The following is a 144,179-nucleotide window of genomic DNA, read 5'->3' on the forward strand; positions in this document are numbered from 1 at the left end:
TCTTTTTATCTACCTAATAAATACTGATGCTGAATGAGATAGATTCTAAGAATGAACCCCGTGGGACTCTCTTCAGAACATCACAGGTGGACACTGTCCCTATGGACCACTTTTAACTTGTGATTTAAGTCTGGAAGCCATGACTCCAACTCTTACCAAAATAAAATCAAAAGATAATACTTGTTCTTGATTGATAACTTTAAAAAGTCACATATTCTGGGAATTGGTTCGGGGTTGGAGTCATGTATACAGGCTCTGGAGCTGGCCTACTTAGAATCAAAATCTGGCCTTGACACTTCTGATCTGTGTAACTTGGGGGACTTATGTGACCCTGCTGTTCATACATACATAAAATGGGACCACTAAGAATATTTTTTATTAAAAAAAATTTTTAAGTTTATTCATTTATTTTTGAGAGAGAGAGAGAGAGAGCAAGGGAGAGGCAGACAGAGAGGGAAAGAGAGAAAATCCCAAGCAGCCTCTGCACTGTCCAAGCAGAGCCTGACACAGGGCTCGAACCCACGAACCACGAGATCATGACCTAAGCTGAAACCAAGAGTCGATGCTTAATCAACTGAGCCACCCAGGTGCCCCAGAATATATATTTTTTTTAAATAACTTCTTTTTAGGTTTATTTAATTATCTTGAGGAAGAGAGAGAAAGAGAGAGCAGGGAAGGGACAGAGAGAGAGAGAGAGAGAGAATCCCAAGCAGGCTCCATGCTGTCAGGGCAGAGTTCGACTCAGGGCTCGAACTCAGGAACTGTAAGATCATGACCTGAGCCAAAATCAAGAGTCCCACTCTTAACCGACTGAGCCACTCAGGCGCACCCCACCCCCTCCAGAATATTTCTGATACAGGTTCTCGTGAAGATTAAATAAACGAATCAATGTTAAATGTTCGCTGGGAGCTACCTATCACACGGTAAATAAGCCATAATTGTTATTGTTGTGATAAGTAGTGCCACAACTTTTGTTGAATACCGATTGTATAGCTCAAGCTGGTTTGAGGTGGGATTCTGTGATTTTTTAAACCATGGTGGTCTTTTTCAAGAAAATGCGGGTGGGTCTCTTGTCACTTTCTCCCAATCAATGTGGCCATGATTTTACTATAGAAAGACTGGAGACTGGTTTGTTTTGCCAAGCTCCTTACAGAATCACACGGGCAATCTCCTGTCATCTTCATATATATTATTTCATTAGTTTCCTGTTATGAATATTTTCAACTGCCTGGGATCAAATTGAGAGCAGTTGCACAGTTTCTGTTGTTTTCCAGAATATTAGATATTTAATTTCATCTATTCCAATTAAAGCGTCCTTCATTTAATATAAAATATTTTTGCAAAGCTGATTCTTTGAATCTTGTAGTGACATTGTTTTTGTTTTGTTTTCCTCTCTATTTCTTCTGGCTATGGTGATTTGAAGCTGTGAGTATGTCGGTGTGGGAGTCTATAGTAAAACAGACACAAGAGACACTCTTGAATCCAAGTTCACGAAGTGTGAAAAGCCTAATAAAGAAATGTGGTTTTGCTAGTTGTCATCTGAACTAAGCTGCGCAAGTTCTGCTCCAAGGTTCTGTCACACTAAATACACTCATCTTGCTAAGGATACATATCAGGTTCAATGCCTCTAAACAGGCAGCCTCTTCTAACCCAGTGGTAAACATTTTGATTAGTGAGAAGTGTTTCCACATCTGCTTATTTCAAGCTTAAGTGCTTTTCTCCTTCTCACAGAAAAATTGAGATAAGGCAAATAACATCATCTCCATTCACTGCCATTTGCAGTTTCAGCTAGAATGTAAATACAAGGCTCAGAGGACCAGAAAATGCCTTAAATTAACACAGTATTATAACTGCGTTGCCCAATGCTGGGGAGTGATGGGAAATTGGTATTCCTAACGGAGCCGTGGTGAATATTCATTTTTTCCATCTGGAAACTAAACATATGCTATTTAAGAGATTGAAAATTGGTGTGACTTCAGCACTGTAACTATATAAACTTTACAGTCTTGAGGGTGTATTTCACATTAAAAAAAAATGAACGTGTTGCTGTAAAAGTATACAAATGAGAAATCGAACTGAATTAGCTGCCGGAGCTAATTAAGTCTGTTTTTCAGAGGTGATCTGGGGCACAACCATGTTAAGAAAAAATCATGGGTGGGGACTCAGGACCAAACTTTGATCACTGTTATGAGGGGCTATAAGAACTTGGAGACGTTCTCTGCCCATTTCTCCACAGGATCTCAGTTTCAACGAGAATTGCCAGAATCTCCCTAGAAATGCAGAATATTGAGGAAATGGAAAGAAACTGAGTAACTCAAAGACACACCTTATACCTTGAATAAAATCCTGGAGTTAGACCTTGGATTGAAAGCCTCCCGGGGATTGACAGCTCCTTCCTCTGTTACAACTGCTCTCTGGAAATTAATGGGCTTGGCTTTGTATCTCCAACTGTTCTGCACAAATGAACCAAACTGGGAATCAGTTGGAGTCAGTGAGGCTTAACACAACTCCAGCTATTGTTTACACGGCTCCCATGAAACCCCTGCGCCAAACTGATTAGATTTACAGTTCATTCGATAAGCTTGTCTGCTCATGGCACATAAGGCAGTGAACCTTCTCACAAAATGAAACTAGAGCTGGAGAGAGGGGGAGAAAGGCCTTTAATGAAGAGGGAGGCTGACAGACATTGGTGGGGGATCTTTTGAGTTTTAGGCAGCCTCCCTTCGGCTGGGATTCTTCCATTCCGTGTTGGAATGACACTGTGGGATTTGCCTTCCTGCTTACCTGACACTCTGCGGTGCCATTTTCATTTTGTTGTCATAATGGATATATGTAACATTACTGGCCCTAGGCACTAGAAAAGACTCTTAAAGGTAAAATTGGGTCAGGGAGCACCAAGTGGCTCAGCAGAAGCTCTTACGAACCGCACAACACCAGACAGAGCCGCTTTTTGTTCCTCCCCTATCCCCCCATGCTAGAGGCTGGGAGAAACCATACAAAGCCTACCCTATTTGCACATGCTTTGGATCTCTTATTGAGTGATTGAAAATTAGTCATAGAGCCATGAAATCATCACCCTCAAAACTCTGTCTAGTCACCTTTAAGCAAGTATAACTGCCCTCATTTCGCGAAGATCATGACCCCAAAATTTTGCCAACCACGGCCTGGCACTGTGGATTTGCTCCCACTGAGAAAGATGTCAGAGGACGGACCAGCTGAATAGAAGGTGATGCTCACCATCAGAAGGGGCCCACGTGGGAACTTTATACCTCATCTGTTGTGGTTAGCTGTTGCTGCATCACCAACTACCCTAAAACTTAGTGTCTCAAAACGATAACTGCTGTATGAACATTTGTTACAATTCTGTGGGTTTGGGTTCCAGGCAGGGATTGGCTGAACCCTGCTTTTTCTTCACATGGTCTCCGCTGGGATTTCTTGGCGGTATTCGGCTGGTGGCTGGGCAGGTTTGTAGGGCCCAAGATAGCTTCACTCCCATAGCTGGCACTTTGCCATGGACAGCTGAAGGCTGGGCTCTGTTGGACCTCTCCCCCTCCATGTGGTCTCGGGGTCCTTGTGCCGTAGAAGTTGAACTTCTTGCATAGCTTAGGGCCCAAGAATGACCTGTAAGGCTCCTTACGCTTTAGCCCGGGAAGTCTCAGAACATCACATCTGCTCATTTTTATTAGTCAAGAAAATCTCTAAGGCCAGTTCAGATTTAAGGTGAGGCAGTTAGACCCCATCTCTCAATGAAACGAATGTCAAAAAACGTGTGGCCATCTTGAGTCTTCCTCAAACACTTTCTAGTGACCTTAGAACTCTAAGAATGAATTCAGTATTACAAGTCATTTCTCAAATCTCTTGCCCAATGATGGAAAAAAAAAAAATGGAAGAAAACTCTCAAGAAACCTTTATGTATACACTGAGCATGCACTGAGTATTTAATAATATCGAGTAAACCTTGGTATGTGCTGAATTCTTACTATTTGGTAACAATTGAGAGATCTATTAAATGGAATATATGATTGAGAGTAATTGCACAGGCTCTAAACAGATAACTCTTGGCTGACAATTTTACTATCAACCTTGAACAAATCCCAGAGAAAATTGATGTTTATATAGAGCAATTTAGTCTGTAAGTATTAAACCCTGGGACTCACACATTGGATGCCTTTTCCCGCTGTTTACCTCATGGTTTGTCATTTATTGCCGTAACCATATGCCCTCACACACACTAACCGTGTCTCCAGAATTCTATGTAAACTATAGTTGTGGCTCTTAACCATAATATATCATCCCTGTAGTGGCGAACAGAAGCCTATTTTCTCAGGTCTTTTGATTTTTTTGTAATAAAAAGTTACATCTGTAGTATTGCTTCAAGCTTGTGAGCCTCAGCTGGTCTGCCATGTATACTCAATGCATGCTCTCTCCCAGAAATCCTTTCCTGAGAAGGCCTGGCTGGCATTAAGCTTTCTCCCAGTTCGGCAAGGACAGCTGGGATTGGGAGAAGGCCAGGTGCAGAGACTGTCCCAGTCACACACTGTTGGGTGGACTGGGCGGGGGAGACGGGGGAGATTAGGAAGCATGTCACCTGGACCCTTCCTACTTCAGGTCACTACATCTTTTTATTTGGTGACTAAAGGACGAGGCACACTGACGGTGGCAGCATTGTGAGTACGCTGGGACAGCAGACCAAGGAGTGAAACCATGGATTTTCCAATTTAGGGGATCTAGCCCTCCAAGGACACTGCTACTTTCTTTGTTCAAAAGGCTTCTGGATTTTCAGCTTTCACGCCCCCCTCTTCCATCCACCCACCTCTTCACTCTCCCTCTAACCTCCCCCAAATCCTTTGCTAAGAATTTCCGCTCCAGATTATGCAGTCCACTTTCACTTTTTCCTAGCTGTCTTTGAATTGTTGGCGGGATTAGCGCTTTGGAGACCTTGAGTCCAGAATGGTGCCTTGTTAATTGGCTGACTGGAGGAAGGCGTTTTGCATTTCCATGAGAATTCCTGATCTTTAGAGGAATCTGGGGAGGGAGGATGTGCCCTTTGAATAAAGTATACTGTTGGGTATGCTCCATTTGCAGCATATAATACAAGGGTGACACATTTTCTGTAAAAAAAAAAAAAAAAAAGCTTAGGTACCATAGTCAGTCATTTTTTCTAGCTTCCGTGTTCCAGGACAAGTTATTGGTACCAGGGATACAAAGATGAATAAAGCTTGAATAAAGCTGACCTCCACACTGAAGGAATTAAGTTTAGTAGCAGGCAGTTTAAAAAAAAATTCATTTTAGGGGCGCCTGGGTGGCTCAGTCGGTTAAGCGTCCGACTTCGGCTTAGGTCACGATCTCGCGGTCGGTGGGTTCAAGCCCCGCGCTGGGCTCCATAAACGTATTTTTGAGACAGAGAGAGTGTGAACAGGGGAGGGACAGGCTCCAGGCTCGGAGCCGTCAGCATGGAGCCCAGTGCGGGGCTTGAACCCACCGACCGCGAGATCGTGACCTAAGCTGAAGTCAACCAACTGAGCCACCCAGGCACCCCTGTAGCAGACAATTTTGTAAGCAGATGAAACACAGTATCACAAATATAAAGTGGGAGAGAGATGTATGCATACCGTTGATGGAATCTGAACAGATGGACAGGATGTCTACTTAATGCTACTCTCCTTTTTGAGTATTTATTGTAAGTGGCTAATGGCTAGCATATATATATATATATATTATATATATATATATAATATATATATATTCTATATACATCTTTTAATTAACATTTGAAAAGATTTCAACTAAGGAATATATTTTAAAAATACACATAACACTAAAACTATTTTTCCTGAGTTTGAACTATTTACAAAATACAGCTAGAAATTATTTATAACCACTAAAGACATTGCTAGATGACTGTACCTAGCACATAAAGAAAGCTCAGAGAAATAAAATATTTTGGTTATTTACAGAGTGTAAATTAGGATATTCTAATAGCCCTTCAAAATCAAAGAGCTGACTGTCTCCCACACCCTCTTACCTTCCTTTCAACCAGTGTGGCATTTACCCAAACTCTTCTGTAACCAATAGCAACTGGGGGTGGATTGGCTACTCTGGGAAAGCAAACTTCTGGAGCAGTGGCGTGGAGACTCTATTTACTAGTAGGGTCCGAGGCTGAAAAAAAATTCACCCTGGTTCATTGGGCTGGGTAGAGAGTGAATCCCCCTGGTTAGCCTTTCTACACTTTCCACCCTTCTGTAAGCAGGAAGAAAGTGCACATGTGTTTATGTCTGAACACCCCAACCTAACTGATACAATGTTCCTGGTGGTGGTTTCCTGCCGGAGAACACCTTGGACAGAGATTACTCTTTTTTTTTTTTTTTTTAATGTTTATTTATTTTTGACAGAGAGAGAGAGACAGAGTATGAGCGGGGGAAGGGGCAGCGAGAGGGGGAGACACAGAATCAGAAACAGGCTCCGGACTCTGAGCTGTTAGCACAGACCAACGCGGGGTTCAAACTCACAGACCGCGAGATCATGACCTGAGCCGAAGTCAGAGGCTCCACCGACTGAGCCCCCCAGGCGCCCCAGGAGATTACTCTTGGTGACCTGCTACAGTTCCTGGTTTGGGAGGCAGGAAATTTGGTCTTTGTCCGCCAAAGCTGAAGGAGACTATAAAGGTGTGGTGTTGGTTACCAAATCAGATGTCGAGATATCCTGAGTCTTAATTTGTTCTGAGACCCTGGCATTCTCTCTTAGGAAAAGTCCCTGCTTTAATGTCTCCAGATATAAAATTAGGACAGTGGCTTTGCCTTTGGAAATGCACTGACTTTCTAAAGATTTTTGAAAGATGAAATGTGATATAAGTGCCAGTGAGCCCATTTTTCTCCTTTTTCACCAGGACTGCCCAGAAATACCTTGTATAATGCAGAATCATTAGGCCCCTCACTTTGAATCATGTGATCTGGGACAGCAAAGCCATTGTTACAGGCACATTCTCAACTATTAGGTGGTCTAAATTTCTGCATTCTTTTCCTTCTTTGTTATTTGTTCTATACAGTGGTATGTTCACAGGGCAGAATTTATTACCTTGAGTTCAAACATCTTGCTAATGTGCTAACAGAAGCGACTTATTGAATAGTGAGTTCTTAATTATTCATGTGCAAATGGCTTGCTTTCCAGATTCAACTGTGAAGAAATTTTGACGTTCAGGGTCTGATTTCTCTATTAAGCAGCAGGTTCTCTTAACTACCTCGCCAATTGATTTTTCAGTAGTATAAGCTGCTTTAACATTAGCAGCAAGATGTATTCAATAAGCTAAAGTTTCAAACAGAGTAGCAGTGATTTGTTAAGTCGGCCACGGTTTTGAAGGATCTTTATCACTAACGTTTCCCCTGGTTGGACAGACTGTGAAAGGAAGGAGATAAGAATGTGTTTGGAAATGTCCTTCTACTTTTTCTTTTTTAATTTTTTTAACGTTTTATTTTTAAGAGAGAGAGAGAGAGAGACATAGTGTGAGCAGGGGAGGGGCAGAGAGAGAAAGACACAGAATCTGAAGAGGCTCCAGGCTCTGAGCTGTCAGCGCACAGCCCGATGCGGGGCTCCAGCTCAGGAACCACGAGATCATGACCTGAGCGGAAGTCGGATGCTTAACTGACTGAGCCACCCAGGCGCCCCTGACCTTCCACTTTCACCTCATTCTCCCGCCCGGCCTCCTCGCAGGCTGGTCCTCAGAGCTGTTTTTCCCTTTCCAGCTTCTGGTGTGGAGTTTGGGGCCCATCGTTGCTTCCGCAAACACTGCAGGAGGTGCAAGTGGCCCAGAGCTAGTGTGAAGCGTGGACGTGCTTGCGCCCAAACGCCAGGCACTGAGAAAGTGCAATGACAGGGACTATTGGCCAAGCTCAAAGGGAAGGAACGGTTTATCCGGACCATTTACATGAAGTGACTGTGGGGTGCAGGTGACCTCATGTACATAGCCTCTCCCCTGTGTTTAATACCCATTGCCTGAAGCCTGCTCTTGTTTTATTTTCTAGAATATTTTCTCCTTCTTCATTTTCATAGCTACTATTTTACTCTCTATGTATTTAATAGTAGGCATTGTGCTCCATACCTCACGTCCATAATTCATTTAATTCGTGTAACAACCCAGGGAGACAAGAATGCTGGACATTTTGTGGATTAGAAAACCGAGTCCTTGAGAAGCAGAGGAAATCGTTCCAGCCCCTCAGCGGGGAAGTAGGTGAGGCTAAGCTGCCACTCTTGAGTGCTTGCCTTGATCTGAACTGGCACACTCCAGACATCACTGGTTTAAGTCCTGACTCAGAATCAGCTTGTTATTGTTTTTCATTGAAGTTCTTTTTGTAGAAAGCGAAATTTTTTTCTTTACTTTTTTAATGTTTATTATTTATTTTTGAGAGAGGGAGAGAGAGACAGAGCACGAGTGAGGGAGGGGCAGAGAGAGAGGGAGACACCGAATCCCAAGCAGGCTCCAGGCTCCACGCTGACGACAGAGAGCTTGATGAGGGGCTTGAACCCAATAACTGTGAAATCATGACCTGGGCCGAAATCAGACGCTTAACCAACTGAGGCACCCAGGCTCCCCTAGAAAGCAAAACAATTTTTTCTTTAAAGAAATCAATTTTAAAAATGTCTCCTCAGGGTGCCTCGGTGGCTCAGTCGGTTAAGTGTCTGACTTTGGCTCAGGTCATGATCTCCTGGTTCACTAGTTTGAGCCCCATGTCAGGCTCTGTGTTGACAGCTCAGAGCCTGGACCCTGATTCAGATTTTGTGTCTCCCTTTCTCTCTGCCCCTCCCCCACTCATGCTCTGTCTCTCTCTCTCAAAGAATAAACATTAAAAAATTTTTTTTTAAATGTCTCCTCTAAGTTTGGCCTTTCAGTATATAGAAAATCAATATACAGAAACCCATTGCATTTCTATACACTAATTATGAAGTAGCAGAAAGAGAAATTAAGAAGAGTCCCTTTTATTTTTATTAAATTTTTTTGAAACATTTTTTTTTTGTTTATTTTTTGAGAGACAGAGAGAGACAGAGCACAGGGGAGGGACAGAGAGAGAGGGACACACAAAACCCGAAGCAGGCTCCAGGCTCTGAGCTGTCAACACCAGAGCCCCATGCAGGGCTTGAACCCACCAACTGTGAGATCATGACCTGAGCTGAAGTCATATGCTTAACTGACTAAGCCACCCAGGTGCCCCAAAACAGTCCCATTTATAATTGCACCAAAAATAAGAAAATACCTAGGAATAAACTTAACCAAGGAGGTGAAAAACTGGTACTCTGAAAACTATAACACATTGATGAAAGAAATTGAAGATGACACATACACATGGAAAGACATTCCATGCTTATGGATTGGGAGAACAAATATCGCTAAAATGTCCATATACACAAAGCAATCTATAGATGCAATATAATCCCGATCAAAATACCAACAGCATTTTTCACAGAACTAGAACAAACACCCCAAAACTTTGTATGGAACCACAAAAGATCCCAAATAGTCAAAGCAATCTTGAAAAAAGAAGAACAAAACTGGAGACAGCACAATCCCAGATTTCAAGATACACTACAAAGCAGTAGTAATCAAAACGGTATGGACTGGCACAAAAATCGACCCAGAGATCAATGGAACAGAGTACAGAGCCCAGAAATAAGCCCACGATTATATGGTCAATTATCTTCAGTAAAGGAGGCAAGAATATGCAGTGGGAAAAAGACAGTCCCTTCCACAAATGGTGTTGGGAAACCTGGACACCTACATGCAAAAGAATGAAACTGGGCCACTTTCTTACACCACACATAAAAATGAACTCGAATTGGCCTGAAGACCTAAATGTGAGACCTGAGACCATATAATTCCCAGAGGAGAGCATAGGCAGTAATCTCTTTGCCATCAGCTGTAGAAAAATTTTTCTGGATATGTCTCTTCAGGCAAGGGAAAAAAAAGGAAAATTAAATTATTGGGACTAGGGGCGCCTAGGTGGCTCAGTCGGTTGGGCGGCTGACTTCGGCTCAGGTCATGATCTCACGGTCCGTGAGTTCAAGCCCCGCATTGGGCTCTGTGCTGACGGCTCAGAGCCTGGAGCCTGCTTCGGATTCTGTGTCTCCCTCTCTCTCTGACCCTCCCCCCGTTCATGCTCTGTCTCTCTCTGTCTCAAAAATAAATAAACGTTAAAAAAAATTAAAAAAAAAATTATTGGGACTAAATCAAAAGAAAAAGCTTTTACACAGTGAAAGAAACCATCAGCAAAACAAAAAGATAGCTCACCGAATGGAAGAATATATTCGCAAATGATATATCCAATAAGGGGTTAATATCCAAAATAGATAAAGGACTTATACAACTCAACACGAAAAAAATAAATAATCCAGTTAATAGCGGGCAGAAGACATGAACAGACATTTCTCCGAAGAAGACAAACGATGGCCAACACACACATGAAAAGATGTTCAGTGTCACTTACCATTAAGGAAATACAAATCAAAACTACAACGAGATATCACCTCATACCTGTCATAATGGCTAAAATAAAAAACACAAGAAATATTGCCCAAGAGGATGTGGAGAAAAAGGAACCCTCGTGCACTGTGGGTGGGAATGCATATTGGTACAGCCACTGTGGAAAAGAGTATAAATGTTCCTTAAAAAGTTAAAAATAGAAATACCATATGATCCAGTAATTTCACTACTGGGTATTTGCCCAAAGAATATGAAACCGCTAACACTACATTTCCAAAGATATTTGCACCCCTATATTTATTGCAGCATTGTTTACAATAGCCACGTTAAGAGCCAAATGTCCATCAGCAGATGAATGGATAAAGAAGATGTGGTATATTTATACAATGGAATATTACTTAGCCATATAAAAGAATGAAATCTTGCCATTTGCAACAACATAGATAGATCTAGAGGGTATAATCCTAAGTGAAATAAGTCAGAGAAAGACAAATACCATATGATTTCAGTCGTATGTGGAATTTAAGAAAGAAAACAAAAGAACAAAGAAAGGAGACAAACTAAAAACAGACTGTTAAATATAGAGAACAAACCGATGGTTACCAGAGGAGAGATTAGGGGCGAATGGGTGAAATGGGTGAGGGGGGTTACAAGTACACTTATCACGGGGTGCTGGGTGGCTCAGTTTGTTAAGCATCCGACTTCCACTCAGGTCACGATTTTGTAGTTCGTGAGTTCCTGTGCTGACAGCTTAGAACCTGGAGCTTACTTCATATTCTATGTCTTCTCTCTCTTCCCCTCCCCTGCTTGTGTTCTGTTTCTTTCTCTGTCTCTAAAAAAATAAATAAACATTAAGAAAGATTAAAAAAAGAGTGATGTATAGAATTGTTGATTCATTATAGTATACACCTGAAACTAATCTAACACTGTATATTAATTACAACTGAATTAAAAGAAAAAAGACTACATTGCATATGGCATGAGCTACACATGACTTCATGTTTGTTTCTGATGATGGTGGGATGGAAAACCAAATTTTCCAAGTGGTGGTTTCGCCTCAGCCTTGGGAGCTCAGTTTTATATTTCACTTGATTCTTTTAAAATTTAGTTTATTTTTGGCTGTCTAGCAAAATATGGCTTCTTGGCTTTAGAAAAATTCCCTCAAAACAAACAGTAAGAAAAGAATCCCACCTAAAGTGACCATTTTTTTTTTATTTTTTTTCAACGTTTTTTATTTATTTTTGGGACAGAGAGAGACAGAGCATGAACGGGGGAGGGGCAGAGAGAGAGGGAGACACAGAATCGGAAACAGGCTCCAGGCTCCGAGCCATCAGCCCAGAGCCCGATGCGGGGCTCGAACTCACGGACCGCGAGATGGTGACCCGGCTGAGGTCGGACGCTTAACCTACTGCGCCACCCAGGCGCCCCTAAAGTGACCATTTTAACGAGTTCATTGTAAGTGAATTGAAATACTCAAGTGAAATTTATTTTAAAATAGATCTGGGTGAACAACCTTAATGCCCACTGATGGATTAATGGATAAAGAAAACATGGTGTGAGTATGTGTGTGTATATATATATATATATATCATATAATATATGTATGGATAGCAGAATATCATTCAGCCATAAAAAGAAGGAAATCCTGCCATATATGAGAACATGGATGAAACTTGAGGACATTATGCTAAGTGAGATAAATCAGAGAGAGAAAGACAAATACTGTATCATCTCACTTATATGTGAAATCTAAAAAAGAGAAAACAAAAACCCAAACTCATAGAAACAGAACAGATTGGTGGTTAGCACAAGCAGAGGTGGGGGAGTGGTGTTCAAAAGGTACAAATTAACTTCCAGTTAATAATATACATACGTTCTGGGGATTTAATGCACAACATGGTGACTCTAGTTAATAATATTGTATTTTATATTTAAAGGTGACTAAGACAGTAAATCTTAAAAGTTCTCATCACCAGGGGGAAAAAAAATCGAACCGTGAAGTGACAGGTGTTAACTAAACTTATTGTGACTATTTCACTAAAAATGTACGTAATCTCTGGAAAAATAAATAAAATAGATCTGGGTTTTAAACTAAGGTATAGCTGGAAATTTGGTTTCTCCTGATTCCAGCCAGAGGTAGGTTTGCCCCTATAAAATGTGCTGTGACTTAGAGCAAATAAAATGTCAAACAAAAAACATTTTTAGTGTGGAAGGAAAATCTCTGACCGCTTACATAAAGAGACAAAAAAGCAACGTGGAAAACTCTTTTTCATTTTCTGAAACATAAAATCTGCCATTGAATAGTAGAATCCCTATTTGAAAAGTTTACTGTATGTATCTAGCTCACAAAACTGTATGTGTATCATGGGTCAACGCATAACTTGTAAAGGCCAGATTTTGAAAGCTTGTACACACGTGAAAGTTTTTGTTTTAATGTAACATTTTAAGTGCTTCAGATTCCATCAACCTTACTAATCCTTAAGGCAAGGCAACTCTTTGGGAGTAGATGCTATCATTATCTCAGAGCTGGGGAAACTGAGGCATAGAGAGATTAAATGACATGAGGTCATGTGGCCAGTGTGGACACAGAGGCACAATTTGAAGCACGGGGTCCACAGACCCTGTGCTCCAGGAAACATGTAAAACCATTAGTATAATGCAACTACGAAAGGAGAATAAAGAGATGTTTATTAATAGTTAGTTTACATGTTGCCTAAAAGCAGCAAACATGATGTTCTCTGCAGTTGGTGATGATGAAGTCAGTACAACTGTGAACCTGATAGCAAAATGATTACAGTATTACAGTAGGTCCTAGGAAATGGAAAGTATTTCAGGCATGATGGGAGTTTCTCAGAGTTCTTCACAGGTGACCCACAGTTTAAAATTACTTGAAAGCTCCCCTACCAAAGGTAGGATATAGAACAAATAATTTTCTTTTGAAAAGTGTATTGGTAAAACATAATTCAAAAGCTCTCATCTGAGCAAATGTCTGTTCATAGCTTTCATTGCCTTTTTGTTTAAAATTTCCGGTTTGTAGAAGTATCGTCTATGATCTTATAGTCATATTCTTAGGTATTCCTGTTTTCTAATCAGCCTTTTTTGGAACATGACCTGAGTTTGTCATTACTGGATTTGTCGAGCAATTCTTGCAATATGTGTATGCACACACCTCATGCCCTATACGGTCAGCACATCTTTATCATCGAGCTAACTTCCTCCCTTTGCTTCCAGACAAGTGTCTTCTTGTCCCAGATTTATTTTTTCGTTAAAACTATGTACCTCTTTCCCCAGGTCTTTACCTCATAATTTTTAGCTTTCTTGGTTCTTTCATTTCTTTTGGTCCTGAAACTGACAATGTCCTCAGCAGATTGTGAAGGTCGTCTACATCTTCCTTTTGAGACTTCTCTTGCATTAGCCTAATTCTATTTATCACGGAAATGACAACTGATTCACAAAACTTGTTACAGTTAATCAGGAAAAGCTGACAGCCTTCAAAGAGACTATTGTGAAGAGTCTTTGAGTTTGACTCAAATTCAAGTATGTTTGGCATCCTAGGCAGGAGATAGGTGGAAGGTAGGAGTGTGGTTCAAAGTTTTCCATCTGTCACGGGCACTCGGCACACTCCAGAACAAGTCTCTCATCCTTGTTTTTCCTTATCCCTTCCTTTTCCCACAGATCATTCAATTCCATAGCACTCTATAGTTAGTTGCTATTTTAAGTTTAACATTATTTAAAATGTCAATTTGAGCACAATCAATATTTGGGATCAAGTAGATAACTGGCCATTCAAACATCATCTACTAAAACATATCTTGGGATGGAGGCAGCAAACGGTGCACAGAATTACCCTTGGAAGCAAGGAGTGATATTCCAGTATGGTGAACAGCTGCTATGACACAGGCACACCCCACCAGATGCCCTTGCAACACAAGGGCTTAAGGGTTTAAACCTTTAGTTGCTGTATTGTGGGGGTGGGTCCTAGGAAAGTGGCCAGGGTAGGGGCAGTTGAACTTGGGGAGCTCAGGGCAGAGTTTTTATCAACCAGTTCAGAAGTATTTCAGCAGGCAAACCATAAGAGACTCTTAAATACAGAGAACAACCTGAGGGTTGATGGGGGTTGGGGTGGTGGGGAAAATGGGTGATGGGCATTGAGGAGGGCACTTGTCGGGATGAGCACTGGGTGATATATGTAAGAGATGAGTCACTGGAATCTACTCCTGAAGCCAAGACTACATGGTATGTTAGCTAACTTGAGAATAGATAAAATAAAAAAAAATAAAAAACAATTTATCAGGAAAAAAAACTTACTTAAATGCTTTTGAGAATGAGTTAGTACATTAAAGAGAATCAGCATTTATTATGCCTATACTACAAGCCCTGTGTTAGGTAATTTAGAAGATTAAAAAGTATAATGTGTTTGCCCTTTTCAAGTTCTTGACTTTAATCATTACCCAAGATTTAAAAATGAAACCACTAGAGAATAAAATAATACCACATTTAACCGTGTAAATATTAAATTTCTAAAATAGAAGACAAAGAGGATGGAAATTCAGTGGAGTGGGAGGAAGATACACAAGGCAGAAGTGGGGCCTTAACTGGACCTTGAACACGGTAGTGGAATATGCATTACAAGGCGGTGGGGAGGACTGCATGAGCAATGGCTTAGAGAAGGAAGGAAGCGTTGTTACGCTGGACAGTGTCAGGTGTCAAATCGAGTCGCATTTCAAAATTAAAAAAACAAAGTGTTACTTAAAAAAAAAAAAAAAACAAGTGCAACCAGTACAGCTGCATCAGTGGCTCTCCCTGAATACCAGCTTGCAGTGAGGCTCACTCTACTCTCACTGTAATAGCTCGGATCTGTTTCTCTGGAATAGTAGGTGTTCAACATGAAGAAGAAAGGCTATCTTGCATGAAACATCATAATACAGATGTTTTCCTTAGCTTTCTCAATTAGTTTCCAGCAGTTTCTCAATCTTACCACGGTTATTACGCATTTGTTAAAACAGTGTGATCTTCAGCCTTGCCCACTGAATTTGAATTCACTGCACCCCACTTTTTTTTTGAGATGCTCAAATCACATGGTTTATTCACTCAATTCAAAACACCATGAAAAGCAACAAGAATTTGGTGGGGTAATGAATGCACCTGGGATGTGGTACCTGCCAGATGGAAGGACCATACTTCCAGGATTCTAGAATCCTGGGCTATGTGTTGACCCTCCATCTGCGGCATCATCCTTCCTTGCCAATGATGTGGTTACAAGCACTGGAGTTCAAGTTACACAAGGGGCTCAGTAGACGCAAGGTGCTGTAACCAGCACATGCTTGGATATCTATTGGGAAGATATCTGCCCAGTAGCTTGTTGGTCACGGACTAACCAGCTGAGTGGCTATTTTTGGCAGAATACTGGCCCCCAAAGATGCCCTCGTCTTAGTCCATAGAACTGTGACTATGTAATTTCACATGGCGAAGGGAACTTTGTAGATGTCATAAAGAAGCTTGAGATGGGGAGATTATCTTGCATTATCTGGTGGGCCTGGTGTTAATGACAGGAGGCCTTTTGGGAAAGTGGGAGGCAGGGGAGTCAGAGTTAGAGAAGATGTGATAATGGAAGCAGAGTCAGAGAGATAGACTCTGTTTGAAGGTGCTACACTGCTGGCTCTGAAGGTGGAGGAAGGAGCCATAAGCCAAGGAAAAGCAGGTGGCCTCTAGAATTTGGAAAAGCCAAGTGTTAATGGACCGAATTGTGTCCCTCCCCTCTGTGGAATTCCTGTTGAAGTCCTCTGCACCCCACTTTTGACAATACTTGACTGGAGTTATTGATTGGAAGAGAAGTAGGACACGCCCCTCTTACCTGAGGGACACACTCTGGCAGTTGTTACCACCCGTGGACCCTTGATGGTGTTCAGGCAGTTTTGCGCGGTGTGGGCTGCTCCCTTGGTACAAATACTCCTTGAGGTGAAGGGGCATCCCCATCCCCATCCCCACGTGCACACACAGTGCTCCAGCTCTTCCCTGGGGCTGTGCTCTGCTTCCCTTTCCAATGCAGGGACATCAGATTCCAAGGCAGCCTCCCCAAGGCATTCCAAGAGCCTCAGGCTAGCACTTCTGAAACCTTTTCATGCCATGGGACCCCTTTGGCAGGCTGCCAAAGACCACGAATCCCTTTTCAGAACAAGGTTTTTAAATACATAAAATAAAATACATGGGGTTACAAAGGAAACCAATTATATTGAGATACAATTAACAAAATGTTAAGAAACTTACGTTGTAGCAGTACAACGTAAAGCAGTACTTTAACTTTAAAGCAGTACTTAAAAAAATTTTTTTTAATATGAAATTTATTGTCACATTGGTTTCCATACAACACCCAGTGCTCATCCCAACAGGAGCCCTCCTCAATACCCATCACCCACCCTGCCCTCCCTCCCACCCCCCATCAACCCTCAGTTTGTTCTCAGTTTTTTTTTTTTATATAAAAATTTTTTTTCAACGTTTATTTATTTTTTTTTTGGGACAGAGAGAGACAGAGCATGAACGGGGGAGGGGCAGAGAGAGAGGGAGACACAGAATCGGAAACAGGCTCCAGGCTCTGAGCCATCAGCCCAGAGCCCAACGTGGGGCTCGAACTCACGGACTGCGAGATCGTGACCTGGCTGAAGTCGGACGCCCAACCGACTGCGCCACCCAGGCGCCCCTGTTCTCAGTTTTTAAGAGTCTCTTATGTTTTGGCTCCCTCCCTCTCTAACCTCTTTCTTTTTCTCCTTCCCCTCCCCCATGGTCTTCTGTTAAGTTTCTCAGGATCCACATAAGAGTGAAAACATATGGTATCTGTCTTTCTCTGTATGACTTATTTCACTTAGCATCACACTCTCCAGTTCCATCCACGCTGCTACAAAAGGCCAGATTTCGTTCTTTCTCATTGCCACGTAGTATTCCATTGTGTATATAAACTACAATTTCTTTATCCATTCATCAGTTGATGGACATTTAGGCTCTTTCCATAATTTGGCTATTGTTGAAAGTGCTGCTATAAACATCGGGGTACAAGTGCCCCTATGCATCAGCACTCCTGTATCCCTTGGGTAAATTCCTAGCAGTGCTATTGCTGGGTCATAGGGTAGATCTTTTTTAAATTTTTTGAGGAACCTCCACACTGTTTTCCAGAGCGGCTGCACCAGTTTGCATTCCCACCAACAGTGCAAGAGGGTTCCCGTTTCTCCACATCCTCTCCAGCATCTATAGTCTCCTGACGTGTTCATAAAAGATTTTTAATGTTTATTTATTTTTGAGAGAGAGAGAGCAAGACAAGAGTGGGGGAGGGGCAAAGGGAGAGGGAGACATAAAATCTGAAGCCGGCTCCAGGCTCCAGGCTCTAGGCTCTGAGCTGTCAGCACAGAGCCAGGCGGGGCTGGAACTCACAAACCATGTGATCATGACCTGAGAGAAGTCAGAAGCTTAACCGACTGAGCCACCCAGGCGCCCCTATATACTTTTTAATTGACCTATTGCACAAGATCTAGTGGAGGGTCTATCTAATGACTGTAATTGAAGATATTGTAACTATGATGTGATGTAAAAAAATCTACGGGTTCTACTCGAGACTAAAGCATAGGTACTTATCCTACTGCCCCTGTGGTGCGTTGCCTACCTTCATAAAGGAAGGAAATGCTAAATGCCAATTAGAGGTTAGTGAAAATAAAAATGTAAAAATTTTTTTTGTCATCCAAATTTCACAGTAACTCTGAATTCTCTTTTCCCTGGTTAAGAATCCCTGGGGATAAAGTTGCCCCAGAGATCAACACCTCACTGGAGTCCCCACCCACGCTCTGGAGGCAGGAGCCTTTAGGCCACCCACACAGAGCTCAGAGCTGACTCTGGGTGGGGACCTAGTCCCGGCAATTTGGGGGGCAGGAGAGAAGGGCTCCTGAGCCCTTGTCGGTACCACCTTAAACACCCATCCTTTACTGTTGAGGGGCTTCTCAGCTTCAGAGCACCTACAAACCAAGTTTCAAATTGCTGATACCAGTGTGACTTCTCCCAAAAGCTCTCCTTTTCACCTGGTCAGATCCCTCCCTGGGTGCTCTGGGTCCAGGCTGAGCTTGAGTTTTTCTCATCTGCAAAAGAAATACCCATCTCATAGGAGTGTTCGGAGGGTTAAATGAGATAATAGCTGTGAGCTGTAAATTGTATAGCACCATCAAAGTTTGGGCTATGATCATTTTTGACGGTTAGTTCTTTGAGGGCTGAAAACTCCCTTCCCCGAGTATCTGGCACGCGTAAAGCACTCCATAAACACTTGTGAACTGAATGAAGTGCGCATTTGCACGTGGGCTTGGGTCGGCGAGAATCCGCTGCTTAAGGCGATCAGTGCCGGCGCAACACCAGCACGTCTCCTTGCTAACAGATAGTAAACGCCTTTCTGGCTCGGCGCCGAATTGCAACCACAATTCCCAGTGCTTCTTTCCCGAAGGACCCCCCAGACGGGGCTGCTGGGCCGAGAGCTCAAGGCCCACCCCCCAACTCAGTCTCCCACTCCGGCTTCCGGGCCAGGTAGGCGGCTGCCGGAGCGGCCAGGGGCCGGCCGGGGAGGGGCAGCGCGGGGACGCAGCGCAGCCGGGCCGGCCGGGAAGGTGCCGGCTGCGGGCCGGGTGGCGGGCGCGCGAGGAGGGGCCAGAGGGGTGGGGAGGGGCGGGGCCGGCGTCCTCGTCACTTGATAAAACGCCTGCGAGTCTCCAGAGAACAACGGGCTCATTCAGCCACCGGGAGCTGCCCGCGAGGGGGAGCGGCCAGGCGGAGTGCGCAGCTCGTCCCGGGGGTGGGGCCGGGCGCGGTGGCCGGAGGAGACTAAGGTGGCCGCGGCGGCAGCGGCGGCAGCAGCGGCAGCAGCAGCAGCAGCGCGGCAGCCTCGAACCCGGTCCCGAGCGCAGGGCGGCCGCCGCGGCTCCCTCTCCTCTCCACTTGCGCCCGCCCATGGCGGCTGCCGGGCAGCTGTGGCTGCTCTACCTGTCCGCGGGTCTCCTGCCCCTGCTCGGCGCCGCCTTCAACTTGGACACCCGCGAGGACAATGTGATCCGGAAAACTGGGGACCCCGGGAGCCTCTTCGGCTTCTCGCTGGCCATGCACTGGCAGCAGAAGCCCGAGGACAGGCGGCTGTAAGTTCCCCGACTTCCCACCCCCGCCAGGGCGCCGGCCTGCGCGCGAGCAGGGGCGAGGGCGCGCCGCGTTCCCGCCAGCCAGCCCTACCCGTGCGTCTGCCCCGCCCGGGATTCTGCCGGCCCCCGGGGGAGCGCGGCCCGCTGCTCGCCGCCCCGCCCGTCGCGGCGCCTCCCCCCATTTGGCTTTGGAAGCCGGAGGACCCGAGGGCCGAGCCCCGCGGACCCCGGCCCCGGTGCCAGGCGGGGCTGTCCTCGGCCCCGGGAGAGTTTACTTTTTTTTTTTTTTTCTTTTTAAACAAAAGTGCTTTCCGGAGGTCCTTCCCTCCGGGCATGTTTGCTGGGAACCCGGCAGGTGGCACGCTTTGCTGAGCTTCACGTGTATGTTTGGGGCGAGGGTGACCCGGGGTGTAGGGTCGCTGCATCGCTGCTGTGGGCTTGCTGGGAGCGTTGTTCGGAAAGATCCAGGCCTTTCCCAACCGCACACACTACCTGGTTTCCTTGAAGACTCGCGAGCCCGGCAGAAGTTGGAAAGCCACTTTTTATCCTGTCTTGCGTGGCTTTCTCTGAACGGCGGGCGCTTCTCTGGGAGCTACTCTTACACTCCAACTCCCCCCCCCCCCCCAAAAAAGATGAAATTGACCAAGCACCTGTTCTCATGACTAAGATCAGCTGAGAAAACAAGCCCCTATGAGTGGTGTTCCCGGTCCCCCGCCCAGGCCCCAAAGCGCCCGGCGGGGGGTACCTCAAGACACTTTGGGCCCCTGCACTGGGCAGGCCCAAGCTGAAAGGTTAAAGCAAAATGTCCGATCTGGGCTGGGGCTTTGCAAACAAGGTTTGGAAATGACCCCCCTCCCCCACCATAGCATAGCGGTGTTCCTCCCGGGAGAAAGTGGAGACTGGCACTGCTTAGCTTCTCCTTTTCTTTCTTAGCCGGTGTTGGTTCCCTCATGATCAAACTATTTAGGCTGGAGAGGGTTTGGGAGCTTAGTCCGCCCTAATCGCTGTGGGCCTTCATTCTTGATCTGTACTACCGAAAAATAAACTCACAGAAGGTCCCTCCTCCCTCAAGGCTTTTAGTGGAACCGAGGCCCTTCCAGGACCAACAGACCGGAGAAAGCAAAGTGCAGCCCCAGTAAAGAGAAGACTGTGTTTATGAGAGACGAATGGGATTCTAGAGCTGGAGGAAACCTTTTGATTTCTGAGTTAAGAACTTCAGACCTGGTGAATCTTAAAGTCAGGATTTTCTGATAACACCTGCTAGTGAAGCAAAGAAACTAGTAGGGGGTGGGGAGGCCCAGGGCTGGTGGTCTGAGGGCTGGCCAGCTGCTTATACTCTGCCTTCTTTTAGTAGAAATAATTGTCAAGCTGTAAATCTGAAATGAAAGGTGGTTTCTGTTACCTCAGTTAATGGATGACGTTTAGTGTTTCTGAATACTTAGTGTGTAAATGTGCTTCCACCCATATGGAGAGTTTGAACTGGTTAGTGCAGCAATGATTGTGGGCCAGCGGAGGGAATACGTTCTGCTTGGTATTCTCTTGACCTGACGCCTACTGAAGGTGATGGCTTCCTTGGAATACTTGTTCAAGCAAACAATGTGAAGGGGAAGTATTGGGGCAAGGAAATATCTGGGATGGAGACTTGCAAAATGTGACTTTAGCCAGGAATCTCTGTCACTACGCAGCATGCCTGCTAAAACTTGTTACTGCTGTTAGAGTCCCCTCCCCTTCTTTTGGGAACGTATTCCAGCTTCAGGAGCAGCTTTGGTCCTCCTGGGAAAACCACACACACAGGCCATAATCACATCAGTTGTCACCTTTGACTGTAACAGTTGTGGGTGTAAATAACAGCCAGTGAGATTGAGACCCCACAACTTCTGGTCCAGTGTCCTAAACTCTGCACTCTATAGAAAAGCTCAGTAGGAGTATTTCAGGGAACCGGTGAGAGAGGCCTGAGCTCATATTCCTTCTGGGCCATGTAGCAGCTGTTAATTTATTTTGAACCTTAGTTTCTTTATCTGTAAAATGGAGCTATTACTGCTTAATAAGGTTATTGTAAGGATTAAGAGATAGCACGTACAGTGCTCAATTCCTGCCTGGCATGGGTACTTGCTGACTAAGTGGCTGTTAGTGCTGATAAATTTAGAAGCACTAATTCAGTTCCTACTATGTGCCAGCTATTGGACTGGTGTTAACCATTCTGATTGTGACTGCCAAAGAGCAAAGCCAAAGTTTATTGTAGGTGGCGTGATGGATATCGTAAACTCTTAAGTTACATTTATGAAACCTGTGTTCAAAGCAGTTTAACTTTAATTGGTCATAATTAGACTGATAACAAAAAGTGGATTTGCTGACCAAGGGACTTCATTGAGGCAGGAGAAGTAAAGATGTGTGGGAATATCAGATGAATGCACTGTTATCGAAACTGTCATAGATTTTTGTGACTTAAATTTTCTACAGTGTTATTGAAATATTTAACACCAATTTGAACTCAAGTTAAGATTTTATAACAGAATAATGTATCTGAGAGCCTTGGAACACGTTGGGTGTTCCCAGGACTTTGGGGACTATAAAACTGACCTAGAGACTATAAAACTTCAGTCACGGTTTTAGGCTGTGAATTAAGGAAGTTTGAGACTCCAAACGATGATGAGATAGTCATCTGAGTTACCGAGGTCAGGGTCTGCACTCCTTGGGATCTTTCATTTCTCTTAGATATTTAAGGTTGAGTTACCACCCCTGCCAGGTAGATGGTGCAGGATGACACCTGTGGGTATGTCCGTTCTATGAATCATCACCCTTAGCTCTTCTTGGAAGAGACGGATCTATGTTTGACTATAAGGCAGAAACTAGAAGGAAGAAATCTCTAAGTGCAATTCTTGTAGAGCAGTTCTGGGTTTTTCCTCGTCCATTATCTTCTTTTGGGGAACTTTTTGATCCTCGTCATCTTCCAGAGGCTCTCCAGGCCCCTTGTCCCTTCTGACTCTGTGATGTTTGCTTTTGATTTTTCTCAAACTAGTGATGCTCCTGCTTTAAAAATCATTAACTAGAGGTCATCTAGTCCGACTGACTCCCTTTATTTATTTATTTTTTTTTTTTAACGTTTATTTATTTTTGAGACAGAGAGAGAGCATGAACGGGGGAGGGGCAGAGAGAGAGGGAGACACAGAACCGGAAGCAGGCTCCAGGCTCTGGGCTGACGCGGGGCTCGAACTCACGGACCGTGAGATCGTGACCTGAGCTGAAGTCGGACACTTAACCGACTGAGCCACCCAGGCGCCCCGACTGACTCCCTTTATAGATGAAGAAACTGAAGCTGAAAGTTAGGAAATGTCTAAAGTCTCACAACTGGTTCAGAATCTGAATAGAATCTGGATTTGAACTTGGTGTTTCTGACTTGTGCTCATGCCATCTCCTAAAGGAAAAGTCAGAAATGTCCTTCAGACCTGGAGGAATTGGCCGGCATCTGAGTTTTGGAAACGCACTGTGTTATGCTGATTTATTAAACTGCTTTCCATGTGAATCGGGGCTATCTGTTTAAGTATCTGTGCCTGGACTCTCTTCTAATTGACCCTTATCCAGCTGGCCTTGGATCAGCTTCCGGGTTCTTCTTTCTTTGCCTCTTATTCCCTCCCCTTCTGAAAAAAGCCCAGTGAGGGGTGACTGGAGCCAGCCAGGGCTCAGAGTTGCATCCAAGATGTGTGCCTTAGCGCTTGCTTTCTTGAGTGCATTCACAGTGCCATGTGGCCCAGGGCCAGCATCCAGGGACTGTGCTCGGTCACCTTGAGTCCTGAGATTAGAGAAAGCTCCAAAATGGGCAGGGAGACTTAGAGATCTTAGGACTCCGCAAGAAAGAGAAATAGACCAGTTTAATTTTAACACAGGTTGGTGTGAGACCAACCAGGTAATGACTTAGTGTTTGAAAAACAGATCAGAGTACCCATGGTATGAATAATTTGTTAAGAGTCAGGTTAAATGCTCTTGTAAGACTCTCCACATTTGTAAAGAAGCAGTTACTGTGTGTTCTTAGTTGTATTGTACTCTGTTTTAGCATAACAATAACATTAAGATTTAGTTTAAGCTTTAGTAACCAAATGGAACTCGAGCTATGGCACATGGTTACCCCGGGACCTGGGCTCCACATACTACTGTGGACAGAATTGGCCGGTGAATTATTTGGCACTTTCAAGAGGGATAGTGGAGACGTAATAGAAAATACTATTGTATGTTTAGCTGACCAGGTCAGTTTTATGTGGAACACTGATTGGTTCTCAGGCAGCCCATCGTAAGAAAGAACATAATCGTATCTCAGGAGCCAGTTTAAATTTCTCCATGAAAGCCTTTTGAGCCCAACCTACATTATAGCAATTTCTTCTTCCTTTGAATATCTGTAGCACTTAGTATCATGTGTCTGACAGTTCTGAAGGTTTTGTGTTTAACTGTTATCTACCATTTTCAAAGGATGAACCAGTCTCCCCAGCTGGATTATAGGTAATGTGAGGGCAGGGGTTTTATGTTCATTTCTTTGCCTGAGAGCACCTAGCATATGCCTTGAAAATACCATGTAGTCCTATCATACAGTCAGTGTAACTTGTGAAATCCACTCTTTCAGCTCAGAGTAGAGAGAGAGAAAGAAATCCCTTTATTTAACCCCTTGCCATTCCCTGCTCAAAGTAGCCCTTGGACTCTGCTACCCCCAAGGAAAGGGAGGCATAATAGGCATAATAGGCATCCAAGACCTTCATTCTTGGTTTTTGAATTTTCAAGGGTTCCTGTCCCAGCTAAGGGATTTTCAGGAGTGATTTTAAATTACATTTGATTTTTGCCTTAAAGGTGGCTGACCCACACTGCAGTGGCTTCTTAGGATTTGTTGGTTGTTAATAATGAGACTAGATAGAGATGATGGCTGTAGAACAAGATCCTGAAAGCACTTGGCAAGGATGTGCATGGGTCAAATGGGAGTAAGCATGTGAGGGTACTAGTGAATTGATGGCTAAAGCTTTAGTTATTCATGGCTAGTAAGGGAATCTTGGATATGTGTAACTCTAGGGGCCGTGGCGGGGAAGCTGTTAACTTCCTCCAGTGGGAGCTATAGTCTAGATCCCAGTTGTGATTTGGTTGGGACCTTGTGTCAGAAACAGAATTTGGACGGCTTCTCGGGAGGGTGGTCAAGACTCAGCTGCAGTAATGGGCACCAGGGGCAAGGCCAGCCCCCGTTCTTTCTTACCCTTCTGTGTTTGTGTACAACTTGAAAATCAAATAACTTTATATTTGCAAGGAACCTTAGGGATTTTTTTTTTTTAAGTTTATTTGGGAGAAAGAGTGTGCATGTGTGTGTGCACAAGCAGGGGAAGGGCAGAGAGAGAGCGTCCATGCATGCATGCAGGAAAGAGAATCCTAAGCAGGCTCTACGCTCAGCATGGAGCCTGATGAAGGGCTTAATCTCAAGATCATGTGATCATGACCTGAGTCAAAATCAAGAGTTGGTCACTTAACTGACTGAGCTACCCAGGTGCCCCAGAGTATTAGGGATTCTTAAACCTGTTGGCCATCAGGGTAACTTATATAAACATATACTTCTAGGCTCATCCCAGGTCTACTGTATGTGGATGTGATCCAAGAATCTGCTCTTAAAGTTTTCTAGGTTTGAGCCAGATGAGCTTTCCTTTTTTTACACAGAAGATAGCATAATGTAGTGGGTAAGAACAGATCCTAGAGCTATAGTTTAGTTCCCAGCTGGAGCCTAGAGTCAGCTGGGATGAAATTCTGCTCTGCCATTTACTAGCTATGACATTGTGCAGGACAGCTATAATTCTGCACCCGGTTCCAACGTATGGGCTTTTTTCCCACACACCACCAGTTGGGTAATCCTACAGTATCCAGTTGTGACACCATCTACCTGGAGATAGATTAAGGACTACCTATCCCACAGATTAAGGACTCAGTCCTATAAGACTGCCTTCTCCCTCTTCAGATGCCAGTCCCAAGTCCAGGTTGTCACTTGTGCTTGTGATGGATGAGCTGTCGATTGGAGGTTGCTATGACCTCTCTCCTTGGGTTCAATTAATTCGCTGGAATGGCTCACAGAACTCAGAAACATTTTACTTGCTAGATTGCCGGTGTATTATAAAAAAAGTACATCTCAAGAACAGCCAGATGGAAGGGGTGCGTAGGACAGGGATGAGGAAAGGGCGCCGAGCTTCCATGCCCTCTCCAGGTGTGCCACCCTCCCTTAAATTTTTACATGTTCACTAAGCAGAGGTTCTCCAAACTCCATCCTTTTGCGTTTTTAAGGAGGCTTCATCACATAGGCATGAATGATAAGTCATTGGCTATTGGTGATTGACCTCAGCCTCCAGCCCTTTTCCTTACTGGAGGTCAGGAGGGTAGGACTAGGAAGTTCCAACCCTCTAATCAAGCAGTTGGTTCTCATGGCAGTCAGCCCCCATCCTTAAAGTGTGGTCCAAAAGGAACCATGGATAAAGACGAAATATATGTATTTCTTTTTTAAATGTTTATTTTTGAGAGAGAGCCTGAGCGCCCAGGCAGGGGAGGGGCAGAGAGAGGGGGACAAAGGATCTGAAGCCAGCTCCATGCTGACAGCAGCAAGCCCCATGTAGGGCTCGAACTCACGAACTGCAAGATCATGACTTGAGCTGAAGTCAGACGCTCAACCAACTCAGCCACCCAGGCACCCCCAAACATAAGTATTTCTTACTTTAAATCACAATATCTAATCTGTCTATGCTCTCCTTACACAATTGTAAAGGAGGATAATTGTACCTTAGACTAGTCCTGGCCCAGAATAAGGACTTGGTGTTTGTTAAATAAATGTGGAAACCAAGGCTGTAAGGAGGTGAAGTGACCATGGCACGTTGTTGGGCAGGTTGGTTCTCAATCTACATCTTGCATCCTTCTTGGCCTGTGCAGCATGTGGTTTCTCCTTTTGGGTTTGAGTTTGATCATGGTTAAGTGTACATCCTCCCTTTAATTCCATTCTGTAGTTACCATGTTTGGAAAGTACATCTCCGAGGAACTGTGCCTCGTAGTCTTTTGGTAGCTGCCAAGCAGTAGATGAATACCGGTGTGGTTTCACTATGTGGAGGAGATCAGGAGGCAGACTGGTGCAGGGACAGTGAGGTGCTGGGCGGGCAGTGACTTTGTGCACAGGATACCCTTGGAGCGTGGATTGTGACGTTGCAGGATGCAGTTAATAAGGAACACCAACTGTTCGGTTCCAGATCTTCTCAGACCTCTGACTTTGGAAGTACCCCCTCATCCTTATCCTTGGGAGACTGGGTAATTTGCACTTCCCCCAGGGCAGGGTTGATGATGATTTATTTTCCTGGTCCTTTGGCATTAATGTATGGTAGGAAAGCTGGATCTGTTTGTGCAAAGCTGGGTCTGATTGTTCACAGTGAAGCCGCTTAACGTTGAAGAAACTTCCACGGACAAAGTGTGGAAGTAATGTTCTAGCAGATTTCTGTTTCTTTTTTTTAATTTTTTTTCAACATTTTTATTTATTTTTGGGACAGACAGAGACCGAGCATGAACGGGGGAGGGGCAGAGAGAGAGGGAGACACAGAATCGGAAACAGGCTCCAGGCTCCGAGCCATCAGCCCAGAGCTTGACGCGGGGCTTGAACTCACAGACCTCGAGATCGTGACCTGGCTGAAGTCGGACGCTTAACCGACTGCACCACCCAGGTGCCCCACAGATTTCTGTTTCTTAAGCTGGCACTTGGAATTGGAAATGAGTGATCCCTTGGAACTAAATTAAGAGACTAATTGTTAATTAGCCCTGAACTAGGACAGGTAGATTGGCTCTTCACAAGTGTCCGTGCCTATTAGCCTAATAACAGGGGGGAATGATCACCATCTAATCTGCTGCTGTCTGGCTTTTCTGGTTACAGGTAAAGAAGGCAAGACAATCCCAAGTCGGTTTACTCCATAGTTGGTGTGCATGTAGAATGACTTCTTTCACAGGCCACAGGGTAGCCCGGTCAGACCCCAATTTGCTCTCTCGCTGTGTGTCTGTGTCTTTCTCTCTGTCTCTCCCACACACATGCTGGATGCTAGGGTCAGTTACTGTTGTCACTTTGCCTAATCCCAAATTGGGAGAAAGACTTTAGAAAATGTTTAAGACTCTAAAACCAATAAAATTGCACAGAAGGCTGTTCTGAATTAGGGGGGTGGGGCGAGCGTTACTGAAGCAAGCGTGGAAGGCAAAAGCAAATACCATGAAGTCACAGATGTCCGCTCGCATGTTTATTTGCTAACCAGCAACATATATTTTGCGTGTCATACAATCCAAAGATTACTTTTTTTTGAAGAACCACTTCAGATATAGTATAGGAAAACCTTTTAGCAAAATATGCTTTCTAAGCCTGGAAGCATAGAAATAAAAATAAACTTTGGAATAATGTGAAAGGGGCACGCTGGTTAATGATATGAAGAATAAACGGAGCACAGAGTAATGCCTGTTTACCCGAGGTCTCTGTTTGCTTTGTTTGGTGATATCAATGTCACTGTAGTTTCTTCATTTTGTAAAGGACATCGATTTGTACTGAGGTTATTTTAAGCGTGGGTGTGGGGGGAAGTGTACAAATGATGGTAAACATTTCAGGCCCATAAGGGTAGGATGTCACTGAACTAGAAGTCTCTTGAGCCAAATAGCCTCTTGTCTTTGCAGAATTAGAGCCCTTCTCTTTAGGATATACTGCCATTGATAAAGCAGCATGATCTAAAGTTAGCAAGAGGATCCTCATCAAGGTGAGTCACAGCCAGGGGTGTGGGATGGTTATTCCTGGTGTGAATGGACTACTTGCTTGATAGCAGTGGGATTTTGAAGTCCTGTTTTTCTTTCTATTTGCTGAGGAGAGTAAGCAGCCCTTCCTGGGTCCCTTTCCCACTGATCCATCTGTCAGATGATGGTCTGAGCCCCCTCCAACTGGCAGTGTAGGACCCTCTCATGAGAACAAGGATTGTTTTGTTTTTTTTTTTAACTTTTTTTTTCTTTTTAGTGTTTATTTATTTTCGAGAGAGACAGAGACAGAATGCGAGTGGGTTAGGGGCAGAGAGAGAGGGAGACACAGAATCCGAAGCAGGCTCCAGGGTCCGAGCTGTCAGCACAGAGCCCGACGCAGGACTCGAACTCACAAGCTGTGAGATCATGACCTGAGCCGCAGTCGGACGCTTAACCGACTGAGCCACCCAGGCGCCCTGAGAACGAGGGTATTTTGAAGTGAAATGGACATGTTCAGAATTCTGCAAGCCTCTGGTGAGATTGGAGATCAGTAGGAAAAGGTGTTTAAAATATGTGGGGTGAGGGGCGCCTGGGTGGCTCGGTTAAGCGGCCGACTTCGGCTCAGGTCATGGTCTCGCGGTCTGTGAGTACGAGCCCCGCGTCGGGCTCTGTGCTGACAGCTCAGAGCCTGGAGCCTGTTTCAGATTCTGTGTCTCCCTCTCTCTGACCCTCCCCTGTTCACGCTCTGTCTCTCTCTGTCTCAAAAATAAATAAACGTTAAAAAAATTAAAAAAAAAAATATGTGGGGTGAAGAGAAGTGTTGAAAACCAATTGACTGGGGCTTAAGGAATCCAGCTTTGCTGTGACACAAATAAACCTAAGAGTTTTCAAACAAGGAGAAGCTTAAAGAGACTCAGATGTGATCAGGTGGATACGTAAAGACGTAATTCTAGGAAAATGGCACTTGCCCTTGAGGCCTTCTGGCTGCTAGTGGGACCTGGCCTAGGTGCCAACACTTAGGACAATATTCAGAAAAAGTTGAGAGGTGACTTAAAGAGCTGGGTAATGAAGAGGTCTCACATGAAACCACAAATGCAAGAGGTAGGCCTGGACACTGTTGGGCCTTTTAGAGGCTCAAGGATAGAGGACCTGGAGAAGGCGGGTACTGATTTAGATGATCCAGAGCCCAAGGGAGGGCTTTGGGGGCCAGCTGGAAAAGAGTTTTAATGCTTAGGACATGGTAAAGCCAATTCAGATACCATATTCTATCAGCCAGTTCAGAAAGAAATGTATCTTCTAAGCCTTATATTTAGAAAGGGCCCAGGGCTGCTACAGAGATTATTAACTGAGGGTGGAGACGTGGAGACGCCTCCTCACTCAGGATGATCCCAGGAGGTGGGGGCTGCAAGATGAGAATCCCCCAAGTTCCGCAGCACCATGATCCAGAAGCCGTCTGAGAAGGTTTTTCACTGTTGTAGGGTAAGAAATTGATCTTTTGTAAGCTCATTTATTTCTATGTGTGCACATTTATATATAACTGTATAGTTTGTTTCAACTAAAAGGGATTTTTTTTTCTTACTTTACCATGACAAGCAAGTAAAAACTTAGAGGTGAACGTGCTCTGGACGTCTAGGAGAAACCATAATCAACTTTTTTGGGGTTTTGCTATAGAAGTTGTAAGTTCAACAGATACTCAGTGAGCGTTTACTATGTATTAGGCACTGTTCTAGTGCAGGAGCTATGGCAGCAAATTAAATAGATAAAATCCCTGCTTAGTTCTGTTGGGAGAGACAGACAAATAGGGGTATTATGTTAGAAGGTAGTAAGCAGTACAGAGGAAAAGAAAGTGGAGAAAGGAACTGGGGGGTTGTTTGGCAGTAGGTCAGCCGGGGAGGACTTCACTGAGAAGGCAAAACTGCAAGCGTGACAGTATTGGGGGGAAAGAGTGTTTTGGGCAGCAAGAACACCAAGTGCAAAGGCACTGGGGCAGAAGCATGCCTAGCAAGTTAAGAACAGCAAGGAAGCCTGTATTTTCCTTGAAGGCAAATTGTGCAGAACCTCATAGATCATTGAAAGACTTTGGCTTTACTCTTGACTGAGGTGGGAAGCCATTGGAGGGTTCTGAGAAGAATATGACATGTTCTGACTTAGATTTTAAATGGTTTTCTCTAGCTGCTGGATTGAGCATAGGCTCTATGAGGGCAAGGATAGATGTGGTGATACTAATTAAGAGGCTCCTGTAATAATAAGAGATGATGGTAGTTTGGACCAACGTGGTTGCAAATGATTGGATTCTGGATCTGTTTTCAAAATGGAGTCAATAGGATGAAGCAAGAGAGAGAAGAAAACAGTATCTTCAGGGTTTTTGGGCTGAGCACCTGGAAGGATAAAGTTGTCCTATGATGGGTTAGGACAGAGCATAAGAGGAATGGATTTTGGGGGAAGAGCAGGAGTTTGATTTTAGACACGTTAGGTTTGAGAGGTTGAGACACCCCAGTGGAGGTGTTGAGTTGGCTGTTGAAGAAGTGTGAAGTTCAGTTGGGGAGGTTTGGGTGGGAGATACAAACAGTACAGTCCTGGGCCTCCTGGTGGACTGAATGATGAATGAGGTCAAGGGAGTGGGAATAGAGTCTAAGGGCCGAGCTCTAGGGTACTCCTGTGCAGGGGTTAGGGAGAAGGGGGGCATGGCTCGTAAGCAGGAGTAGATGTGCTCTCCTGGAAGTCACGTGATGAAGGCATGTTGGAGAGGAGATGATCCATCAGTTGTGTCAATGACACTGCGAGCTGATTACTGGGATAGCAGTGTGGAGGCCATCCGCAACCTGATCAGAGCACTTGTGGAGGTCTGGGAGCCATGCCTGGCTGGAGTGGGTTAGTGAGAATAGAAGAGGAATTGGAGACAAAAAGTAGGAAGTCAAAATTTTGTTGAAGAGGGGAACAGAGCAAGAACTGGAGGAGAAAATGGGGTCAAGAGGGAATTTTATTATTTTTATGGTGGGAGCAATTGATAGTGAGCTGGGCCATTGATGAGGATGATTGAGTAGAAAAGGCAAAGTGAGTGTAGGAGACGGGAGGGTTGTCAGTGTGCTAGCTGGGACCACAGCACAGGTGGCTCATCACACCACAGAGTAAGGGCGTACAGATGCAGGCAGGTGGGTTCTTGTCCTGGTGGGAGGCTGCGAGAGGTTTTTTTCTGGTTGCTTCTCATTTCTCATCAATAACAGTAGCTTGTTAGCCCAACGTTACTCAATACCTGTGTAGAAGTTTGCCTTGCAGGGCTAAGAACTCCATTCTAGAGATAGAGGAATGTGGGATTGGAATCCCCGCTTCTTCACTTTCTGTGGATTTGACCTTGGGCGGGTTGCTTGTCCTCCTCAGGAAGGTGGAGGTACTAACGGTACCTACCCCATAGGGTTGTGAAGAGGGAATGCAATGAGGATAAAGCTCTTGGCATAGTGCCTGGCACATCCAGTCAACATCATCTTTTACTGTTGTGGGCCCCTTAGCAGTAAAGGCTGCTGTAGCGATCTTGTCTGGACAGTCTGGCAGGCAGCAGATGCTCCTCTGGGGGGTTAGGTCAAAGGTGAAGTTGCCCCACGGGCAGGGCTGTCACCGGAGTTGGGGGCTGTCCGTAGGCAGACAGGAACTATAGTCTCGCCTTGAGGAGAAGAAAGGGAAACATGGGACTTGGAAGAAGGAAGAGAAAATGGCAACACATCAAAATCCTTTAGCCATCTCTAGTTCCTTGTGCTATATTTGAGCTGCAGAAAACTGCAGCTTTTTATTTTGTTCAATTCTTACAAGGCTCGTATTAGGTGTTGAGTGAACATCACCCATATGGGAGTATATGCAGCTCCAGGATCTGGAACGGTCTAGGATGGCGTAGTGCCCATGTGTCCATCATCCTCCCGCCGTAGGCATCAGGGCATCGGCAGGCAGGGATGTGCTGTGCAGGGTGGCAGTGAGCCAGGAACACAGCAGGAGTGCTGTCGCCTTGCTTCCTGCTCCTGGGGGCCTGGTTGATTGTCTTTGTAATCCTGGTTAACGTATCTAGCGTACCACGGTGTGTATCCAGTCAGAGTGACTTAGGGCCTCGTTGAATTGTCAAGAAGGTAGAAAACTAGACTAAATAACCCTTTGGGGTCTAAAATACTGCCAATTTTCAGCCTCTTCTCACAAGACAAGGGGTATAGGCTAACTAGGTAGCTTGAGGTAAATCTGAATCTAAAAGGAAATAGACTGTCTCTGAAATTATGCAAGAGGATGACTCATCAGGACCTTATCCTCTATTGCCCTGGGGTGTGCCACAAATTAATTACAGAACATCTCCCTGAGGCAGCATGGTGGGGAGTTATTAACAAAACAAACAAAAAAAAGGTTATCTCTTTCTAGTGCAGAATGAAATATATGTAAGTTTTTAACCTAAAACATGAGGCTTTAAAGACAGTTTAAGCTTTTAGGCATTTTGGGCTATGCCCCCGTGCATGTTCACCTTCTCCCTGGTCATTCACTGCTTTCGTGGAAATGGTTGAGAAGCACCCACCAGCCTCTTCTCTATAGAGGGACAGCTGAGACCTAGAATAGTGACAGCTAGATAATGGCAGTGAGGGCCTTGGCACACAGCTGCCTGATGCTTAGTCCCTCTAATGCTATGCCCTACACTTCTACCTTTTGGTGAAGCAGGCTGTTCTTGGAATTAATCATGTGCCACATAATCTTGCCCTTAATAGAGCAGTGTCCTATGTTTTTAAGTGTCTCTCTGGAATAAGGATAGCAAGTATATAGCCACTGTTGCCCTTTTACCCTGCTAATTGTGGACACTCCAAGTGAGCATGGCACTTCTTTCAGCCGAGTCTTAGAATTCTCCAGGTCAGCATAAGTTAGCCTCCGCTGGTGAATGGTTGTCTGCACATAAGACAACACCTGTTTGCCTACTTGGTCTGGCCAGATCCCCTGCTATGGAAGGCACTCTATATAAATGTCTGCCTGATGGATATTATCCCTACTGGTTTGAGAGCTTCTTAAGAGCAAGGCTGATAGCTTGTCCTTTTCTAGCTCGGATTTCATGGAAATGGGTACCCAGTGGTACTGGTTGAGCTCTTGGAGTTGATTTAATTTCCCAAATACATTAAAGACTTCTAGAGAACAGGAAGTGGGATGACCATTTTTTTAAGAATGATCCTTTCATCTTGGTACTGTTCTTTTGTTTACCATCTTAACAATTTTTAGGTGTACATTTCGGTAGTGTTAAATACAGTCACGTGGTTGTGAATACTTTGGCACTTCTTTTTAAAAAATTTTTTTCAATGTTTATTTATTTTTGAGAGACAGAGTGCGAGCAGGGGAGGGGCAGAGAAAGAGGAGGAGACACAGAATCCGAAGCAGGCTCCAGGCTCTGAGCTGTCAGCACAGAGCCCGACGCAGGGCTTGAACCCCCAAACCATGAGATCGTGACATGAGCCGAAGTTGGCTGCCCAACTGACTGAGCCACCCAGACGCCCCTGGTACTTCTTAAACTTGTTTTGGAGCCACCAGAAATCAGCTTGTCCATGTTATGAGGCCAGAAAATATTGACCCGCTAAACTTAAAATAACTAAATAGAGACTTGTGCTACATCCTGTCATCTGATAGAATATTCTAATGTAGATTAGTGGCAATGGAATTAAAAGTTTAACAAATTTACGGTAGAAGTTAAAACCCCCCTTGCGTAGCTTAGTGTGTGTTTTCCAGTTTCGGAAGGGCTGCTCCGGTTGGACCCACAGCTGTGCTCCCATCTCCAGGTGTGGAACGCGCAGTCTCCTCAACACCTGCCCTTTGAAAAACTAAAGTAATTGTTTTTCAGTTTCTAACTGAGTGAAAGAGAAAATCGCAGCAAATACCAAGCCTGGCCGTATTCGTTTGTCACTTACGTCTTGCTGCTCTTCCTAACTCAGCAGCTTTAGAATGAAACCTCCTTTTCAGTGGCACCCCGAGGTCAGGTCAGAGTTGAGGTTTGGTCTGACAGTGGCACATTTGCCGGTTGAAGTTTGAAAGGAAGTGTGTGTGTGTGTGTGTGTGTGTGTGTGTGTGTGTGTTCGTTCAGGGAACATCAGATTAGACTAACAGCTGTCCCTAGCAGTATGGTCATCATTAGCTTGTCTTGCACATTCTTTCCTTGTTCCTACCTCCCCACCCCCAGCTTCCTTTAGAGCCATGTTCATCTGTTACCTGGGAGCAGCTTTAGTTTCTTTCTCTGTTCCTCATCTCTTTGATTTTTCTAGTGACTCATTTCTCTATTCTGTTTAGCTTAATAAACTCTTTTTATTCTTACTGATGTGTGTATCATGGAATTTCTAGTAAGCTATTTGGGAGCCGTCAGAATAGAAACTCACTGATGGTTCTGAATTGTGGGCCCTCAGAATTGCGTCTGATTTACCTGTGCCTTCCTGGGGCTTTAATGTGGAGCCTGGCACACGTCATTCCTCAAAATAAAACAGAAAAGTGCTTTAAAGGAAACCTAGGCCTATGCACAAGCCATAGATGTTTTCATCTGCACACAAAGAGTGGGCGTATTCTAGTAATATCACCCAATAATGCTTTTATGGATTTCTTTATCACTGGAATTATTATCACCTGCAGAAGTTGGCAAGGAACCCAATGAATGATCTAGAAAGGTAGACCATCTCCTTTGTTTTATGGATCAAGGAATGGAGGCCTAGAATTTGTTGTAGGTCATGTAGCCAGCCACTGGTGGAGCTGCCCCTGTGTCCCTCCTCCATCCAGAAGTCTTTGTACACTTGAACCCCCGTCCTCCACCTCCACCCCCAAGCAGGGGTCTGTGTAGTTCATGCTTCTGTTTTTATAAGAGAAGCTTAAGCAGATCTGTTCAAGTCCTACCAAGCCTCTCTGAAAATCTTTTCTCATCAAAAAGAGCTGCCATCTTGAGTCTGAGCTAAGCGTTTCTTGATGAGGAGCTGGGCCTGGATTTGCCTTTGACCACAAATCCAGAAGCAGTTATGTGTTCCCTGTATGGATCCCCACACCCTCTGGTATGTTCCTGGACCAGGAGTCCTGGTTGCCTACACTCCTCTCATTCATACTGTAGATTAGATGAAAGGTGAGGTGCCTGACTCAGGCCATGACTCATTCCTGCTCCTCCCTTTAGCAGGTGGTTACTGCGGAGAGGGTTGGGTAGTGTCCATAGCATGGAAGACTAAGGCATTTAAACCCAGCAGCTATTTATAAATAGCTCTGTATATTGGGATGCCTCTGAACTCGGTAGATTCATTCCCTTCTAAAGGAGGATATGGGGAGTGAGAATTGTGTCGATGTTCCTCTGTAGCTGACATGTTCCCCTGAATGCTATTAGCAGTGTGGACTTTTATGATGAGTGTGCAGCTTCCTCTCTGGTGTCCATGCATTTTACTCTCTAGCTCACTTGACCATGGCGGGAAGCTTGTCCACCTTCTCAGTTGTTTGGATTTCCTCTCCTCAGTATCTTTCAACTTCTGCCCTCCATGTGGACTTGATTGTAATGCCCAGATGGCCAGCACAGTACGGGTTATATGCTTCTTTATTGCTGTGTCCTCATGCCTCTGGAATGGGCTGTAAAAATCAGCTTTTGACTTTTGCCTGCCTGCAGCTGCCTACATAAAGATAGCATGTGTGAGCTTGTCTTCTGCAGTTCTGAGCTTTGCTTTCTTCATGACTTCCAGGCACGGATTTTAACCTCCGTGACCATCTCTGTCCTTTACTCTGCAAGATTTTCAGTGACCCAGTGTTCATCGGCTGACATTATTTTAAAAAGCACATTTAAGTTTATTTTTGAATAGGTAATATAGTCACAGGTACACATACAAAAGCTACAAAAAGATGTGAAGTGAAAATTACCCTCCCACCCCTGGTCTCCAGTTACCCTGTACTTCTCAGAGTCAACCGTTGTTTAACCAGCTTATGAATCCTTGCACAGGCACTTATATATTTATAAGCAAATACATGCATTTTTTTTTACACATATGGTAACATGCTATATATATTCTTTTGCACCTTTTTTCTCTTGACATGTTTTAGAGCTTGTGTGATGTAAATAAAGAGCTTCCTTGGTATTTAAAAACATTTTTTTTTAATGTTTATTTATTATTGAGAGACAGAGAGAGACAGAGCATGAGCATGGGAGGGGCAGAGAGAGAGGGAGACACAGAATCTGAGGCAGGCTCCAGGTTCTGAGCTATCAGCACAGAGCCCGATGCAGGGCTCGAACTCACAGACCACGAGATCATGACCTGAGCTAAAGTCGGCTGCTCAACTGACTGAGCCACCCAGGCACCCCTCCTTGATGTTTATAAAGTCTGCATAGTATTCAGTTTTAAGAGGGAGCCATGATTAATTTAACCAGTCTGGATGTTCAAGTAATTTCTAATCTTTTGCTGTTAAAAGCAGTGCTGTAGTGAAGAACTTTATACCGCCCTTTGCTTTACCTTAAGTCAAGGGTCAATTCCCAGCACGGTGGTTTGCCCAGCATTGTTTTAATGAACATAGTTGATTCTTGAGTGACTGGCTGCTCTTTGTGACTGCCTATCACGAATGATGTCCTACCATCTGATACTGTCACAGACTACTACCCTGCCATTGGGGTTACTGGAATCTTCTCAACAACTATAATTAACAGTCTTTTAAAAAAATTGTTTTTAATGTTTATTAATTTTGAGAGAAAGAGAGAGACAGTGACAGAGAGTGAGTGACGGAGGGACAGAGAGAGGAAGACCCAGAATCTGAAGAAGAGCCTGGAGCCTCCAGGCTCTGAGCTGTCAGCACAGACTCCCATGGGGCTCTCAAACCCGTGAACCATGAGATCATGACCTGAGTGAGGGTCCGGTGCCTAACCAACTAAGCCACCCAAGTGCCCCTACAATTGACAGTCTTACATTCAAACTGTTGGATTCCTGATGGCTTCAGCATTTGTGCTCCCCCTGTACTTAGACTTGTTAAAAACTATTTGCAAGTCAGAGTGGCATGTTGGAATGTGTGTTAACTGAATACTGATAAGAGCATCACTGCATCAGAGTTTACAAGGTTATTTGATGTTATTTTGTTTGATCCTTGCAACACCCTATGAGAAAATTTAGAACCATTTCACAGATGATACCCAGCTGTACAGCCAGGCGGTACAGCCAGGATTAGAATCCATCAGGTCTTCTGGTAACTCCCTCAGTGTTTCCGATTATGGTTTTTGCCTTGGCGGTCTGCTCTGGGACAGGTCAGAAGGTGTGAGCCGTCCCTAGGCGGTAACTGCTAGAAGAATGTGCCCTATTGTTCTGACCGCAGCAGGTCCAAGCAGAACTGTTGCTCAGCCAGGGTATGCCGGTGAAGCAGTACTTGTTGTTAGGCTATTGAAATGCTTCTAGTTGGCAAATAGTTATGTCCCAAACCCCCTGAGTGTCCCTTGATAACTGTGCTGGCCGCTCTGCCTGGATGCTCCCGCCATGTTTCCCCACAATCCAGCCACTAAAGGGGAGGTGTCCTAACACAACAGGGGGCTTCTGGGTGCATCTCCAATACTTTGCCACCATCTGTGCTAATTGGTCACTAAATACTTCTGAATATCTTTAAATGTAGGCGTGGAGTGGTAAACAGCATAAATGTTTAGCAGTGTACCTTCTATAAATCTTGTATACACTTCTGAAATGGTATTTTTTTTGTTCACAGTATCCTTATTTCTAAATCTTTTTTTTTTTTTTTTTTTTTTTTACCTGAAAGACCTCTTTTGACTTTGCTTTTTTGTGTTGTTTTTGGTGTTGATTGTTCTGCCATAGCGTATAAAAATCAGGGTAGCTGGTTTGAGGTGTCTGGGAACCGGAACTCCTTCTCCCTGCTACTGCACCATGCATAGCCTCAACCTCGTAATCCAGGAGGGCGGGGTCTGAGTTCTAGGGGGACAAACGAGGGGACAAAGAATAGAGCCAAAGGCACACGGGCGCCATCTCTTAAAGGAGATTCCTGGAAGCAGCAATGTGATACCTTGTCTTGCATCCCCTTTAGCAGGACCGAGTTCTGTGGCACGTCCAGCTGGAAAGGGAGGCTGGCATGAGCTGCCTTTTTTCAGGGTGGCCTGGTGCCCCGGTAATCCTTTCACTGTGGGAAGAGCGGAGAACCGGTCGGTACTGGGCCACAGCCGGCAGCCTCTGGCCCAGCTAAGCCTGTCGTTTCAGTTAGCTCATTTAGAAAATAAACTATGTGATATTAATTTCCTTTTCTAAACATTGAAACATTTGGATTTCCTGAGATATTGGAATAGTAAAATGGATATGGTGACTAACCAGGTGTGTGTTTTTCAAATATACCTTTTGTCTCCCTGGTTTTTATTAATATTTTACTGAAGAATGATGGAAATTGAAAGTCACTTTTTCCTTTGCAAGTGACTATTTGGTACCAGCTTTTAAGAATGACTTTTTTTTCCCCCCAAGAGTTAGCACTGATACGATTGATGCATGGTACATTGGGCATATAAAAACCTGCTTGGTAACAACATACTCAAGTCTAGAATTATTACATGTAATAAATTACTTCTAAAATAAACTTCATTCATTTAACTGAGCTTACTGTGTACCTACTGTGTGCCAAGCAGTGTGTGAAGATTGGGGATGGGAGGCTGGGCTCACTGCCCAGCTCGTATAGCTTCTCAGACTTGGATCCTTGAAAGGTCAAGTCACCAGAAGGACAAATGTGACTCGATTTGGCAGCTGGGAAGTCAGGTATCTGAAAATTCAGAAGCACAGGAAGTGATCAAATGGCACGTTTGACAAGGTCAGGCAGCTGCTTTGTAAAACTAAAGGAGTAGTTTTGCTCGGAGACCTTTCATTTTCCCTTTTCTTACTGCAGTGGATAATAGCGTTTTTATTACCGTTCTTTGAGTGATGACATACCAGTAATGATTTGCTTGATCTGCTGAAAAGCTCTTTTCGCTAATGATATTATTTTTTAAATGAGCTGGTTATGTATCGATACCTATACTTTCTCAATTTTTGTTGATGTGGAATTCTTGGACATTTTAAATAGAGTCTTTTATGATTTTACCTTATTGGGTGCTAATTATATTTTTCCTTCAGATTATTTAAATCCTTATTCCTGGGAGATTAGAAGCCAGTGTTGCACCACAGACACTCCAAAAATTGATGCCAGGGATGGAGCCAGAAATCCTTCCCCACCCCGTCTCCCTCTTGCTGATCGGACCACTCTCATTGGTATTCCATTTAAGTAGTTGAAATCAGTGCCGTGACTTCCCTCTTATTCCCCCGGTAGATGGTCGAGGTTTCTGAGCTGGAAGATGAGGTGAATGCTGGGGATAAGAAAAACCCTTTGTGCTTTGTGTGTTTCTTTATTGCATGAGCTCCTTGTTCTTGGTCGGAGACATACCTGTTGGAAAATGTACCCAGTCAGGTAGGAACTAGAACCTTCAGGTTCCCACATCACGGGAGCTTCGTAGTCGCTGGAAACTGGATTTAGTTCCGGCATGTGTCTCCAAGGAGCCAGGAAAAAAGTCTCTTGTAAGAGTTTTGGATGGCCAGGATGAGATTATTGGTTTTGTGGCCCACAGAAAGGCAACAGGTATTCTTTGGGCCTCTGTGGCCTGGCTCTCAAAGCGCTGTTTTATAGACCTTAGTTATAACTGGCCATCCTTTTATAACGTACTTCTTCGTAAAGGTAAATAAATGAAAGTGCTTTGGTGATGTTATCCAGTCAAGCAGAAAGGAGACCTAGGGTGTAGTGGTTTAGAGCAAGATTAGGGAGTATGGGGCACAACTCCTGTTTTACCACTTACCAGCTGTGTGACACTGGACAAGTTACTTGCCCTCTCTGAACCTGCATCCACATTGGTAAAATGGGTGGTGATAATGGTATCTGCTTCTTCATGAACTCAGAGTGCCTCGTATATAATAAGAGATGATGGCTGCCAGTGTGTTCTTAATAATAGCTTGTTTGCCCTAATTTGCAGGTCAGGTGTGTTATTTATGTGATTTCTTGGAAGGTTATTAGAAATCCAGTCTTTTGAAAGTGAGATTGTAGTTCAAAAGGGAGCCTCAGCCTTTTAATCACCTTTCTGTGTAAACGGGAAAACCTGAAGCAAGGAGGTGAGCAGATTTGTTGCACTGAATTTTAACTCCTACTTGCCCAACTGGATCAGCCAGTTAGTACAGTTAAATAGCGTTTTGGTTTTTCTTGGCCAAACACTCTTGAGGTCACGCACACACAAAATGGGACCAAATTCCTGCCCTTGAGGAGTTTATAGCCTGATTAAAGTGAGGTTGGGAGAAATCCTTGTCTAGGAAAGCTTACTGTGGGGAGGGTGACACATGAGTGCAGAATCTGGGAGGCACATTTCTACGTACAGCCTGGAGCTGGAGTCTGGAAGTAGCTGGAGTGGGGCAGGATGGCAGGGAAGTCATGAGGGAAGGCACCGAGGCCTTTGTGTGCTCAGAGAGCAGGTGCAACTTGTGCCCAATGGCTAGGGGCTGGCTGGGTGCAGGGGGCAGCTCTCAGCTGTTGCAGGCAGCGGGCAGCATGGAGGAAGGTATTAGTCAGGCAGTGTCCCAGCCTCGGTTTCTTCACCTCTGGGATGCAGATACCTATCTGGAACATTCAAATAAAAGCATATGTGAATAACTTCAATAAATTACAGTGTCCCACACATGCAAGCGGGTTCCCCCTACTCAGGTGTGCTGCCTCCCTTGCTAAGAAAAGCATTGGGATGCATGAACAGTGTCTACATAGGGTTACAGTCAACCCATGTATTGAAGGCCAAGGCTGTGCCAGGTACTGCTCCAGGTTTTGTATTCAGGGAGCAAGAGAAGAACCCCTGCACCTGTGGACTGGTAGCATTCTGGAGAAAAGGTGGGAAGTTGACACAAAAAATGAATATAATTTCAAGCACTGGTAAGGACTGTGGAGGTTATTAGGGTGAATGTAGGGAGGGACTGAGGGAGAGCTCTAGCTAGATAATCAAGGTAGGGTCTCTCTGAGGTGGTGACTGGAGTTGAGCTCCGAGAGATGCAAAGATCCAGGGCAAGAATGTTCTGAGCCCAAGGAAACAACGGCAGAGACCCTGAGATGGAAACGAGGTTGATGTGTTCAAAGGACACAAGTCAGGCCAGTGTAGGGGTGGGGAGTGAGAAGGGGCAGATGAAGGGCAGTTCTCATAGTACCTTGCAGAGCACGGCGGCATTTGAATTTCATGTGAGTGGCCATGGGGACCGATGGGAGGGTGATAAGTGGAGGACTGATGTGATGTGTCTTAAGATGTAGAAAGAACAGTGGTTGGGGCACCCGGGTGGTTCAGTTGGTTGAGCGTCCGACCTCGGCTCAGGTCATGATCTCACGGTTTCTGAGTTCGAGCCCTGCATTGGGCTTGCCGCTGTCAGTGCAGAGCCTGCTTCGGATCCTGTGTCCCCCCTCTTTCTCTGCCCCTCTGCCACTTGTGCTGTCTCTCTCAAAAGTAAATGTTAAAAAAAAAAAAAAAAGAAGAAAACAGTGGCTGCTCTGTGGAGGATGCACTGGGTGTATAAGAGTAGAAACAGACCAGGTGGAATGATACTGCACTTGTCCAGCTGTGACCAGAGGGTGGCTCCTATAGCAGAGGGGCCCCCGAGAAGTGGGTCAGAGCGAGATGAGGAGGCAGAGCTAAGAGAATGGATGGATGCGTCAGACGTGGGTTTGGAGGGAAAGTGAGCCCTTTCTTCATCCAGGCACGTCTAGTTCCTGCTTGGACAAGATTTGAGGGTCAGAGGTGAACTAGACAGGGGAAGTCACAGGCACACTCTTGTCCCTCTCCTCCTAAATAAGGAAAGTGAGCCCGCAGTTCAGAGCTCTTGCGGGGCAAGACAAGACTGGTCATAGTGGACACAGTTCCCAAAGTGAAGAATATGTAGGTAACGGACACTTCCCATTAAACTGGGGGGAAAGCGGTTAGAAGGGGCCCTCTCTGCATGGTACCCTCCTAGAATTATTGTTTAAAGCTCTAACAATGAAGAGGAGCCCCCTGGTGCTTAATCTCACTAAGATTCTGCAGGAGTTTGACATTCTGGGGCTTCCTCTCAAACGAGGTAAAGAAATGTGGTTTAGAATTGGACTCAGAAAGAGGTAGTCTGTTTCCTTGGCCTGCTACCCTTGACCTTCTAGTTCCTCTCTCCTTGTGGTTAATTGTTTTCACCATTCCGTTCTTAAATGCAGGGCTGTATATAACTGACCATGGCACCTGGGCAGGTCCTCTGTGAACCTTCATCCTTCAAATGATCAAATGAGATCAAGCTGGGCTTCTTGAGCTCCTCCAGGAAACCAGGGACTGGTGGGGGTTGGTGGGCAGTGGCTATGCCCAGGGGGTGCCAGGGCTCAGAGTATGCATGGCGGCCAGCACTGGAGGAAGCAGAAAGGGCTTTCTTCACTCGTGAGGGGATGCTCGAGTTGAGTGAAGATATAGGGCAGACGTTCTGCGGGAACGGATGGCATTTGCAGAGCGCAGAGGCACCAGCCTGGTGGTGGAAAGAATGCACCCAGAGTGCATTTATCTGGTTGGAGTCTAGGTGGGTGTGGAGGGGGAAGTGACGAATGTACAGGACCAGCTCCAGATGGTGACCTCATATACCACAGTGCCACCTTATTCAAGGGGGATACATTCCAAGACCCCCAGCGGATGCCTGGAACCACGGGTAGTACCAAACCCTATACATACTGTGTGTTTTCCTATTCCCACTTACCTGTGAAGAATTGTCACTTATAAATTAGGCACAGGAAGAGATTAATAACTGATAAAATAGAACAATTATAACAATATACTGAGATGAAAGTTATGTGAATGTGGTCTCTCTTAAGATACTGTACTCCCCCCCCCCTTTGTGTAATGAGGTGAGCTAACGTGTCTGCGTGATAAGATGAAGTGAGGTGAATGATGTAGGCACTGTGATGCTGTTGAGACTGTGTTAGGCTACTCTTGACCTTCTGATTGTAGTTGGAAGGAGGGTAACCTGCTTGCAGATCGCGATTGACCACGGGTAACTGAGGCTGCAGGAAGAGAAACTGTGGATAAGGGGGACTGTTATATAGGAATAGGTGATTCTGCTGTATTTTCTCATCTGTACAAGCAGCCATGTGGAGAATCCAAAGTGGGTTGAGTTAAAGGCATTCAAAAACATTAGGGCTATGAGTTCTGCATGTTTAAAACCAGAAACAGAGTTCAGATTTCATTTGACAAGTAGAAGTTTCTAAAGCTTTCTCTCAAAACCCATCCAATGGACTTATTTTGGTGTTTGTCCTTTGGGGTGAGTTGTAGTTGAAGGCATTTATGTTACTTAAAGCTATGTTTTGATACCTTGTAGACCCTCTTTTGACTTTCCAAATGTGTGGGCATCTGGGAAAAACGGCTCACTGTGCAAGGTGTTGCTATGGGTCCCGTTTTGAAAGACCCGTTTCCTCTGCAAATGCATTAGTCAGTAGGAATCACTGGATGGGACCACTGACTCCTCTAATAGGTCCAGTTGAGGTGGGGAAGTGGGTCAGTCACCGCGTAGGACAGAGCACTCATTCAGTGAGGAGCTCAGGAAATATTTGCTGAATGAATGAAGGAGTGAACAGAGGATTGAAACTGGCAGCCAGCATTTCCATGTCATTTCACTCAAAGGCTTACAGACAAAACTTTTTTGCTTAAAACAGTGTCCCATTAATACAGTTTAACTTTAACATTAGGAAAAAATTTTTTAATGTGTGTTTATTTTTGTGCAAGCGGGGGAGGGGCAGAGAGAGAGGGAGACCCAGAATCTGAGCTGTCAGCATAGAGCATGATGCTGGGCCTGAACCCACGAGCTGTGAGATCATGACCTGAAGTCATACACTTAACATGAGCTGAAGTCATACACTTAACTAACTGACTGAGCCACCAGGGCACCCCTCCCTTTTTTTTTTCTTTTTCTTTTTTTTTTTTTTTTTTTTTTTTTTTTTTTTTTTTTTTTAGTTTTTAATGTCTCTCTCTCTCTCTCTCTGTGTGTGTGTGTGTGTGTGTGTGTGTGTGTGTGTATAATTTTAAATGTTTATTAGTCTAACTTTTACATTTAAAAATTCACAGTGCAAATGCTTTTTTCAGAAATAAACTAGAGCCCTCAAAGGAGTGTTTGGCTTTCTGGTATTAGGATCTCCCCCATTGTTGGGGTGGCTGAGTGGCTCAGTTGGTTAAACGTCCAACTCTTGGTTTTGGCTCAGGTCATGATCTCATCATGGTTCTTGAAATCGAGCCCTCCATCAGGTTCTGTGCAGACAGTGCAGAGCCTGCTTGGGATTCTCTCTCTTCTCTCTCTCTGCCCCTCCCCTGCTCGTGCTCTCCTGTCTCTCTCAAAATAAATAAATAAACTTAAAAAAAAAAAAAAAAAAGGATTTCCCCATTGTCCCCTGCCTTTAGAGGGCTGCTTGTAGAAATGGTTGAAGGTTGAAGGTTTCTCAGATTTTAGATCTGCTGTGTTGAAATTGTTAACAGTGAACTTTTAATTGTGTAAATTACTGTATGAACATGGCTTATGTACGTATGTATGTATGTATGTATTTTGAGATAGAAAGCACGAGTGAGGGAGGGGCAGAGAGAGAGGGAGCAAGAGAGAATCCCAAGCAGGCTCTGCACTGACAGCCCACAGCCCAATGCCAGGCTCAAACCTACGAACTGTGAGTTTGTGACCTGAGCCAAAGTCAGATGCTTAACCAACTGAGCCACCCAGGCGCCCCTTGTTTATTTATTTTTAAGACTTTTTAAGAAAAGTTATTTATTTATTTATTTATTTTTTTTGAGGGAGAGAGAATCCCCCGATGTGGGGCTTAAACCTCACAAACCATGAGATCTTGACCTGAGACTAAATCAAGAGTCAGATGCTTACCCACCTGAGCCATCCAGGTGCCCCAAACAGGGCTCATTTTTTAAAAAAATTGTTGAGTGTCCTTTAAGGGTCAGGCACTGAGCTGGATGCTGGGGGGGTGGATGTAGCAATGAACAGACGAAATGTGGCCCCTGTCCCCATAGATCTGACCTGGAGGTAAGGGAGGTGAACTGTATGCAAGTGCTCACATTACTAAGCATGGTGATTGCTGTGAAGGAGAAGTAAATGGGAACTTACAAGAGGTGACACTTGGCCTCGTCTGGAAGGTATAGGGAGATTTTTAAGCAGAGACCTCAAGTCTGAGTAGGAGGATTCCAGGGAGAGAGAGGAGCATGTGCAAAGGTCCTAAGCCAGGAGACAGCATGTGCTGGAGGGGTTTGAAAGAAGCCCCATCCAGTTAAAGGGTCCAGAGTGAGGGAAGAGTTTAACTCAGACTGTGCTCTTCAGACACACTTAACCTCTGCAAAAATGTTTTGGGTTATCACCAAAATTCAAGTTCTTGGTGAAGATGAATAGGGAAGAGGCTGTTCAGCTTTCTTGCCATGGTAGAGAGCATAATGCTTATGAAGAAGTCTGTGTCCTAACCCCTCCACTCCCAAACCTGTGAATGTATTAGGTTAAGTGGCAAAGGGGACTAAAAGTTGCAGATTAAGGTTGCTAATCAAATGACTTTACGATTCAGGAGATGATCCTGGATTACCCAGGTGGGCCCAGTGTAATCGGAGGGCTCCTCTTAATGTGGAAGAGGGAGGCAGAAGAGAGATTGGGAGCTGCACATCTCACTTACTGCCAGCCTCGCAGAAGGAAGGGGCCATGAGTGCAGGAATGCGGGCAGCATAAGATGCTGGCTGGAGTGAAGAGACAGATTCTCCCCTAGAACCTTCGGAAAGCAACTGCCGACACTTCGATTTTCACCTCTGAACTGTGCTACTGTAAGATGCTACATTTGTGTCGTCTTAAGCCACCAAGTTGGTAGTAATTTGTTACAGCAGCCATAGAAAACTAGTACACCTGCCCAACTCCAGGTCTCATTGCACAGATGGCTGTTGCCACCAAGTCACTTGGTGGTAACAACCTCTGACAATTTGTTTGCTCTTCTCAGAGCAGCGGAGAGTGGCTCTTATGCATCCTGTCTTGCGGCAGTTAGCCATGATGCTTCTTCAGTAAATATTGATGGTGCACTGCCACGAGCCAGAGCCTGCCCTAGGAGCTTGGGATAAGTCCGAAGGTTCAGAACAGAAGGATCTGTGCTTTTCTAGAGCTTCAATCCATGTGCCTCACAGCCCGACTTACACAGAGCGCTGGTGGGGGCAGAGATTTCTGGCTCATGACTGCTGGATAGAACTTTTTGTGAATGCAGAGTTCTCAGATGTATTTTTAAATCTCCAAATGACCAGTCACCAAAATAAGGAAAATTGCTTAAGGTTTCATAAGTTTAATAATACATATACATACATTTTGGTTGAAAAGCCTAACAGGAGGTATTAGTCTGATGATTGATTTTTTTCTAGTTGCAAAGGAGAGAGAAGCAGGCCCTCTCCCCTGAAGGAATCTAACACAGGCAGAGTTGCAGGGTTTAGATAAAAGCTTTAATGCCTTTGCTTCTCTTTACCAGATGGAGAAGAGAGAGGAGGAGGAGGGTCTTTAAAGAGAGGGAAGAACCATTAAAAAAAAATGGGGGGGCACCTGGGTGGCTCAGTTGGTTAAGGGTCTGATATGGTCATGATCTCACGGCTTGTGGATTTGATTGGGATCTGTGGGTAGCTCAGAGCCTAGAGCCTGCTTTGGATTCTGTGTCTCCCTTTCTGTTCTCTGCTCCTTACCCCTCCCCACTCAGAAATAAGCATTAAAAAAAAAATTAGAAAAAAAAAAAAAAAAGAAGAAGGATGAGACACCTCAGCAATCGGGGCAGGCTACCTGGGTTGCGAATGGTGGTGCAGGGGTATGGACGTTCCCTGTTGACCACTAGTCCTTGGAAAACAAGTACCTCTCCCTCCAGCCAGAGGCAGGACAGTGCTTCTATCAGTGGACACCTGGAGAGTCAACCTGGTCGGGGGAGAGAAGCTCTTCTAAGGACATTGGAGCTTTGGGGATCAGACAAGCTGTCCCCAGGTAGCCCAGATATATGGGAATTGAACACAGGGCCTCCCAGGCCAGATCATCTCACCAAGTGCTTGTGAAGCCATGGTCAGATCCAACCACACAGCTGGAGTTTTAATTTTAAGCACAGCATTTTTAAGTTCAAGCCGCTGCATCAGTCCAGTTCTATTGCTAGCACTCTCTCTGAGGCTGGGGTGACTGTATAATTGGTCTACCAAGCTGGGATATTTGTGGGAGTAAGGGGGGGTCCAGGACAACAGGTGTGAAGTAGGAGTGTCCTGGGAAAACCTGGGGATATGGTCAGCCGAGCTAAGTGCTGAAAGCTTTAACCATACTGTGGATAGTCTGCTGACCAAAAATAACTCCATACAACACGGCCTTTGTGTAGACGGGACTACCCCTTCCAGGAGAGAATGCGTGACCCGGAGGTCTTTCCTGAGATGCCTGTCCACAGCATGGGGAGCTCTCCGGCTGGGGGGGTCTTGAAGATTTGTTTTCTGTGCACCCTTGAATATAATGAAAGATCTATTTTTTCACCTCCAAATGATTCCACCTTCTATGTGAACCCTTATAAAGATGTTCTGTGAGAACTGCCCTCTTGATTACTTTATTTTGAAAAACAAAGTTCTGTTTGTTATAAACACATTAGCCTGAAAGGACCTCAATCAGTTATAATTGTGGATGAGGATAGAGGTTAAATTGGTTTTAAAATATTTTAAATAAAATAAATTGCTTTTAAAAAGGAGGCAAAGAAATTTAGCTCCCATTTAGTAATAATTCCTCAGGATTTGACACCATAATTGCAAGTCTTGGATGTTGTTATAAACTTTAAAATGTCCTGGGAATGCTCCTGAAAACTGGGTTAGACCTGGCTTTCAGAAAGTAATGTCAAAGAAGCATATGGAGTTTGAATAAAATCACTTCATGAAATACAAGTAAAACTATTTTTAGATGTTTAACGTGTTATTTAAAATGTATAAATGATCAGATGTGGTCAATTGACTATCCTCTATATTCATGAAAGCTTACATACACAAATTGGCTAGAAAACCTGTTTTGGATTTTTTTTTTTTTCCATGCAGGGAGTCTTCTAAGTAGGTACACACAGTATATGAGAGAGGGTAGTAATGATAAAGAGGTGTTATGGGAACAGTTGGGAGAAAGACCTCTGCAGACGGCCAGGAAACAAGGCTGGAATGAAGACCTGATTCCTTCAAGAAACTATTGGATTTTGAGTTAAGGTTGCAGATGGTGGGCTGGGTATACAGGGTTTCCCTCCAGGCTCCTCAAGGCTCCATAGTGGGTGAGACTAGGTTACTGAGAGACAGGAAGCAGATGGGCTCTGGCTTATGACTGTGACAAGGGGAGGAACCGCAGTCTGGAGCACGTCACGTGGGAACTGGGGGGTGGGGGTGGTCCACCTGTGACGGACCACCCTTGGAATCCTCAGGTAAGGCGGGGACTGGGGAATGAGGTATATATCTGGAAGGGAAGGTCTGTGTGCAGGACCACAGATACCAGATAGCACCATCATTCCCCACTCTGTGCAGAGTATATAGTCTGTTGGCATTTAACACTGTGGCCAGAACGAAAACCAAACCCCATAGTACTCTTTCGGGGGCAGCGGGATGGGATTGTTGACAGGTTTTAAGAGCTTGATTGCAACTCAAAAATAAAAAACAGATTCTTGTAGACAAGGAAGCTATGTGTTATTAAAAACCAAAACCAAAACAACCCAAAGCTAGGTCTTCTGGTGTGAATGCTGGCACCCCAAGAATTCAAGGCTTCCTCCTCTAGCATTTATTTGAAGAGTGGTTTGTAGTCTGACAGCAGCTCCCCACCCACTCAGCCAATAGTGAATCCTGCAGGCCCTACCCGGGACTCCCTTCAGAATTCCTTCTCAGGGTGAGACCAAGCCAAAAATGGACCTTTTAAGACAACACCCACACATGAGAACCAAGGATCATGAGGCATGTGATGAGAACATAAAAGGGAATGGCTGCAGTAAACCCAGGAAAACACTGGGAAACAGATAATCCAGGAACAGAATGAGACCTGAGGGGGGAAAAACCTAGGTAAAATGCTCAGAGTTTTGAGAACATGCTGATCCACAAGTTAATAATAGAGTGCATTGTTATGTAAAAGGCACGATCAGAACCAAGTAAGAGCTTTTGGAGATTACAAACATAACTGCTGAAATTCAGGGTTTTCAATAAAACTATTGGAAAATCAAGTTGAAAAGCCTTAGAGAAGGAAGAAAATGAGAGAAAAGATAGACTAATCCAGGAGGCCTAACACCTGACTAGTTAGGAAGTTCCAGAAAGAGCACAGAAAATAGAACCTGTAAAGTGATAAATGTACCGTACAAGTTTCTTAGAAATTTTTTTTAAATGTTTATTTATTTTTGAGACAGAGACAGAGTATGAATAGGGGAGGGTCAAAAAGAGAGGGAGACACAGAACGTGAAGCAGGCTCCAGGCTCTGAGCTGTCAGCACAGAGCCCGACGCGGGGATCGAACTCACGGACGGTGAGATCATGACCTGAGCTGAAGTCGGACGCTTAACCGATGGAGCCACCAGGCGTCCCACGAGTTTCTTAGAAATTAATGTTCTAATTCCATGGGTCGAGGCCATGCAGTCAGTGCACAGGTAATGAATAAAGGCTCACGTGCAGATACATGGTGGTGGTTGTATGTTTTGCTGTTGAGAAGGCCCAGGGTAAGTGAAGAACCTAAAAGTTCAAAGAAGTCAAAACTGGACTTCCCTCAGAATTTTCATTGGGTGCTAGAATAACAGCAGTAATATTAAAGTTCTGAAGAAAATGTTTTTCAGCCTAGAAAAAAACAACCAAACTATCAATCAAGGGTAAGAGCAGAATAATGACATTTTTGTATATAGAGGGACTAAGTTTGCCTGTCATATACTGTCCTGTAGGATGGTTTTTAAGAAAATAATTAGAATTAGAGGGAAATCTGTTTTCCAAAGCAGATCAGCCCAGGAGGGCAGTCCTAGGGTGACCCAGTACCACAGCCCTGGAATAATCCGTGTAGTGATGGGAGGTCTGAGGCCTCTGAGGAGGAAACCTGAGCAGAGAAGCAATCCTGATTTAATACAAGGTATGACTGGGGGCTTAGAAACGATGGAGGCTAGAAAAAAGCAAACAAGGTGAGGAAAAGGGCAAGAGAAATGCCAAGAAAAGCAAAAGTCATGGTTCAAGTGTGAAGTACACTAAGCCATTGGTAGAATGTAAGAAGTCTCTTTGACCTTGGTGCTGGGGACAGTTTCCTTTGAGGCCAAGGACTCTGACCCAGGTCCCAGATAGAAGAAAGAGGATAATTTCAGTGTGGTTTGATTCAACGCTGAATATTTACCTGGTTATGTAAAAGAACAGGTGACCGAATTATGGTTACACAAGACAAAATGTAAGTGGTAATATAGTCTGATAATAGTGTAAAAGTTTAGCTGATGGGTGGTAGGACTTGGAAGGGGAAGTTTGGGGGAAAGGGTCAGAATGCTGAAGCCTTCGTCTCCCTAATTTGGGAATGGAGACAGATTTTGTTGAAAGTTGGTGAAGGGAAAATAGAGGGTTAAGTATATTGTGAAAATGTTAAGGGTAACAAATACAAGAACTAAGGTAATATAGTTGCTAAACATAGGAGGGAAAGTGCAGTCCCAAGTAGTGTAAGTTCTTCCCTTTTCATGTTGTGGGGCCAACAGTTATTGTCCAAAGCTGATAAATCAAGAGATAAAAATATAGGCAGAAGTAATGGAATTATGGAGAAGTAAATACAGGCTTTTTTTTTTTTTTTTTTTTTTTTAAAGAGGTATACCTAGAGACTGGGGCTTGGGATGAGTTTGGAATCTATTGCTTTCCATCATAAGTTCTTTCTGTTTGGTTTCTTGTCATTTGTATTTAACAAAAATTAAAAATTGAGTTTGAGGATGGGTTAAATGCAGAGGCGACACAAATCCACGGTAAGGCTGTCTTCTAATTTTCTAATGCTTAATTTGAAGAAACTAAGAAGGCTGTGTTTTAAATTAGGCAATAATAGTGTCCTTGTTCTAATGAAGAATATTTCATGTTTCCTGGGACAGAGTTGCATAGCTAGAGGCAGAATCTTTAATCCTCGAGGAAATGAGTTATTGCCAAAAGCAATGAAGCAAAGCTGCTATTGTGCTTAGAGTTTTAAAAAAAGTGTTCCAGTGTTTAGATCTTTTGGTTGAAGTAGTTATACAAAAGTATACCTGCTCTGTTTGGGGGAGAACTTGCGTATATGAAATAGGAGTACTTGAAGTTTGAAATAACCTTGTGGTTAATGGCATGACAGTGGGTCCCGAATCTTTGTGTTAGGACTTCTGATCGGGATTCCAAAAGGACCTTGAATTTTAATACCGTACCCTCAGTTTTATGTCATACTTGTGTCATTATTAGCCTTTCATATTGTATTTTACTATTTCAGATTTTCTCATCTTTAAAGAGAATGATGATGTGGTTTTGCAGGTTTTGAATTTTGTGGGTTTTTTAAAAGGTTTTAGTTATGTAAGTAATCTCTGTACCCAATGTGGGGCTCATACTCATGACCCAGAGATCAAGAGTCCCACGCTCTATTGACTGAGCCAGCCAAGTGCCCTGAGTAGTGTATTTAAAATTTTTTAAAAATGTTTATTCATTTTTGAGAGGGGGGGAGGGGCAGAGAGAGAGGGAGACACGGAATCTGAAGCAGGCTCCAGACTCTGAGCTGTCATCACAGAACCTGAAGCGGGGCTCGAACCCCTGAACATGAGATCATGACCTGAGCCGAAGTTGGACGACGCTTAACTGACGGAGCCACCCAGGCGCCTCTGAGTTTTATATTTTAAATGTGGCTTTCCAATATGTTGGAATCCCAGGGCAGTTTTTATGTGACTGCAGCTTCAAAATAGTAAAGGTGATGTTTCACTAGCCCTGTGGAAAGCAATCTGGGAAGTATTTTTTCCTGTTCCTTTTGGCGCCTAAGACAATCTTAGTTTAAAACTTAGATTCTTGCCCTTCCTTGACAGTTTTTCTTTTGACCTGATATGGGAATAGGCTTTTTAGACCCAGTTCTGTTAATTTCCACCACTTCCCTTTGAAGGCCATAACTTCTAAAATTTTTTTTTTCCATGTTTTTTTATTTTATTTTTGGGACAGAGAGAGACAGAGCATGAACGGGGGAGGGGCAGAGAGAGAGGGAGGCACAGAATAGGAAACAGGCTCCAGGCTCTGAGCCATCAGCCCAGAGCCCGACGCGGGGCTCGAACTCACGGACCGCGAGATCGTGACCTGGCTGAAGTCGGACGCTTAACCGACTGCGCCACCCAGGCGCCCCTGAAGGCCATAACTTCTATCCGCTGGCCCCTGCCACTTTGAATATGAATTGTCACTCCAGGTTTGAATTCCTCCATACATGTGGCTTAGTAATAACAGCAGCTGCTACCACTGCTCCTTAAGAGGAAATGAACTCAACAGACCAGCAGCTACTACCTGAGTCCTAGGAGTCGCTGTGGGTATCCTGGCCGTGCCTAGAGAATGTGTGCTGCCTACACCGAAGCAGCCTCTAGGGGTATTGGGGGCAAAGTGAAGAAAACTGGGCTTTGAGCAGAAACTGTGGACTCTGGTGTGACCTCAGGGTTCCTCTACATGAACACCACCCTTTTTGGAGCTGTACCAGTCGGCTAGCTCAGGACGCCGCTTGTATTTGAATGGCTTATAGACCAGTGCCCATCCTACAGGACTTAGACGGGACTTGCACCGGGGATGGTATTGTTTGAGTGGACACAGCTCTTTTTGAGTATTTGTTCCTGCCAGACATAGCCTCCACTTATGGGCTGTGACCTCCTGATAAAGGCTGGTTTCGAGCAGAATTAAGAGTTTGCTTATTTCCTGATCCAGAGAAGACTGCTTTCACCTTGAGGATTGAGACGCCTGCCAGTTGTTGAATTTGGTTGGGGTTAGTTACTGTGTTTTTCCATCAAGGTGCTTCCTTGCATTTTCTGTGCTTCTCATTTTATCCAACTCAATTCCACCTGCCCTTCCCTCCCCCACCCCAGTCATTGTTTTCCCGAATTTCCGATTAAGTGTGGGCCCAGGGAACCAGGTGCAGCCAGAGCAGGGGCACCCTTCCGCCCCAGTACTTGCTTGCTGTCTGCTCTTCCTCTGACTGGCTGGGGCCCGAGGCTGGAGGGGGTCTGCTGGGGGCCCCAGAGCACTCAGCCTCCCTCCATCCAGGGTGGGATGGGTTCTGAAGTGGGCTCACTGTGCCAGCTGTCCGGGGACCTGGGAGGAAGGACTGTGGTGGGAACGCGTGCAGGCAAAGCCCACCAGGCGGCGACGTGACCCTTAACGTTGTTCTCCAGGAGTCCATTTCTCGTGTTTGCCAACTTCTCTTCTGTGTTTCCTGCCCCTCCCCACACCCTCAGACCTTCTTGCTGTTTCCATTCTTCTGTATGTCGGCTTTCATCTGCGGCAGTTGCCACGAGCGACATGGGTGGACTCCTCCTGCGAGAGGTTGGTGTCTTTAGCACACATGAAATTTTGCTGTCACAGTTGGCAGACTGGAGTGAAAGCCCTCCCATTTCTCACATGCCTGCTAAAGGCTTGTCTTGGCCACTCTGGGTAAGGGGGACAAGTGGAAAGTGGAGGTACTGAGGAGGGAGAGGCCCTAGCGTTCTGCCAGGAGAAAGGGGGCTGGGGGAGGTGGCAGGCCTACTCCGGACTGTCCGTGTACGTGGACAGGAAGTCCGCAAGCGCCTACCCTCTGCAGGGCACGGCAGCCTGGGGCGCTGAGGGGCTCCGCGGGTGCGTGTGCCTCTGGCCCTTCACCCCAGAACCCCCAACTCCACTGACCAGCTTGCGCCTCCCCAGCTCCGTCTTGTGGCATCACCGATTCCCACCCCTCCTTTTCCTCTGGCTCCTTCCCCCTGCCCGCGGTCAGCCTCTGCAGGTGACAAGCCCCTCATCTGCACCCCCAGCTCTGCTGTGGTCTGGGTGACCCCCTTCCCTGCAGGCAGGTTTTGGTGCCCCCGCCCCGGACCGTGCGCAGGATTACCGGTCCCGCCCTCGCATGGCCTCTGCCTCCCTCTGGTTTAGTACCTGCTTATGAATCTGCCTCCCTCAGGGCCAGAGTTTTTTTGGGGGGGGGGAGGGTGCGAGGGCAACCCGTACTCATTCTAGAAGGTTTTTAAATGTTTGTGGAATGAATAAGTGAATGAGTGAACATGAAATAACAAGCCCAGCACCTGCTTTAGCCTCGGGTGTGGATGAGGAGGAGAGGAAGTGGTCAGAGAAGACGCTGTAATAACCTTGGAACTCCCCGGCTGCTCTTTATAGCCTTCCCGTTGCAGTTGGTTACCTTTACAGATAACCTCTTCCCAACCTTCACCCCACCCAATTCCAGCAACCCTTTCACTCCGCCTTCCTTCAGCCTTTCCATATTTTGCTTACATCTGTCAGTTACCAGAGCAATTCAGCAATTCTTGTTTCAGTGTTTCGTTTGTGTAGGTTTTGCCCTTTCCGCAAAGTTGTAAATGCCTGAAAATCCTGGGTTTTATTTCCTAGGAAGCATCTAATAGGGATGGGAAAAAACATTGCTCCAAAGTAATTTTTTTGTCCTGTCTATATCTGTGTATCTATATAGATATATGCTTATACCTATATCTAGCCGTGAGATCTTAGGGGCAGACTGCTTATCCTCCTTGCAAAGGCCTCTGTTTTCTGTTCTGTAAAATTAGGGAGCTAGATGCTTTCTGGTGCCTCCAGTGCTCACATCCTGTGATTCAGCGCTGTTGACCCCAGCGCCTTGCTAGTCCCACCCAGTCCCTGGGTCAGGGTTCCATCCCCATCCTGCCAGGTAATCCTTGCTCACTGACGGTCGAGGCCAGCTCACCTCTCAGTTATTTGTCAGAGCTCCTGGGATCTGGGACAACATTCATGGAATATGTATGTGGGGCAGTCCCTGTGGCCATTGGTCTTGCCTCAACTCTCTGCCAGAAACTTCCAGGCACTAAGGACCCTGCCTTTGTCCTGCTGAGTCTCCATTCCAGTTCTGTGTTTTGGTGTATGCTGTTCATCCCTTCAAGTGTGGGATGGGGTTCGAGGTGGAAGCTCACTGTGCCTGCTGTCCAAGGTTCCGGGAGGAAGGACAGCGCTAGGGGCGTGTGTTCCTGCATGAGCCAGCTCTCATTCTGTGACACCTGGCTGCACTCGCCCTCCCTGGACAAAGTCTGGCCCCTCCATTTTTGAGTGCATTTCCTTCTGTTGCACCTGCTGCATTGTATTGGTTTAGATTTTTTGTTGTTGTTTTTGTTAAATCCTTTATTGGGATCATAGAGACAGGTGGTAGAGACTTTTGTTTGTAGGTGGGGTTTTTTTTTAAATTTTAATTTTTATTTTATCTATTTATTTATTATTTTTATTTTGCATCTGAATTTTGTGCGTTTCTTAAAGGCCAGGAGTGGCCTATTTTCTGCTTGGGGGTTGTTTGTTCACTTTTGTGCGTCTAGCCCTCTCCCCCAGCTCCAGCCTTGCTTCTCTCTGTCCAGTCAGGTGTGTTCCTTCTCTTTGTCTCTATTCCTAGCTGTTCCATGAGTCAGTCAGACCCAAAGATGGTGAGTAAAGAGCATTAGCAACAGGAACCCTGCAGAAAGACAGTAGGACTCTAGAGATCCCTTCTGGCTGTGACACTGAGACTTTAAGGATTGTGGGTTGGGGATAAGGCCCCTTCTTACAGGAGCTAACAACACTGGGGTGGGAGGGAAGAAGAAGGAGCATTACAATACCTAGTATGTAGGTGGCACTGCCCAGACCCTGCCTGTGGTCTCTGTGCCAGGCTGATAGGAGGAATGTGGAGGACCCTGTCTGATTCAAGAGTGCCAAAAGTAAGAAGTGATGCAGAAAGGCAGAGAAGGGGACGGAGGGAAATAAATTCAGGCCGGTTGTAACTTGGGCGAGCTTAGGATCTAAATCAGTATTGTTAAAAGATAAGCTGAAGCCTATTTTAAAAACTTCGAGTTTATTTGAGCAAAAATCAATGGGAATCTGGCAGCAGCAAGTTGGAAGTGGTTAGGAGTGCTCTGCCAACAGGAACCAGGGGAAAGACCTGCTTACAGGGAGTAAAGAATCAAAGAAAAATTATTTAATCAGCTGTAGCTTAAAGCCTGACTGGCTGTTTGTGATCGGTTGTCCTTGGGTTTGATTTTATAACCTTGAGGCATTTATAGGCTTAGATATTTTTTGCTTACATAGGCTGCCACGTCATTAGAGCCACATCAGCCTAATGGCCTCCCTGTTTCATTAATTTAGCCAGTATGTATACTGAAGATTTAGGTGAAATTTACCTTTGAAAGGTTAAAAGTACCTTTGAAAAATACCTCAGGAAGGCACAGTGTTAGAAATTGACACATCGTTGCTTGTTAAGTTTAACGGGACCATTTTCCCCCCTCCCGTGTGGGAGCATTTGTCTGTTAAGTTCCATATGTCCTTGGTTTAGGTTTAGGGGTCATGTTCTATCTATGAAAAGTGTGTCTTTTAAAACACCAGAATCCTACTCAGCAGAGAGGTGCTGATACTGTGACAGATGGCTGATACTTTTCGCCTTGTTTGAACAACCCCTCTTCTGAGGCTTGACTTGGCTAGCTGTGCATGTGTGTGTTGCATGAGCCGGTCACGGGACTCGACCTTCACTCTCCCCAGCGCCCAAGCCAGCAGGGCATCTGGGAGCTCTTGACAAAGAATGATTTCCCACCTGTCTTGGTTCTGACTGATTGAAATGTTAAGTGTGTTTTAAACTCCAATCCCCCAATTCTCTCTTTTGTCAACAGGTTGCTCGTAGGGGCCCCGCGGGCCGTGGCCCTTCCACTGCAGAGGGCCAACAGAACAGGAGGCTTGTACAGCTGCGACATCACCTCCCGGGGGCCTTGCACACGGATTGAATTTGATAATGATGGTGTGTTCTGTACTGTGTCCACTTGGCCAGCTCGCCCATATCCCACTTGCCCTTTCCATGAGGGGGGAGGGAGGTCCAAGTATTCTCGGAGAGAGGGCCTGTTTTCATTACATGTCTTGAATTGTTTGGTGGGATGCTTGAAATTGCTGCCCTTCCTAATCCTGCTCTCTAAACTGATATGGTGTATTGATGTCGCCACCTAGTGATGTGTTGAGGTTCTACAGGAGGCTGTTAAAACAATTCACGGCGGCAAGAAAATTGGGCATCGCTTGTACTTAGCTGCCAAAAGTTCTCGCTTGCTGTTAAACTATGTGGGAGAAAGTCTGTTTTAAGTATCAGCTCTCTCTGAAATGAAAACTGACCATCGTGGATAATTTTTCCCTGCTGGCTCAGACCGGCTTGTTTTGTGAGGCCTCCATGCTGAGCAGAGCAGTTAGTGTACTAAGAAGGCTCAAGCGAGCTGGATTTGACATTCTTGGTCTAAGTTGATTTGCAGATTCACGTTTAGGTGCTTCTCTTGATTTTACATATTTTAGAAATAACGTTTGTTTTTTTGTTTTTGTTTTTTTCCTGATTAGCAAATGATACATGTTAATTGTGGGAAACTTGTAAAAAAGACACCAACCTGTATAAAGAATAAACCAAAACCCATGGGTAATTTAGACTTAATCACCCTTTGACGTTTTGGCTTCCGTCTACTTAAAGTGACTTAGTGTTTGCATTTTTGTAATGATTCAAGATTAAAAATCATACCTGCCTTCTCATTGAGGAAGGCAGCAAATTGGAGACAGGGTCACACAGTAGGTTTAGATTGATACTGAAATGAACATACATGATGGTGTTTGTGATATCTCTCTTTCCTGGGGGGAGGGACTAAAAATATATCTATTTTCCTTTTTGACATTGATAGATAATAAAGTGAATCTGAGGCCTTGCTTCCTATCTCTAATGAAGAGAATGATTCATGCTGTTATGTAACAAATTTGATACTATGTAGAGAACTGCCCATTTTGTGTTAGTTTGGATGATAGCTGGAGTTTGGAAACTGGATTTCTGCATCACTGCTTTTTTAAATATATCTTTGCTTTAAGTGGCATACGAGGGAGGGCTGCTTCTTAGCCTTATAATTTTCAAATGCCTTTCTGTACTCAGGACCCTAGGTGTCAGAGAGGATGGAGGGCTACCAAATAGAGCTATATATTTTATTTAAGAATTTTACAGAAGATTCTTACCAATAACCACTTACCCATTTTCTTAAAATGAGAAATAATTTTTCTGAATTGAGTACATGAATTTACTAAGTAGCAAGACTCAGAATCTGGGCAATTTAGAAACCGTCTTGTATTGTGTTCATCTCTTGTTTATTGACTGCTCCAGTCACTTTGAAGGTCCTAACTGTGTTGTCTCACCTGCGCTGCTTTCCACAGCTGACCCTTCATCAGAAAGCAAGGAAGATCAATGGATGGGGGTCACCGTCCAGAGCCAAGGTCCAGGGGGCAAAGTTGTGGTAAGTGTAGAGAAGCGTGTTCATTCCACAATGTCTGAGTGCCTGTTACATGCCAGCATGAGACGTACAGTAGTGCACAAGACTGGCAGAGCCCCTGCCCACACAGAGTTGTACCTTCTAGAAGATTGACTGCTTTAAAGCAGGCATTGGTGTCAAGAAGAAATCAAGGCATTATTTTTCCTGTGATTTCTGATGGTCCTTAAAACACAAAACTAGACATGGTTTCTGTCTCAGGAACTATGTGTCTTTTTCAGAGGAGTTATTAAAAATGTGGGAATGGGGCGCCTGGGTGGCTCAGTCGGTTGAGCGTCCGACTTCAGCTCAGGTCACGATCTCACGGTTTGTGAGTTCGAGCCCCGCGTCAGGCTCTGGGCTGATGGCTCGGAGCCTGGAGCCTGTTTCCGATTCTGTGTCTCCCTCTCTCTCTGCCCCTCCCCCGTCCATGCTCTGTCTCTCTCTGTCTCAAAAATAAACATTAAAAAAAAATGTGGGAATGGTCATGGAAAGTAAGATCAGATAATTTAAAACTTCTTGGTTGTTTATTCTGACAAGTCAAATACAAGTGTAGTGAAGAAAAGAGGTTTGTTAGGTGGCTTTGTGAGATGGCCTTGGTGGTGCCTTCCAGGCTGGCTTATGACCATCCTTGCGTGTCTGTTTCAAAATCTGGCTGCTGTGACAAATTTATACAGGGTTTTGAAAAAAAAATGAGAATTTTACTGAACACTAAGTTTTGATATCTAAGGGATCCTTACAGGAAATCAACTTGGATATTGTAAAGTCTATTCATCCTCTGTTACATGGAGGGTAGCCATGAATATCTTGTAAAATTATAGGGATTATTTCATCTTTTCTGGCAGTATAATTCTCTCTGCCTTTTAAAATAAACTTAATCTCAGACTTTAGAGTATAAGTTAGGAGTGATTATAAGGAAATAGTGTGGGTAAAAGGGAAATGTTTTTGTCTTAGCTGTGTTTGCCTGATCCCTATGAAAATACGTCTGATTTCCCTCCTCTGGAATGTAATTACATATTTTCACAAACACACTGATGTGAAATTTCATACGGCCATTAAAGCCAATTAAATTAAGAAAATGAAATAAGATATTTCCCATTGTTAATGTGACAGGTAAATTTACAAATAAATTGCCTGTGGATTACAGATTGGCATTCAGTATTTGGACTGGAGCGTTATTCTCCAGGTGAAAAGAAGACAGGAGTCCTAGTTCCTATGTGCTAGATAACGGTCTTCTTAGTGCCACTTGGGGGAACGATTGCTGGTTTGGGATCCAGGCCCAGGATGAGGACATGTTTCACATCCCATTTAGAATTAATCCCTCTTTATTACAAATTCATAAAATTGTCCATAATAAACCTAAGTTTTGTGGAAATGAATGGGCAGCTTCATTCCATCTGTTTGCAGACATGTGCTCACCGATACGAAAAAAGGCAACACGTCAATACAAAGCAGGAATCCCGCGACATCTTTGGAAGGTGTTACGTCCTGAGTCAGAATCTCAGGATTGAGGATGACATGGATGGAGGAGACTGGAGTTTCTGCGATGGCCGATTGAGAGGCCATGAAAAATTTGGTTCTTGCCAGCAAGGAGTTGCAGCTACTTTCACGAAAGACTTTCATTACATCGTGTTTGGAGCCCCAGGCACTTATAACTGGAAAGGTAGGACATGTACTTACAGCAATAGAGATTAGACTGACTACGTAAGTTCTCCTATATGCACCATGATTGAGAACATTTTAAATTGAAACCAAATGTGTTACAAGACACTTGTGTATTATAGAAGTAAGGTAGGATCTTATAATCTCTCAATTATGTGATTTCAGAAACAGTGGTGGAAATGTTTGAAGATATTTTTTCCTTCTCTCAGCAATTTATATTAATACAAGTAGTTAGCCTTTTTCTGTAAGAATATAATAATTAACATTAGTGGGTTTTTTCTGTTTGTGTTTTCCTGTTTCTTGAAGGTGAAAGTTTTATGTTTTAATGTTAGTAAACATTGCATTTTAAGGTTGTGATCTGAAAACAAAATAATTGGTGTCCTATATAAGTAACAGTGTACTAATACAGATATATCTTTCATTATATATTATCTTAAAAGGCTGTGTTTTACTAATAAAGCAGAAAAGTTAGAAGGGTAGATGAACTAGGGGAATTTTGAGATGATAATTTTAGATAATTTACAGGAAAGTTGTTTAGTGGTATCGTTTAATGATGATTGTGATATAGGTAAAAGGAGACGGAGGGAGGGAGGGGAGAATGGTCCTCAGTTTTGACTGGATGAACCTGGTCAGCTCCTATATAAAGTTTAACTTCTCTGAAGAACTTAGGCAGGCATAGAAAACCAGTATGTTATAAAGGACAATTAACTCTAATGCATAATGAAGAAAAATGTATATGATTTAGACATAAGACTTCTTTTTATTAAAATAAATCCTATAACATTTTCACTAAGTTAGGAAATACTTAGGAGATGCATTTTATTTAATTTTTTTTTTAATTTTTTTTTTCAACGTTTATTTATTTTTGGGACAGAGAGAGACAGAGCATGAATGGGCGAGGGGCAGAGAGAGAGGGAGACACAGAATCGGAAACAGGCTCCAGGCTCTGAGCTATCAGCCCAGAGCCCGACGCGGGGCTCGAACTCACGGACCGCGAGATCGTGACCTGGCTGAAGTCGGACGCTTAACCGACTGTGCCACCCAGGCGCCCCAGGAGATGCATTTTAAAAACCTCCCAAGTTTGAATTCCTTTTTAAAAAAAAATTTTTTTTTAGATGTTTTTATTTATTTTTGAGAGAGAGACAATGTGTGAGCTGGGGAGAGGCAGAGAGAGAGGAAGACACAGAATCTGAAGCAGGCTCCAGGCTCTGAGCTGTCAACACAGAACCTGATGCAGGACTCATACTCATGAACCTCGAGATCATGACCTGAGCCAAAGTCAGATGCTTAACTGATTGAACCACCCAGATGCCACCCCCCCTCCCCCTGCTCCCTGCTCAAGTTCGAATTCCTATTAGAAATAATCCTCGAGGACACCTTCCTCTTTATATCATCCATGTTAACCTTTGGGAGTAATCTCCTTTGGCCTCCCCACCCCCAACATGACGGTATTTGTAAGGTTATACTGACCTAATGAAAATAACACATTGAATTTAAAATTCTGTTGTAGCAAGAAGAGATGCCATACATAGTAAAATAACAAAAACACCCACCAATTATGTGTATATATATATATATATATATATATTTATGGGAAACATGTCTTATATGCTTTATAAACCCTGACTTAAAACGTTATTTATTTATTTATTTAATTTTAGAGCACATGCGAGCAGGGGAGGGGCAGAGGGAGAGAGGGAGAATCTCCAGGAGCTTCCATGCTCAGCACAGAGCCTGATGAGGGGCTTGATCCTACGACCCTGGGATCATGACCCGAGCCAAAATCAAGAGTCAGATGCTCAATTGACTGAGCCATCCAGGTGGCCTGAAATGTTACCATTTTTAAAAAGTCATGTAATAGGTTTACTATATGAAATCTTCTTAATTCTTAATGGTTAATTGTGAAAATTTTAGAAAGATGAAATCCAGTCTCCTCCATCACATGAAAGTGATTTGGAGAAAGAATCAAAACATTTCACTTTTACACTATAGTAAAGTAGGTAAATTGGTATAGGATTGCTACATCAGGCTCCTATAGCTTTTAAAAAGTTATTTTCTGGGGGCGCTTGGGTGGCTCAGTCAGTTGGGCGGCCGACTTCAGCTCAGGTCATGATCTCGCGGTCCGTGAGTTTGAGCCCCGCGTCGGGCTCTGTGCTGACAGCTCGGAGCCTGGAGCCTGTTTCAGATTCTGTGTCTCCCTCTCTCTGACCCTCCCCCGTTCATGCTGTGTCTCTCTCTGTCTCAAAAATAAATAAATGGTAAAAAAAATAATTAAAAAATAAAAATAAAAAAAATAAAAAGTTATTTTCTGTAGGTTTAGTTAAGTAAACATTCCATTTTCCATCTAGTTGGTGGCATTATAAAGATAATTCCTAAAAACGCATGGTGCATTTTTTTTTAATAACTAGAACAATTTCTTTGTAAAAATTCACACGAACATGATTTTTTAAACTTTAATAACCTCAAAAGCCCCCTTTCCTTTGCCTTTTCTTCCTCTAGACTTTTCTTCCTATACTGACAGTGATAACACGAGGCATGTTTATTAGGAACCATCTCTTTGATTTTGTTTTCATCTTCATTGTTTTTTGTTGTTGTTGTTGTTTTTGTTTTTTTGTTTTTGCCATTTCATTCCTGTAGGCATTGTTCGCGTAGAGCAAAAGAATAACACTTTTTTTGACATGAACATCTTTGAAGATGGGCCTTACGAAGTTGGTGGAGAGACTGACCATGACGAAAGTCTAGTTCCTGTTCCTGCTAACAGTTACTTAGGTAGGAATGAGCAAAGCTTGGCGTGCCTGTCTTTTCAGATGCCTCAGTGTGACAGCGCCCTCCCTGGACCTGGACTTGGAGGCTGAGGACGGGCCAGGCGGGACCAGGGGCCTGTGGCTGCTCTGATGGGCAGTCGGGTTTAAGCTTTGGTGATCCTGAGGTAACCTGACTGGTGCCTGGGACCCTTCCCTTCTGACCTGGGCTCCCTCAAGATGGGAAACCTCTTGCATTCAAGCCCATCTCTTGGGCTAGCATCGGCCTCTGTAACCTGAAACAGGCTGTTCATGCAGTGGGGAAAAAAAATGCATGGATGTTAGCAGTCAGCTGAGCCATATCCTCTTTCTAGAGATACTCTTGAGAGCTCCGTTTATGAAGTTACTCTGCAGTGGCGGGTCAAAACCTCCGCGTCCTTCCTTTGTGACTGTCGATCTTCCAGGGTTGGCCCGGCTTGTGGATCGGGGCCCCCATGTCACGGGGCCCCTGGCGGGTGGCATGGCAGCTTTCCAGCGGAAGCTGGGCAGGACTGCTGGAGGACACCCAGATCGTGTCTAAGTGCCAGTTCCCTAACTCCTCAGGCTTGTCTGCATTACTAATGGGCGTCCTAAATCATTCGTGTGCATTATGGTAATTACACAAAGGCTTTTAAAAGCTTTAATTCTTGGTATGAGTTGACATAAAGAATAATTACTGCACATTTCTTGAAAAAAATGTAAAAAAAATCTCCTAAACCTAAATAGTAACCTATTTTTTTTTTTCAACGTTTATTTATTTTTGGGACAGAGAGAGACAGAGCATGAACGGGGGAGGGGCAGAGAGAAAGGGAGGCACAGAATCGGAAACAGGCTCCAGGCTCCGAGCCATCAGCCCAGAGCCTGACGCGGGGCTCGAACTCACAGACCGCGAGATCGTGACCTGGCTGAAGTCGGACGCTTAACCGACTGCGCCACCCAGGCGCCCCAACCTATTTTTTTTTAAAGTCCCCCTGTGCTAGAGATGTTACTGGAACAATGGAAGATAAGTCAACACAAAGAATAGTTGTTATCAATGTGTTAGTAAACAAATTCTTAAGATGGCCTAATTATGTACATATACATGAATGATCCTGTTAATTTAGGGGAAAAAAACAACCTTTCAGACATTCCCTCCTGCCCCCAAATTAAAAATTTGATGTGAAAGCATACAAGAGAGCAGAGCAAAATTAAATTTATCACTTGTTAAGTGTGGTTCATGTGCTCTAAGTCATGTGGTATATTTACTACTTTACAGGTCTTACTTGACCTTCCCCAAAACATTATAAAATAAGTATGATTATCCCTCTTTTGATGATGAAAAAAGTGTATCTTAGGAAGATTAATTTCTTAGTCTAAGGTCATACAGTTACTGATCCCTCAGCCTAGGAGAGAAAGTTTCATGGAAGTGACAGGGTCAGGGTGGGAAGCGGCTGGATTGCATGAGTGCCACCACGTCCATGGCTTCGCAGGACAGGAAAGGATGCAGGTGCCAGCAGTTTGCAGTCTCAATATTAAATACGGTTTTTCGGGATAAATACTGTCAACAAACCCATATTTTATTCGAATATATGTGCTGTCCAATCAAGCGTGTTACTTAGGGGTTATTTGTGACGAGACGTACTGAATTTTAATTTTTTAATGTTTATTTTTGAGAGAGAGAGAAGTATTTAATTGTAAATGATAATTTGACTTCATGGTCAAGAAACCAGTGGTCTAGTCTTTAAGATAGATGCCCATGGATTTTTGTAAACAAAGATGCTATTGGAGCATCTGAAAGGATTCAGCACTTTTTATTAAGCACATTTGCCACTTTGATGAATGGATTTCTTCCAATGTGGGTGTCTGGCAGGAGAAACAGTCAAGTTTGTGTCGTTACATGTTTTGTTGTCCGTGCTGTCTGTGCCTCTGTCATTTCAACGAGTCTGTGGTTTTAAGGAATAAAATGATCAGCTTGGGGTTCGGGAAGCTGGCAAAGAGGGTGGCTTGCTAGATGCGGTGGTGGCTTGGTGGCCTCATCGTTCGGCTGGAGCAGCCAAAGCTCTCGTGCCTCTTACAGAGCGTAATGGCTTTTCCCTTCAATCTCTTCCGTTCCGTGCACGTGTCCAGGCCTGCTGTTTTTGACCAGCGTTTCCTACGCAGATCCTGATCAGTTTGTTTACAAAACACAGCCTCCCAGGGAGCGGTCCAACGTGTCCCCTGATGTGATGATGAATAGCTACCTAGGTTTGTGACCTCTGAGATGACAAATAAATTCTCTTGGTCATGGTCATTTAAGAATTTTTTTTTGATCCATACAGAGCATCCATCTTTTTATTTTTTATTTCCTTTAAGTGGAGCACACACATGAGATCATGCCACTGTTGAGGCTCTGCTCCCGGATGGTTTTCAGAGCTGGATTCAGTTATATCACCCTTTTCTAAACTTGGAGCTCATCGTATTTTGCCACTCAAACTTCACAATTTGAGAACTACAACAGTAGTGGTGAAGCTTTTTATAAACCCCACTAAAAAGGGGGAGCTTACACCATTCTGCATCTGCCTCACCTTTACATAGCAAGATTTGCTTAATGCAAGTGATTTTGATGGAGGCGTTTACACTCACTTGCTACCAGATCTCAGTCTGTTATCTGACATCCTACCTGATGCTTTATAATCAGGTGTCTCACATGTTCTGCCCTCCGAACAAGTATGTAATTGTCATCAGTGACAGCTTGCTCACCTCTATTGTTTATACTGGGTTCTCAAATACTGTATCTCACCAGCCATGGTCTTGTTTGCATGTTTGTGTCCAAGAATCAAGTTGGTTCAAAACACTGAAATGTTGCCTGTGGTATACGAATGATGTTAGCATTTGTTCTTGCCTGATTACCAAGGAGATCACTAATCATTACATTATAGCAGAGCCCTATAGCATGCACTCAGGTATGCTGTGTCTGGTTGTATCTCTGTGTACCCTTTCCGGTGATAATTTACTATCTAGCTTGACCTCCTTTGGCCCACAGTTCCAGTATTAAAATGGGGTTTGAGCAGCTTCTTCAGATGCATGAATGCTCCATGATTCAAGTTACACAGATGTTAAATAGCATAGGTGGTTTCCTCTAAAAGTCTTAATATATTTCCTGAGAGAGCAATGAAATAGCCTACTTCTTTGTACTTGAGTCAGACCTCTTACCTCTGTAACTCTTTCGCATTGTAAATGTGATAAGCTGGTAGAGAGGCTCAGAAGGAGAGGGTTGGAAGCCAGAGGAAGAGGTAGTGATGGGGTTACCAATGGTAGATACCTCCTGAAATACGGGGTGATGTGAACTGTTACTTTGTGTTTCTAGGCTTTTCTTTGGACTCAGGAAAAGGTATTGTTTCTAAAGATGAGCTCACTTTCGTGTCCGGTGCTCCAAGAGCCAACCACAGTGGAGCTGTGGTTTTGCTGAAAAGAGACATGAAGTCTGCACATCTTCTCCCTGAGCACATTTTCGACGGGGAGGGTCTGGCATCGTCATTCGGCTATGACGTGGCAGTGGTGGACCTTAACAAAGATGGGTAAGAGGGTCTTAGGTTATTTTACGCTTGCCAAGAGAACGTTGGCTTCTTTGGCTTCTTTAGGTCTTGAGAAGAGCCATCCTTTCAGGTTAGTGGATTCCAAAGAGTGTTTTTGCTGCCAGGTTTTTACTATCCTGTCACATCTTTATCACTTGTATTTTGGCAGCAGACCTTCATTGCCCTGCCCATGGTGTAGGATTACATTTCAGTTTTCGGTTTTCAGATCAAAACTCACGTTTTGGGTCTGTGAGAATTAAAATTTGGGGGAAAAAAAGTTAACTTGAAAAATGACACCTACATCGTTCTTCTGTGATTTCTTCAGGGGCTGTCAGAGCATCTAGGATGTCCTTTTGAAAGTAGGGATTGGAGTGGGGACAGAGTAATAGTTATGGCTGGTGGTGCCATTTCGGGTGGTGGGTGGAGGGGAGTCTCTGTGCACGCTCGTTCTAACTTGGGGACTGTCTTCAGGTTCTTTGATATTTTTCTTTGGGCATTTATTACGGGCTACCATGTAAAATGTTTTACCTAAGCATAAACATTTACATGCCGAAACAGTATGTTACCTAAACATTACATAAAAATACCTTAAAATGTTTTAATTGATGAGAAATGAATTCCAGATTTGAGACCCTTTCCACATCCTATCTCTGTGTCCCTAATACCTGGGCTGGAGGTATCCTCCGTGAGCTTACTGGTATTTTAGCTGATGGTTGTTTTATCCCTTGTTGTATTTTTAGGTGGCAAGATATAGTTATTGGAGCCCCACAGTATTTTGATAGAGATGGAGAGGTCGGAGGTGCGGTGTATGTTTACATTAACCAGCAAGGCAGGTGGAATAATGTGAAGCCAATTCGTCTCAATGGAACCAAAGATTCCATGTTTGGCATTGCAGTAAAAAATATTGGTGACATTAATCAAGATGGCTACCAAGGTAGGTAATAGATTGTGAAACAGTTATGCTGCTCATAGGTAGATTGATTGTCTAAGATGATGAGTGCTCATGGCATCTTATTTTGAAATGTTGTATTGGAACGTTTTTAAAATGTAGTGTTTGTTGAAATGTGATGTCCTCAACAGATATTGCCGTTGGAGCTCCCTATGATGATCTGGGAAAGGTTTTTATCTATCACGGATCCCCGAACGGAATAAACACCAAGCCAACACAGGTAACCAGACAGCCTGGATTTCTACAATAAGGGTCTTAGCTTTTTGCCTTGTAATAGGGCATTTGGGTTTATGTGCATTTTCGTGCTACTCATGTTTTATTTACAAATCTATAATAGTGTGAATTTTGTAGTTAAAAAATGTACTGTTAGAAGATAGCTTGGAAATAGATACAAATGCAATGATGTAGATGTGCTTATTTAAATTGTAAAATTTCTTAGATAAATTAGGAGTTGAAGTAATACAAAGGAAAAGATGATTTTGCCACAGCAAAAATAGATGGAAATATGATATCTTTCCTTTAGTAGCATACTAAATGGAGGTAAAAATGGGGCAAGTGAAATAGATGATTGTGATTACATGGAGAATTGAGACTCCAAAAATTAAAAATTGCTTTTGAGAAGGATAAGACATTTGGAGGGCAGGCAGAGAGGTTTGTTTGGTATATAGTAAAGAAGCTCATCAAAACTTGTCTCAAAACCTTTGAGATACAATGTAAATCAGATGACTTCTATGAAATAAAATATATGAAGTGTTGGATAACATGTAGACTTAGTTATAACTCATTTATAATTTAGTATCATTTATAAGCAAACTCTTGAACTTAAGTTTAAAAGGAACCATGTGGCTTTTTGAAAGCACAGAGAAGCTCGTTTTGGTGGGCCAGTCGTTCATCCTGATGCTTTGTTCATTTCAGATTCTTGAGGGTAAAACACCTTATTTTGGATATTCAATTGCTGGAAATATGGACCTTGATAGAAATTCCTACCCTGATGTTGCTGTTGGTTCACTCTCAGACTCAGTAACTGTGTTCAGGTATGCGATCTCTGACTTCAGTGAAGCATGTTCAGTAATCTGGTTACACTCAGATTTGACCCTTTTAATTGAAAATTGTAATACCTGTATTTCAAAGTCAAAAGCTTGTATGAATTTTGAAGATTTTTCTTTTGACAGTGGTATAACAATGTGACATGTTTTGTAAAATCTTGCTAATTTTGAATTGAGGAAAAAGTCAGAATTGGTGAAAGTTCTACTTCATAAATATTTTTTAAACCTTCTATTTTGGTAAAAACTGAAACATAAAATTTGACAGGACAAAGCTTATAAGGGAGGAAATAAGCATCCCCTGTATTTAATATCCATTAGTAAGCTCCAAAATCTTGGTTTACATCCTTTTAGTCCTTTGTTTGCTATGAACGTACATGTATATTTAACAAAACCGAGATCATAACGTACATATTGTTTTATAACCTGCTTTTGTCAGTTTGTAATGCATTAGTGGACTTCTTCCATGTAAGTGAGTTTATAACGTACGGGTGTTTTTTCCCCTTTCGTTGAGCACTTTTCTGAAATGAAGTTTATGGCCGCCTATAAGGCGTCACATGGCTGGGTCCTAATTTAGTTAAGAACCGCCATACTGTCATTGGATATTTATGTTGCTTTCCAGGTTTGTTTTTGATGATACACAAAGCTGGTAAAATCTTCACTTTTGTTCATGTCCTGAATTATTTCCTTATGATAAATTCCTAAAAGTGAATTTCAAAAGTCAAAGGGCATATGTGTTTTCAGACTTTGGATTCAGATTCACCAAAATGACCTCCAGAAGGGCTACAGTAGTTTGCCCATCACCTTTGCTTGGGTCCCCCTTTTCACTGCTGGGAATCAGCATTAAAAATCACCTGGGTGATTTTTATTTTATTTCGGTCACCTGGGTGGCTCGGTTGAGCATCTGACTTTGGCTCAGGTCATGATCTTGCAATCTGTGAGTTTGAGCCTCGGGTCGGGCTCTGGGCTGACAGCTCAGAGCCTGGAGCCTGCTTTAGATTCTGTGTCTCCCTCTCTCTCTGCCCTTCCCCTGCTCATGCTCTTTCTCTCTCTCTCAAAAATAAATAATAAACATTACAAAATAAATAAATAAACTTTAAAAAATAAAAATGTTTTAGGCAGAAGGTATGTTGAAATATATCCTTCTGATATTTATGTCACATTAAAGCTTTAATACTATCATACATGAAATACTCTTGCATCTGTAGCAATTGGTTATAAGATGTTTGTGGATTTTTGTCCCTTAAATATGCTCTCAAAACTTTAATTAGAAATATATCTAGAAATATATCTAGAATTTAATTAGAAATATATCTAGCATCTTAGAAACCAGCAGCTGTCTGAAACAACAATAGAAAGGTAACTAATTGAGGGGCGCCTGGGTGGCGCAGTCGGTTAAGCGTCCGACTTCAGCCAGGTCACGATCTCGCGGTCCGTGAGTTCGAGCCCCGCGTCGGGCTCTGGGCTGATGGCTCAGAGCCTGGGGCCTGTTTCCGATTCTGTGTCTCCCTCTCTCTCTGCCCCTCCCCTGTTCATGCTCTGTCTCTCTCTGTCCCAAAAATAAATAAACGTTGAAAAAAAAATTAAAAAAAAAAAAAAAGAAAGGTAACTAATTGAGATAAAAGGAAATCTACAAATGAGAAGGTGGGCAGCATTTGTCCTTTTATATAGGCTTCCACCTTGCCCACGCATGTTCTCATGCCTTTTCTAGCCTACGGATAGATGGAGTCCAGAAGTTCCAGTTACCTGTAAGGGATTTGGAATGCTTATCAAACATCTTACCCAAGACGGCTAGGTTACCAGAAGACTGCTGAAGTCAGTCGAACTGGATCCATGTGGTAATAAAACCACGGAACCCATTCTGAGTTCTGGCTGAGGAGTGATGGAGATGCGAGGGGTCTGTCTCCCCATCCACTTACACTCCCAGCCACCGTCTAGCTGGATTTCTCGTACCTGCGGCAGAGTTCAGGACGTGGGCTGGGGGTGACCCCACTGGCTGTGGGGAGTAGGGGAGAAGATGGAAGGGATAGCAAGGATGTTTTCATATGGTGAGAAGGACCAGAGGTGTGGGATTCCAGCTTCTTGAGCATTTGCGAGGTCGGGGTTAAGGCAGGGCAGAAAAAAGGCAAAGGGCTCGAAGTTTCTGCTTACAGAGATACTGTTGGGGCAGAAAAGTTGTGCTCCATTCTGGTGGCAAGAGGACAAAGGCTTGAGGCTGGGGATGGGAGCAAGGAAGGGCAAATGTTTTAGGATGGATATCCGAGAGCTAAAGATTGCCTGTAATAATACAACTCATGTATGTAGAAACCCTGATTGCATCCCAGGTGTTGGGTGTATATGGGGTTTTGACCTTTTTGAATGTATTTTGGCAAACTTAAAACATGTACGTATTCTTTGACTCAGAAGTTCCACTAGGAGTTTATCCTACAGGTAAATTCAAACATGTGCCGAGAAGCAGGTGCAAGGATGTTTGTCAGAGCTGGAAGCCTAAAAACAGCATCAAATGTCTACCCGTTAGGGACTGGTTAAATAAATGATGTTGTGTGGGGACAGAGCAACACCACCAGCTGCGAGAAACCGTAAACTAGATCTACGGACAGATAGGAGAAGGCCTCTGAAATGTTAGAAAAAGCAACATTCAGAACAAGAAGCCAGTAAAGCTCCCATTGAAGAAAAGCATATGTATGTTTCTATATTTAACTTCAGGTAATATTTTTAACAGAAACACAAAGACCAAATAGGTTTCTGGAAGGACATACATACCAGGCCACTTGGGGGTTTGGATGGGGACAGAGACCTAACACTTACCTGAAAATTCTAGAACTTTTACATATCACACATATTACTTACCATTTAAAAACTCTGCTAAAACTATAAAACATTTTATAATTATAAAATGTTATATTTAAAACTTGAAAAAAAATTGCGTCATCAGGTTTTCAATGGTATCTGTTATTTTCTTTGGCAGTGGGGAACATTTTTTTCCCCCTCTGGTTTTTAAGATGTTGTAGGCAGCTGATAGCATGTAAATTCATCTCCCACTCAAGGTAGCAAAAGGCTAAGCCTGTGTTTTTTTATTCCTTTGTTTTCAGGTCCCGGCCTGTGATTAATATTCAGAAAACCCTCACCGTAACACCGAACACGATTGATCTCCGCCAGAAAATGTTCTGTGGGGCACCTAGTGGGATATGGTGAGAGCTTTGGCTTTGTGTATGTAACCTCCTTAGTGTTGTGTTTTTGTTTTTTGGTTTTTGGTTTTTTTAAGTTTCTTAATTTTAAGAGTGAGCATGAGCAGGGGAGAGGCAGAGAGGGAGAGAAACAATCCCAAGCTGAACCTGATGTGGGGCTTGATCTCACGAACTGTGAGATATGACCTGAGCCAAAATTAAGAGTCGGACGCTTAACCGACTGAGCTACCCAGGTCCCCATGACCTCCTCAGTTTCACAGCCCTGCTTTATGATGACCCGATTGCCCTGGGGAGCCATAGGCAAGGGTAGACATAAATGGGCAAAGGGGACAGGGATTCTCAAGTGAATATGTAACATTTTACTCATCGGTGGGCAGTGGGGTATTTGAGAGTTGGGGAACATGGAGTTTTTTTCTGCTGTAGTAATGGATCTTTTAAGGCATATGTGTTTGATTTTATACAGCCTCCAGGTGAAGGCCTGTTTTGAATATACTGCCAAACCCACAGGTTACAATCCTTCGATATGTGAGTACCCAGTACATTTAAAAATTCTGTGTTTTCTATCTGCCAGGGTGAAAGTTCTGCATAAATAACAGAAAAATAAAAACTGCAGTGGCCAAGCTGGGTTCATAAATTCGTGTTTACGGAATTCAGTGTATCTGTTGTCTTCTCTTTAATCAGGAGGGAATAACACTCCATTTGGTCCTCATTTGGATTTTCCAGAGCAGATGGTTTAGGACAGGATGCCTTGGGAGAGCAGTCATTTGCTACCACAACTGTTTCCTCCATTTCTGCCTTTGAAGAGCCATGTGGAAAATTGGTTTTGTGGCTGTGAGGCGGTGGGGGGTGGTTAGAGAAGAGTGAGAGCCACAGCCTGAGCGTTGCACAGAATTGCCGCCTTAGCCTCTTTTCACCCCCTTGTCCCCTCCCGGAGGCCTCCACGGCCTGGAACACCCACGCTGTGTCCCTGAGTGCAGATTCCTGCAAGGCTGGAAGGCCGGTCTTGAGAATTCAGAGCCCTGGGCTCTGCTCCTGGTTCCAGCTCCGAGGCTGGCCGACCCTGACGCACAGAGCAAGTCTCTTAATATTTGAGTTTGCATTTTCCTGTCAGTAAGAAAAATGCCTGTAATAGAATTACTACAGAGGATTGTGGTGAGAGCAAAGGAGATGCTGTGGTGAAAGCTCTTTGTCATTTACAAGGTATTACTCTGCTCCCTTTCCCTACAATCCAAACAGGATTTCTGCCCCAGGATTGGACAAGGCTAATGGTACTCTAACAGGAGTGCTCGTCACCAAAGCCTTCTGTGCTATGTTTTAGTTAACAGCCATGAGTTTTCAGGTGTAAGCCACCTGCTGCAGCTCCAGAGGCAAGACGGGGGCACGGGAATTGAAAGAAAACCATTTCCCGAAGAGCAGGTACAAAGAGTGACGGTGACCTCCATCCTGGGTCAGGCGGTAGTCCCAGAGGCCTGCGGTGAGGGCGTAGCATGCTACCAGGGGCAGCTTTCTGAAGGGACAGGGTGGCGTTCAGTTTTTACTGGAGCTAATGAGCTTTCTTAAGTTTCCTCCTTGTTACCTAAAGTACTACTCCGTTTCTTTGTTAACGGTATGTCCCTTATGATGTCCCAGGATTTGGCAAACATGTCCGTCTCCACCCAGCTCACATTGTCCTAGGCCCCCTTTTTGTATGTTCAGCCTCCGTCTTTCCATATTTTGAGCCATCCTCAGGCAGTTTCTTTACCTCCCTGATCTCTTTAGGCCCCTCTTCTGGGCTGTCTGCCGCCATAGCCTCTCTCGCTGGGATCTGCAGACCTTGCCTGAAGTGTGCTTGCTGTGGCTGTGTCATGGCCTGTGCCCTTTGCCTTTTGACGTGGCTGGTATTTTATTCAGTACTGGAAACGATTCTTTGCGTGGCGCCCACTGAGAAGAAAACATCTTCCATGGTCTCTCACACCCCGTCATCCTTTCAGTATCTTTTGTGTTATTTGTACCCAAATGCAGTACCTCACACTTGTCTGTTTGGATAACGGGCGTTTTACCTCTGGGTTTGGAGTAGACTAGAGAGACCAGGAGAAACTGCAATTCTCTGACTAGAGGAGGAGAGGAAATGGGGAGACCTCTTTCTCAGTCAGTCAGTCATTTTCCCATACATCTCTGACCACAGACGTGAAACCTCCTCAAGAACTCCCTGTCTCCTCCCACATCAAACATTTCTATACAGTCACGAACTTCATTCTAGCTTTCGTGCAGCATTTGGTGCCCTGGGTATGAAATTCACATTCAGTAACTACTCCATTAACCAAGTGTTTATGAACAACCCCATTAGCCAGGTGTTTACCGATGGCCTAATATGGATAGAACTTTTTTCTGTGAAGACATTTAGAGGGACCCTGTTTTTCATTTCCTGTACTTCCTGTAATTCTAAATCAAATAGAACTTCCACAAAGCTATATGAGTTGATACATCTCAAATCTGTTCCCAGAGTCTGAGAATGTGAGCTTATTGTTTGATCAGGCTATTTTAACTCCATAGTCCTCAGATGCGGTGTTCCATACATACAGATATTTATAATTGAGCCTTAATGAGTATTCTACTTGGCTTGCCCCTCAAAAGGTCAGCAAAGGTGGCCTGCAAGGATTTTAAGATGATGTGAACTGTCTGGAGGGTTAGGGAAGGTTAGAGTGGGCTTGGTAGATAAACGGTTTTAATGCACCCACACCCTCCCCTACTTTTGCTGTGAGGGGCACTCAGCATGTGAGCCTTCATCTGGTTCATTGTGAAGTTAACAGGTCATTGATAAATGGATGATGTCAAGGCTACAAGGCTAAAATGGAGGCACATTCCATTTGGCAGAAATTACTATTGAAAGTGTCAGTGTTTCTAAATTTTGGTCTCACACATCCGACTGGCTATTGTTTCGGCATAAGAATAACGTCACGTTGTTCGTGCACATGCCTGTGTGTGCATCGGTGTGCATGTGGGTGTTGTGCCAGTCACTCCCGCTTCCGTTCGTCTGTTCTAAAAATCATACTTACATCAGGTGTTGTCCTGTTGCTGGGGAACACAGTGGCGGGCAGACCGACGTGGTCCCTGTCTACGCTTTTGCCTGGGGAAGACGGTTGGGCGATCACAGCACAGTAGCTAAGTGCACTGGCTGGGGAAATAGAATACTGTCGGATCCCCCTGGAGAGGCCGGGAAAGTCTTCCTGGAGGAACTGATGTCCACGCTGAGATCTGAAGGAGGAGTCGAGTTAGCCAGGCAGTCAGGGGGAAGTGGAGAGGGAAGGGGTCCAGCTGGCAGAAGAAGAGAGTGACTGAAGCAGAGGCCTAGAGGAAGTGGGAACCTGGACATCTAAGAGGCCTTCATCAAGCAGTTGTCTTGTGTGATTGTGACAGAGACTCAGAAGCTGGCGCTGCCTCTGTCCCTCACTGTATGATCCTGGGCCAGTCTCCTACCTCTGTGGGCGTCCCATTTCTTCATCTGCAAGAAAAGGGTATTAAAATAGATGCTCTTTGAGGCCTCTTCTGAACTCCAACATGAATATTAGAACATGGGTGGTTCATTTTGTACATTTTCTGGAGAAGTTTTGTTTTCTTTTCTTGAGGCTGTCTTCTGTGGCCCTGTACACACTTTGGTTTTCTTCCCCTCCTGATGGTTAGTGAGTGATTAATGAATGAATGTAAGTTATTTAAATATTGTCCCATAAAGAAACACAGTAGCTACATCCAGCAAACCAGCAGAGAATGCATTTTGAGGTCAAGAAATGAGATTTTGATCGTCCAAATCCTGGCTTGCCCTCTGAGCTCCATTGGTACAGATAATCAGGAACAGGATGTGCCTTCGAGGAGGTTGGAAACTTTGGTTGTGGGAGATACAGTAGCTGGGCCCTCTAGCTTCTAAAAGGAATATGTTTTATCTTTTAATTCTTTTAAGTGAAAAGTCTCCTATTAAAAGACTTCTCTAATATCGATTATTCCCATTTGGCCAACATTTTATCAGTGCATCTTAAACTTTAACATGTATGAGAACCACCTGATGGTCCTGTTAAAATGTAGATTCTGGTTAACTAGGTCTGGCTGGGGCTTGAGGTTCTGAATTCCCAACAGACCTGAGGAGATCTGGTTCAGAGACCTTTTGCTAATATGCAGACATGGACCCACATAAGCAACAGACAGCTGAATGGGAATCAGTGTCTGCCTTTAAGGAGTGTTGGATCCCCATTATCTTTAGTTCTCTAGGAGTCGTTGAAATTTAGCCGGAAATCCTTGGATGCTGCTCAGAGGTTTTGACTTATTCTCGAGCTCCCCCAGGTGGCTCAATGGAAATTTAACTTGAAATAAACTATTGACAGCAGTGGGCAGGAAAGGACAGCTTGGTTTGAAACACCAGAAATCAGTCAAAATGTACGTTATCAGGAAATATGAAGAGCAACAAGGGCAATGGGAAAAGTATTCTTCTGCAAGGAACTAAACGCAAAAGGGACCTCCCCATACTTCTGGCTGAACTGTACGTGGATGCACTTAAAGTTCATATGATTTTGTTCATTTTATCTAGCCATTTTGGGTACACTTGAGGCGGAAAAGGAGAGAAGAAAAGCTGGGCTGTCATCAAGAGTTCAGTTTCGAAACCAAGGCTCTGAGCCCAAGTATACTCAAGAGCTAACTCTGAACAGGCAGAAGCAGAGTGCGTGCATGGAGGAGACCCTCTGGCTGCAGGTGAGGCCCACAGACAGTCACGTCTGCTGTTAGGACAGAAGTTGGGTTTTATGGTGGCATATGTAGATTTCTGAAATTTATGCCAGCGGCTTATTATTCAGTACGAAAGAAAGCATTGCGGGTGCTTAGGGCTCAGCTGGTGAAGTGTCCAACTTCAGCTCAGGTGGAGATCTCATGATTCGTGGGTTCGACCCCGCATTGGGCTCTGTGCTGACAGCTCAGAGCCTGGAGCCTGCTTCGGATTCTGTGTCTTCCTCTCTCTCTGCCCCTTCCCCACTTGTGCTCTCTCTCTCTTTAAAAAATAATAACAAAATTAAAAAATAATAAAAAGGAAATCATTGTTTGCCCAGGAGCATTGACACCATGCTTAACTCTGCATACTTTTCAGGAAAATATCAGAGATAAACTACGCCCCATTCCCATAACTGCTTCAGTAGAGATCCAGGAGCCAACCACACGGAGGAGAGTGAATTCACTTCCAGAAATTCTTCCGATCCTGAATTCAAACGAACCCAAGACAGTTCATAGAGATGTAAGTCTTTCTGATTTTTGTATGGCCAAAGCTTTTGCCGTGTTATTATGTTACATCACATGTCTTTTGAAGGCAGTATGACTAGTGATTTGCTTTAAAATCTATTCCTTTGGGGGCGCCTGGGTGGCGCAGTCGGTTGAGCGTCCGACTTCAGCCAGGTCACGATCTCGCGGTCCGGGAGTTCGAGCCCCGCGTCAGGCTCTGGGCTGATGGCTCAGAGCCTGGAGCCTGTTTCCGATTCTGTGTCTCCCTCTCTCTCTGCCCCTCCCCCATTCATGCTCTGTCTCTCTCTGTCCCAAAAATAAATAAACGTTGAAAAAAAAAATTAAAAAAAAAAAATCTATTCCTTTGTATTAAGTAAAGCTTTTTAATATATGCAAAGTTTGGTTGAGATTTGTTTCCCAAATTAATAGTGAGAATAGAAACATATGGAATACAATTTGGAACCAGAGTATTGTTCTGAATAATTTTTGGCCACTGGAACTTACTGAGACTATAATTGGCAGAACTTACTCTCACTTCAAGTTTCTTTTGTAGCCGTATGTACAAAGAAAAATACATTGCATTTTACCATTGAGAACATTAAAATGTAGAAAACAAACTTGTTAGTCTGAACATTAAAATCAAGCACCACAGGGGCACCTGGGTGGCTCAGTTGGTTAAGCGTCTCTTGGTTTCCACTCCAGTCATGATCTCATGGTTCATGGGTTCGAGCCCTGTTGAGCCTGCTTGGGATTCTCCGTCTCCCTCTGTCTCCGCCCCCCTCTGTCTCCGCCCCTCCCCCTGAGCTTGCTCGCACATGCACGTGCTCGCTCTCTCTCTCTCTCTCTCTCAAAAAATAAATAAACTCAAAAAAAGTCAAGGCATATAACAATTCAGCAAGGCAGAAAAAGAGTAGCCATAAAATAGTCATCTAGTGGCTAATGTAGCCTAGCCTATGTAATCTTGGGAAGAAAAATTAACGTGGCTTGCCATATGCCTCATATAAGGTGGGGTCTATTTGGGCTTAGGGTGGTGGCCATACAGGGTTAGGCTGGAGAGCTGTGGCATCTTGGTCTGTCATTGTGCACTTGCTGTCGTAATCCAGTTGGTGCTGGAGCATCCACTCTGAGGCTCTTGGTTCTGATGGCCCACGGGTGAAGCCTTTCAGCAGGGAGACCTGCTTCAGTCTACACGTTGCCAGTCTTCATTGTCGCAAAGTGTGGTTCCTTACACTATCGTATACTTTTTCATAGACTTTGGATGTTATCATCACGTGAATATTTCTTGTGTCTATTCCTAGCTCTGTAGTCCAGTTAAACATAACAGGCAGGGAGACTGTTTTCCTGTTTATCAGTGTGATTCTTGAGCACCCGTTAGCGCTGTACCATTTGCTTTCCTGATCTTAAACTCTGTTTCCTCATTTGTACAGTGGAGCCCGTAACAATATCCTCCTACGTCTGTTGTGAGGATTGAGTTAAAATATGTAGTCGTGTGTTAGCATCATCATTATTGTTGGTAATTCTTACAGTATCCCTAGCAAGTAGGGTGGTGGTATCCCCATATTACCTAAGGTGAAACTTAGCCTCTGAAAGGTTAAGTGACTTCCCCCAAGCCACGTGGCTAAGTGAGTGGCAGAGCCAGTATTGAACATGGACCTGTGTGGCTGCAGGGCTCACGCTCTTTACTACACCTCAATGCCATGGCCAAAGTATTCTTAAAGCGTGGTTCTGTTAAAGCACAGAGTGGGCGTTGGATGCATGGCAAAGTACCTTTGAAGCTTGTGCTGTGGTAACTGTCACACAGGGAAAGGACTGTGTGGAAACAGCCAGTCACTGTTGAGGGTCCTAAATGGCATAAATTACAATGGTTTTGTTTTCCTACAGGTGCACTTCTTAAAAGAGGGATGTGGAGCCGACAATGTATGTAACAGCAACCTTAAACTAGAATATAAATTTTGTACCCGGGAAGGAAATCAAGACAAATTTTCTTATTTACCAATGTAAGAATCGCTCTGTCATCCTAGCAAAAATGACTGCTTTGCAGTGGGTTACTGAAAATGTACTGAGGGCTCTGTCATTTTTCTTGTTTTTTGTGTTTTTTTTTTTGCATTGTTTTTTTAATAGTCAAAAAGGTGTCCCAGAACTAGTTCTAAAAGACCAGAAGGACATTGCTTTAGAAATCACAGTGACAAACAGCCCTTCCAATCCAAGGAACCCCACAAAAGATGGCGATGACGCTCATGAAGCTAAACTCATTGCAACTTTTCCGGACACTCTGACTTACTCGGCCTACAGAGAATTGAGGGCTTTCCCTGTAAGTGTTTTTGGAGAGCTGTGAGGAGGAAACACTCAGAGCCGTGCGGCAAGTGAATGCATTGTGATCTCGTGTTTTTTTTGTTACAGGAGAAACAGTTGAGTTGTGTTGCCAATCAGAATGGCTCACAAGCAGACTGTGAACTTGGAAATCCTTTTAAAAGAAATTCCAGTGTAGGTGATGCCTTTACATACTGTATTGTACTGTTTTACATGCCATTACAGTGTTGACATGCTTGATCTCTGGTAACATCTCTTTCTATTTGTTTAGGTGACTTTTTATTTGATTTTAAGTACAACTGAGGTTACCTTTGACACCACAGATCTGGATATTAATCTGAAGCTGGAAACGTAAGCGTTTCTTCAACCTTTCCATTCAGAATTATTTCATGAAAACACAGCCAAAGAACCAGCTCTGCTCGAACTCCTAAAAGAAGTGTAATTGTAATGAGAAAACTGACGGTTAAAATGAAACCCTATTGTTTCCTTTTCATTTTCAGAACAAGCAATCAAGATAATTTGGCTTCAATTACAGCTACAGCAAAAGTGGTTATTGAACTGCTTTTATCGGTCTCTGGGTAAGTGTTTGTGTTTAGCATAACAAATCAGTGTTTAAAAGAACCGTTTACAATCCTGCTAAAACTGGTGTTTTTTAATTTAACAGAGTTGCTAAACCTTCCCAGGTGTATTTTGGAGGAACAGTTGTTGGTGAGCAAGCTATGAAATCTGAAGATGAGGTGGGAAGTTTAATAGAGTATGAGTTCAGGGTGAGTTGAAACAGTTGGTCTTCCGTATTATATATACTAAAAGCTAACATATACTATATATGGTGATATGTGATGTAATTTTAATAAATGTGGATATGGATTTTAGTATGTAATATCAATATTAAGCAATATTAATAAATAAGCATGATAAATGCTCAGTTAAAAGTGAGTTCACCAATTTTTAAGCAACAGACTGGCTTACGGTAAAAGTTTTATCCTCCACAATGAAGAACACGACCGTCATTCAACATAGGACTTTCAAAATCCAGTTCAGTTTGGCCATTTTCCTGTTAGAGAGTTTTAATGTGTAAGTGGTGTAGAGACCAAGGAACACCTCGCCCCTCCCCAGAGTCTGTCTGTAAAACAAAAATCTCAAAGTACCTCATATCTGGCTTTAGAATGTGTTATGACTCATTTGTTCCTCCACCATAAGGACATCTTTCTTACTGTGTGTGGCTAATGTTCCCTAACATTTCACAAGCCCAGTGCCAGTAAGGAAGACTACTGATTGCTCTGAAGCATTTCAAAATAGGAGTCCCACAGTGCCTCTAAGTCTGGTTGGATGAACAGAAACGCACAGGACAGAGGTGGCTCATACCTCATCCGTGGATTTGGGTCTGAGATGGCAAGAATGTGCCCACCCCTGTCCCCAGCAGGATGAAGGGGTTGAATTCTGTTGTGTGTGCGCGTGTGTGTTAGCATCATAGACACAGCTGTGACAGGTGGTGGCAGTGGCCGTGATGATGCCTGCGCAGGGGTGGCTGAGAGCCGCATCTCTGGGCGCACAAAGAGAGCTCGTGCCTCTTTCGGGTTCTGCTGCGGGAAGTTACTGTGTCCCCAGCTTGGACTCCTGATTCACGGCTGTCATAATGGTTTTTACTCAGACTCTGCGTTGCAACCCAAGCCTCCCCTGGGTAGTAGAGGACAGAGCCTGCTTCATGTTTACAGTGGGAGGGGCTTCCCAGAAGCAGGTTATTGGTGACTTCCCGAGTGTGTTGAGGGTGTGGCGTATCTACACCACAGATGCTGTTGCACACACTAGTTCCTGGGTGGGAATGAGCAATCCTTTCTCTTTACCTTTTTTAGGCATCAATCTCTGTTTTGGACCCCATATTGGTAGTCTCAATTTTTGGAGCCCATACTTTCACTGTAGGATTGATTATGCCAGATATTTTGGGTTTTTTTTTTTTCCCTTGGCAACAGGAGCTGCTACTTAATTTTATGTTGAGAGAATTACACTGAGATATATAATACGTATTATTTTCTAACAGGTTATTAACTTGGGTAAACCTCTTAAAAACCTCGGCACAGCAACCTTGAATATCCAGTGGCCAAAAGAAATTAGCAATGGCAAATGGTTGCTTTATTTGGTGAAAGTAGAATCCAAAGGCTTGGAAAAGATAGCTTGTGAGCCGCAAAGTGAAATAAACTCCCTGAAACTAAAGGTATGTTGATGGATTTATCTCCTGTCTCCATCGATGTAAATAGGGAAGCTAACCTTTGAGGGGAAAATCATCTTTTTCCTTAGGAAACTGACATAGTGGCATGTTGACTTTTTCTCTGGTGTCAGTTTCTCTGTTACAGTTGAGTATCCAAGTCAGGCTGAGGGTTGCTGCTGATTAGTGATCGTTATGGCAGGGTCATTCAGCACTTGTTGAAGGAAATGACGCTTCCTGGAGTTTTACAGCCCAGTATGACCTATAAAGAGGACTAGGATATGCTTCTGCGGGTTGGCCAGCCAGTGTTAACTCCTGGGAGAACCAAACTCATTACAAAGGATATTGGCACCTTAGCAAGTGACCTTCAGAGCTTTCATTCTTATTTTTTAAAATAGTGAATACTTAGTCGAGTCTTTATTGTGTCTCAGACACTGTGCTAAGCATTTTATTTGCTTTTTCTCATTTCATTCCCTTGATAGGCCTTTAAGGTATTTTTCTTATCCCTACCACTTCATAGATGAGGAAACTGAGGTTCAGAGAGATTAATGTTTTAAGAATCAGCTCGGCAGTTAAGAGGCAGATTCTGCATTCAAGCTCAGCTCCACCTGTTTTCAGAGCCTGTGTTCTTAACTGCTCAGTACTGGTGCCCAGAACGGGTTTATCATCTATGCTCCAGTTGGCAGATCTGCTTTGTTATTGCATGTCTGTTTCTTTTAAGTTGTAGAGTGACTCGGGTATGACCAGTGTTAACAGTTGTCGGCTTATAGAAGTATCCTCTGTTCGTCAACTTTGAAAAACAAGATGGTCCAGGGGTGCCTGGGTGGTTGAGTTAGTTGAGCGTCTGACTCTTGATTTTGTCTCAGGTCATGATCCTAGGGTTGTGAGATCGAGCCTCATGTTGGGCTGTGTGCTGAGAGTGGAACCTGCTTAAGATTCTGTCTCTCTCCCTCTGTGTCCCTCTCCCCAGATCACTCTCTCTCTCAAATAAAACTAAAAAAACAAAAACAAAACCCAAGATGGCCCATTACTCTTAATCCCGTCTTAAGGAAAATGCTATTCTGAAGCAGAATTCTTACATGGCTTACTTTTCAGTACTCTACTTTGAATAAGTCACTGACTAGTTCTTTTGCTTTTTTCCTTGTTCTTCGGTGTCATTTATTTATTCAAGATGTGCTGATTTTGTACCATACATTAGTTACTGAGCTGGGTGCTAAAGATAAAGCAATGAAATCTGATGCCTGAACTCAGGGTACTCAGTCTGGTGAGGAGACAGAAGAACATAGAAAGCCTCTTTCTTTGCCTGAGTTTTGAAGTCAAAGTGGGAATAAATGACCTTAGTCAATAAACTCGCAATGAGATCGGAACATTTGTGGACTTTACACTTAAATTATTTCCGTGCCTTCGATGACAGGAGACGGGCAGATGTTAATTGCTGATTACGTGAATTTGGCGTTATTTGGGAGGGAGGGCTCAAGGGTTTGTATGCTAGGGACAAAGAATTACATTAAGTAGAACTGGTTTGGATATAATTTCTTTTCAGGAGTCTCACAACTCAAGAAGGAAACGGGAAATTGCGGAAAAACAGACAGATGATGGCAGAAAATTTTCTTTATTTGCTGAAAGAAAATATCAGACCCTTGTAAGTATTTTTTCAAGAGCCAGGACTGTTTGACAGATGGTGGCGGGAAGGTCTTGCCTGTACTGTTGGATTTTAACTGCCCCTCTTGTGTCCTGTCCAGAATTGCAGCATGAACGTGAACTGTGTGAACATAAGCTGTCCGCTGCGAGGGCTGGACAGCAAGGCCTCTGTTGTCCTTCGCTCGAGGTTATGGAACAGCACGTTTCTAGAGGTTTGGTCCTGCCGTGAGGCTGTCCCCTGCAAGTCATTTGCTGTTTCTTAGGACATCTCTCACTTCCTTAATGCATTTGCTAACTTTGTCTCCAAACAGGAATATTCCAAAATGAACTACCTGGACATTCTTGTCCGGGCTTCCATTGATGTTGCTGCCGCTGCTGAGAATATCAAACTGCCACATGCAGGCACTCAGGTGAGAGGTCCCCCTGTCTTGCCTGAACTCGGAGAAAATCACTCTGTCTCTGCCCTGTGCCCCAGCCTGAGGACATGCTACCGTGGCACTCATTTTGCTCACAGCACTGTGACCCCTCCTTTAGGAGAAGTCAGATGATGCTTTAAGGTGCTGCCACCCCAAGCTGTATTTTAATAGAATCACTGGAAAAAGAAGTACCCCTGGGGTCATCTAGTTCTGCAGTGCACGTGGCAGATTGGAGAGCTCTTAGCCCCGTGAAAGAATGGGTGCACCTCCCACCTCTGTAGAAACCCCAAGTCTTCGACCATCCCTGATGCCGCAGTCATCGCTGGGAGTGTCCCCGCTGATGGTCACCACCACTTTATGGAGCAGCTCATGGCACGTGTGGCCAGCTGCAGTTATTGGAAAAGATCTCTTTACATGTGAATCCAGAGGTGAATCTTACAAAATCGGTCCCTGGCTATGCACCTTGGCACAAGTCCCAAATGAGCCCTCTCTCTTAGCCACGTAGCGGCCTTTGGAATAACTGAAGGAAACGGAGATGCCCCTTGGACATGCCTTTCCTTCCGTTCAGAGCGAAGCATCCACCTCTTCCGTTACCCGTCATGCCAGGCCCTCTCTCCTCCTGGGCTGGCGCTGGTCCGGCAGCGTGACTCCCACATGGGCAGAGTGTGGACCTGCTGTCTGCCTGGTTCGCCTCACCCTGAGGCCCCGAACTCCAGACACCTCAGCCCCACGCTTCTGTCAGCCTAAAACTTGGTCTTGCTGTGAACATGGGAGACTGTGTTTGCACTTCTAGCGGCTACGGTTTGTGTTCTGCTGAAACTTCCCGGTGTTTTCAAAAGAATGTGCTGTTAAGCTATAGCTCCCATATCCTGTCCTTGAGCAATTTTTAAAAATCTAAATGTATACCTTTTAATATTTTTTAACGTTTATTTATTTTTGAGAGACAGAGGCAGAGTGCAAGTGGGTTAGGGGCAGAGAGAGAGGGAGTCACAGAGTCTAAAGCCGGCTGCAGGCTCTGAGCTGTTAGCACAGAGCCTGACGCGGGGCTCTACCAAGTGCGAGATCGTGACCTGAGCCGAAGTCAGAAGCTTAACTGGCGGAGCCCCCCAGATGCCCCTAAATGCATGCCTTTAAATGTGTCCTTACGTTTTATGTGATTTGCTTGTGGTCTGTCATTTCAGTTCACAGAGTAGTTCTGAGTCTTGATCATTTGCCCTGGTAGTGTTCTATGCCTGCAAGGTTTTATCTTTTTCAAAGCTGAGAGGCATGCCTTCTCTGGCCTCACCCAGGCAATTGAGAAAAATGCTTCATGGGACTGGGAGCAGTGGCTTCGGGGGCACACTGGAAAGGGTTCCTTGTGGGGGTCTGTAGCCCACAGGGGCTTCTGTCATGCTCTCAAGATACAGTGACTGCATGTCATAGACCAGGATGTTTTACAAGAGACTGGAGAAAAAGATTGTGACTTACCGTTCTTAAACCGATCTACGGATGTGCCTATAGAAGTGTTTTGGCTTCAGTCCTTTGAGCCAGCAGTGAGCTCTCCTGAGCACTCGTTTCTGAATACAGTGATTTTTAGCTGTTAAAACCTATCATCCAAACTAGAACACATTTGTCTTTTTGTCTGGGGCAAATGCTAAACTGGGCAGGATGCTGGGACAAGGGATATAAATTAGGATTGTCCTAGGCTCACCAGGACATACGTCACCCTGGCCTTAGATTATCTTTGCATGTTATTCCAGCCCACCTTTCTGCCTCTTATCAATAAGGCATCATAGAGGACGGTCAGTGGAGCCATAACCTTCCTGAGAAGCCCTTCTCTACCTTCTCTGACTGGAGGCAGCTGCGATAGCTTGCTAGAACTTTAAATCAGTAAGCCTGAGGGGCTTACTGCCTTTTGGTTTCGGCTCAGGTCATAATCTGCTGGTTTGGGAGTTCGAGCACTGCAGTGGGCTCTGTGCTGACAGTGCAGAGACTGCTTGGGAATCTCGCTCCTCTCTCTCCATCCCACTCCTGCTTGTGTGCACTCTCTCTCAAAATAAACACTTAAAAGAAAAAAAACAAAACAAAACAACAGTAACCCTGAGAATCACTGAGTTTTTAGAGCTGGAAAAAGAAGAAACACTTTAGAGGGGATGGATAAACATCATAAAGCATTAATAAAATGTCTACAATTTACTAGACATTTTACCTATGTATAGTCATTTAAACCTCAGAAGAATGACAAGGTGGACTTACCCATTTTACCAAAAAGGAAGCAGGCACAGTTGGGATCCTGAGTTGAAACCTATAAGTCTCTGGTTTCAGGGCTCCTATTCTTTGACTCTGTAACGCCTGCTTCCCAGTAAGTCTCCAGATGTCAGATTCCCATGAAAAAACAATCCAAGGGAGGTTGTCTCTCAGGTCACAGGACTGCCATGTGATGTGAGACCAGACCTTGGGCTCACAGGCCCCCATCAAGTGCTCTTGTTTTCTGGAAGATGATGGGACTAGGGTGCTGGTACCGTCTAGTGGCTGGGTCACAAATGAAAGTGAGGTTCTCTGGGGCATTTCATGTAAGGGCTTGGAGAACTCGTGCATGCTAATGGGAAGTGGAGTCTGCTGTGACCCTCCTTGGTTATTTAATAATGGGTGGATTTGTGAATTACTGTTTTGTATCTAAAGTGCATTTCTTTTGAAAATGGAGACATTTGCTTATCTCTAGTCTTCTGGTACCTCTTCTATTGACTCTGATTTCTGAGATACAGCAGCTCAGATATCCATCTACATGTTTCTTTAGTATTTTCTTTAGTATTTAGGTGTACTTTTCCTGGGCCTAAAGATGTGAGCTTAATTCAAGTGTCAGGATGCCTTTCTCTTTATTCCCTCACTTATTGTGGGTTTCAGTTTCATCTTTATCTTAGTCCATCTGTCCTTGCTAGCCTGAAGATCATTTTTCTTTGGAGATAGAAGCAAAGGAGGTTGAGTAATTCAGTCTTGTCTTTTGGTCTTCATATTAAAACTTCTCCTTGCTTTCACTCTAGTCCTGGCTAGAAGGAAAGAAAAGGAAGAAAAACAAAAAAACAAAAAACACCTTTTAGTTTCCTTATAACCCAACCAATTTTAAGAGTGTTCTGTTTGCTTCTCAATACATTTTAGCACATTGTTATAATAAAGTCAGAGAGCTGGTCACCTAATTGAACCAGATAAAATGGTTACATTTTAGCATCAATTAAATCCATCCAGTTAACAAGTACTTATTGTGCACACACACTACGTGCCTTCCCTGCACAAATGCTAGAGAAGCAAAGTTGAATAAGATACAGTGTTGACTGTTAAGAATTTCATGGTCTAGGGGAATGTGAACCAGGAGATAATTGTTGAATTAAGTCAAGGAAGGAAGAGATTGTTTATTGGTTGTATTTATATATCCCCCACTTCATTCCTAAGGAAATTGGAAGAGTATCTGCTTCCTCGTTGCCGAAAATAGGTAAAAGGCATATCATTCTTCAGGGGAATGTGATGTCCTTCTTTTGGCTGTAAATTCAGAGAATATGAGATCTGGATCCTTTTACAAGATGGGTTTCTGATATGAGGAACGCGCATGAAAGGTGATGATGTCTTCAATAGAGAGTTTTGTGAAAGAGCTGAAAATCCCTTCATGTGATTTCTTACACTGATGTTCTAAGAATAGAGAGTACTGGGGCTCCTGGGTGGCGCAGTCGGTTGAGCGTCCGACTTCAGCTCAGGTCACGATCTCGCGGTCCGTGAGTTCGAGCCCCGCGTCCGGCTCTGGGCTGGTGGCTCGGAGCCTGGAGCCTGTTTCCGATTCTGTGTCTCCCTCTCTCTCTGTCCCAAAAATAAATAAAACGTTGAAGAAAAAAAAATGTAAGAATAGAGAGTACTGTGTCACAGAGTTGATTCAGGGGAACCATTCAGGCAGTGAGCAGGCAAATGGGGTCTAAGCACTGCTCGCTCATGATGGAATTTAATGCGTCAGCAGAGCTTAAGCCTCGTCTTCACATGCATATGTGAAAAGTGCAAACGCCTAGATTTTAAAGAACCCCCACCCCCCCCCCCAAATGTTTTTGGAGTTGGAGTCATTTCTGCTCCCCTTAACCTGTCACTGTCCATCAATAATAGCTGCTGTGGCAAGACCTGACCAGGCTTTCCAGAGCTCTGCAGCTCACGTCTGGTCTCCCCTTCCCCAGTTCTGAGGTCAGCTCCCCCTTGATTCCCAGTCCCAGCTGGAGAATGGCTGTCTTAAAAACAAAACAAAATTTAGGTGAAAGTTTTATGGAAAAAACAAAGTCTTGCTGACTCGCCTCTCTCACCTTCCTGGACTGCAGGACTGCAGTATGGCCTTACACACAGCCTGGGTTTGCAGAGCACATCTGCCCTTTACAAGTGTAGCCCTGCCCCTGGCTTCAGTCTTCAGTCTTTGACGCTGAGTTGTTTCATAGTTTCTGAAAGGCTCCAAAATCTGGTTTGAATGGTAGTCAGACTCGGGGCTAGACCCCTCAGCAGGATGTACACTCCACCCCCACCAAATCAAAAATTACCTTGTTCAAGCTCTTATACTGTTGGATTGCTGCCATTTATAGGAGTGGTTTCCCCTATCATCAGCCATTTAAAAGGTACTCTGATACACAGTGCGATTGTGGGGCTGGGTCCCCTGCCACGGACCAGTCTCCACTCTCCACTTCCAGATTTATCAGAACTTATTCTTAAAAATGAGGATGGTCCTTCCAGGTTGTCATCTGGCCCCCAAGTAAATGAGACCAGCATAAGCTAATTTTTTTTTTGTTTGTTTTGGTTTAGAGTAGGCAGGCTTACCAGTCACATCGAGTACGCTATTTCATCACTGGTCTCTCACCATTCTTTCTTCCCACTAAATGGATACGCCTGTGTTAGACCCAGTAATCAGGGGGGGTTTTAGCTTACAGCTGGGATGCCTTTCCGAAGGGGGATGGAAGGTAGGGAGGATTGAACAAAGGGGCCCCCTCACCCCCACAGTTGTCTGGCAGTTTGAGAGAAACCTCACTGAGAGCATAACAGGAAACACAGTAGCTGGGAGAGGTGTCAGAGTTGGTGTAACAGGCTGAAAACAGACTTCTTTCCTCCTAAATGTTCAAAGAAAAGCAATTCTCTTGCTTTAAAGTATATTCTGTAAATGAGGCTGAGAAGCTACTTTCTATTATAAGTAGAAAGAGAAGTATTTTAGTGAAGAGGTTTTCTTTTAAAAAGAGAATCATGTAAGTACGGAAGCACAATGCAGACAGACATAGAAGCACTTTTAGGCAGCATCAGGAATTCGGTACTAATACAGAGTACTTGACTGAAAACACTCCTCAGAAGCCAAGTACTCACACTTTTTCTTTACCCTTCACCTTACATTCTTGTAATTCAGAAATATCAGAAACCCAACTGGAAGCTCTCTAATCCGTTTACAAAATCCTGTTTGTAGCTATCACCAGGTCTTTTACGTGCTTGGAAAAATAGTCTCCTGGTTTCACAGAAATCCACCTGAATCCTAAACGCACATAACTGAGTTGTTGCAAATTGCTGTAAGCAACTTCTTAGGTTTCTGAATAGACACTATTTCTGTTTCATTGGTATTTGCCAGCTATCAAATGGTTAGAGTTTAGGCTTCTCACCAGCTGCAGCTTACAGCTCTAAGCCCTCTAAGAACAAATCCAGGGCTTACTTTGTCCAAATATATTATTGTAGAACACACGTACACGGCCAATGCAGGAAACCTTACTGTGTGTTAGGGTCCTTAGTTGGACATCCTAACGAAAAGTTAAAATGTATCAGCAATGCAGCTCCATCCCTATTTCCATATTTCACATCATCTTTAAAATCTGAGTGAGGAATGGGATGCCTGGATGGCTCAGTCACTTAAGTGTCCAACTCTTGATTTTGGCTCAGGTCATAATCTCAAGGTTCATGAGCTCAAGCCCCACATCAGACTCCGTGCTGATGGTGTGGAGCCTGCTTGGGATTCTCTCTTCGTCTCTCTCTGTCCCTCCCCTGCTCATTCTCTCAAAATAAATATATAAACATTTTTTTTAATCTGAGGAATATAGGCTAATTATGGCCTATATCAGCCATTTTGGGCCCTTCTATTTCCATTAGTGAAAATGAAAAGAGAAGGTGATCATTCTCAAAAAGATACTCAGATTATACAGATGAAACAAGACTGGCTGTGTATTGATGAGTGCTGAAACTTGGTGATGAATAAATGATTTATTATACAATTTTCTCTACTTTAATTCAATATAAAGGTTTTAAAAAGATGGGTTAGCAAAAAAAAAAAAAAACTTTGTCAAAACACAGTCCAGCATTTTCCAGGTTCTGAGAAAAGATCTCATATCAGTTAGATCAAAGGCATCGCAATTAGGCTGTATTCAAAATGTGTCTGGAACAGAATTAGAACTATGAACCCCACTTACAGTGGTGCTTGCTTTTGTGCCCCATAGGTTCGTGTGACTGTGTTTCCCTCAAAGACCGTAGCTCAATATTCAGGAGTACCCTGGTGGATCATCCTAGTGGCTATACTTGCTGGGATTTTGATGCTTGCTCTCTTAGTGTTTTTACTCTGGAAGGTAAGTCCTGGCTGGCATTTGAGTTTTTATGTTTTTTGAAAACAGTGAATTTACACTGATGGTCTGTACATTTCTTTGTAATGCTTCCCTTTCCCTGACATTTTATTATAAAGCTTTGCCAACATAGAGCAAACTTGAGAATTTTACAGTGAAACCTGTATATCTACCAAGCACCTTAGATTTAAAGGTATGTCATTTGTACATTATGAGGAGCTTCCTAAATAAAAAAAATCTTGGTGCTTTTCACATAATTTAGCTGTTCGGAAAGTAACAATTTAAAAGTTTTACTACTTCAGCGTTTTCTTCATCTTAAATTAGGAATCTAAGCCAAATTGTTGGATATCCCATTAACCTGAACGTGTATCCTTGTTAATTTCAACTTCTGTGAATAAACGGGGCTTACTTACAGTTGCAGCCAGATTAGAAATAGAAAAGCATGAAATTGGGGTACCTGGGTGGCTCAGTTAGTTAAGCATCCGACACTGGATTTCAGCTCAGGTCATGATCTCACAGTTCGTGAGACCGAGCCCCGTGTCAGGCTCAGCACTGACAGCACAGAGCCTGCTTGGGATTCTCTCTCTCCCCCTCTCTCTCAAAATAAATAAATAAACATTAAAAACATGAAATTAATAACTCCATTGCAAGGGAGTCTTCATAGCCTCTATCAAACATGAGGAAGATCTGGGTTTAATTTGATGTTCTTCATGAGAATTTGGTCCCGCAAATAAAGTTTAGTATCTTCCCCTTGATTTCTGCCAGTAAATAGTCTACATTACAAAAATATGTGTGTGGGATGGATGCATACTTTCTTTGCCAAAGATTATGACCTATAGATTTTGGACGATTCTAAGTGAGTAAAGGAGGCTCATAGTCCCTTATCGACAATTACAAATTGCAAAAAAACTCTGAAAATTTGTAACGACTTATTTGGGAACAAGACGACATGTGAATATACCCTTTATTTAGCAGTTCTGTGAAACTAATGTCTAGATTACAGTGGCATTATGTATGCAGCATGTTACTTTTCTAAGATGCCAAAATTTCTGGATTTCCAGAAAAATTCTGGTCCACAGGATTTTGGGCAAATGATTATGAACCTCTACCAACAATCTCCAGGACCAAACCATCTATATCCTTCCCTTGGATCCAAGTATAATTGACAAGGAGTCAGGATATTGTCACTTTCAAATATTGGACATTTCTTTTTTGTTTTATTTTTCCAAGTAACTTCCTTTTCCTAGTGTGAGATAACTTTCTGGTGTCCTCCAAATGTGTGATTGAAGCTTCGTAATTGTTCATGCCAAGACTCCTCCTTGAATTGGACATTAGCCAATCCTACCTCTGATGTTCACTTTAGGCAGTAGGTTTCTCTGGTCAGCACAGCCAGCCACAGGAGATGCTCTGGAAGCTATTTTGGTATCAAAAACTGAATTTGAGGTTTGATATCTGAGGATGGCCTTTGTGTACTCTTGGGAGGAGGTCACAAAGACAGTCTTTTTCAGAGCAGGTCTTATTGGCAGTCTTTAATGAGGGTGAGACATAGCAGTGGGTTGAGAGTTAAGAAACCCAAGCTATATAATTTTAGGCAAATCATTTCATCTCCCCAGGGCACTGGTTTGTTTTAGCTCTTTAGTACGTACATTGGACTGTGTGATCTCATGGGTTGTTTGTAGCTCTAAAGTATCCAGAACTCAAAAGTGCAACTCAGACAACCTCTATGTCCCCTCCATGAAGATCATTTTTATTACTTTACGGATACTCTTCTTTCTGAAAGTGAACTATTTTTTTGTGTTAAAATCCTAGAACTGGAGGGCCGGAGAGGACTCTGGTTCAGTGGCCTTTAAAGTGAGTTTTGCACATCCACATAGGTGCCAAGATGAAGTGAGGCAGGGGAGTTAGTGCAAATATCCCCACTTCAACCAGAGTAGTTCTGATATCTGCTTTAAATTCCAGGATATTACATAGGGTTTTGTTGGAAGGTAAAGACAAAAAGTCCTTGAGGCTGGTCCAGTCGCTTTAATTGTGCCAACAAGGATGCTCATGCCTGTGGATATTAAGAATGTTGCCAAACTGCAGGCAGGACCAGGACTTTGGGTTCCTGGCTCATTCCTTCTCCCCACCCTGTTGCCTGGCATGTGTGACTGAAAGTTGGCTGGGTGTGTTCACTGTATTAAATGGGGAGAGTCAGAAGTAAACACCAGGACAGACAGTTTAGATCCGTGCTGCCCATAAAACGCCCTGTGATAATGGAAGTGTTCTGCAGCTGCACTATGCAATGTGTAGTCATGAGACACAGGTGACTACTGAGCACTTGGAATGTGGCTGGTGCGACGGAGGGATTTTTCATTTAAATTTGAATACTCTCATGTACTTAGTAGTTAGCATGCTATACAAAACAGACCTAGATTTTTACTTTCATGAGTTGCCAGGCTAGGAAGCACAGTTTTCCAGGAGGGCAGGTTTATTTGACCAAGCTATGTTTCAAAGGGCAGGTCCATAGCCTTATGAACAAGTAGACCAAAGAATTTCTCCATCATTGAATGAAGGAAATTATAGTAGAAAGTGGAATTACACTTCTGTGTTCATTTAGAGTGACTTAACCTGAAGAACATAGGTTCCTACCACTTAAGGGTTTCATAGTGGTTCAGAATTTGGGAAAATGACAGCAATCATTCTTTCATGATGGTAAATTCAAATTTATATTGTGATTTACCCACAAATCCAAAGGCTTCAGGTAGATGGCATTTGTTCCATACAAGTTACTGTGAAAGGCAGAAAAATGCAGCATCTTTTTTTATTTGGATTTGTGCTAAATTTTAGAGAACTTCCTTAACCTTTGTCTAAGTAAAACGCAAAAGTCAGTCTTTTGCCTGTTTTAGAGTTCATATTCATAATCGTTACAATGATTTTTGTCCTCAGGATTTCTGTTACAAATACAAAAATCAGCTGAGTAATGTCATCTAAGTATCTGACCAGAGGAGACCCATGAGAATCGAGTTGGTTTGGTCGCTGTCCGTGTAACATAGTGCGGTGGCTGTCCACTTTTGGCTGATCCATCATGGTCTCTTTGTAAATAAACAAGCTATAAATAGAAAACAGGTTAACATCTGAGATTTGCTTTTGTTTAGCTCTTATATAAAAAACTGTAAAACTGACTAAATACCTTGCTTCCTTATAGTGTGGTTTCTTCAAGAGAAATAAGAAAGATCATTATGATGCCACATATCACAAGGCTGAGATCCATGCTCAGCCATCTGATAAAGAGAGGCTTACTTCTGATGCATAGTATTGATCTACTTCTGTAATTGGTAATTGATCAATGTTTTTTAATTGCTAGCTGTGGGACGTGCTATGGTTGTGGTGGCTAACTTTAAGAGCAACAGCTTGCTGTGTGTGTCCCATTAACAGATGTTTCCAAATGTCCACACTGGCTTGCCTTGCTTGGATTTATTCTATTTCACTTGAAAGCTCAGGGTTTTTTTATTTTTTTAGAAATGCACAAAGAATCTTTTGTTGCAGGTGAGTTATTCTGTGTTGTTGTCAAACATCACCCACAGCAATGAAGAAGATTGTAATCTATGTACACACAAAAGGAGGCATTAGCCCTCCACAGTAGCCCAGTTTGCCATGTGTTGTCAATCCAGTACCTAGCATCCCACTTGGAATTTCAAAGATGAATAAGAAATCGTGACCGGTTTCTTGTCCATTTTGGAATTTCCCACAGATAGAAGCTTGTGTTGACTGCCTAATTAACCTGTTGCATGTTGGAAACATTGTGTTTCTCCTGAAGAGAAGGCTTTCTCACTGTCTTTTTTGATCTTGCTATAAAGTGATGGGGGAAGGCTTGGAATGCTTTTATTGTTGCTCAGAAATTGTTTTATGCTAGCTAAGCATGCAACTTCCTTTTCCTGCTTATCTACTACAGGTCAAAGACCATTACAACAAACTATGACTGTTGTTGACATGGTGGACATGATGGCCAATTTCAGAAGATGGTTCTATACTAAAGTGACCTTCATTATGCAAAATTCTAATATAAAAATGCTCTGGACAGTTACTATTTCAATGTTGTTGTAATGGAGTTTGATCTTGTTTCATGTTCCTAGAGATTTTATTCAACTTTGGTTCTTGGTTGATTTTAAGTTCATGTATTTTGCTTCTCTTGTGTGTAGATCCATGGAAACAGGAATTGGTGATAATTCCTTTTTCCATTTCTCTGGGCATGAGAGGATAGAATTACTCCATAATCCCTTTCCATGGCATGGTCATGATGAACCCCACCCAGCATTTCCATTTCAGTTTTACATACCACCCTTGATTTCCTCCTTTGTCTAAATGAAGAGCCACATTTTGTAACTGATAGGTATTTTGGCTTTTTGCACAGAATAATTATGGAGTCCAATGTAGAAGTGGCCTTAGAACAAAATGTCTTGGTCAGTTTTTCCTATTGATTTAGTCATGCCTGGATATAATTTTACTTTGCCCTGTGACACTTTTATAACATCTAAATGTTCCATTCCTGTTACGTGATACAAATTGACCCTTCCAACTGTCTTCCTCATCTTCTATCTGCATTAAGTTGAAAACACATCTGTTTCATTAAATGTACATTTTATTCATTTTAAAAATTCAGTTTGAGTAAAAAACTTCCTAATATGTTCTCAATAAAAATCTACTTTCGATTAGATTTTTTAAAAAATGAATAAAATATATATTCATTAATAATTTAAGTGTTAAATTTCCTTTGCCAAAAAAATCAGGGGTGCTCGGAAATTCAATGTAGTGCTACTGTCTTTGTGGTACACAATTGATTTTATTACAGGACACAGTTACTACATGATTTATTAATGAAACAGCTTAATTTATAAGCACAACAGGAAATGCAGGCAGTGTAAATTGCCTGGTAGCTAATGAGAGATATGTGCTGAGCCTTGGAGGAGAGAAGATTCTTAAATTGGCTCATTTGAACACTGGCATATTTAAATAGTAATTTGTAAAATATTTGTGATCTGATTCCATTTTGTTAGTGGGAATGGGGTATGAATAATCTTTGGTTTATGGCCTTTATTAGAATATCATTTTTAAAGACCAATCTTTTTAACCTGAAAATTAGATCTTTAACATCTAATATCGTGATTGTAAAAAATGGAAGCATTTTTCCATAACTCTTGTTAGTAGAGACACAATGGAAAAACGGACTTTTCTTCCAATGTTACAGCTGTCTTCTGTTTATCCCCACTGCTGGTATGTCTTTTGGACCTACTAGTTCCTTCTTAAAAGAAACCATGTTTATTTTTTCCCCTTCATCCAAAGGTAGGCGTAGCTGAACAGAAAGCTTAGACATTCCCATTTTGTGCATTTGCTTTTCTTGAGATACTTAGTTTGTTTCTGTTTCTCTTTCCCCTTCGTCAGTGCGGATTCTTTAAACGCTCTAGGTACGATGACAGCGTTCCCCGATACCATGCTGTGAGGATCCGGAAGGAAGAGCGGGAGATCAAAGATGAAAAATATAATGATAACCTTGAAAAAAAACAGTGGATCACAAGGTGGAATGAAAATGAAAGCTACTCTTAAAGGGGGCCAGAAAAAGCTTCACGGTCCCCAAACTGCACCCTCCCCCTCCCAGCTCAAATCAAAACGGACTTAAAAGGCTGCTCCATCCCTGGAATATTAACTTCAGACAGACTACACACAGTACGAACTGAGCAGTTTCAACTGTGGACGTGGTCATGTAGCCTGAGGCTCCGGTTTTGCACAGCCAAATTTAAGACTGTTGGAATGGATTTTTCTTTCACTGCCTTAATTTAACTTTCCGGGTTGCCTTTGTTGTTTTGGTGTGGCTGACTTACACGTGCCGGGACAGGGACCGCCGGGTGGCGCTCACGTGACATCTTCCCGCTTAGCCTAGCTGAAGAGGGCTCCCCGTCTCGGCGCTAACAGACTGGTCCTAACCTGGCGCTGCCTCTGCACACATTGTTCCCATAGGACTCGAGAACTCGCAAGTTAACTGTCCCTCATCACAAGACTATGCCGTCGGGGGAGTTGTATTTCGATTTAAAGTGCTATTCTTAAATGTGCAATAGGTGATGTTGCCATCCTGCCATCTTTTCCCATTTCCTAGATGTGTGAATACTCACACTAGATAACATACAGGTTTCATGCTTCCTTTTCACTAAAACACACAGGTGCAACAGACTTGAATGCTAGTTATACTTACTTGTATATGGTATTTATTTTTTCTTCTTTATAAACCATTTTGTCATTGACAGGCCAAAGATTCTCTTCCAGTTGGATTAAACCATCAGAATTAGAACCTGGATTGTCATGGTTTGGATTTACTGCAAAACAACAACAACAACATTCCTTATAAAGTTCCTACTGCATCTCCCTTCATGACAGCCCTCACACGCCTTCCTCCAGACCCAAAATGTTTAAGAAATAGGAATTAACCATAGAGGTTTAATCCTTACCACACAGTGGATATTTCTGAGTTTGGAGCCCTGTGTGATGTGTCCTGCATTTTGTGCTGTAACTTTCAGGAACCCTTGGAAATAATGTGTTCGTCTGCTGAACTTCAGTGCAGTTTAGTCCTTACTGCAAGTATTGTATAATCAGGACTTGAAAGAAATGGTGGGTGCCTCTGGCAGATCCAGACTGATCCAGCGTGAGACTACTGAGTATCTGATACCGAAAGTCAGAACATCATGGCTTTTAAGTTTTTAAATGTTGGAAACAGTGAGTCAATGTTCTGTCTTTAACTTTGTTTCCTCCCCTAATCTGTATTCCCCCAAATTACTTTGGGACTGCACTAACCACAATTTTAAATGGCTTAATTATAAGAATGAAGTGGCATTTTTATACATTCAACAGAGATTGAATAGATAGTAAAGCTGAATTTAAAAAAATTTCAAAATGTTGTTATATGGGGAATAATAGCAAGCAGGTGCTAATTTGTTTGCATATAGTATAAGCAGTGTCTCAATCTTTCAAAAGAACAAAATACAGCTATATGTGCCATTTTTGCTGTTGAGCTTTTTTTTTTTTTTCTTTTCAGAAATCGTATGCCCTTAAGATACTCTTGTTGTACTTTGGGATTTTCATTCACAGTTTTACAAATGATACTTTGTTTACAAAAATTTCTCTAAAATCGGTCATACCAGTGTTTGAAATCTCAATTTCTTCCTTAGGTATGCACTGTCTTTCTAGGTTGCTAAGAAGCTGGTATTTTGAGTGTTACAGACCTTTGTTATAAAAAAAATGAATAAAAGGGAGGGAGGAGGTGGAAGGGTGGTTCAACAACAATGAAACAAGAATGTAGTGGTGTTTATTGTTAAAAATGTCATCTCAAGTCAAGTCACTGGTCTGTTTGCATTTGATACATTTTAATACTAACTAGCACTGTAAAATTATTTCATGATTAGAAAATACCTGTGGATATTTGTATAAAAGTGTGAAATAAATTTTTTATGAAAGTGTTCACTGCTTAGTAACACCACATTATATATGTGAAACAAACTCTAAAATTATAACCTGAATTTTTTTTTTTATTCCATGGAGCCAAACTGAAGTATTTGAGGTTTTTATTTTATATGATTGAAGGTTTTCTTTTTTTCCTTTGGGCTCTACTGTTCAGTTGATGTCAAAAGAAAATGATCTTAAAGATGGTTTATTCAAGATGCCTACAAATTGAGAGATGTCGTTTAGCAATGATACCATGGAATGAAGAGTAAAAGTTCTTAGGGCAAAGTTGCTTTCTTCTTAGAAGGTATTTTGGATGTGACATGTGTCATTACTGATCACCAAGGACTGATCTGGCAGAATTGACCAGTCTGAAAATATTTTCTTCACCAAAGGATTTTGTTTAGATTTAAGCAATATTATGAACCTTTTCTAGCTGGTTTATCACAATCTAATAAATAAAAATAAGGCATGTATGTAGTGCTCAGATAACACAGCATGCACTGGCCTGAATAATTTTCCAATGCAAAATATACTGTCTAGTAAATTAATAGTTTTCTATTTGGTATTATATAGTGAATTGTAGTCTTAGTTCTCTGAAGATCAGACAGGTATTACCACCCAAAGAAATGTGGTAGTTTTTAATGACAGACCAGTGGCTGTGAACCTCTTATTCACAGTCCCAAGGATCCGCCCAGATTAATTACTACAGTGTGTAATCACTCAGAGTGTCAGTACTGTGGCCTGGCTAGGGTGATGGCATAAATGACTTGCACTGGACATCATGCCAATACTTTATAGGACGCCAGGGATTCTACCCCTTTCTCTCCCTCTTAAAAAATCGTACAGGAATGCCTAGAAATGACAGTTGTAGAGTAATGGGAATCATTTACAAACACTGACGTTTTGTTGTTGGTTACAGAATACTTGCCACAACCACATGCTGGGTCATGCCCTTGGGGTTGAGACTAGTTGAGACTATTGAGATGTAAGTGGGAATGCTTTAAATTGTCCAGACCAGGGGAGTAAGGATAAGACCAAGCCTTCTACTCTAAATGAAAATATCTTATTGAGAAGTGATCTCCAGTACACTAACCTATGAAAGGACAATGTGGGAAGACAGACTGGGATTAACAGATTGTTTTGTTTTGAAGAAAAGAGTGAAATGCTATAGGTGGCTGGGTTCCACATGAATACAACCTGAGGGCTAAGAAAACAGGAATGTATGAAAGTTGTGATCAGGTGGGGTAGCATAAAGTAAATGATTACAGGCAATTCTATAACACCTAAGGGTAGGGTCCAGTCATGGCTCAACCACCAAGGAGAAGGCAAGGTTCAAAGAGATGAAGAAAATTAACTTCAGAATGATTTCAAAAAAGTAGCTATCGCAAAAAAAAGCTAGTAGGACTCTGTTCTTCTAGTAGTTCCTGCTTCTGGTCAAATGGCAAGTGTTTTCTTTCTCTTTGTTTCTCTTAAAAAAAAAAAAAAAGGTTTTGCTGACTCTGAAAGGCCCAGCTGTTAGAAATGGGGAGCACTGAGTGCTGAGTACCAATGGCTGAGGCCAGCTGTGCAAAGGCGAGAACAACAGACCTATCTAGAGGGACTGTTGTGAAAGGATTCATGGTTAAATCCTCCAAGAATAAGTGAATTATAAAACACAAATCAGTGAGAAAACTGGTCTAGCACAGTGTGAGGGTGGAGAAGGTGCCACAAAGTATATAACCAGCCAGGGAATGGTTAATGAGGACCCTGGAGTAAAGGAGTCAGGTGCAAATTTTGTAAGTCAGTGGAGCTCATGGGCATCAGTCTCTGCCCTTCTGATGCCATCTCTCAGGCTGTCTGTTGCATGGAAATGGGCAGCAACAGACCCATGTTAGCAGAGATCAGATAAAATTTCCTACTATTCATTCTTTTAGAACATTCACAAAAAAGTCTCAAACTATAGGGATGACATTACTTCTTTTGTTATCCAGAGCTTAGCAGATAAGCATTCAATTCACCAATAACCAGTAGATCGATTTAAGTGAATATTCTGCTAACACCCTGTCATTGTGAAATGGAGATAGATGTCGTTTAACTGTTTCTTCCAGTTGGAAGTAAAACTTCTAAGGATGGTAATAGACTCTGGGGATACACATACAAATGAGACCTCTTATAGGAAGCTTACCTAAAACAACAGATGGCAAACCAAAGCAATCTTGAGAAAGAAGAACAGAGCTAAAGGGATGTATCCCAGATATACTACGAATCTATAATAATCATAACACTACGGTACAAGCACAAAAAAAGACCTATGTCGATGAAACAAAAGAGAGAGCCTAGAAATAAATCCAAACTTATCAGTTTATGACAAAGGAAGCAGAAATATGCAATAGGGAAAAGACAGTCTTAATAAATGGTGCTGGGAAAACTAGTTTCTTACACCATACACAAAAACTCAAAATGGATTAAAGACCTAAATGGGAGACATGAAATCATAACTCCTAGAAGAAAACCTACGTAGTAATCTCTTTGACATCAGCCTTAGTTAGCAACATTCTTCTGGCCAGGTTTTCTCAGGCAAGGGAAACAAAAGCAAAAATAAACTATTGGGACTATGCCAAGATCAAAAGCATTTGCATAGTGAAGGAACCGACGAAAGGAAAAGGCAACCTGTTGAATGGGAGAAGATATTTGCAAATGAAACATCCAATAAGGGGATTATATACAAAATATATAAAGAACTTCTACAACTTGACACTAAAAATAGAAATAATCCAATTAAAAATGAGTAGAGGACCTAAATAGACACTTTCCAAACAAGACACATGTGGCTAACAGATACATGAAAAGATGCTTAACATCACTAAATATCAGGGAAATCCAAATCAAATCATAATCAGATATCACCTCACACCTATCACACCTGTCAGAATGGCTAGTATCAAAAACACAAGAAACAAGTAAGTGTTGGTGGGGATGTGGAGAAAAGGGAACCCTCATGTGCTATTGGTGGGAATGTGAATTGGTGCAGCCACTGTGGAAAATAGTACGGAGGTTCCTCAAATTAGAAATACCATATGATTCAGTAATTCCATTACTGGGTATTTACTCAAAGAAAAAAATACTAATTTAAAAAGACACAGACACCCCTATGTTTACTGCAGCATTATTTACAATAGCCAAGATATGGAAGCAACCTCAGTGTCCACTGATAGACGAATGGATAAAGAAGATGCGGTATTTACGTTCTGTGGAATATTAGTCATAAAAAAATGAGATCTTGCCATTTGTGACAACATGGGTGGACCTAGAGCACATTATGCTAAGTGAAGTAAGTCAGAGAAAGACAGATGCCATATAATTTCACTTATATGTGGAATATAAAAAACAAAGCAAAGCAGAGACAGATGACCACAGAGAATTGGTAGTTGCCAGAGGGAAAGGGGGTGTGGCGAGGAAACAAGAAAATGGGTGAAGGGGAGTGGGAGATGGAGGCTTTCAGTTATGGAATGTGTAAGTCACAGGGATGAAAGGTACAGCACAGGTAATACAGTCATTAATACTGTAATAGCATTTTATGGTGACAGATGGCATCTATACTTGTGATGAGCACAGCATAATGTATAGACTTGTCTACTATGTTGTATACCTGTAACTAACACCATGTGTTAACTATACCTTGATTTAAAAAAAAAAATCACACACACACACATGCACACACAAATTCTCTATCATTACCACAGTCCTCCCCATACCTTTTATCTGACCTCTAAGAATGGGAGAGGATCTTAACAAAAGTATGATTTATTTTCTTTTATGGTCATTTTTGGGTAGAAGTATGCAATAGTTTGGGTTTCTTCGTCATGTGAAGCTATTATAATTCATTTATTTTGACATTCAATAGTCATAAAGAACCTGTTAAAGTACCTACTACAGGCCAACGTCTATGGAAGGCGATAGAGATACAGAAGTAACACAGACTTGATTCTTGTCCTTGTGGAACTTACCATATGATAACTAATACTTAATCAAAAAAGTGGTTGGATGGCATGATAGCTAATTTATACTTTTAAATATAAAATCCACTGCCTTTTGTCTACATAATGATATTACTTACCAGATCTTGTATAGAATGGACCAAAAATCATAATCAGAATTTATGAAAAAGTTATTCCCAAAGAGTAAAATAATGTAATGGATGCTTTCAGTAGGAATCAATTTGTGTTTTTTCCCTTTCTTTTAACTCTTACTAGTAGTGTAATAAAATACTGCAATACTTAAAAGACTCTAAGAAAGAAAAATGTTTAGATAAAACAACAGATGGTGCTGTCAAACACGGATGAACTCACTTTATAGAAGTAACAGAATTTAAAATCTTGCATTAAGATATCAATGGTTGACATAAGAGGAGTACCTGATCCTATGTGGGTAGAACTTGCCTTCAGAACCAACCCCATTCCCGGAATTTTTGGAATAGTCATTCTCAACCTGAGCTGCACATTTGAATTTCTAAGGAACATAAAATTTTAAAAAATCCCAATGCTTAGACATGCCGGATAGACTCTTTTAGAATCCCAGGATGGGACCCCATGCATCAGTGCTGTTCAAGGCTCCCCACATGACTCAAAGTGCAGCTGATGTTGACAACTGCTTTAGAAGTCACTGGGTGGCCTGGATATTTATGGAAAGGGCTCTTCACTCATGGGAAATGCCTCGTTTCTGCTTATGGTGCTTCCACCGCACCAGCAACAAAAGCTGAGAAGCCAGAGGCATATTTGCCATAGAGAGGGAGCAAGTGGTCAGGGTGTGTAAGAGCAAGGCTCGAGCCACACTGCTGAGTGTGAATTGGCTTCTGCTCCTAGAATATAACCTGGTGAGTGACTGACATGTTTGTGCCCCAGGTTCCTCATCTATAAAACAGGACTGATAGTAGGAGCCTCACAGGTTCTTTAAAAAATATATATTTTTTAATTATATAGAGACAGCATGAGCAAGGGGAGAGGGACAGAGGGAGAAAGAATCTCAAGCATGTTCCACGCTGAGCATGGAGCCCAATGCAGGGCTCAATCCCACAACCCTGGGATCATGACCTGAGCCAAAATCAAGAGTCGGACGCTCAACCCACTGCGCCCTCAAATGCCCCTCTCATAGGTTCTGGTAAAGAGTAAATGAGATGATTCGGAAGTGCTTGTTAAATGTTTTTGTAATTACACTTGTTTGTTGTGTAGAATCATAACACATTAAATAAAGTAGGAAGGAAGTAGAGAAATCTAGTTTTACTTCCTCATTTCACAGATGGGGAGACATAGTTTCTTTTGATTCTCACTGACCTTCTGTCTCACTCTTCAATGTCTATCATACCCCATGATTTACTAGTGGGTGTTAATAGCTACAACCTACAAGCTTAAGTACCTTTAACTACAAAGTACTGTGAACTGAAGTCTTGAATTTGAACTGCTTATCAACATAGGTTACTTTGTACAATAAGACTGACCTTATTTCTGTGTCTTACCCCTTAATACAGTAACTGTAATGCAGGCTGGGGTTGGGGCATGCACACAAAGTCAGTGTGTAGGCATCTTGAAATTGCTTTGTACTGATTTTGGATTTTTTTTTTTCTGAAATGGAAGAATGTAAAAAAAAGCAGGTTCCTTTTTAAAATGCTTTCTCAGTTCTTTACACACACTATCAATTCTTTGGTTTCCTTTAGTGGGAGGGTGCCCTACCGTTTTGTTGCTTATTACCTTTATTGCTATGCAGAAGAGGAAATGCTCACAGGGCCCATCTTGTGCTTGACTTACATCATGAACATTAAAGATCAGAGTTTACTATTGGAAGAACAGCTTGAAAACTCCCATTTCTCCCTCTGACATGTCAGAATGTACAGACTGAAAGACTTATTAAAGGCAAAAACGAAAAAATGAGCACTTTCCCCTAGGAAGACAGGTTCTGCTTCATCAAATTACTGACAGAACCCAAGTTCTAGGGCACCTGCCTCACGGAGAAAGCTACTCCTGGTTAGGAAGTCTCAATCAGCAGAGTGGCTATGAGCAGACTCCTCATACTTTAACAAGCCAAGAATCACCTGGAGATCTTGTGAAGATGAAGGTTCTGATTCAGGCAGTCTGCAACAGAACCTAAGAATCAACATTTCTAACAAGCTCCAGGTGCTGCCAACCTGCTGGTCCATGGATTACACTTTGGGTAGCAATGGTTTCAGGGATAAGTCTTTGTCTAAGTTACTTCTCTGCCACTTCCTACTTGTGTGACCTTGGACAAATATGCTAACCCCTGACCTCTGGGGAAGAAGGCAGAGTAGGAGGATCCTAGCCTCATTTTGTTCCATAGATACAACTAGATAACACCCACATCACTGTAAATAACCCGGAAGAACAAACAAAACCCAAAACCAGCAGAAGGAAACAATAAAGATTAGAGCAGAAATAAATGATATAGAAACTAAAAAAACAATACAGCAGATCAATGACAACAGGAGCTGGTCCTTTGAAAAGGTCAACAAAATTGATAAACCTCTAGCAGATTCGGGGGGAGAGGGGGTAGAGAACTCAAAATCACAAATGAAGGAGTACAGATAACAACGAACACCAAATAAATACAAAGGATTCTAAGAGAATTACAAAAAACTATATGCCAACAAACTGGACAATCTAGAAGAAATGAATAAATTCCTAGAAACAAGTAGCCTACCAAAACTGAAGCAGGAGAAGATAGAAAATTTGAACAGACTGATTACCAGCAATGAAATGGAGGCAATAATCAAAAACTCCCAACAAACAAAAGTCCAGAACTAGACAGCTTCACAGGCAAATTCTACATAACATTTAAAGAAGAGCTAATACCTATTATTTTCAAAGCATTCCCGTAAGGAAAAATTCCAAAATCATTCTATGAAGTCAGCATTTACCCTGATACCAAAACCAAAGACACCACCAAAAAAAGGGAACTATAGGCCAGTATCTCTGATAAACATAGATGCAAAAATCCTCAACAATTCGCAACCTGAATCCAACAATATATTTAAAAATCATTCAACATAATCAAGTGCAATTTATTCCCAGGATGCAAGGTGGCTCAATATTTGCAAATCCATCAGTGTGATACATCACATCAATAAGAGAAAGGATAAAAACCACAGGATCATTTCAATAGATGCAGAAAAAGCATTTGACAAAGTACAATATCCATTCATGATAAAAACCCTCAACAAAGTAGTTTTGCAGGGAACATAAAATAGGCGTTATATGAAAACATAAAAAAAGCGTTATATGAAAAACCACAGTGAACATCACACTCAGTGGGGAAATGCTCTCAGGAGAGGTCAGGAACAAGACAAAGATGTCCACTCTCACCACTTTTATTCAACATAATACTAGAAGTCCTAGCCACAGCAATCCGACAACAAAAAGAAACAAAAGGCATCCAAATTGGTAAGAAATAAGTAAAACTTTCATTATTTGAAGCTGACATGATACTATATATAGAAAACTCAAAAGATTCCACCAAAAAACTTCTAGAACTGATAAATGAATTCAGTAAAGTCACAGTATATAAAATCGATATACAGAAATCCATTGCATTTCTATACACTAATAATGAAGCAGAAAGAGAAATTAAGAAAACAATCCCATTTACCAAAAATAATAAAATACTTAGGAATAAACTTAACTAAAGAGGTGAAAGACTTGTACTCTGAAAACTGTAAAATATTGATGAAAGAAATTGAAGATGGCAGAAAGAAATGGAATGACCCTCCATGCTCATAGACTGGAAGAACAGATATTGTTCAAGTGTCTATACTACTCAAAGAAGTCTATGGATTTAATGCAATCCATATCAGAATACCAACAGCATTTTTTTTTTGTCCAATATATGAAGTTTATTGTCAAATTGATTTCCATACAACACCCAGTGCTCATCAACAGCATTTTTCATAGAACTAAAGCAAACAATCCTAAAGTTTGTATGGAACCACAGAAGACTCCGAAGAGCCAAAGCAATTTTTAAAAAGAACAAAACTGGAGGTATCCCAATCCCAGATTTCAAGATATACTACAAAGCTGTAGTAATCCAAACAGTATGGTACTGGCACAAAAACAGACACAGAGATCAAAAGAACAAAGAGCCCATAAATAAACCCATGATTATATGGTCAATTAATCTTCAACAAAGGAGGCAAAAATATGTAATGGTAAAAAGACAGTCTTTTCAACAAATGGTGCGAAATCTGGAACAGCTACATGCAAAAAAAAAAAAAAAAGAAACTGGTACACTTTCTTACACTATACACAAAGATAAAGTAAATGGATTAGGGACTTAAATGTGAGACTTGAAACCATAAAAGTCCTAGAAGAGAACACAGGAAGGAATTTTTCTGGTATCAGACATAGCAACATTTTCCTAAATAGGTCTCCTGAAGCAAGAGAACATAAACAAAAATAAACTTTTGGGACTACATCAAAGTAAAAAGCTCCTGCACAAAAAAGGACACCACCAACAAAACTAAAAGACAACCTACTGAATGGGAGAAGATATCTGCAAATGATACACCTGCCTGATAAGGGGTTAATATCCAAAAAATATAAAGATCTTATACAACCCAACACCAAACAAATAATCCAATTAAAAATGGGCAGAAGAGGGGCCCCTGGGTAGCTCAGTTGGTTAAGCATCTCTTAGTTTTGGTTCAGGTCATGATCTCACAGTTCATGAGATTGAGCCCTGTGTTGGGCTCTATGCTAACAGCACAGAACCTGTCTGGGATCCTCTCTTCCTCTCTCTCTCTGCCCCTCCCTTGCTTGCATGCGCTCTCGCTCTCTCTCTCTCAAGATATATAAACTTTAAAAAAATGGGCAGAAGATATGAACAGACATTTCTCCAAAGAAGACATACATGTGGCCAACAGACACATGAAAAGATGCTCCACATCTCCCATCAACAGGGAAATGCAAATCAAAACCACAATGAGGTATCACCTCACACCTGTCAGAATGGCTAAAACCAACAATACAAGAAAAAAATAGGTGTTGGCAAGGATGTAGAGAAAAAGGAACCCTCGTGCACTGTTGGTGGGAATGCAAACTGGTGCAGCCAACTGGTACAGTATGAAGTTTCCTCAAAAAGTTGAAAACAGAACTACTCTATGATCCAGTAATCACACTACTGGGTGTTTACCCAAAGAATATGAAAACACTAACTCAAGGGGATATATGAACCCCTTATATTTATGTCAACATTATTTACAACAGCCAAACTAGGGAAGCAGCCCAAGTATCCATCAACAGATGAATGGATAAAGAAGACATACTGGAAATTGAAATTAAAAAAAAAAAAAATTGCTAACCCCTAATAACTTAATTTCTTCATCTGTAAAATGGCATATGGAATAACCAGGCCCCTAGGAAACAGACTCTATCCTACTCACCTCTATACAACCTCCAACCCCCTAACATCCTCAAACATATAGATAAAGAGCATTAGGGGCACATTTTAATCTTTCTTATATCTGAGTGCACAGTACTCACTATATTGAAAGGATAATGACATTGGCCTTTGTGGCCCATGCCTTCAGGATACATGCCCTGCTAGAAGCAAAATTCCATTACAATGAACACCATTAGAACTGAATGAGGAACAATATGCCAGTTCTTGTCGATGACCCACAGAAACAGTGATATATCGGTCTGGTTATAGCGACTTCTCTAAGTCTGTAAGGAAACAGAAAGATTGAAATGAGGCTCAGGATGACTCCAAGAGTTAAGCTTTTGCAATTCGACATTTCCTTTTTCAAGCAGCAACTGTTCTTCAGTTTTCCTCTGCCTATTCCCACCACAAACAATCCAACTACTCCTGCCAGAAAACATAAAAAGAAAGAAAATGCCTCAGCCATTGTGATAATTAACTGTGGATTGGCTTGTTCAACCTCTATTCCACCCTTCTGGTTGGAAAAGCTAAGTAGACATTTCCAGACTCCCTTGTAGCTAGGGTTTTGCATGTGAGTTAGAGACTATGAATACATACCTTCATTTGAGATCTGAAAGGTAAACTCACAGTGGGTATTTCTCCTAATGAGCATGGCTGTGGAGATCAAAATTTCAGTGTTGGGAGCCTTCTAGCTTTCTGAGTATCAGAGCAGGGTTAACTGGTGGTGGTCTCTTCATTCATTTTCCTTGCCTTGGACTGCAGCTACAAGTATATGTCTTCACCTGAACTTTCAGCAACTTCCCCAAAGCTTCTCAGGTAGATCATTATTCTCGAAATTATCCTCAGAGGCCCAGCCTAGAACTCACCTTAGTCTATTCTGTATACATGTAATTTCCTGAATTAAATCTCTTCATGCCAATAATAGCTAGAGTGACTTCTGTTTTATTCACTGAACTCTGACTAATATGGCCACTCACCCAAAGAAAATGCTAAAGAGCTAAGAAACTGAAAGAGAACATAGGTACTAAGGATGTGGCTGCCTTTTTCCAGCTACTTGCCAGATTCAGAATACTTTTACTGCTTTTAAGATCAACTTGATTTTCTAAGATTTATGTCCAATAAACTCATATTCAGGTGAATCGTATTTCTTTTTTCTAAATCTCCTCTAAGAGAAGGTGGAAATGTATACATGCATTACCTGACTTAGAAAAGAAATATCACCAAATAAGAGGAATAAAAAAGAGAAAAATATGACTAATCATTATTCTTTAAATTTCAGAATGTCACATTTCATGGACTGAATGTGTTCATTATATCCCAGTAAGGAATTCTAGCAATAATGAAGAAATATTCACCAAGAAATTTGTAAGTACAAATACACTATAAGAAAACAGGTTTCCAGTCTGCAGAACATGGAAACAGATAATCAGTGTGTGTTGTTTTCCCCTGCCCAGCATCCTTTCTTTGAGTGAAAGGATCTGCTGTGTTCTTTGGGGATCCTTCCCGTTCCTAAATCAGTGGGAGAGATTGTGTGTGTGTGTGTGTGTGTGTGTGTGTATGTGTGTGTGTGTATGTGCGTGTGTGTGCGTGTGTGTGTGTGTGTGTGTGTGTGTGTGTGTATGTGTGTGTGGGTGTACATCACCAAACCCATTCCCAATTTCTAGGAGTGGAAACATGCCCCATGCTTGGCCAATCAGAGTCAATCTTGGTGCTTCTCTAGAGCAATTAAGGAGAGAGGTGCTCATTAGGGAGATTTTGCCAATCTAGGACTGCTGCAGGCTGGTGCTACTTTGTCCATCTCTGTCATTACAAGGATACAGTCAGTCTTGTGAAGCCAACACCAAAGAAAACAGAGATGAAATATGGGGAGGAAGACAGGGGAGAAGAAGGAGGGCAGGATACACTCTGACGCTCTGGTTCCACCTGAGGATTTTTCAGTGACTTGAGACAAAATAGTCTCTTTTTAATTTAAGGAAGTTTGAGTTGGCTTTCCGTACCGGAGTCTCCAAGAGTCCTGCCTAATACAAAGTAAAACCTGTCAACTCCATGACATCACTGACAGGATTATCTAAAATAGATAAATATTTGGTTATTCTGAATTTCCTTTCTTTACATGGTTTATACAGTGGGCTTCTCCCACCTTTCCCCTTAGCTTCAGCTGTATTCTGTCTCCTGCTTCACACACACACACATAAAAAGTAAATTATCATAGAAGGATTTTCTCAATTTCCTGCTTAGATTTGGGCAGTGGTCTAAGTTGCTTTAACAAACATGTTCTCTCCACTAGGCTATATAGCCTTAGCATTCTCCAATGTAAAAACAAAACAAAACAAAAATCCCACACACAAAAAAAACCCACAAAATGATTTCATTAGTTAGTGCCTGTAGCATAAAGAGTGCTCAATAAGAGAAACAGCCATAATCACTGAAGACAATGAGCAGCTCAGCCAAGGTTACAGAGTTAGAAAGTGGAGATGCCTTGATTCCAACCTATGTCTGCCCACATCAATTCCACACATTTCTCAAACACACTGTAATGCATCCCAATCAGAGACAGGTTCCTCAGGCAAACCTCCAGTCCTCTAGGACTCTATTCAGGTACTTAACTTCTCCCTCTTTATATACAGTTTGACTCACTGGTCCCTCAGCTCCAGCATTTAGACATACTCAAAAACCTTCCCTTTGTAAAATACATGAATAAACCAATTCAACTCCATGGTACTTCCCAATGACTGTATTTATTTACAGTTATCTTTACTTCCCCACTCCTATTCTCATAAAACCACTCATTCCAAAGCCATCAACATTTTGGTTAAGTCTAAAGCATACTTCTCAGTTCTCATCTTACCTGACTGCTGAGGAATATCTAACAGTGTTGAATGCTCCCTCATTTTTGAAAGCACTCTTCCTTTAGTTTCTACTAGTGATCATCACTTAAACGCTGTTGCATTGGAGAATTGTCTCTGGCTTCATACCTTCCCTAGATGATCTCAATAATTCCAATTATCATTTTCATTAGAGACAGCAAGTTATCTCTCTAAGGGCCAATGTCAGACCTTCCCAAGATGGACCACTTTGGCATGGACTATCTGGTCAAGGTCCTCTCTATGTCCCATTGTTTCTGAATGGCCCAGAAAACATTTGTTTACCAAACATTTACTCCTTTTAATCCTCCTGTGAATGGTATTCCTTCCCTTTGAAGTCCCAGACCCTTACCATTCTCCTTAGTTCAGGATGAGATATATACTTCATTTTGCCTGACTTTGGAATCTCATGTCTATGTAGATTCTCTGTACATATAAAATTAAATTTCATTTTCAGCTCTGTCTCACGCCTATTTAATTCTTAGTTCAGTTAGAAGAACCTTGAAGGGCACAGTAAAATTTCTTCCTCCCCAACAGCTAGCAAAGTCAGCAGGATACTTTAACTTTGTGGACAACTTTGTGGAAGCTTGCCCCAGTACTGCTTCAACTGATATTCTTGGGCATTTGACATACATACAGCAGAAGGTAAGTTTTCTTACTGTGTCAGCCTCCCAGAATTTCTGTCTGCAGGGTCCAATGGAACAAGATTTCTCTTTCTAAATTTATTTTTTTTTAAGTTTTTTTCTTTTTTTTAATTTTATTCATCTTTGAGAAAAAGTGAGGGAGAGCAAGCAGGGGAAGGACAGAGAGAGAGAGGGAGACACAGAATGCAAGTAGGCTCCAGGTTGTGAACTGTCAGCACAGAGCCCAATGCAGGGCTCAAACCCACGAACTGTGAGATCATGACCTAAGCCAAAGTTGGGACACTCCACCAACTGAGCCAACTGAGCCACCCAGGTGCCCCTCTTTCTAAATTAGATTAGCAGGAGAAAATATTTGTGAAAACTAGTTCCTTGGACTTAGCAACTCTTGCTAAATTTGGTAGAGTACTCTTGGTTTGATTAATCCATTTCCTCCCAGAGATGGTCTTTGTTCTCATCTTTGTCTGTTATGTTGTTTGTCATTAAAAGGAAAAACCATAGGGCAAGAATGCAGGCATAGTCCCTATTATAAGTCTGCTGTTCAACCTGGCCTCACAGATTGTTGAGTTCATGGTTCTTACCAGACTGGCATCTGTTTAGATAAACTTTGCTGTTAATGTACATACACATGAGGAAAAGGGTGTTGCTAAGGGACATCTTGGAAACCAAAGCCACAAAATAGTTGGGTATGGGTTGCACACTCAAAAGCTGTTAGAGTGCCTGCCACCTAACTCAAAGACTCCTGTGTTAGGATATGTTGGTCATATCGTATCCATCAACTCACAGAATGGGTTAGATGGAGACTAGGTCACCTGTCAACTTCAAGCAAACTTCCATGCAACATGGTACACTGTAAAACACCACACAATCTCTAACTCCATGGCACATCCCTCCTAATATGTTGGGCTCCAAGAGACCTGTGGCTTAGCTAAAGCTGTTAAATGTGCACATAAGAAAAATTAGATGAGGTTTTCCTTTCATCTTGTATGTCCTGAGAGCTTGGCATAAGCTCTGAAGGATGTACGTACCAGTGTACATCTGGGGGATAGCTGAATAGGCTGTGGACTCAAACTTAGGAAATTAAACAAAAATTGGGGTGAAGTTTTGGCTTGGTAAGTCATCCTATTCTGTTCAAAGTAGGGAAAACACGTGATTCCCTGTGTTTTGACACAGCTGTTTAAAAACAGAGTCCCTCATAGTTCTTGTCTGACTGTGCCAGCTCTCAGGGAAGTTTGTCATAAAGAGGTCCCGGACTATAAGAAATCTTTGTTGTCTCGACCTTCGTTGCTTGTTAGTGCTGCGAAGTCCCTTTCCGGTGGCACCTGCCTGGTGTCACAGATCGACAAATCTGTGACTGGAGGCATCTCACGTTCTGGGGGGGACGTTAAGTCCATCCATTTAGTTAGAAATGCACAGGAGGAGGGATCATAGTCTTTAAACATAAAATCGGGGTCCAGTAAGGCAGGATGCCCTCAAAGCATTTTGGTAGCTGGGATCCCATTTCTTAGAGGTTTTTCTCTAGAGTAGGAAGAAAAATTCCTAACAGGGACACTGTTTTACTATACACCATCCTTACTGCCTATATAGTGAAGGCCTTTGCTTTCTTAGGAACTTTTGGATCATGAAGCTGCGTCACTCATCTATTCCCTAAGAACACCTCTTGTATCTTTGGTTAAGCCATTAAAAGGCTTATTGGTTTGAGACACGACTAATAGATCCTACTTGCCAATCGCCAGATGATGGATCCTTTAAGTTGGCTATATTTGAAAGAAAAAAAATCTTTATGGAGAGCTCTCAATTGTCTTATTAGTATAACAGCTAGCATTAGGGACTCCTTTGACAAGATAAAAGAACAGAAATTACACTTAAGATAAAAATTAATGGCCATGACTATGAAAATTAGTAAAGCACTTTACTAAACTGGATTTGGGAGGCTAGAAGGAGAAGCTGGAAGGGGTAGCAGTACTACTCAATGCCAATTACAGGAAGACTTGTCAATTGCAGATCATGACAGAACCATCAACAGAAAAGAGTCATCCATGACAGATTCCAACAGGGAAAGACATTGCATTTCCTAGAAGAAATCAACTACCTCAGCAGCTCAGCCAATGAGAAACTGTCATCACCCTAAACTCTTGCTTTTCTCCAATGGACTTTCCTTCAGAACAACTCCTCTAAAATTCCTCCCTCTTCTGGATAAAAGCAGATTCTTTTCCTTTTGTTTGTTAGACTTCCTTATGGTTCTGCCATAGCTTGTTTGTCCCAAATAGCAATTCTCTGTTATTCTTGAATAAACCCACTTTGCTGGTAAAATAACTGACGGTTTTATTTTGAAGGTTAACATTACTTGGTGATCAGAGGTGGGATCCTCGGAAGACCCCCCAACAACCTTAACGCTGATGAGCAAACAGGTGCTCATCAGAGCCCACAGAGCCAACTGGACTACTCACTGCTTTTTTGCTGACCTTGGAGTTTGAGGGTAATTTTCTCCCAGATTTCAAGCTCCACTCTTTGTGTTTGAGCTCTCCAAGCTTTATTTGGGTTCTATTAAAGACTTGGTTCTTTCTGAGAATATTCCTTTGGCCTTCAGTCTAACTCCTTTTTGGAAACAGACTGTTCCTGTTGGAACTGTGCCAGTTTTTGGTCTGACTGCCATTTTTGTGAGTGGACTATACTTGTTGGAACTGTGCCTGTTGGGATTGCACTAGCCTTTGATCCAATCCCTTTTTGGAACCAGACTGTCCCTAATGAAAAATGTGCTGACCTTTGTTCCAGCTCCTGTTTGGAACCAAACTGTTCCTATTGTAACTGTGCTAGCCTGTGGTCATTTCTTTTTGGAATTGGATTGTTCCTAATGGAACTGTGCTTGCCTTTGGTCTGACTTCTTTTTGGAACTGTTCTATTGGAACTGTGCTAGTCTTTGGTCCGATTCCTTCTGGAATGATGCTGTGACTGTTGAAACTGTGCTGTTTAGGAATTTTTCTTCCTACTCTAGAGAAAAACCTCTAAGAAATGGGATCCCAGCTACCAAAATGCTTTGAGGGCATCCTGCCTTACTGGACCCCGATTTTATGTTTAAAGACTATGATCCCTCCTCCTGTGCATTTCTAACTAAATGGATGGACTTAACCAAAAGTAATTTAGAACGTCAATGGCCATTATGGGGAACTTTCAAATCTCCCAAACTTGTTTTTCTCCAAATTAAGTTAGAAAGCCACAGCTTCTAAAACAAACTAAACTAAATGGGAATGCATACTTTAATTGGTACCTTACGCTTCCAAATGTTTTCAGGATTCTCCTTGCAAAATACTATTTCTACAGAAAGAAGTCGAAATGTCTTCCAAGGCCTCTTTTTCACCTCCCTCATCTTCTTTGCAGACCTGTGGCAGCCACCTTGTGCTCAAGGCCTGCCTCCAGCACTATTTTCTTTTTGCTGGACTTCCCTTTTCCTCCAAACTTCGCCCCATTTTCTCCTTTCCTGAACCTTTTAAAACCTGTTACTTTAAAGTTAAGTCTTCTGAGGAACTAAGGAAACCCCAAGATTCTTACATTCTCTGGACTAAGCTGAATTGGGAGCCACAGTTAAAGAGTTCTCTAAAGTAACTAAAGGGCCCCCATAAGTTTACTGAAGAATTTAACACAGTTATTCAAACCTACCAACCTGATTTTTCTCAGATTTACGTCAATTAGTCCACATGCTTAGTGAAGGGTAGGCCACACACTGGATGAAAATAGCCCACTGGGAACCTCCTGAAGGGGACCTAGAGATGCAAACCCCTAACTTTTGGTAAGATGCTAGAATACTCACTAGACACATCCACCAAACAAATATAGTAGTTTTTCTAAGCTGCCGACTGGAACAAAATTCAGGCTTGCACACAAAAATCCTGATGAACCTGTTTGTGACTATTACAATCAACTCCAAATTGTCTTTAAAGAAAATTCTGGTCTTCCTTTAGATACTGAATCCACCTGGGTAGCATTCAAATCTATGTTTACTACTGGGCTGAACTGGGATCTTTCTCTTTCAGTTAAAAGGACCAGGATGGAAGGAGAACCTGCCTACTTCAGATTTAGTTAATATGGCAAACCAGCTCATTCACCCCCTAGATGAGTCATCTAAAAGAAAGATTGCTTAAAATTCTTACTTTTCAACTCCAGCAATTAAGGCCTCTAAACAAAACCAAAAGCCCCCTAATTTCTGCTGTTATTGCAGAGAGCATGGGCACTGGAAAAAAGATTGTTACAAACTTAAGCATTCCAGGCACCTCCAGCCCTCTTATCATTCTTTCCAATGTCCTCCTAATTCCCAATGATGGGGCTCCAAGGAACCACAGAGTCTTCTCTCAGCCCTCCTTCTTACTAGGCTTGGAGAAACCACTCTCCAGATTGGGAATGAATATCTCTCTGTCCATACTGACACACTCTTTGTACACAACCCCACAGCTATAAAGCAGCCCCTGCCTTGGAGTACCAAAACCAGTTCAAATAGCAGGGGTCTCTAATAAACCTCAATAGGTTCTTGCATCTGAACCTATTCTCTTCTAAGGCCCTCTGAGAGATACACATGCTTTTGTCTTTAGTTCTTCTGTCCCTATTTACTTACTGGGCCTGAAATTTCTTAGAAAAGAAGTATCATGCTAGAATTTCTTTCTGCCAAAAAGGGGAAAAATTCTAGAAATTGACAGTAGTAATCAAAATAGCCAGTCAGGGGAATTAAATGACCCTTTGACATCTTTTATTTGTTCTGTCTCTGACAGCACTATAGCTGAGTCTGGGGACACTGATTATTCTTATTGGATCAGCTATCATTGTCTTTATGGGAAAAATCTTAAACTGATATAGGTAGAATCTATAGTGTACCTCCCACCAAGATTCAAATAGATCCTGGGGGCGCCTGGGTGGCTCAGTCATTTAAGCATTCATCTCTTGATTTCGGCTCAAGTCATGGTCTCACAGCTCATGAGCTAGAGCCCCGCATCAGGCTCTGCATTACAGTGCAAAGCCTGTTTGGAAATCTCTCTCTCCCGCTCTCTCTGCCTCTCCCCTGCTTGTGCTCTCTCCCCTAAAATAAATGAATAAACCCTAAAAAAAAAAAAAAAGATTCAATAGATCCTTCAAATCATTTCCCTGGAATTAATCAATACCCCATTAAAAAAAAGAGGCCCTTCAAGGCATCAAGCCCATAATAGAAGGTAACAAGGCTCAGTGCCTCATTATCTCCTCTACTAGTCCATGAAATACCCCTACTTTACCTGTGAAAAAATCCAATGGCTAAGGGTGCAGGTTTGTGCAGAACCTCTAAGCAGTAAGTAACACTGTTATCCCTTGGCATGCAGTTGTTCCTACCCCCATATGCTACAGACATCCACTCCCACTGGAAGAAAAATTTTCACTGTAACTGACCTATTCAGTGCATTTTTAGTATTCCATTTGATAAAGACAGAAAATATCTTTTGTTTTCACTTGGGAAGAATGGAAATATACCTGCACAGTTATATCCCAGGGTTTGACAGAGCGTCCTTACTTTTCACAAATATTAAAAACTGATTTAGATGAGGGGCTCCTGGATGGCTCGGTTGGTAAAGCATGCGACTCTTGGTCTTGGGGTCATTCGGGCCCCAAGTTGGGGGTAGTGTTTACTTAAAAATTTTTTATAAAGCTGATTTGGATGATAGAAAGTTTTCTGCAGGCTCTACTTTGTTATACATAGATGATTTACTTCTCTGTTCCCCTTCTAAAACTTCTTCACAGGAAGCTAACACCCACCTATTAAAACTTCCGGCCCTAAAGGAATGTAAAGTCTGAAGAAAACTGAAGTTGCTCAAACTCAGGTTTGACACTTAGGGCACCTCACTCATCTTGGGGCAAGAACTACATTTAGATCCAGGTAGGCCTCAAGGAATCCTGAACTTCCCCAAACCTAAAACTAAGCACCAATTATGAGGTTTTCTTGGACTGGTCAGCTACTGTTGAAACTGGATTCCAAGATTCTCTCTTATGGCTCAATCTCTATATGCTTTACTAAAAAATGACTAACCTCATCCCATTATTTGGTAAGATCAGGAAAATATAGCTTTTGAGACTTTAAAGAAAAGCCTAATACAGCCCCTTGCCCTCAGACATCCTAATTATCAATGTCCCTTTTTCCTCTTTATATATGAGAGGGAAGGAAATGCCCTTGGAGTGCTCACCCCAAAACACACACCGTTACTGACCACAGAGTAATTATAGCCAGCAGCTTGACCGTGTGGCATGGGGATATCATCCCTCCCTCACAGCCATTCCTGCCACTGCCCTTTTAGTTAAGGTCACTGAAGAAATAATCATGGGATCCTCTTTACCCATCCTTGTACTTTAGCCCAGAGTAAAACTGTAAACATTTATACTGATGGTATGCTCTTCAGGTAACTCTTGAATTTGGAATAGTATGTAAACAATGAGGTGTTCTTACCTCCAATGGGGATAAAGTTAAAAATGGCTCCTATGTTCAAAATGTATTAAATGCCATACTTTAGCTGGCTGCTCTGGCTATTATTAAAGTCTCTGGGCATTCCAGACTACACCCTCTGGAGGCACAGTGAACCACTTCACTGATATCATACCACCAAAAACACTGCTTTCAAGGAAACCAACAGCTAAATTTCTGGCATGGTCAATTTGGATATTCTCCCAAATGATAATTTGGAAAAACTGGCAAGAGATACCCAACAATCGTTCCCAGAGAGGGAAAAACAATATGAAATCTAGTAACAATTGGTTCAAAAATAAAGAACTCTGATTTGCACCAAATAACAATATGACCCTATCAGAAATTCTAAAATCTCCACTATTTCCTGTATAATTATTTTATATTTTGTATTTTGTTGCCTATACATGCATTAAGCCATTGGTCTACTGATAAAATGATAGTATTCATGGACCAGTATTGGTAACCGAGAAATATTAATAAGGCTACAAAAACTGTCTATCTCACTTGTCCCACCTGTCCAAAGTATAATCCAGGGAAACCTGTTCACAAAGTGGATTTCACACAGCTTCCCTGTCTCATGGATGTAAATATGTTTTAGTCATGGTGTATGTTTCTCACTGAACTGAAGCTTTCTTATTCTGGATCAGACCTATCTATCTTTCTCTCACTGTTTGCTTCTACTATCTCTTTTGTGGAAACAGTGCCAATGTCTGCATTTCCCAAACCCTTGCCAAAGGGAGAATACCTCTTCTCTTGACCAAGGCCTTTTGGAAATAACCTTGTCATGATCTCATGACAAATATTTTCACTTGCTCCTTCTGAAGGATTAAAAGGTTCCAGATTCACAAAAGTCTTTTTTCATCTAGACTATTAACTGACTCTGGATTCTTATCCAAATTCATGGTTTCCAGATTCATAACTTTTCAGACTATATTATTGATAACATTTAGTTCCAAATAATGCTTTTGAAATAACAAACATTTTTGTTTCTTTAATTTTTTTTAACGTTTATTTATTTTTGAGACAGAGAGAGACAGAGCATGAATGGGGGAGGGGAAGAGAGAGGGAGACACAGAATCTGAAACAGGCTCCAGGCTCTGAGTTGTCAGCACAGAGCCCGACGCGGGGCTTGAACTCACGGACCCCGAGATCATGACCTGAGCCGAAGCCGGCCACTCAGCCGACTGAGCCACCCAGGCGCCCCATTGAAATAACAAACGTTTAATACATCCTTGAAGCTTTGCTATTTTCATTGCAAAAAGTTCATTATATTGCTTCATAATTATACCTGCATCGTATTTCCCAAATGCACTAGGTTAACTCTTTCAAGTGTGTTCCTGCAGTATTACTATTCTGCTTCATGGCCCCTTTATGCAAAGACTTTCAGGAGGTGTACATCATTTGCCTTGATGGGAAAAACCCCTAAGTCTGAATAAATTCCAATAAATGTTTAAACTGGTACTTTCAGACCTAGTGTCCTGGTATAGAGCTATCATACAATTTGGAATTATTATGTTACTTCTTCTGTTCTATATAATTATTTTATATTTTATATTTTTTTGCCTGTGAAACTTTTACAATAATGATGTCCCCAATAAAGAGATGGTTTCCAATGCTTATGATCTTGATACATATGAACTACTGATGATAAGTGCCTGAGAATTCTCTCTCCTAACTTACCGTGTTATTCAAATGTGGCCTTGTTTCCAGCTGCTCTGCTCTTTCCCTCTGACACAGGGAAAGGTCTTTCTTGGCACAGAGGGGCAAAACCACTAAATACAAAAAAACAAAAAAAACAAACAACTGATTTTTGATCAGTCATGCTTTCAGAAAAAAATCTTGGTCAAAAGGGGGGACATGTGAAAATTAATAAAGGGAAACCACTAAAATGGACTTGAGATGTTAGAAGGGGAGGCAGAAAGGGGGAGCAGTACCACTCAATGAAAATTTCAGGAAGACTTGTCAGTTACAGACCTCAACAAAAGAACCATCAACAAGAAAGAATCATCCATGACTGATCCTAACAGAGAAAGACATACACCACATTTCCTACAAGAAATTGGCTAGTCCAGCAACTCAGCCAATGAGAAACTGTCATCACTCTGAACTGTTGATTTTCTCCAATCGACTTTCTTCCAAAACAACCCCTTCCAATTTCCTCCCTCTTTTCCATAAAATATTCATCTCCTTTGTTTGTTGGACTTCCCTGCAGTTTTGACATATTTGCTTGTCCCGAACTGCAATTCTCTGTTATGCCCAAATAAACTCATTTTGCTGGTAAAAAAAAAAAAAAACAACAGTTTTATTTTTAAGGTTAAAATAACAACATAAATCCCCCTTCTTAAAATCCAGCCACATTAGCCTGCTTTAAATTCCCTCTTCCGTACAGGCTTTAGAGAGAGCACTCTGGCTGAATCTCTAGTCCGAAGTGTACAGGTTACTCATATAAATGCTGAAAACCAAAAAGTGAATTTAACAAAAGTGCCTAGGACTGGTAGTAGGTCTCACTTTGCTTCTACTTTCCAGGGCTCTGTAATCAGGTTCTGCCAGCTTCAGGCATTCCAACGCAATGTCCTTTGCAGGTTTACCCTAGACCTCCCACCACAAAGAATTCATGTTCCCTGGACAGCAACAGATCTTTGAAATGATAAAGCCCTTTACCTCCACTTTCAAAAGATCCTACCGAATTTAGAGAGGAATTAGAAAGGTTGGTGGCCATTCACAAGCGTCCCGTACCCCATCCCACTGGAGGAAACAGATGACTCTTCTACAAATTATCTCCAAAAGGCCAATATTCAGGAGCTAATAGCAGCCAAGGTTGAACTGTGTACCTAGGGAAAAGGCTTTATTAAAATGCTTTATACAGACTTTATAAAGCATAAATCTTTAAATTCCCATTTTAGTTAAAAATCTTCCTGAAATAAAGAAGCAAGTTTAATTAAAAAGGTAGGTCAAGCCCTTAATATTCAGGCTGCAATCCACTTCTCTAGGGGAATTAAAAACAAATTGCTTTGTTGTAAGAATCTCTACAAAACCAGAAATACAACTGTAAAAACAAGTCAAAGCCCATCTATCTTTACCAATCCCCCAAACCTCACCTATTCCTCTCAAAATGCTTATTGATACAAAAGATCAGGGATAGTGGAACAAAACTGTCCTGTACTTAAGAAAGGTAAATTTTAAATGGCAATTACTCGGGAACTCTTAGGAAAAAAGAATTTTTTTTTTTGCATTCTTTCTCTGTTCCGTAAAATTATAAATCTTGTTATGTCTTTGAACTATAAATACAGCTCATACCACTTAAGATTGATGAACAGAAAGGGGGGAAAGAGGGCTTTTAAAATACAAACTGCTAGGGCACCTCGCTGATTCAGTCAGTAGAGAAGGGTCCTGAGTTCGAGCCTCACATTGGGGATAGATTTTACAAAAAATAAAAAAGGCAAATTGCTGAAAGTGTTCCAGTATCTCTGATAATAGGCATATGTGCCCCAAGTCTCAACCTTGAAAAAAGTTTTGATACTTTCTCTGTGCCTTTGTGATGTCAATTTTCTATCCCTATTTTCCCTAGGACCAAAGAGCCATTTTTTGAAATGTAAACTTTAGGGAGAAATTTTTCATGAGAAATTACAAAAAAAAAAAGAAAGAGACAGAAAGACAGAAGATAGATACGTATTTGGAAATTGGGCCTATAATGCCATATCCACGAAAATTAGTAAAAACAAAAGCTATTAGATTTTTGTTTGTATCTGTGTTTATATGTGTGTCCATAAATATGGTGCAAACGTCAGATATTTTCTCTACCTCCAAATGGCATTGTGAAAATGAATCTGTAACAGAGCTATGTTTCCTTGGTTCAAACGCAAGTGCTTGTAAGGATTGCTCATTCTAAGACTCTCAGAAAGATAGAAACTGACCCAAATGGTTTTAGAGGTCATGTGATCTGGGAACATATCTAGTATTAAAACTAATTTAGAGTTGTTGGTTTAATTAAGATAGAGATGTCTTTAGAGTTATCAGCATTGAATATAAAACTTTGTTGTGCCTGTGTTTCCTGAAAGTTGAATAAGTTTGTTAACTCTGTTGCAAAATTTGTCAGAAAGAAAAAAAACTTAGCACAACTTTGATGCCTCATAAAGCTTTGTGGGTAATCTAAACATAATTGTTAAGAACAAGTAAATTAAATAGGTATAAATAAGATAAGAAAGTTTATAGGTAAACTTTTGAACAGCTTCCAAAATATTTTTGGTAATCTTAAAGTTTTGCTAAGTTAAATGATAAGTTAAATTCACTATCTAGAGCATTTCCAAATAAAGTAAAATAATGAACGTTAAGTACAGAACGTAGGTTTATCTATTTTTCTCTTATTACAGAGAAACTAAAGATAAATTTGGGTCTGTTGGTAAACATATTTTGTGCTTAATTAAAAGATTGTACTGTGAAGATGCACATGTTTCTAGAAACCATGAAACGAATTCATAAATTTGCCAATATAAAGAATACCGGTGTAACAGTTCACAATTGCTTACTACTTAGATTTCACTAGAAATTAAGGTTTTGTCACCAGCAAGACCAAAAAACCTGACCTTACTGCCCACCTGCATGTATGTACTCACCTTTATCCCACATTTTTCCTTAACTACTTCTTTCCAGCTTATCTTTCTTTTCACTTGGGCAAAAGACCCAATGGGCATAGCATCCTGTGATGGAAACTGAAACTACCCCTCAAGCAATAATGACTGCCCTGATGAAGAGCTCCGGCCAGCCCAGACCACCCTGACCAGTTTGAGCTCATACTCTGACTCACACCTGCGCAAATGGACCGACCACAGAGTGACCAAAAATTACCTTTATTTCATTTCAATGCTAAAATCTCTGCTCTTCTCTGCCTGAGGAACACAAGCCTCATTAACATAACATACAATGCACGTATAGGCATGTTTCTGTAAGGTACATGTAGGAACCTTATACCTGACTCTACATAGGATGACAAGGTTTCCCTTTCTAAATATTCATCCTAACCCTAAATAAAGGGAACCCATTCATCCTTGCTCAGGTAGTCATAGTTTCGGAAGTTATTCCTTGTGACCTTGTCTGCTGGAAATAAAGATTCCTTTGCGTGACAACTCTACCTGGTTGGTCTCTACCTGTAACTCAGCAAGAAGCAAATTCATGTTAGTTCAAATACAGTTTCTAAGAGTTAAGAATTCTAATAAGTGTAATTAAAACTACTGGAAATGGGAGGAGTTAAGATGGTGGAGCAGTAGGGGAGTCTATGCTTGCCTCATCCCTCAGGTATGGCTAGATAAAAATCAAATCATTCTGAACACCCAGGAAATCAATCTGAGAACTGAGAGAACACAGTGCACAACTAGAAGAAGCAAAGAGGCCACATGTCATGGAAGGCAGGAGGTGCAGAGACATGATTTGGGGGAGAAAAAAATTATGGGTGCTGCTGAGGGAAGGGAACCCTGACCACAGGGAGAGAGAGAGAGAGAGAGAGAGAGAGCGAGCGAGCACACAGTGTGCAGGGGACTACAAAAGAAAAACACTTCCCAAAGCCTTTGCTGGGGAAAATGAGAGGGCCTGATTATTGCAAGCTTTTACAAGCAGTGGAGCTCAAAGTCTCAAGTTTTGGAAGTCCACACCATCTCTGGGGTGGAGCCCGGCAGGCGTAGTGGTGCTCCTGTCAAGAAGGAGAGCAGAGGTCCAGGAGCAGACAGCATGCTCTGAGGATCCCCTGGGTGGCACTGGGAGAGACAGTTCCTCTTCTTGGAGTGCATTTGGGAGAGGTGGCACTGTCTCTCAGGGGACAAAAGAGTGGGGAGGCACTATTGCGCTGCCCTGTTCATTAGCATAGGAACAGAGACACCTGCTGAGGGCAGCTAACCTGGATGATGGCTTTCTGCTGCACTTTACCATAAACTTCAAGCCCCTGTGTGTTTGTGCAACTGCCCTTCTGGGACAAACTAGCACCAGGCACAGCACAGTGAGACCCTCCCCCAGAGGATCAGCACAAGACTGTGCTGTGCCTAGTCACTAAAATTCAGAGTTTTGAAACCCAGCCAGTACATCTGAGATAAAACAGGAGCACTACACCACGAGGTGGGCCGATGGCTCGGACACAGAATGAAGACAAGGATCAGAGGGATGTCTGGGACACACGAGGGGAGACTGTTTGCCTTTCTGTGAGGGTTTCCTGGAGGTGGGTGTGAACTTGCCTCTCTGGTGATGAGAGAGTGGGCTGATGCAATTTTTACCCCCACCAATCAGCACAGATAGACTTCAGTGACCAGCACAGCTCCCACAATGGAGGCTTGAACCACTGACACGAAGTCTCACCTCCCTGTGCTCTATAGATGTTTTACTTGGGCACGTGTGCCTAAGAGCCAGAGCAGCAGCAGGCCCCTCCCTCAAAAGACCAGCAGAAACTTCCTACACACACAAAGTCTACTAACCAAAAAGTGTTGTAAATCTTCAGTTCAAGGAAGTGGAAATAGGACATAGCCTCTTTTAACAAACAGACCAAAACACACCTAGTTAAAACTTGCCACACACTGGACAGGGTCCAAGCACTCTCCACTACAGGCAAGGAGAAATTCTGCAGAGGACTGACCTGAGGAAAAGAGCAGCCAAAACACAAAAGCAGAGCCCACACAGCATATACCAGAAACACTTCCTGAAGTGCCAGGCCCTGGAGAGTATATGACCTTTTCTTAATATAGCCATTACTCTCAGGAGCAGGAAACGTAACAGACTTTCCTAACACATAGAAGCCAGAGATCTAGACAAAATGCCAAGATGGAGGAATTCATCCCAAAAGAAAGAACAAGAAAAGGTCACAGCCAGGGATCTAATCAAAATGGATATAAGCAATATGCCTGAACCAGAATTTAAAACAAGAATCAGGACACCCGGGTAGCTCAGTCAGTTAAGCATCTGACTCTTGCTTTCAACTCAGATCACGATCTCATGGTTCATGAGATCCAGCCTGTGCAATCAGCACGGAGCCTGCTCAGAATTCTCTCTCTCTGCCTCCCCCCTCACTTGTGCTCTCTCTCTCTCTTTCTCTCTAAAAATAAATAAATATTTTAAAAAATAAATAAAACAACAATCATGAAGATACTAACTGGGCTTGAGAAAAGCATGGAAGACATCGGGGAGTTCCTTACTGCAGAGATAAAAATCTAAAACCAAGTCTGGACAAAATAAAAAAATACTATAACCGAGATATGAAACCCACTGGATGTAATGACAAGGACGGAAGAATCAGAGGAACGAATAAGTCATATAGAAGATAAAATTATGGAAAATAATGAAGCTGAAAAGAAGAGGAAAAGAAAAATATTGGATCATGAATGTAGATTTAAGAAACTCAGTGACTCCATAAAGCATAATAGCATTCGTATCATAGGAGTCCCAGAAGAAAAAGAGAGGGAAAAGGGGGCAGAAGGTTTATTTGAGCAAATTATACCTGAAAATGTCCTTAATATGAAGAAGGAAACAGATATCCAAATCCAGGATGGCACAGAGAATTCCCATCAAAATCAACAAAAGCAGGACAACACCAAGACATAGCCTAGTAAAATTTGCAAAATACAAAGATAAAAAAAATCTTGAAAGCAGCAAGGGAAAAGAAATCCCTAACCTACAAGGGAAGACAAATAAGATTAACACCAGTTCTCTCCACAGAAACTTGGCCAGAAAGGAGATGCATGACACACTCAATGTGCTAAATGGGGAAACTATGCAGCCAAGAGTCCTTTATCCAGCAAGGCTGTCATTCAGAATAGAAAGAGGGATAAACAGTTTCCCAGACAAACAAAATGTAAAGGAGGTCGTGACGGCTAAACCAGCCCTGCAAAAAATATTAAAGGTGACTCTTTGAGTGGGAAATAAAGACCAAAAAGAACACAGACTAGAAAGGAACAGAGACAATCTCCGGAAACAATGACTTTATGGGTAATACAATGGCACTAAATTCATGTCTGTCAGTAATCACTTTGCATGTAAAAGGATGAAATGTTCTAATCAAAATACACAGGTTATCAGAATGGATTAAAAAAACAAGGCCCTTCAATATGCTGCTTACAAGAGACTCATTTTAGACCCAAAGACACCTCCAGACTGAAAGTGAGGGGATGGAGAACCATTTACCATGCTAACAGACACCAAAAGAAACCTAGAGTAGCCATACTTATATCAGACAAACTAGATTTTATAGTTTTTTTAATGTTTATTTATTTTTGAGACAGAGATAGAGCAAAAGCAGGGGAGGGGCAGAGAGAGAGGGAGACACAGAATCCAAAGCAGGCTCCAGGCTCTGCCAGCACAGAACCCAATGCAGGGCTCAAACCCACAAACTGCAAGATCACGACCTGAGCCAAAGCCATCCAGGCGCCCAAGACAAACTAGATTTTAAACCAAAGATTGTAACATGAAATGAAGGATACTATATCATAATAAAGGGGTCTACCCAACAAGAAGATCTAACAATTTTAAATATTTAAATATCTGTCCACTTACAGCAATGGACAGATCATCTAAGCAGAAGACCAACAAAGAAACAAGGACTTTGAATGAAACACTGGGCCAGATGGATTTAATAGATATATTTAGAGCATTTTATCCTAAAGCTGAGCACCATACACATTCAAGTGCACATGGAACATTCTCCACAATAGATCACATACTGTGTCTCAAATCAGGCCTCAACAATACAAAAATCCTGAGATATATCATGCATATTTTCCAACCACAATGCTATGAAACTTGTTGAATTCAACCACAAGAAAAAAATTTGGAAAGACCACAAATACATGGAGGTTAAAGAACATCCTACTAAAGAATGAATGGGTTAACCAGGAGATAAAAGAAAAAATAAAAATACATGGAATAAGTGAAAATTAAAACATGACATGGGCCCCTGGGTGGCTCAATCTAACTTCAGCTCAGGTCATGATCTCACAGTTCAAGAGTTCAAGCTCCACATTGGACTCTCTGCTGTCAGCACAGAGCCTGCTTCTGATCCTCTGTTTCCCTCTCTCTCTGCCTCACCCCTGCTCACACTCTCTCCCAAAAATAAATAAACATTTTTTTAAAAAAGAAAACACAATAGTCCACAACCTTTGAGATGCAGCAAAGGGAGTCATAGAGGGAAGTATATAACTATACAGTTTACCTCAAGAAGCAAGAAAAGTCTCACGTGTACAACTTAACCTTATACCTAAAGGAGCTGGAAAAAGGAAAGAAAATAAAGCCTAAACCACCAGAAGAAGGTAAATAATAAAAATTAGAGCAGAAATAAATGATACAGAAATTTTTTAAAAAAAGTAGAAAAACCAATGAAACTAGGAGCTGGTTCTTTGAAAGAATTAACAACACTGATAAACCCCTAGCCAAACTTATCAAAAAGAAAACAGGAAGGACCCAAATAAATAAAATCATTAATGAAAGAGGAGAGATCACAACCAACACTGCAGAAATATAAGCGATTATAAAAGAACATCATGACCAATTATATACCAACAAATCAGGCAATCTGGGAGAAATGGATAAATTCCTAGTAATATATAAACTATCAAAACTGAAATAGGAAGAAAGAAAATCTGAACAGACCCATAACCAGCAAAGGAATATAATCAGTAATCAAAAATCTCCCAATAAACAAGAGTCCAAGGCTGGATGGCTTCCCAGGAGAATTCTACCAAACATTTAAAGAGTTAATATCTATTCTTCTCAAACTGTTCCAAAAAATGGAAACAGAAGGAAAACTTCAAAACTCAGTCTATGAGGCCAATATTACCTTGTTTCCGAAACCAGACAAAGACCCCACTAAAAAGGAACACAGGCCAATATCTCTGATAAACATGGATGCAAAAATTCTCAACAAGATACTAGAAAATGGAATCCAAAAGTACACCATGATCAAGTGGGATTTATTCCTGGACTACAGGGCTGGTTCACTATTCACAAATTAATCAATGTGATACACCACATTAATAAAAGAAAGGATAAGAACCATATCATCCTGTCAATAGATGGAAAAAAAGCATTTGACAAAGTACAGCATCCATTCTTGATTAAAACCCTCAGCAAAGTAGGGATAGGGAATCCACGTCAGCATCATAAAGATCATATATGAAACACACACAGCTAATATCATCCTCAATGGGGAAAAACTGAGAGCTTTCCCACTAAGATCAGGAACGTAACAGGGATGTCCACTCTCACCATTGTTATTTAACGTAGTACTGGAAATTCTAGCTTCAGCAATCAGACAACACAAAGAAATAAAAGGCATCCAAATTAGCAAGGAAGAAGTCAAACTTTCACTATTCACAGACAACATAACACTATGTAGAAAACCCGAAAGATTGCACTAAATAATTGGTAGAACTGGTACATGAATTCATCAAAGTCAAAGGATACAAAATCAATGCACAGAAATCTCCTGCATTTCTCCACACCAATAATGAAGCAGCAGAAAGAGAAACCAAGGAATTGATCCCATTTACAATTGCACCAAAACCCACAATATACCTAGGAATAAACCTAACCAAAGAGGTTAAAGATCTGTACTCTGAAAACTATGGACTTGTGAAAGAAATTGAAGATAACATAAAGTAATGGAAAAACATTCCATGCTCATAAGAACAAATATTGTAAAATGTGTACTTCCCAAAGAAATAAACACATTTAATGTAATCCTTATCAAAATATCATCAGCATTTTTCACAGAGCTAGAACAAACAATCCTAAAATTTGTATGGAACCAGAAAAGACCCCAAATAGCCAAAGCAATCCTGAAAAAGAAACCCAAAGCTGGAGGCATCATAATCTTGGACTTCAAGCTGTATTACAAAGCTGTAATCATCAAGATAGTATGGTACTGCACAGAAACAGACATATAGATCAATGGTACAGAATAGAAAACCCAGAAATGGACCCACAACTATATGGTTAACTAATCTTCAACTAAGCAGGAAAGAATATCCAATAGAAACAAGACAGTCTCTTCAATAAATGGTGTTGGGAAAACTGGACAGCAACATGCAGAAGAATTAAACTGGACCACTTTCTTACACCATACACAAAAATCAATTCAAAATGGATGAAACACCTAAATGGAAGACAGGAAACCATCAAAATCCCAGAAGAGAACACAGAAACCTTTTTGACATTGGCTGCAGCAACTTCTTACTAGTCACATCTCCAGAGGCAAGGGAAACAAAAGCAAAAATGAACTATCTTCATCAAGATAGAAAGCATCTGCTTAGCAAAGGAAACAATCAACAAAACTAAAAGGCAATCAACAGAATGGGAGAAGATATCTGCAAACGACATATCTCATAAAGAGTTAGTATCCAAAATGTATAAAGAACTTAAACTCAACACCCAAAAAAACAAATAATGCAGTGAAGAAATGGGCAGAAGGCATGAATGGACAATTTTCCGTAGAAAACATCCAAATGGCTAACAGACCCATGAAAAAAATACTGAACATCAATCATCATCAGGGAAATACCAATCAAAACCATAATAAGATACCACATCATACCTTTTGGCTTGTTATTATATGAAACTGAGGATACTGAGTCTAATGGTAAATGTGCTTTATGTTTTATTACAAGTTGTATTATGGAAAGAAAAAACACGTTTCTAAAAATTATAAAATGACCTCATAAATTTTAGATCTAAAGAATTCTGGTTTAACAGTTCACAATTGCTTACTACTTAATTTTCACTGGGGCCTAAGGTTTCTAAGTTTCTAAAAGTTCTATTTACATTCTGCTAAATGTAATTAAGACTGATAAAAATGACAAAGAAAGCATGTAGGAAAGTAGGAGATATGCTAAAAGGTATGAAAAAAAGGAATACATTTTTATCAAGGCAAAAGGAAATAATTTTGTCCTAAAATGAGACTGGTTATTCAAAGAAGGCTTAGGACAAAATTTCAATGAAAAACAAAGTTGTAGAAGGTTTGTGAAGGGAAAGCTTTGGAAAAGAATTTTATATGTAGTTAGAACTAAGACTGAAATGAATGAATTAAAAGTATACTGGTAGGGGCACCTGGGTGGCTCAGTCAGTTAAGCATCTGACTTCGCCTCAGGTCATGATCTTGCAGTTCATGAGTTTGAGCCTTGCGTCAGGCTCTGTGCTGACAGCTCAGATCCTGGAGCCTGCTTCAGATTCTGTGTCTCTGAATCTCTCTCTACCCCTCCCCCGCTTGCACTCTCTCTCAAAAATAAACAAACATTAAAAAAAAAATAAGTAGAAGTACACTGGTATAAGATTGAAATTCAATTGGTGTGCTCCTGATAGAAACTGTAAACAAAGTTTTTTCTTTTTCCTTTATCTTCCCAGAAAACCAAAGTGTCTATGTTTTATCTTTACCAGGTCTTTGATTACTTAGGAAAACTGAAACTTCTCAATGTTTAAGGAGCGAAGTTTGACTAGCACTTATATAAACTTCTGTAGAGTCTCTTATTACCACCTTGGTTAAATAATTAAATATTAAGTTGTGTAATAATCTGTAATCCTATTTAGGTATGTGCTTTAAAACTTTCTGAGGTTTTTGACAAAATTCCCAAGATTCAAATTCTAAATGGAAGTCTTTCTTACTTTTATTTAGTCTCATTTGTTTGGTATGCTTAAGTTACATGGGAAGTACCGTCAAACAAACAAAGACCTTTCTAGGTTATACTGTATAGGTAAAGGCTAGAACTGTTTTAGAAATTATATGAAATTCCTAAAGTTTTAATATGTTCTGGTACAAGGTCATCATTTGACATTCTAATTATTGAAATGTCATATATCATAGAAACAACCAGATTTCCTTATCAACTGTATTATAATGAACTCTCATCAGATTTTTAACCATGGCCACTTATATTTATAGTTATTGTCCTTATGCTCTTGAGAAATGTGTTTCATGTTCAAGGAGATTCATAAAAAGAATTTTCTAACAAACATAGGTTTTTGATATCTTTAAGATCATAAAACTTAACTGGGTAAGAATCCCTGGAACTGGGGCGCCTGGGTGGCTCAGTCAGTTAAGCTGCCGACTTCGGCTCAGGTCATGATCTCGCGGTCCGTGAGTTCGAGCCCCGCGTCGGGCTCTGTGCTGACAGCTCAGAGCCTGGAGCCTGTTTTGGATTCTGTGTCTCCTTCTCTCTGACCCTCCCCCGTTCATGCTCTGTCTCTCTCTGTCTCAAAAATAAATAAACGTTAAAAAAAAAAAAATTAAAAAAAAAAAAGAATCCCTGGAACTATTGTGGATACTGCCTTCAAACAATAAAAATGAATAACATTGGACTAAATGAACTGAGGAAGATGACTATAGTTTTTATGACTCTTATTTCAAACATTGCTGGTTCTATAATGTTTGCTCTTCCAGATTTAAGGAAGTTTTCTCTTACCTATGACTTATACAAATATGATAAAGTATTCCTTTGTGTACAAATTGAGACATTTATCTTTTCTCCCTCGAGGATTCAGCAATTCTCTGTGAGTATTCTTTCATGGCAGTTATAATTATTTGCATAAGTTCAGTGAGAATCTGTTCTCCTTGCAACAAGACACCAATGGAAACATTGGTTATATTACCAAGGCCTTGACTGGAATGTCATATTTGACAAAAACATGCATAGACTCATACGACCAGATAGCTTTAAGGACCTAAGGTTGACTTTATGGAGCCAACAGAGTCCCCTTGGAAATGTTAACTGTTCCTTACAGGGTTCCTAGCAGCTTTACCAGGTGAGTAAAGAATGTCACTTCCTTGCAGGTACAGGAAACCTCAGGATATTTGGGGGACCTCGAGAGGAAGAATTTACCCAAATCTATAGGTATTGCAGGCAAATCTGATGGCAAGTCTTTGGCTTGGCTTCTGGCCTTGAGAGGCTGTTAAAGGCTCAATCTGAAATTCCTTATAAAAGTTCCAGCAAAGCAGATTAAAATAAAACTTATATGGTCAATCATTATTCTTACTGAGTTTATTGAAATAATTAGGCCAAGTTTATTAAAACTGGGCTTATTTCACAAACGAACTAGTCTTGATTTGGCTATCTTTGATGGAAAATAGGGTGGCTTTAGAGAAAAATTATGTTTTAATAACACATCTTTGTCAATGTTAGATACTAGTTCTCATTGTCCTTTAGTTTTTGCTGTTTGCCTATAAAACTGGGTTGGATTCTAAATTCTGATGTCCTTGAACATCTGATTATGACTCTCCAAACTAAGATTTCCAATTTTCTCCCATTCTATTGACTTAAAATCATTAAAAACTAAAACTGCTCTTTTTCCTACAGCCCTGCAAACTGAAGCTGGATAACTCGATGAAAACTTCAGAGAAGTTGCCACAAAACTCACATATAGATAGTCAACAGAGCCTATTGCTCTATGGGCCACTCAAAAGTATCACCAGAAACATTTAAACTATAATCCAAAAGGACCCATCAGACTGCCACTCCCTGCTCCCACTCCATTTCAGGATGCTTAAAGCCTGACATCTAGAAATCTTCTCACTGGCAACACTCAGGACTCAGACACTGGGTTTGTAAGTTGCTCCACTCACTAACTGTTTTCCTTTTGTTTCCATAGAAATGCCTCTTATGTATTACCTGACTGCTTGCTAAATAAGGCAGAGTGTATATGTGATGGCTAACACAGTACCTACCTGTATTAGTCCTGGGAAGTAAGAATCCATATACATAAAATCAGGCAACAAGTCACTTGGCTACAAGATGCCCTTGACTACATTCTTACAAAAATCTGGAAGTCTTCACAATGACTAACACACTGTGCTGTGTATGAATCAATTCATCTGGAGAAGTTAAAGAAGCCTACAGGTCACCAGGGCAGTAGCTAACCAGACCACGTTTCTCCATAAATCCACCCCTACCTCCTCTTCCTGGTGGGATTCCTTATTCTCCTAGTTTCCAGGCCTTTCATGGTTATACCCTCTTCTTGGACCCTTAATAACCACACTTATTCTGATGTATAGACCTCGTATCCTAAATTACTAACAAAATTTATTTCCTCTTGACTCAGCCAGGTGAATCTCCAGATGGTGGTCCACAACTACCCTGAAAGGAATCCAGAAACAAATGACTATCAACAGCCACTACACCAAGCCACAACTTCCTTCTATTCCCTACTGCCCATCCAGGTTTCCTACAATTTAGATAGCAAGGAATTCTGGAGCCCTCAGGCAGGGTCAACATCCCATACCAGCATGAGGTTGTTACAGAAGATAGACCATCACCCAATTTTCTCTTAAAAGGTATTAGGGCCCAGAGTCCTTGATGGGGGAATGTTAAAGTAGGCAGTTAGGTTCCAACAGGAAAGAAGAAGTCTTGGCCAGCTACTGGGAAATCAGAGGCCCATCCTGGCAGCACTCCACAAGAAGCCAGATCAAACCAGACAGGCCCAAGATGGTAGCTGGCATATAGGAAACCCCTGCCCAAATAAGCAAGAAAAGGCACGAAGCCTTGCTTCCAAGAAATCCCTGCCCTTAGTAATGAATATTCCACCCCCTAGTTAACAACTGTCAATAAAAGATAGAAATCCAACCCCCAGGATGTGCAGTTCTCTCTCTCTTAAGCTCACCCACTTTAAAAAACTTCCCCATTTGTGTTGCTCATTTGCTGTCTCATGTTTGTTCTTGAATTTTTTCTTGTGACAAGACCAAGAACCTTTAGCATCATCTCTGGGACAGGCTGAGTTGAGGCCCCAGTTCGCCCAGCAACACCATGAAATCAGTGTTCCCCAATCACTGCCCACCTAAGCTCCAGCCATTTTACCAAAGCTCCAGCCATCCCCCCAAAGTGGCCCCGGTGTGATGCACAGAGGGACACCGAGGAACAGTGAGGACTGTAACTCCAGCCATGTCACCAAGGCAACATAGGCAGAAAGCACACCAGGGCACACCAGGGCCACACCTGCTTTAGCCCCTGACAATGTGTGGAACAGCCCCTTGTGTGGAACACCCAGGACCCCCAGCCTGCACCCACTTTACCTCCAGCTGTCCTGCCATAGCCCTCCTGCATGGGGCACCTTGAGACCTCCCAGCCTACACTGCATCAACTCCAGGTCTGCTGCTAGAGGGAGTGGCCCCCACTCCACACAGGGAGTGGCCCAAGATCACTTGGCCTGCACCTGCTTCAGCTCCTGCTATCTCGTTAGGTAGTCTCCTGCATGCGACACCCTGGGACCCTCCTGGACTGTGCTGACTTCAGCTTCAACTATCCTTCCAGGGTGCCTTTGGCCCACACCTACTTCAGCTCCAACAGAAAACCAAAGCTACCAGGCACATTCTGGTAGGGAAAGTTCCTTTCAAAGCTAAGGGAAGTAGCTATTTGTCTAATTCATTGAAACAAACACAGAAAGTCAAACAAAATAGAGGAATATGTTCCAAATAAAAGAATAAGACAAGACTTCAGAAAAAGAACTAAACAAAACAGAGACATGCAATCTACCTGATAAAGAGTTCAAAATAATGACCATAAAGATGCTTTCTGGAGTGAAGAGTGGATGAACTGTGTTAAAATTTCAACAAAGAGACAGGAAATATAAAAATGAACCAATCAGAATTGAAGAATACAATAACTGAAGTGAAAAAAAATACCTAGAGGGAATCAACAGCAGGTGAGGGGATGCAGAAGAATGAATCAGTGATCTGAAAAACAGGATAATAGAAAGTACCCAAGCTGAACAGAAAAAAAAAAAAAAAGGAATTAAAAAAATGAGGATAGGTTAAGGAATTTCTGGGATAAATCAGGTATACAAACTTTGCATTATAGAGATACCAGAAGAAGAGGTGGGGGTGGGGGTGGCAGAAAACTTATTTGAAAAAATAATAGCTGAAAACTTCCCTAACTTGGGGAAGGAAACAGACATCTAGGTGGAAGCAGAGACAGCCCCAAACAAGATGAATTCAAGGAGGTTCATACCAAGACAAATAATAATTAAAATGTCAAAGATTAAAGATATAGGAGAATCTTAAAATAGCAAGAGAAAAACAACAAGTAATGTACAAGGGATCTCCCATATGGCTATCAGCTCATTTTTCAGCAGAAACGTAGACCAGAAAGGTGTGGCATGATATGTTCAAAGTGCTAAATGGGGAAAAAAACCCTACAACCAAGAACACTCTACCAATAAAATTATCACTCAGAATTAAAGGAGAGATAAAGAGTTTCCCAGACAAAAGTTATAAGGTCATCACTAATAAACTAAACTGGCATTACAAGAAATATGAAAGGGACTTCTTTAAGTGGAAAAGAAAAATATGAAAGGAAAAACAAGAAAGAAAAAAGCAAACATACAATAAGAGTAAAAGCAAACATACAGTAAGAGTAGTAGATCGATCATTAATACAGCTACTGTAAAGCTTGAAACGAAAGTAGTAAAATTGATTATATCTAAAAAATGTTACAGGAGTCACAAAAAAAAGATGTACAACATGACATCATGTACATAAAACATGGAGAAGGTTGGAAAAATGTAATGCTAGAATGTGTTCAAACTTAAGCGACCATCAACTTAATATAGACTGCTATATATTTAGGATGTTATATATGAACATATGGGAACTACAAACCAAAAACCTATCATAGACACACAAAAATTAAAGAGAAAGAACCAAAGCATAAAAATAAATAAAGTCAGACAGCAACATGCAGAAGAGTGAAACTAGACCACTTTCTTACACCATTCACAAAAATAAACTCAAAATGGATAAAGGACCTGAATGTGAGACAGGAAACCATCAAAACCCTAGAGGACAATGCAGGAAAAAATCTCTCTGACCTCAGCCGCAGTAATTTCTTACTTGACACATCTCCAAAGGCAAGGGAATTAAAAGCAAAAATGAACTACTGGGACCTCATGAAGATAAAAAGCTTCTGCAAGGGAAACAATCAACAAAACTAAAAGGCAACAGACGGAATGGGAAAAGATATTTGCAAATGACATATCAGACAAAGGGCTAGTATCCAAAATCTATAAAGAACTCACCAAACTCCACCCCCGAAAAACAAATAATCCAGTGAAGAAATGGGCAGAAGACATGAATAGACACCTCTCTAAAGAAGACATCCAGATGGCCAACAGGCACATGAAAAGATGCTCAACGTTGCTCCTCATCAGGGAAATACAAATCAAAACCACACTCAGATTATCATCTCACGCCAGTCAGAGTGGCCAAAATGAACGAATCAGGAGACTATAGATACTGGAGAGGATGTGGAGAAACGGGACCCCTCTTGCACTGTTGGTGGGAATGCAAACTGGTGCAGCCACTCTAGAAAACAGTGTGGAGGTTCCCCAAAAAATTAAAAAAAGATCTACCCTATGACCCAGCAATAGCACTGCTAGGAATTTACCCAAGGGATACAGGAGTGCTGATGCATAGGGGCACTTGTACCCCAGTGTTTATAGCAGCACTCTCAACAATAGCCAAATTATGGAAAGAGCCTAAATGTCCATCAACTGACGAATGGATAAAGAAATTGTGGTTTGTATACACAATGGAATACGACTTGGCAATGAAAAGAGAATGAAATATGGCCTTTTGCAGCAACGTGGATGGAACTGGAGAGTGTGATGCCAAGTGAAATAAGTCATACAGAGAAAGACAGATACCATATGTTTTCACTCTTTGGTGGATCCTGAGAAACTTAACAGAAGACCATGGGGGAGGGGAAGGAGGAAAAAAAAAAGTTAGAGAGGGAGGGAGCCAAACCATAAGAGACTTTTAAAAACTGAGAACTGAGGGTTGATGGGGGGGGTGGGAGGGAGGAGAGGGTGGGTGATGGGTATTGAGGAGGGCACCTGTTCGAATGAGCACTGGGTGTTGTATGGAAACCAATTTGACAATAAATTTCATATTAAAAATAAATAAATAAATGAAAAAATAAAGTCATCAATCACAAGGGAAGAGAGCCAAGAAGAGAAAAAAAATGAAACTCCAAAAACAACCAGAAAGCCATTAACTAAATGGCAATAAGTACATCAAGAATTACTTTATTTTGTATCTATCTATCTATCTATCTATCTATCTATCTATCTTGACAGAGAGAGAGAGACAGAGCACATGAGCAACAGAAGGCCAGAGAGAGAAGGAGAGACAGAATCCCAAGCAGGCTCTGCACTTCCAGCGCAGAGCCCAACCTGGAGCTTGAACCCACGAACTGTGAGATTATGACTTAAGTCAAGAGCCAGATGCTTAACTGACTGAGCCACTCAGGCTCCCCATCATCAATAATTACTTTAAATATAAATTATCCAAATGTTCTAATCAAAAGACATAGGTGACTGGATTAAAAAACAAGACCCATCTATTTGCTGCCTAAAAGAGACTCACTTCAGACCTAAAGACATATACAGACTGAAAGTGAAGGGACATAAAAAGATATTTTATTCAAATGTAAGTAAAAAAGAAAGCTGGAGAGCAATACTTATAACAGACAAAATAGACTTTAAAATGAAGACTGTACAGAGAGACAAAGGCATTACATAATGATAAAGGAATCCATCAAGAGAATATAACAATTGTAAATATCTATGTACCCAACACAGAAGCATCTAAATACATGAAGCAATTAACAACTGACATAAAGGGATAATACAATAATAGTAGGAGACTTGAGCATCCCACTTACATCAATGGATAGATCATCCAGCCAAAAAAAACAGTAAGAAAATAGTGGCTTTAAATGACACATTAGACCAAATGGACTTAACAGATAGATACAGAACAATTCATCCCCAAACATCAGAATACACGTTCTTTTCAAGTGCCCAAGGAACATTGTCCAGAAGAGATCACATGTTAGACCATGAAACAAGCCTCAAAACATTTACAAACACGAAAATCAGGCACCTGGTGGCTCAGACGGTGAAGCATCCAACTTTAGCTCAGGTCATGATCTTGCAGTTCATGAGTTTGAGCCCTGCATCAGGCTGTCTGCTGTCAGCACAGAGCCCACTTTGGATCATCTGTCTCCCTCTCTCTTTGCCCCTCTCTGCTCACAAGCTCTCTCTCTCAAATATAAAACATTTGGGGGAAAAAAAAAAAGCTTGTCACTTTAAGAACACCAAAATCATATCAAGCATCTTTTCCAACCACGATGGTATGAAACTAGAAATCAATTTAAAAGAAAACTGGAAAGGGGTGCTTGGGTGGCTCAGTCGGTTAAGCCTCTGACTTCAGCTCAGGTCATGATCTCATGGTTCATAGGTTCGAGCTCCACGTCAGGCTCTGTGCTAACAGCTCAGAGCCTGAAGCCTGCTTCCTATTCTGTGTCTCCCTCTCTGTCCCTCCCCTGCTCGTGCTCTGTCTCTGTCTCTGTCTCTCAAAAATAAACAAACAAAAAAATTTTTTTTAACTGGAAAAAGCACAAACACATGGAGGCTAAACAACATGTTACTAAGTAATCAATGGTTCAATGAAGAAATCAAAGAAGAAATTAAAAAAATACATGTAGACAAATGAAAATGGAAACACAATGGTCCAAAATCTTAGGGACATAGTAAGAGCAGTTCTAAAAGGGAGGTTTATAGCACTACAGGCCTCCCTTAAGAAACCAGAAAAATCTCAAACAATCCAACTTTCCACTTGAAGGAAATAGAAGAACAAAGCCCAAAGTTAGTAGGAGGAAGAAAATAACAAAGATTAGAGCAGAAATGAATGAAATAGAGATTAAAAAACAATAGAAAATATTAATGAGGGGTGTCTACGTGGTCAGTCGGTTGAGTGCCTGACTTTGGCTCAGGTCATGATATTATGGTTCATGAGTTTAAGGCCCACATTGGGCACACGGCTGTCAGTGCAGAGCACACTTTGGATCCTCTGTTTCCCTCTCTCTGTCAACCCCCCCCCCCCACACTCTTTCAAAAATAAAATAAAAAACATTTAAAAAAAATCAATGAAACCAAGAACTGGCTCTTTCAAAAGATAAACAAAATTGATAAACCTTTAGCCAGGTTCACAAGGAAAAAAAGTAGAGGACCCAAGTAAATTAAATCAGAAACAGAAGAACAGATGGGACCCCTGGGTGGCTCAATCGGTTAAGCATCTGACTTTGGCTCAGGTGGTGATCTCATGGGTCATGATTTCAAGCACCACATCAGGCTCTGTACTGACAGCTCAGAGCCTGGAGCCTGCTTCAGATTCTGTGTCTCCCTCTCTCTGCCCCTCCTCTGCTCATGCTCTCTCTCTCAAAGAATGAGTAAACATTAAAAAAAAATTTTTTTTAAAGAAAAAGAAACAGAAGAACAGAAATAACAACTGACATCACAGGAATACAAAGCATTCTAAGAGACTAGTAAAAAAAAATTATATGACAACAAATTGGGCAACTTAGAAGAAATGGATAAATTCCTAGAAACATATAATCTTCCAGGACTGAATCAGGAAAAAGTAGAAAATCTGAACAGACTGATTACTAGTAACAAAGTTGAATCAATAATCAAAAAACTCCCAACAAACAATAGCCCTGGATCAGATGGTTTCACATGTGAATTTTATCAAATATTTAAAGAAGAATTAATACCAATTCTTCTCAAATTATTTCAAAAAATAGAAGAGGAAGGAAAATTTGCAAATTCATTCCAAGAGGCTGGCATTACTCTGATACAGAACCAAAGACACTAAAAAATAAGAAAACTACAGACCAAGATCCTTGATGAACACAGGTGCAAAAGATCCTCAACAAAATTCTAGCAAACCAAATTCAACAATACATCAAAAGGACCATTCACCACAATCAGGTGGGATTTATTCCAAGGATGAAAAGATGATTCAATATCCGCAAATCGATCAACATAATATATCACATTCAAAAACGAAGGATAAAAGCCATATGATCACCTCAATAAATGCACCAAAAGCATTTGAAAAAATACAACATTCATAAAAAAATCTCTTAACAAAGTGGACACAGAAAAAACATACCTCAAAATAATAAACACCATATAGGACCAAGCCAATGCCAACATTTTACACAATGGTGAAAATTGAAAGCTTTTCCCCTAACATGAGGAACAAGACAGGATATCCATTTTCACGACTTTTATTCAACATAGTACTGGAAGTTTTAGCCATAGCAATCAAACAAGAAAAAGAAATAAAAGGTATCCAAATTGGTAAGGAAGAAGTGAAACTGTCACTATTTGCAGATGACATACTATATATCCCTAAAGACTCCACCAAAAAAATATTAAACTTAATAAATGAATTCAATAAAGTTTCAGGATACAAAATTAATATATGGAAATCTGTTGCATTCCTATACAGTAATAATGAAGTAGGAAAAAAGAAATTAACAAAACAGTCCCATTTACAATTGCACCAAAAAAATAAAATACCTAGGGATAAATTTAACAAAGGATTGATGAACTATCTATACTCTGAAAACTATAAGACACTGATGAAAGAAATTGAATATAACAAACAAATGGAAAGATATAACATGCTCATGGACTAGAAGAATTAATATTGTAAAAATGTCCATATATTGAAGCAATCTACAGATTCAGGACAATTCCTATCAAAATACCAATAATATTTTTCACAAAACTAGAACAAATTTGTATGGAACTTTAAAGATCCCAAATAGCCAAAGCAATCTTGAGAAAGAACAACACTGGAGATATCACAATCCCAAATTTCAAGCTATCCTACAAAGCTATGGTAATCAAAACAGTATAGTGCTGGCACAAAAACAGACCCATAGATCAACATAACAGGATGGGGAGCCCAAATATAAACCCATGCTTATATGGCCAATTAATCTATGACAAAGGTGACAAGAATATACAGTGGGGAAAAGACAGTCTCTTCAATAAAAGGTGTTGGAAGAACTGGACAGGTATGTGCAAAAGAATAAAACTGGACTACTTTCCCAGAACACATAAACATAAACTCAAAATGAATTAAAGACCTAAATGTGTGACCTGGAATCATAAAGCCCCGAGGACAAAATAGGCAGTAATCTCCCAGACATTAGCCTTAGCAACATATTTATGGCTATGTCTCCTAAGCCAAAAGACACAAAAAGCAAAATTAAACTACTGGGACTACAACAAAATTAAAAGGTTTTATAAGTAAAAAAAAAAAAAAAAAAAAAATCAACAAAATGAAAGGCAACCTATTGAATGGGATAAGATATCTGCAAATGACATATCTAATAAGGGGTTAATATCCAAAATATATAAAGAACTTACACAATTCAACACCAAAAATACAAATAATCCAATTTAAAACACAGGCAGAAGACCTGAACAGATATTTTTCCAAAGAAAATATACAGATGATCAGTAGATACATAAAAAGATGCTCAATATGACGAATCATCAGGGAAATGCAAATCAAACCACAAGGTATCACCTCAGACCAGTCAGAATAGCTAGTATCAAAAGACAAGCAATAACAAGTCTTGGTGAGGATATGGAATATAGAGAACCCTCACACACTGTTGGTGGGTATATTGGTGCAACTACTGTGGAAACAGAATGGAGATGCCTCAAAAAATTTAAAATATAAATACCATATGATTCAGTAATTTCACTACTGAATATTTACTCAAAGAAAACAAAAACACGAATTCGGAAAGATATATGTATGCATCTCTATGCTTACTGTAACATTATTTACAATAGCCAAGATATGGAAGCAGCTCAAGTGTCCATCAACAGATGATTAAAGAAAATATGGTATACATATATAATGGAATATTATTCAGCCATAAAGAGAATGAGATCTTGCCTTTGTGACATCGATGGACCTAGATGGCATACTGCTAAGTGAAATAGGATAGAGAAAGACAAATACCGTATGATTTCACTTATATGTGGAATATAAAAAAAAAAAAAAAGCAAACAAAAACAGAATAGAAACTACTCATAAATACAAGAGAACAAACTCTTGATTACCAGATGGGGGGGCACGGGTTGCAGGATGGACAAAATAGGCAAAGAGGATTGAGAGGTACAAACTTCTGGGTATAAAACAAATAAGTCACTGAAATGAAAGTACAGCATAGGGAATATAGTCGATGATACCGTAATAACATTGTATGGTGACATATTGTAACTACACTCACTGTGGCGAGCATTGCATAAGTATGGAACTGATTTGCTATATTGCATACCTGAAACTAATATAACATAACTATACTTCAATAATAGAAAAAAATTTTAATTTTACTCAGTTGAATTTTTGTTCAAATTTTGTTCAAGAAGGCAAATGTATATAAGAAAATATCATGCTCCAGTGGAATATAAAGCATCGCTTAGAGCATAACTTTCTAAAGGGTCTGATTCTGATTCATCATTCTCTTGGAGCTATTTCTAACTCTGCAAATTGTAGATAAGTGATAATGCAAAATTATGCTTGCCTATATCCATGAAAATAAATTGTCAGATGGAGGGTTTCTGATTCCTAAAAGGAAAAAAGCCAATTCTGATGCCCTTTGCAAATTCACTTCTGTTTTCCTTTTTTTTTTGAGTTCTCCTTTGAACTGGTTGTAACATCTTTTCTGGTTGCCTCATTTAATTAATGTCTTAATTAAATTTTTGGCATGTTCATTTTATTATTATTATTTTTTAGCTTTACTGAAGTAAAACTGACAAAATTGTAAGATTTAAAGTATACATGGGGTGCCTGGATGGCTCAGCCGAGCGTCTGACTTCAGCTCAGGTCATGATCTCATGATTCATGGGTTCGGGGCCCGCGTCAGGCTCTGCGCTGACACCTCAGAGCCTGAAGCCTGCTTTGGTTTCTGTCTACCTCTCTCTCTGCCCCTCGCCCACTCATGCTCTGTCTCTGTCTCTGTCTCTCTCTCAAAAATAAATAAACGTTAAAAAAATATTTTTTAAGTATACAATGTGATAATGACATGTTCATTTTATAACTACTTTCAAAGCCTTGATTTTACCTTTTTCAGCTTTCTGTAAGTAAGTAAATAAATGAATAAATATTTTTTAAAAAGGTGTCCAATTTGCCTTTGGGCTACACATGCAAATGAAGTTGAACTATTATGAAGTCCAGAGCCTGTGTGCATTTCTTGGAAAAGGAATAAACCATTTCAATCAGTAGCTCAAACCATCTCTCCAGAAATCAGAACAAAGAATTAACTTTGTAACAGATACTCTCTTAAAACAAGACGTTCTTGTCTTTACTACCTTACCCTACACAACAACCCAATCTTGCCATAAAGAAAGAAGGCAAGTTTGACTCAGAGGGAAACCAAATTTATTGATTTGTACAGGACCTAAGGCACAGAAACTCTTCCGTAATTCCTTGGCACCCTAGAGTCCCAAATTCAAATTCAGCTATTATTCTTAGCTGGATTCCTGCTGATGCAACCTGGGTTACAGTAACTGACCCTTCCTCAGCTTTCTTCACAATCCCACCCAGACTCACAATTTCTTTTTCCATTTCCATTTAAAGGGAGACAACTGCCATGGACTCACATACCATAAGGCTACTACGAGCCTTCCTCAATATTTCCCCAAGTCCTTAAAGCCACCCTACACCCATAACCTCTACCCAAGCTTCCACACTAGTGCAGTATGTTGATGACCTTTTACTCTGTAATTAAACTAAGTCGGGAGCTCTTATAACTTCTTCATTCTCTTAAAGGCAGTAGCTGAACAAGGCCATAAAACCTTTAAATCTAAATATCAGTGGGTACATGCAACTGTTATCTCTTCAGTATATGCGATACGTCAGGGCATTCAAAAGCTCACTCCATGGGGCATCTGGCTTGCTCAGTGGGTGAAGCGTCTGACTTAGGCTCAGGTCATTATTTCACTGCTTGTGAGTTCAAGCCTTGCATCAGACTCTGTGCAGACGGCTGGGAGCCTGGAGCCTGCTTCAGATTCTGTCTCCTTCTCTCTGCCCCTCCCCTGCTCATGTTCTGTCTCTCTCTCTCTCTCTCTCTCCCTGAAATATAAAATAAAAACATAACAAATATATATATTCCAAAATGCCCTCAGTCATTTTGCCCAGCCCTCTCCCCAAAACAGTTAAATGAATTTTTAGGGGCAGACGGCTACTGCCACCAACAGATTCCTAGTTTTGCAGTTTTTGTTAAACCTTTGTATGCTCTTGTCTCAGATATCACCCCAGAGACCATTTTCTGGCTTTCAGAGGCATTAACCTCTTTTGAAGCCATAAAATCAGCTCTGTCCACACTTCTGACATACCTAATTTTGACACACCTTTCCATTCATACAGCCATGAAAACAATGGCTTTGCTGCAGGCACTCTTGGACAACCTTTTGCCTCTCCTGAATGTCCAACAGCATATTTCTCACGCCAATTAGACCCTGTGGCATCAGGTATGCCTCCATGCTTACATGCAATGGCTACAGCTTCCACCTTGATGGGCAAACCCCCTACTCTTACATTAGGCTTCCCCATTCACCTATGTGTTCCCCATGCTGTGTTTGCTCTCTTACAAGTTCTTAAGTCACAGCATCTCTCTACCCAATGACAGACCACTTATGAATGATTAAGCTCTCTTGACTAACCCATGAACTTACATCACTGAAGAACTTTAAATCCAGTTACCTTACTAACCTCTCTGATAATGGAGAGCCCCACTCTATTCCCCACGATTGTCTTACAACTGTAAGTATGATCTCAAAACCACAAGAGTGTCTCTCAGACATCCCTCCAGATAATCCAGACTTACTTCCATTTTGTGAGGGCTCCTGTACACAAGATTTCCAGGGAAACATAATCATTGGTTGTGCCATAATTTTCCCCCATAAAACACTTGGAGGCTTATTTTTTGCTCACAGTAAAATAGCCCAAGTGGCTGAACTCCTAGCTCTTACTAGAGCTTATATGCTGGTAGAAGGGGAAAACTGCTACTATTTACACGGATTTTGTAATCTGCCATGCTGTTGGCATAATCTGGAAATTTCATGGATTC

General features: G+C 42.0%; 1 protein-coding gene and 2 long non-coding RNA genes across 4 annotated transcripts in view; 1 reads left to right on the plus strand and 2 right to left on the minus strand.

The window, feature by feature from the left end:
* Positions 1 to 19,252: 19,252 nt before the first annotated feature.
* On the plus strand, positions 19,253 to 97,852 carry ITGA6 (integrin subunit alpha 6). Of its 2 annotated transcripts, XM_040475396.1 has the most exons (26): positions 19,253 to 19,623; positions 57,189 to 57,313; positions 58,741 to 58,820; positions 60,240 to 60,495; positions 63,132 to 63,263; positions 66,600 to 66,810; positions 67,548 to 67,741; positions 67,888 to 67,976; positions 68,672 to 68,790; positions 71,892 to 71,990; positions 72,451 to 72,512; positions 76,543 to 76,703; positions 77,092 to 77,235; positions 79,101 to 79,216; positions 79,341 to 79,530; positions 79,620 to 79,703; positions 79,801 to 79,880; positions 80,030 to 80,107; positions 80,194 to 80,296; positions 81,568 to 81,741; positions 83,276 to 83,374; positions 83,475 to 83,585; positions 83,685 to 83,783; positions 90,248 to 90,373; positions 93,552 to 93,681; positions 95,786 to 95,898. In XM_040475396.1, the coding sequence occupies exons 1-25, from the start codon at positions 19,442 to 19,444 to the stop codon at positions 93,657 to 93,659; spliced, it is 3,222 nt and encodes a 1,073-aa protein (XP_040331330.1). In that variant the 5' UTR covers positions 19,253 to 19,441; the 3' UTR covers positions 93,660 to 93,681; positions 95,786 to 95,898. The 2 variants fall into 2 exon arrangements, with proteins under 2 accessions (XP_040331330.1, XP_040331329.1); XM_040475395.1 differs by lacking the exon at positions 93,552 to 93,681 and having other exon boundaries at positions 95,786 to 97,852.
* Positions 94,968 to 96,698, minus strand: LOC121030701 (uncharacterized). Its single transcript, XR_005790361.1, has 2 exons — positions 96,591 to 96,698; positions 94,968 to 95,893 (listed from the first exon to the last, which is right to left on the minus strand). It is a non-coding gene; the product is annotated as an uncharacterized LOC121030701 (long non-coding RNA).
* A 33,559-nt stretch (positions 97,853 to 131,411) lies between the features above and the next one.
* LOC121030704 (uncharacterized) overlaps positions 131,412 to 144,179 on the minus strand; it is a 19,356-nt gene continuing 6,588 nt past the window's right edge. Inside the window, exon 3 of the long non-coding RNA XR_005790362.1 lies at positions 131,412 to 131,424. This is a non-coding gene — a long non-coding RNA (uncharacterized LOC121030704). The remainder of the gene's footprint in view (positions 131,425 to 144,179) is intronic.

The sequence above is a fragment of the Herpailurus yagouaroundi genome, unplaced genomic scaffold (genome assembly GCF_014898765.1).
Source record: "Herpailurus yagouaroundi ecotype Mexico unplaced genomic scaffold, PumYag 140, whole genome shotgun sequence".
In the NCBI taxonomy this organism is placed as follows: domain Eukaryota; kingdom Metazoa; phylum Chordata; class Mammalia; order Carnivora; family Felidae; genus Herpailurus; species Herpailurus yagouaroundi.

Coding starts and splice junctions, on each gene's coding strand:
- ITGA6 (XM_040475395.1), top strand. CDS start 19,442: ATGGCGGCTGCCGGGCAGCTGTGGCTGCTCTACCTGTCCGCGGGTCTC. Junction 79,704..79,800: donor CTTTTAAAAGAAATTCCAGT/GTAGGTGATGCC, acceptor CTATTTGTTTAG/GTGACTTTTTATTTGATTTT. Junction 83,784..90,247: donor TGCCACATGCAGGCACTCAG/GTGAGAGGTCCC, acceptor TGTGCCCCATAG/GTTCGTGTGACTGTGTTTCC.